Genomic DNA, 144,179 nt, shown 5'->3' with positions numbered 1-144,179 from the left:
ATAATTGCCAAGTCACTTTCTAATGTATGGCCATGAAACTGAAGGCATAACAAGGAAATTCTCCTAAGTTGGCACACTTTCTGCTTGTTTTCTCTGCTTGTAACTGATGTACTGTTCTCTTACTGGTGGCACTGTGCCATCCTCTCCTCAGCTTCTGACATGTTCTTGCATCTTGAACCTAGTCTGGATATTTGGGCCCTGTTTTCTTAATGCTGTGGGGACTGTTAAAGGAAAAACAAACTCTCTAATTGGGAGATTTTCCAGCTGGAGAAAGCATAGTTCCAAAATTATATATTAAAAGAAGTGAGAACTTCCCCAAATGTCAGGGACTGCAGTAATAGGTCATGCGTTGTACAAGTATTGTACTTTAAGCTTTTAAAAGGCGCCATTAGAAAATTGAAGCTTTTAGAGCTGGCTGCACTGTACTGTGCAGAATGCTTTGTAATCTTTGCAAGTAAACACAATACAGTATCATTTTATAATTTTTTCATCTTTAAATTATCAACCTATTTACTCTGGTTCTAAGGGTTATTATCTCCAGTTATTGTGTGAAGGACTGTGATGAAGAGAGGTTAGGTTGCCTTACTGAAGGGCACAGAGCAGCCAGTGATGAAGTTAGGACTTCTTGCGAGTGGATACTTGTGCTATGTTTCCTTCAGTGCATATGCATTGCCACTGACCAGCTCTTGCTCTTGCCCAGAGATCACTGTGTTTCAGAAGACATTCTGCAAAGAAAAAGGCTTGGCATCATGAACTATTGCTCACTTTTCTGGGTATGCCGAGTAAAAATGCGTGTGTGTACAAGAGATGGACAAGTAGAGACACATAAATATGTAGATTTAAATGAATAGTGTCATTGCAAATTTATTTGCTTGCTGAAATATTGTCTGACTCTCTTCTGTGAGATTAATGCAGAGTACCACAGCTGAACCACAGCTGAAGTCACTTTTTTTTTTCTTATTTATTTTGAACTCTCACCAGTGGCCTAAAATAGGGACCTTCAGCCTTGAACCTCCAACCCCTGTAAGTCAGTTGCCAGATCATTGCAACCTACACGTCAAAACAGCTGAGCCAGCAGCTCGCCAGCAGAGGTCAAAGTGGTGACACTTTCAGTGGGACAGGGTTCCTCTGGGGAGGAGGCAGGACACACCTGTGACTATTCTGTGGCCATGACAAAGGGCTTTGCACAAGCACTGGCTGCTGGGATTCTCGTACAAATACTGGAAGCCAAATCTATTAGGAGCAAGAGGTCTTTAGCAGCTAAGGTCTACAGTGGCATGGCACAGCTAAGGCAAGAAGGGATTATTCAGGCAGCAGTGGGCTACTGGACAGGGAAACATCTCTGAGTCACTGGAAGAATAATGTACTTGCCAAAAGGACCTGCCATTTTCCATACTTTCCTCTGCGGCTGAAGCCTGACTGCCCTCAGCAGAAGGTATTAGGTTTCTGGGTTGGCCACAGGAACTGGCAGAGAGGAGAAGAAGGCCATAAAATGTGACCAGAGACAGGGTAGAGGGCAAAAGGCAAACTGAGATGTTGGGGAATCTGGTACATTGAGGAAGGAAGTACCCTGTTAGGCACTGAAGTAGAAAGTGAAAAATTGAAGACAAAATACAATGGTCTAACAGCCTGCTACTGCCAAGGGAGTGGTTCCTCTTCCCAGACCTCATCTCCTGGTAGTGTTTCTTCTTTTTCCGCCTTTCTACCTGCACTGGCACTTGGCACTGTCTCAGTGAGGCATTTCAGCTCACTAAACCATAGAAGGTAGTCAGCTCATAAAAACCCCAGCTAAGTCTGTTTTCTGCTGGACCACCAGGCTCAGACGGGGCAAGATGACTTTATGAGAGCTGGGAGTCAGGGCTGAGGCAGTACTGACATTTTCTTGAGCATTCAGATTGACTCAGTCCCCTCCTGAAGCTTCTCTCTGAGCCCAGACACCCTCAGACTGAAGCAGGCACATGTGCTGTGATGGCACATTGTATCTCTAATGAATTCCCATCCAAGCTGAGGGAGGAAGGATAGGTGCTTTCTGGCCTGAAGTGTAAGAGAAGCTCTCAGGGAGGCAATATTGCATTTAATGGATCATTCTTTATTAAATCTCATGATTCAGAGGGTCTGAATCATTCTATTTGTTTGATGCTGCCATTGCTGTGACTTAACGTGCCTAAAGAAAATGCAATTACAGATTCTGAGAATTTATTTAATCCTTTCAATCAGATCATGCTTGAGCACAAAGTTATTTAGCAAAAGAAAGCTGTTAAGTAAAAAGTGCTATTGCTACATTATATGTGGATACATCCCTCATGTGCTGCTATTACAAGATTCTCCTCAGGTTCTGCCCCACAAACATTTATTTTAATCTCATCCATTGAGCATTAACCAGCTTTTGTAAATAGAGGGCAATGTCGTTACAGCAGAGTGACATACACAGGCATGTTCCAGCTGATATTAAGTTACAAACTGTTCCGGCTGGTATAAGGTTACAACCACTTCTAGCATTGCAAGGATTCACACATCCAAATCACACACACAAATAATAATAATGATTAGGAATAGGAATACAAATAATATATCTTTAATTGCTCAATCCTTTAGATACTGTTTAATATGTTTAGATACTGTTAATATGTTAAGTTCAGAAGAGGGCTCCAAAAACAGCTTCTCAAGAAAAATTTGTCTTACAGAGAGGCTGGTAAGCAAAATGGATTGAACCTCTCTAAGGAAAAGGTCAGAGGGGATCTTGCCATGATAAGTGAGTAACTGTATGGGGAAGAGATTTCAGACAGACTGTCCTTTATGCCTGCAATGTAAGTGCACAATTCACTGGCTGTAAGCAAAAGCTAGAGTATTGTTATCACTCCCTCCTTCTGCCACATTTTCCTAGCAACTCCCACAAGCATCAATTTTTGGGGTGCATTTTCAATAATCCATCCTGTACCATACCCAGAGTACCAAAGGGTGGCTGCAGACAGGGAAGGAAAACATCAGGAACACCTGGTTCATGCAGTGCTCCAAGAGCCCCTAAAGCCTGGATGCTGCCAGCCTTGGAATACTGCTTCTAGAGCACTTGAGGGCCCCCATATCTCCAGAAAACCATGGCATGGGTGTTCTCATGCATTTTCATGTCATACCTGACAAAAATGATGTGCTCTTATACCTCACAATATGCTATTGTACCTGTCACCCTGCTCCTCTGGTCTCACATCTCTGTAACTCTCATCTTCCCCCTTACCCCTTGTCTTTTCATACTCTGTGGTATTACCTTCCTCTAACTTACACGTCTGGGAGAGAGGCATCTGTGCACATCTGTGTATAAGGCTGGTAGCATTTTACAGGAGGTGGGAGAAGAATTGCAATGGTAAATATGATTTTTCCCTCCACTGGTAACAGGAAACTAGGAAAATTTGTTTGCTTGTTTTCATGTAAAGGGCTCATTTAGCATGGTAATTTAATAATGGTAATTAATAATGGTAATGCTCATTTAGCATAGCATGGTAAGTCAGGGCCCTCTGTCATAGGCTGACTATCTGCTAATGACTGTAATGGCAAAGTAGGGAAGAGTCTGTCTTACAAGAAGAAGAGGGTTTGAGGAGAGAAGGAAGTTGTCTAAAAGGTGGGGAAACTAAAAAGGATGAGACAGGAGCTACGAATTTCAAGGTGAAGCAGAGGCATTGTTGCTAAAAACAGTAATACCTGCTGGGCCTTCCCCTTCACCTCTCATGACCACTTGATGGATAAGGAATTGGCTGGATGGTTGCACTCAAAGCATTGCAGTCAACATCTCAATAACCAGCTGGAGACCAGTGACAATTCCTCCGGGGTCTGTATTGGGACTGGTACTATTTAACATCTTTGTTGGTGACATGGACAGGGGGATGGAGTCCACCCTCAGCAAGTCTGTGGATGACACCAAGCTGTGTGTTGTAGTTGCCACGCTGGCGGGAAAGGATGTCATCCAAAGGGACATTGAGAGGTGGGCCTGTGTGAACAATATGCGGCTCAAGAAAGCCAAGTCCAAAGCCCTGCAGCTGGGTCAGGATAATCCTAAACATAAATACAGGTTGGCATATCCTAGGGGTCAATGTTGGGTCCAATCATCTCTTCATTTAAAAGACACATTTTAATTCAGGGCTGTGAATCCTAATTCACTACAGTACACCACAACACACAGCTTGTTGATCAGCTTGTCGATTTGTAATATGAACTTATTACAAAAAATATTTTGTAAATGTTGCTAAAAGTCTCCCACAACTTCCCAAGGAAGAAAAGAAATTTGACAAGTTTTCATAAAAATATGCATCAATCTAGCTGATCTATCTGTACCATATTCCATTAATAATATCCATCATAAAATGATTTCCTACTCAGCTCAACGCTGTTATCATCGTGGTTTAATGCATGCAGCAGCAAGACAGACATTTGCATTTTATTTCCATTTTAACATGAAAGTCTGGTTCAAGGACTGTACTGCTTCCACTGTGTCTTCAGTATTTCATATTGCTCACTTGTCTTATCAGAAAACAAGAGGCACTTGAGCTGATAGCATGAAGTGCCTCATATAAAAGAGCATTTTTAAAACACTTTCTTTCATGTGCTTCTCTGCAGTACTTTTTATGCAAAGAGCAAAAGCTGACCCTCTGTACTGTTGTTGCAGGAAGGAAAGGATGTTCTCACTTTCAGAGGCTTTAAGTTCTCACTGAAGATGTGATCATCTTTTCCTGGTACCTTCATACATCATCTAACATAACAGAAGGACATTTTTAGACAAACACCTTCAGCAGTGATACAACATGATCATTTTTTTTGTAGTGTAAGGTAGGCCTGCCAAAGTTAACAGTCATTTACATTAGTTAATCCCCCTGTGAATCTACAGAGAATTGGATCTCTAAGGGCTTCTGTCGATTGAAAGCACATTTTATTTTCTCCTCAACATGATTAATCAATCAGTAAATAAATAAATAAATTAAAGCATCCTACCAATATACCAGTAGATCCTACTTTCGTTTTGTAAATCCATCTACGAGGGATAGATGCCTGATTCAGAGAATTACTCATTAATGCAAAAGTATTAGACTGCAATTTTCTTCCAAGTTCTGTTATTGACCTAGAATTTAATTCAGGAGATATCTCTGTAACTCTGTCACACTCCAGCTAAGGTAGGCATGTGCTTTTTTCTTCTTTCCTTGGTTAAGGGCAGGTACCAGCTCAATGCTGTGGAGACACAGCAGCCATTAGGCCATCACCCTGGGACCTGCAGACAGTCAGCACTCAGCTTGAGCAGCACCCAGACGGTCAGAAGGGCTGACAGGGTTGACTGACACCCAGGAAGCCAAGCTAAAAGCCCTGTGCCTATACTGTCAGTTCAGATGTACAAGCTAGTTAATAGAAAAGATAAGGTTTAGACAGTGGGTCTCCACAGTGAATCTGGAACCCGCAGTTCATTTTTCAGGTCCTTATTATAATATAGGGATAGCATTAGAGCTCACAGACCCAGAATCCCCCCTTCTGTGTAGTGAAATATGTAGAGGTAGGTAACTGGGAATGGGGTCACTCTGAACTCACACCCCTTAAAATTTTGAAACTTGTACTTTAAAACTGGCACAGATACATTTTCTTTGTTTGTTTTTAACCTATCAGATGTGATAAATCAGTAATTTTAACTCATTACACAGCAGTACGATTTCCCCAGGGAAGGCTTTTAACATCGCTTCCAGCCAAGAAAAAAAGTGAACTTTTGAACCAGGGCTTCAAACTATTCAAAGTACTGACAACAAAACTACACATTCATAGAGCTCAATGAAGCCTACTACAGACTAGTTTTGTTGCAGTGACCCATCTACAGGAATCACAAGGCCTCACATGGAGTTTCTGTGGTCTCTCTAGTGCCAATAATAACTGCAAAATTCTGTGTGCTACCACTACTGAAGTTTTAATAAGATCAAAAATCTCTGAAGCTTAAAGGTTCTGCTTTGGCCAGCTTGTTAATGTTTTTTGTTTATGTTTTATTAACACCATTAACAAGCCAGAATTAAACGAGGGGAGACAAGAAATCCATACTGCTCTGTTTTCTAGCATGGACCTAACATACACATGTTTCTTGAAAACTTAACAGGTTGAGTGGGTGGATTGTTATAGGAGGCCTTAGTTCTTTTTCCCTGTTTTCTTGGTTTATTTAAAACCAAGACTTTCAACTTGTGGGCATGGTCTTCATGTAAAGCCAATAAAAACTCTAACAATAGTGTGATACAACAGAGCAAACTTCATGACCTCTTCCTACTAGAAAAATACAGATGAAAAATTGAATGGAGTAGCTGACACAAGGACAGAAAACAATAATGATAGTCATTCATTCCTGGAGAAACAGCCAAATGTGGAAAAAGCTTACCTGAACATATAATAAGCTGTTTAATGAACCAGAACATAGACTGATTTGTTCTGTGAGAACAGGGATTTTAGTCCTAGATTTGGGCATCTCATTAGAGTTCCATGTAAAATATCAATGGCAACCTCAGTCAAATCTAGCATTAATTTTCCTCCCCTGCCACAAATAAACTTTTATTCTTGTATACCCGATTCTCTGCCAAAGAGTAAAAGGCAGGAAAAGCTGAGAAAATCTAATCTCTTTACCTTGAGTCTCAAACAAAATCCTCAGTTTCTTCTGCCCTCCATGTCAAGCAAACCTTTTGATCTTTCAAGTAATGCAGGTGAAATCAAATACAGAGTTTCATTTTCTTGGCCTCAGGCAAACAAACGTACCATTTTTTATTATTTTTTTTTTCTCAGAGCTCAGTAACATTTTCTTGATTTCCTGTTTTTCAAAACAGAGATACTGAAGACAAAAGTATCCCTATGATCCAGAGCAAAAAAGAAATTACCTTGACGTGAAGGAAAATGCCCTGGTAATTATTCTTGTCATTCACATATTCTCTTCTCCCTCCTTTGCTTCTCGCTCTTAGAGATCTTACTCTTAGGAATTCAGTAACACAGAAGTGACAGGGATAGGAGTCCATGTCCCCAGAGCAGTTATGGAGTCTGATCCTTCCTCAGAAGATTCAGCCTGGGCTTGCAAGTAGGTACCTAAATCTGTTAGCAAGACTAGGCATGCCAGTATCTCTAACTTCAAAATTTCCTATGGTTACTTCAAGCATTTTCCTTTGCTCTCCTTCACTTCTTACGTTCATTCTAAATCCAACTGGAAATACCTAAAATATTTTATTTATTTATTTATTTATTTATTCATTTATTTATTTATTTATAGGAATTATAGGTTTCTAATCTTGCCAGTCCTTGCCAGTCCAGGAAATAAGCAAGGGACAGAGATGCTGGAAATGCCACCATTGCATAAAGAAGCCACATTTAGGAATCTTGCAAACCTGATTTGTGGATTGAAGTGGGTATTTGCTAGGTGGTGTTATCTACATGTTCCTACAAGAATGTTTACATAGTTCAGAATAGAAACAAATGTTTCATAGGGTAAAATACAGGATCTGAAATGTTTTCTCAACAAGTCTCCTTAAAATAGTTTGCTCTTAACAAACAAACGAATGGGAATCTAATTCTATTACTTTTCAGCCAGAGCCACTGACAAGATATCACTGAAAAGATGGAAATGGCACTCAGTGTGGGTCTAAGATTTTTCTCTCATGAAAACAGAAGAAATCTATGTCTTAGTCTTGTCTGTTCTCAAACTGCAGAGGATGAACACTGCATAGAACATGAGGAGTCCAGCTCTCAAGGATGAGAAATGAGCTTCAGAGCAACTGATCATTTAAGAGGACCATGCATTTCATAGCGTGCTATAATTTTACAATTCAACTTCAAAGTCCCTTTTGTCATCCTGGGTTAACGAACTCCAGGATCTGCACTGGGAAAAGTCTATGTCTTTCCCTACTTGTTTAAGGTTTATTTGGCTTCATGACCTACTGTAAGAACATAAACTCATCACAATTCCTCCAGCTTTCAGTTAAGAAATACTTAAAGTTATAATGTTTTTCTGTGCATGAAGGCATGGAGAACTTGTGAGTAAAACTTGGCCTGTAACCCATGAGTCCAGCTTTATAAAACAGAGTAGTGACTGCCTGCAAAAGTACCACCCCACTATTTAGCTGCTTGTTGGCCACAACCCTGACTTTCAAAAGAAAAGCCCCACCTCTGTGCAGGAGGTGAATGCCACGATAAGCATAACACATTATGATAGTCCATACTTCATGCCACACCAAGATACAGACTTATAATTAGTTACTTAATTGGACACTCAGAAGAGAAAGAGGTATAATTGTTACTGGGTTCCAGAAATTACTAGTGTTTAAGCCAGAAATCTTTTCAGACTGGTTTGCCTTAAACTGCACAGCTACTCCTTTTAATAACATGCTCAAGTCTGAACTCAGCTGTAACTAATAGTTGTAGTACCAGCTTAATAAGTGTGGGAAAAGAGCTAGAAAATAATGAGTTTGCATGAAAATAGAAGCAACTGAGTGAATTAGAGGCGGAAAGCAAGAAATGCTTCAGAACTAGTAGACAGGCCTTGTTTATGTAGACAAGTTATCTTGCTTTCAGACTCCTTAAAGTATCTTCAACCACCATGTTATCCTGCTTCTCTGTGGAAATCACGCTGTCTGTATATCATGTGTGTACAAAACATGGCTTATGCAAGAAAATTGTTCAATATGTGGAGAAGCTTAAGAACAGGAAGCTGTGTGCTGTTCATGTGAAGACCACAAGCAAGTCTGCAAGAGGCAAGAGGCATGGCTTATCCGTTCCAACAGAGCCTATCTTGACATCTTGTCCTTGCTTTCTTAAAAAAAAAAAAAAAAAAAAAAAAGAACCCTTTTGATGGATATCCACACCCATGAACAGATGTAAAAGTGGAAAGCCAATAGAGCAGTTGGCCATGATAAAGCCTCAAGAGGGATTTTGTAACCCACAATTGGCCAGGATTGTCCCAGCCACGTAGTTCGTCTCCCATGAAAACCATTTGACCTCCGATTTCTTTCTTGGAGCATGCAACTGTTTGTTTTGGTTTTTGTTTTTGTGTGTGTGTTTTTTTTGTTTTTTGTTTTTTTTTCCATGTTTCTCCCTTTGGCATTCAGTGGAATAGCACTGTTTACTAGTGTTTCAGCCATTCCAAGTATAATATAAGAGTGACAAAAATGTAATGTTATTTTAGGTTTACAAGCTTCAACAAATGGCTTGTTAAGTGGCATGATTAAAATAAAGACAAAGTAAAAACTGCAAAGAAATATCATCAGATGCTAGAAGGGGAGACCTCACTATTTGCTGGAGATTTTCAGAGAAGGTTCCTTTATAGAAGAGCTCACATTTTACATTTCACATTTCAATCTCCTAATCACTCTTCCATCTCGAATTTGTTGGAGTTCCATCCGAGACAACTGCAGACATATATCAAAGCAGAAATCCTGATTCCCTGTGAATAATTATCACGTAGTAGCAAAATAATGTAGCATTTATCATCTTTATTTCTATAAAAAGAAGACATCTAGCTTGATAGTTCAGCACCTCGTGTTCTAATAATAACAATACTTAACATTTTACTGCTTTTATGATGCACTCAGAGTCATTAAACTGATCTTATGATGCACTCAGAATCATGAAACTGACACAAAAAATTTAGGACAACATTGTTCTTGGACAATAGATAAAACCTAAGAAGATTTCCAGAAGAGTCCTTCTGACCCACAATTGTATTATTATCTCAAGGAATTATTTCAAGGCATATTTGATCAAGCTGATGAGTTTTACTGTTTGCCATGTTGTTACTTCACAGCATATGCTTGTACATGAATTACACATTAAGAACAATGTGAATACCAGTTTAAGAGTGCTTTGTAAGGGCTATTATTTATAGTGGAAGTCAATATAAATTCATGATCATATAGTTAGGAATTTCCTTTCTGAAAACTGTATTATTTCAAAAGCAATTAATTCATCTCATGGTGGCAAGTATTCAAAGAGAAGTATAACAGGTAAGCAAATGAAGAGGTAGATCTACATTGTCATCTAGCAGTCTTTTAACAACAGAAAACTGCTATATCTTTATAAGATTCTAAGGGATACTTATTCTAAGTTGTGTGTATGACTAACATGCACAGGATCTCACAATATCAATAGTGGCAATGTATTTTAGAAGCTATAAGTAAATCATTCTGAAGGAAAACAAAATAATAAGATTTCTGCCAACCAGTTCTTGGAAAATAAACCACATGTGTACAATTTGTGAAACAAGAAGGCAGAGTTTCCGTTAAATCAGCTCATCTGAAACATCTATAATTTTTGTTTGGCTCTCAACAAGTACAAGAGTGTATAGAGAGGCTACAGACAAACCAAGTGGCCGCTGGGAGGTTACGATCATCCTGCTGAAGCTCTATTTTAGGTGAACAGCCAGCCAAAATCATGACGTATAAATGCTTTGTGGTATTCTTGTATGCTGGGACTGAGATGGACCTAAAATACAATAAACCATCCCACAAGGATGAATTTTAATCACATTAACATGTTTGGTAACTCAGCCATGCTTTGAATCTAGTTTGGGCTTGCCGGAATTATGCATATGAATATAAATAAAAACAACAGCAGCCACATTTGCAACTCACTGGTGTGCACTTGAGATTGTTACCATATGATCTATATCTGCCCAGAACAAGAAAGATCCCGCTCCTAATAGCACTTATCTCCTCATTCCTCCCTCCCCCAGCTTTTCAAAGGGAGTTCATCAGTGTAGCTACTATTCAATTCAGTGACACTGAGGGGTTTCTAGAAAACAAAGAACTGAAGTAGAAAGCTTTCTCCTTTCCAAAATGAAGGATCTTAACAAATATTGGGAATATTGCTAGATTAAAACTTTAAACCTGGTAAATTTCCCCCTTTACCCTGAGAAGCTTTTATTTAATGTGCAAATACAAAGGAAACAATAACAGGAAGAAAGAGAAAGAAATGCAGCATTTTGTGATACTGTCCACAGTGTTATACAATGTGGCTTGCTATAATGTAATAAATTGTTTCAGATGTTAACTGGGATGTTTTCTTCATCTATGCATCTTTTTTAAATGTCTTATTACAAACTCTTTCGCTTTCAAAGTTCATTCATCAGGAGAGCTTTTATTATCTGACTGATAAGTAAACAGGAGGGAAAACATCAAGAGGCCCAAGCTATTGTATGTCACTGGGCAATGTCTTACTGCCACCTTGTGTTGAGCAAAAATATGAATAGCTCATATTTCATAGACTTTTCAACAAAACAAAACAGAAAAAAATACTCAGAAAATAAGCATGAAGGAAAACCTTCAGAAAGGTATGCATGTCTGTAAGAATACATATATAATGTTGTAAAACTGGTTTTGAGATCATAAAAAGAGAAAAATGCTTGATTTTCAGTTCAAATTTGTCTTCACAAACATGTGGCAGATGTCCACTAATGATTAACAGCCTTTTGGCTCTTATAAGCTGAAAAAGGGAAATTATTTTTTCCTGGGAAAATTAATGGACATTTATTATTTTGTTCCCTGTGCAGATTTTTTTTTACAGTTACATCGTGAATAATGGGATTTCTTACAAGCTAGAGAGATTTTATCCTACTCTAAGGCTATTTTTCAAATATTGCAAACAAGTTTTCACACATCAGTACATCCAAATATTGAAAAATTCCTACAGTGCTGCAGCTTCTTACATTTTGGAATAAATCCTTGTGCTGCAGACAACTTTCCCACCCACCAGATAAATCATACACAATGACAGGATTGGTCCTTGAACTTTAACAACTTTCAAAATCATCACTCGAAGAAAACCTCTCTTATGGTAGCTTCACAGAGATCAGTTTTCCTTGTGAAGCAATCACTACAGCAACATGTATATACACTCACACACGCGTAGATATGTACAAAGCCAAGAGATGGCAAGCTGTTCTGCAACAAACACTTTACCTTGCAGAATTATGATCAAAGAACACAGTTCATCAAATGTGTATTAAAGATGCTAGCATTACTACAGTTCTGCTCTCTGTCCATCGTTAATAAAAACTGCTGTCCCTGCTGATGGCTCACTGGACACTCTCCTTTATTCTTTAAATTAGTTGTTTGCAATTTGTCATTTACAGATCCACAAAGTCCTGTGGGCTATTTCTAAGATGTCTACAAAATAAGAATTTTATGAAGGGCATGTTAATATATTGTTTTATAATTAACTATATATATACAGTTTTCAGAAACTTCTACATCTACATTAACTATCCACAAACTCCCCCTGTACTCGGCTCTGGTGAGGCCGCACCTCAAGTACTGTGTTCAGTTTTGGGCCCCTTGCTACAAGAAGGACATCGAGGTGCTTGAGTGGGTCCAGAGAAGGGCGACGAAGCTGGTGAGGGGCCTGGAGAACAAGTCCTACAAGGAGCGGCTGAGGGAGCTGGGCTTGTTCAGCCTGGAGAAGAGAAGGCTCAGGGGCGACCTTATTGCTCTTTACAGATACCTTAAAGGAGGCTGTAGCGAGGTGGGGGTTGGCCTGTTCTCCCACGTGCCTGGTGACAGGACGAGGGGGAATGGGCTAAAGTTGCACCAAGGGAGTTTTAGGTTGGATGTTAGGAAGAACTTCTTTACCGAAAGGGTTGTTAGACATTGGAACAGGCTGCCCAGGGAAGTGGTGGAGTCACCATCCCTGGAGGTCTTTAAAAGACATTTAGATGTAGAGCTTAGGGATATGGTTTAGTGGGGACTGCTAGTGTTAGGTCAGAGGTTGGAGTCGATGATCTTGAGGTCTCTTCCAACCTAGAAATTCTGTGATTCTGTGAAATTCAAAGATCTACAAACTGGAAGGGATTGGAAAGCACAGTATTAAAACTCTGACTTGATCTCAAAACATTGGGGCCCACTCAAAAGCACATTATCTCCAAACTTATTGAAACCACTAAACATCCAATATCAGCTTTACTGCTTAGAACCATGTCAGGCACCAGATACAGACTGCTTGATTATTTTTTAGGTGGCCATGCCACCATGGCCATAGACTTTATTAGTACAGTAAATAATGGTTATTAGTCAAGTCTCCAGTAAATCAGAAAGTATCTTGTTGTGGTAATACTATTTAGTGAGAAGTGGTTCAGCTACTTCCATCATCATCAAGCAGTTGACATGTGCATCACCTCCTAGAAAAAGGCAATGCTGTTGATGCCATGAATCCCAGCACAAAAGAACAGAAATTCTATGGCTTCATGCAGTATGATAAATGAATGAACTAGTTACTTAATTTTGTGTGGATGGTAAAGAACTTTTTCAGACATTTATGACTATTGCTAACCCCAAGTCATAAAAACAGGGTTGTTTAATGTTCTTGACTGAAGCACAATGCTGTGTGTGTTGAGGGTTCACTGACTTCAGTCACTGCAGTGTCTGTCCTCAAGGCATTATGTGAAGGGCTGATGAAAGTGTTTCTACAGCAATAAAATAAATAAATAAATAAATAAAATAGAACTATAATAAATTAAGTATGGATAGTATAAATTACCACTCATGTTTTGATGTCTGTGACTAGAGTGTCTCCTCACTTTATTGACTCCTCATAATAATAAATTTTTATCTGCAATTATTATGTCTAACTAGCAAAAGCTGTGCTGGAGGCAGTCATGAGAACATATTAGCAAGGTCTATGTATAGTGAAGTACACAAAATATTCTGGCACAGCTACAGAGGTCCAAATCAAGGGATTGCTTTATATCAAAGTGAGCAACCTAAGTCACACTGCCTGTGACTGCTGAACAGAAAATACTGAAAAAAAAAAAAGAAAAAAAAAAAGCTCAAAAAAATATATTATTTTTGCTGTATATCATCCTTCCTGCTAATAGCTATGCTAAGAGAAATTTTCAAATCAGACTTGTAGTCTTGGGTGACTTCTTACATGACTCATGATGGGTTTCCATTAAGATCCGCAACAGCACTTCCACTGCTACAAACCCTCCTTTCTTCCTAGCCATATCTGTTTTCTCAGGAGTCTTCCAAGATTTAGGGACAGAGACACATCCTCCTGTCTCACTTCTGTCAATCAAGGAGACATTAGAAGGCTGCGCTCCTATTACCACTGCTTTGTTACTATCCTTGCCATCATTTCATTTTCTTTCCCCATCTTCATCCTCTGCACTTTACCTCCTGGTTTTGATACAAAGGAAAAAGCAAGACACATTCATTTTTTAGCCCTAAAAGAGCTCAAGATAGGTTAAATCTGAGACCCCTCCTGGCCACAGGCCATAAAGAAGGTAGTAATGGGCCAGTTTCTCAGACTTCATTATCCATGACAACTTCCATTCTGTCATTCTCTAAAGTCATTTGCTGAACTCCTAAATAGGTACTATGGCTACATATGTCTATGAGTATCTCTCAGTTAGTGAGCCTTATTCCCTGTATACGTCTGCAGAAATGTCTCATGGTCTCATTCTAGATCCTGCAAAAAGTACATTTTTAGTTAGTGTGCCAGCCTATAAACACAAATATCTGTGAGGCCAAATACCAGCAAAATATTAGAGGTTCATGTATTGAAATCTCTTTAAAACAACAACAAAAAAATAAAATAACTGCACCAACCTCTTCTGTCACAGCATTGTCAAGTTAACAGTGCTCACCTAGCTGCCATGATTTCCTCTGGTAAGATGTGGGTATAAATACGAACTAGTGAAAAAATGGTGGCTTGAATCTGAAAATGTTCCTTCTTTCCACAGTACAGGGAGAAAAGTCATCCATGCCAGGGATAAAATGTCCACCAATACCAAGGTTCTGTGGTATGTATTGGGATTACAAATCCACAGGAGATCTTACTCTTGGTGTCTGATCCCAGCAAAGTTGACTACCTTGAAAGTAGTCCTTTAATTCCTCCTGCTGCTGTTCCCTGAAAAGTCTGGCTGCAAGCCCTAGCACATGAACTATGCTTTTGGAAGTCAGCCTTGTTTTATGGTAGCCATTGGTAACTTTTAATGGGCTAGTATTCTCTCCCAGTTCAGTCTGCACAACCAAAAGGTTAGAAGTCATTCATTTTGTTATGAAAATGAGTTTCAGCTGCTTTTTCTTACAATAATTTGAAGGAATTCTTTGTTAAATTCTTAATTCCTTGCCCAGGGTTTGTGGCTGAAATGGCTCTATATTGTTTTTAATTGCCCATGCTAAAGAAAACACAAGAGAAAATGTATGCTCACACAGCAGCCCATTGTGCTGTGTAGATTTACGCACACTATCCTGGACAATGGCTGCTCAGCTGCCAGTATTATACAATAAACAAACATCAACAAATGATATTTTTTGACAATAAATGTAGTTGCTTTGGGGGGAGTTGGTTTGTTTTCTGCCTTACATAACACCAAGGAAGAACTTGTTCAGGAAGGACAGTCGGTACTTCAAGCAGAGGAACAGTGCAAAGTAAATCATCAGTGGAAGGAGAGCCCCCCATCTGGGACAGAGGATAAAGGGGAGCCAAGCAGTCAGCAGGATGCAAAATGACAGCTGATTAAACCACATTTCTAACTGCTGTGGTCAAGGGTTTGATATCTCCAAGGAACAAGCAGTCAGCCACAGGGGGGTAGGACACAAAAAGACAGAAAAGATCAGCATATTATTATTTTATTGTGACCAGACTGCCACTTCCTGTCCAACTTCTATAACAGCTTATTAGCAATTGCCCCATCCAAACATCTGGCTACCCAGGCTTTGCTTTCCTCTCTCAAGATCTAATGAATTTTAACATGTTTGAATAAGCATTTCCCTCTGGCTTACCGAGATAAAACAAGAGAGAAACAGTCCCTTTGGGCCTAGCACATCCTCTGCTCAGTAGTGTTCCTGAAATGGCTTATTCCCCTTTCCTCCCAGGCAATCTATTTGCCCATCAATCACTAGCTCCTGACTTGTTGGTAAAAGCATCTGGTGAACGACATAAAAGTTCATTCGTCCTCAACTCTATGCCTAGGGGATAATACAGATAGTTTGCCATATAGCTCCTCCATCAATAGATCCCCTAATGTTAATAGGAGAATGGACCATTCTCCCAGTCTGTCCAGGAGCAAGAACAAGTCTGCTGTTGATGGTTCTTCTTAACATCAAATACTGTGGTGATGCTTTAGAGCAATGGAGAATCATATGTCCTGGCTCTGATACTTCTGCTCGCTACCTCCATCCATGACAGAGCACACCTCTCATTTGTGGAAGTCGGTCTATGAATGCCTCCAGCCTCTGACGCTATTTTCATATTGCTTGCATAAATTAGACCTCCACTGTTATTTTTAGTAAGAGTCTTAATACATGACTTGCCTCCTCTAAAACAAAGGGATGAGGATTTCACGTAAAATCTGCCTGTCTGACAGAAGGAGGGTGGGAATACAGCTGACAGCCCCAGTAACTGTTATCAGAACCAACCTTCTAGGAAAACATCAATGTTAAACGTCGAAAGGAAGGAAAGTGGATGAAAATGACCTGCCTCTCCAATAATTCCTGAAATTACTCCAAACAGGCTTCACAAGTGTCCAATTGAACCAGACACCCATGCGCCTTCACATGATACATCAGTCCTTTTGTTCATCCAACTTCTTATTCCAAGTACCCAGAATATCTCACAGGTAGGCAGACTGCATATAAACTGGTAGTTTTGTACTGTCAGCAGCTGGAAGCCAGGAAAAATTGTGCCAGTGAAAGCTTCCAACCAATTTCAGTAAGGTTCTACACTGGGAAGTCTTGTCCAGCTGTTCACTCATATTATCTTACATTGAAATCAGCTGGAGAAAGGAAAAATCTGGCTGTGGTACCATATGCAGGGAATGATAGTAAGAGATATGTCATGTTTGACAAGGTGTCTGGTGAGAAGTCACAGGGTAACGGATTAAGCTGTGCATTTTTTTGCTTTTTGCACAGAACTACCACATCAGAGAAGAAGAAAGGTGATAGTCTTTCTTACACCGCCCTGTAAGACTGCTACCCTATCTATTGAATTCTCTCTATCAAAGACAGTCTGAAAATAAGGAAATTCAGAAAAGAAGAGAGAATGACTACAAGGCTGAAGGGTGGATTTTTCTGCATCCACATGCTGCAGAGCATGGATGATGACCATAGATACTGCTCCTATGAGTTCCTGTTGCTCCTGATTCCCAGGCTATTTATGTCCCAGCTTTGCAGTGCCCTGTCTTCTCACAACAGCTGCCTGCCATAAAGTCTCAGCTACCTCCCTCTACTACCTCCCAGATGCTGTTGCATGTGCATCTCAGACATGCCTATCCCTGTCCCTGCTCTCCACATATGCTTCACTGCAGATCCAGGTATGAGAACAAGGCTGAGGAGAACAGGAAAATTGTGACTTACACCAGTATGCATTAGGGAAGCTCCTTCCCTGTTCCAGGTTTCACAACTGGAACTTCCATTCTGGTCAGGTGAAAGTAGAAAGGATTTTCAGGAAGTTGCAGGTGAGAGATTCAGCTCAGCGAACCTTCTGCAGCCTGCCAAAATAAAACTGGCATAGAAGGAAGTGGCTTTGACTGAAGCAAGAACAGATACAGAGACCCATATCAAGTGTGATCATCATGTGGAAATCTCATGTGTGGTCTCAGCTGGAGGCAACCTCTGAAGTCTCAGCTGCTGATCTCTGAGGCAAGATCTCAGTTTTGTGTATCGTGTTAACTTCTGACTTCAATTTTCTAGGAAAAGCAACACATTCACTTGCAATCTGCAGAGAGCTTTTCATACTCCCTCAATTTAATTTTAAGGTTATATCCCAGACTTCACCTAGAAATCCCCTTACAGAGGCCTTCATGGAGCTTGAGGTGACAGAGTTTTAACTTTTATTTTATGGGGCTTTGATTACTCTTAGTCATCATTTGAATACCTTCCTGTCCTTTAATTTCACATTCACCAATTTGCCACTGGTTACTGACAAATCTATAATGAACACGGAACACGTGCATAGGTTTGTATCTGTATGGGGCGATTCTATCTGATAGATTCTGTCTGAGGGACTTCAGACATCCATGTAATCAGCCTGTGAGATAATGCACACAAAGCAGCAGTAGCAGCACAAATTACACAGCCAGACCAAACTGTGGCATTTCATGACGTTTAGTGGTTAACTCTGTAAACGTACTCTTGAGTTAATGTCAACTTTTGTATTTGATTCCACTTGGATTTGTTGTTTGTTTGTACTTTTCCTTTGAGGATAACATTTCAAAAGGCTAATCCCTACTGCTTCAAAGCTATGCTATTTAGACAATAATTACAGAGCAACCATGCAAAAGTTATTGGTGTTTGACTAGACACTAGTCCAATCCTATCATTTTATCCTACTTCGTGGAACCAAGATGCCCTTAAAGCAATATATGATGGAATTGTGAATACTATCTTTCATTACTGTGGACTCCCATAAATATTTTTTTTAAATTATGTCTTATCTAGTTTGTAATTGTTTTAAAGTTCAAGGAGTTTGGTTTATAGTATGCAAGCGCACAGCACTTCTTTCAAAATAGCAACTAATTTTTTTTCTAGTAGCATACTTTCCAAATGTTCATATTTTAGTCAATTAAAACCTAATCTTCTTTGCAAAAACATAATGTTCTGCAGTCCAAGGGGGACAATTACTATACCAGTTCCAATATATTTTTAGATTTTTTTTAAGCTTAAAAATAATGTACCTTTTCAGTTGTAAATATGTGTGTTGTTTTTTGGTGATTTTTTTTTTTTTGGATGGTTGGTTGTTTTTTTTACTCCATCCAATATGCAATATTTCCAAACCTTTCAGACGCAATTGCCTTTTCACTAAAAAACTACAGTGGGGTATTAGATGGTAGAAAGTTTAGTTCTGTGCTCGGGTCTGTAAAAGTGAGGAGTAAAAGGGTATTGATAAAATATATATATGTCCACTAGGCTGTTTACTATAATGGGTTTGGGTGCAGGGTTTTTTCATGTTTTTATTATTATGATTGCCTGGGGAGCTAAATACACTTTGGACCCCTTCCTGGCTATTTAACGATCTCTAGCCATTGGTTTTGCTTGGGCAAGAGTTAATACCACTGTCCATTCAGGCTAGGAATGAAGTCTGTAAAATTCATGGTCATCATCCTAAAAAGCCTCAGTTTAAGCCAAAACATGACAACTTTCTGTTTCCTGGCAAGGCAAACTAAGTTAGTGAGTGAGCAAGAAGTTAGCTCAAAGCACAGTCTTATTTGTTTAGGATAAATGCATCAAAGAAAAAAGATATCGTAAAACTGTAAGCACTGTATGAACGCCAGGTCAACAAAATATAAGTAATGTCTACATACAAAGCAGCTACATGACTCAGAAAACTTTTTCCTGCTGTAGGGTAGAATTTTAGGGATTATTCCCCAAACAAACTGTAGTCTTTCTGTAATCAATGGAGAAGGAGGGACATCTCCGAGGCAAATCACTATGGCATAAGTAGTATATGCAACAGACTTGGAAAAATAATTTATTAAAATAAAAATTTTAACTCTTCTTTAACTGTGGATCTATAGCTAGCTCCTTCATTACTTATACTGCATAATGTTCACTTTTACGAGACTCTTGATAAAATTTAAACATGAAGTCAGTGGAAACAGTGACCCATAATTTGAAAAGTATATACAGTGACAGAGCTAATTATGACCACTGAATACAGTTTGATTACTGAAAGTCACACATATTACAATGATAACAACATACTTCTGGCCAGAAAATTTCCCAAGTTTTCACAGTATGTATCCATAGATACACAAAAATATACATACAGAGAAAACCTGTACAGTCATGTATGTGGGTATTGCTAGGTTGGGTTTTACCTCCAGAGCACAGACAAATCTTCAGTGTCATACATACATGAAAGAGTTACATCCTGCAGACTAGTGCCTCTTGTGATTATTTGGCTCCTACGTTAAATCACCTGCATGCTTTATAAGCCCACTGCTGTAACTATCTATATAGTCAAGCAATAGGAAATGCAGAAGAGGTTTGAGAGCCAATAAATACAAGGAAAAAAAAAAAAAAAAAAAAAGAACAAGGATTTTAACTGGACAGTAATATCTTCATCGAATGTAGTCAAAGCTACTATTTTCAGTAGACTAAATTTCACTGTAACTTTTTTAAAAAGGAGATTTCAGACAGCATATCTACATATTTCTCCAAGATATATTTTATTCTAAACTGCAATTATTGTGATTGTGTGCTTAATCACTCCTTTCTCACAAGGAGTTGTCTCCCTGTCTTTTGTTCATTAGAAGAGAAAAAAATTGTTCTTATTTAGGACCTCATGTTTTTTTCCCCAAGTGGCTTTTCCATTATTTTTTTCATTAACGTATATATTTTTCCTATATTTGTCAACACATGCATAGTTTCTACATAAATTCTTTGAGTGAGTCAAGATATTTACCAAGTGTCATGGGAACAGTTGAATTGTCCATATCACAAGGCAAAATGAGTAATATGCATACAAGGAGTGAAGAATATGTAATATTCCTTGATCAAAGTCGATTATTTCAATATTTAGTGAGGGCTTGAACCAGATAACTTCCAAGTGTTTCATTTAACTTAAATTATTATTTGATCCTAAAAGTTTACAGTGTTCCATCATTTCTCAAAGAGAGTAATAGTTTGGGTACACAAAAATTCATTTGTTTATGAAAGAAGCTACTCTCTTAGTGATAACTTTTTCCAACCCCCTTAAAGGTTGATAGATAGTATGTGGAGGAGGACTGATGTCTGTTTTACAGGGATGTATAGATCATGAGGCTCATCCAGATTATGAAGAAAGCTCAGTGTAGAGTCAAGCAGTCAGAAAAGCAAATTCCAATCCAAACTTGTAATACATTGCTGTTCCTCCTGAACAACTACTACGCATTTTGAGGCCCTGCTTACCACCATGCCTGCTTACCACCATGTATTACAAGTCCTACTACTGCTCTGAGAAATGCTCTAAACCAGGAGAGAGAAGGACTGACATGTGAGATGTTCCAACACTGTGTCTACATCCAGGCTATTACCCACAATCAACATAACCTAAATAGTAATACGAGTGCAAGAAAACCAGTAACAATGTGTGAGGTTGCTATAGACTACTCATCCTGAGACCTGGCTGTACTTCAGACGCCACTGTGGAACAGTGGGATCTTTGGAAGTGTGATATTTTCTCCCATTTGTGATCTACTTCTATATATGATCTTTCCTATATGTGATCATGTCTTTGTTCTTTCTGGCATACATGTTTTCTTTTGGCATACAGGTCTGCTGGCTTGTTGTACCTGCAAAGGTTCATAAAGCTGGATGCATTCCTCTGGTTTTAATCCTAAATAAATAGAACTTAATACTATTCTCCTTTTTAGGTTAAGAGCAGTTTTTCTTTGATTTCATTGGCTTACAAAAATTCCACCCAGCTTTCAAGCATAATATCTTTTCACCAATTTTAAATAAATATAATGGTTTTAATGCAGTGGACTGTCTAAACGAATTAATGTCAAATGTACTTAGACTAGTAGGTAGGCATTTTAATAATATGGCATTTTATTTATTATCATTTCCATTATTACAACTGATTGTTTTGGCAGTTTAAACAGATCTGTGGGGTTTTTTTATTGTTTTTTTTTTTTTTTTTCAGTGATGAACATGGTGCTGGCATGCTGCAGATGGCATCATCTGCCGACTGGAAAATTTATTCATGAGATGATCTAGAACTGAACCGTGCTTCAAACAGCTTTCAGACACAATTAGATAATTATTGAGTCTATTTTATGAAGATAATTTTGAGAGCTACTTAGGTAGTATTTAAAGAAAGCTAAAGGACTACTTTAAAAAAATCATACTAAAGAAAACGTAAATAAAATATAGATTAAGTTACTAAAGACTTGCCACCTTTTTTAATTGAAGCACTCCTGAGTTCCTGCAGAAAAAAAGGTTTTCTTTGGAAGGAAAATTTCACAATAATCATTTTCAGCTATCATAACTTTTTAGAGAGGAATTTCTTCAGAAATGACACACTCATGACATATTTCTGTTTCCTATATTGAAGTGTTCCTCATAACATAGAAATAAAGGAAGAACTGTTTAACAAGACAGATTTTTTAGCAATGCAGAAATATTTTGTGAAAATAATACTCATGTATCTCATGTTTTTTTAGTGACTGCTTCTGGTTTCTGAAAACTTAAAGCTCTTAAAAATATTTCACAGAATTTGAAATTTCAGTCCTAAACATTTAAAAAAAAAAATCATTTACCCAAGGTTTTTACCAGTTCACATTATATGTTAAGAGCTAACAAGTTAACAGAATGAAAGAGCGAAGTATGAAACAAATTTGGTAGAACCAAAAGCTAAAGGATGCCGTGATCTGAAGACACCACCATAAGAAATTCTATTGACTGATATGTTCACACCAATTTGGTCTAGGGAGCCTCCAGCCTGGCAGCTTCACAGACCCAGGATCCTTCTCCTACAGAAACAGAGCAGAAGGTTCATACTCTTTCAGATGACACAAATCCAACCAATGTGTGGTTCTGCATCTCAGGAAAAGCAGGCAATACCAGAAATGAGTCATAAGTAATCTTCCATTAGCCCCAGATTCAGTTTTTCATCCCTGACACAAAGCAAGGTGCCTTTCAGAGGCAAGGACCGATGAGGTCCTAGGAGGTCTTATTTAGCAAATGAATGGAGTGAACACCAACTGGAAAACACAGAAGTTATGTTATACTGGAAAGTTTCGTTCTAGGCATTATTTTCAACCCAAAATATCAAGGCTCACTGATTTTAATGTTGAGACCGTTGCCACCCTCACTGAAATAAGGGTTTCAGCCCTTTTGTATAGTGGAAAGCAATCACTTTTGTATGCAGGGGATGTGAAACTAGCCCATGAGTCCACTGGTGACTCAACAATATGCCAAAGAAATAACTTAGTAACCATCCTATTAATTTATCTGAATATTTCAAATTTTCAAACAAATTGAAAAAACTTACTCTTTTTTTTTTTTCAATAAAAATCTATATACGGCAAGCTTGCCACTTTATACTTACCAATGGTTCTGTTATTAATCTGTTTTGAATATATATACAAAACTCCATCTCAAAATAAATATAGCCTTTCTTATTATTACAGCTGTCTGCTTAAGGTATTACTCTTCTGAAAAATAACAACTTAAATATCAAGGATAAATATTTTGTAAATATGGTTATCAACTGAGTTCTATTTACCTTTTTTTGATAATCAATTGTAAGCTTGTTTATTGACAGCACTCATTATTTTTTATAAAATCTTTGTCTTCAGCACTGCCCAGTATCTACCACCAGGAGATATACCCATCTGTATCTGCATTGTTTTTTTGCTGATCTCTTTGGACTTTTTCACCAAATATTTTTTTCTTGACTTGAGTCCACCTGGCAAACCCTGACTTTCACTAAAGGGTTGTGGAATACATTCTGTAACCATCACAGCTTTTGAAGAAAAGAAAACCCAGGGCAAAAGTAAAGTAATTTGATGCACTTACTCTGTTCTTTTCCCATTTAGGAAATTATACTCTGAAATAATTAATTCTTTCTGCAAGTGAAGAGAATAGAATTGCAACTGTACTAATCTTTAAATTGTGACTATATTAATCCATCTGTTAGATTAACATGTGTGTGAGGGGGTGGGTGCAATTCTGGTCTAAGAAATACTGCTAAAATTCCACGTCTTATTCCTAAAACGGATGTGTAAATCACTTAAATGTGTTGATTACCAAAATAGCTGAAATCAAGTCCATGGGAATTGCTATTCATAGTAGTCTGTAGCTTTATGTTATCATGTATGTAGTCTGTACCTATATGTTATCATAAGGTGCCATCAATAATTTAAAATACAGAAATGCATATGAATATCTTATTGAAACAATGAATCTGTGGCTTTTTCCATTATAGTGGAAAATTGATAACAGTTTCCAACTAACATATCAAAAGCACAGCAACAAGGAATAGACTTCCAGCTCTAAGGAAATTGTTGCCTGTTTTTCTGATGCTCTCAGATGGTCAGTAGCACCTCTGGATTTGTTCTACAGGACACATGGATGCAGATCAGGGATTTTTAGAGGTGGTCACACAATAATATGTTTATGTCGTATATGAACAAGGCTCTTTTAATAGGTTAGTCAAAGCGTGTTTTGCTTTAAGTTGAGAATGAATGTAACAAAAAGCTGCTTTCTTTTGCCTGTCTTTGATCTTGCAGTCTGGAGAACTAATAGCTGCCTACTGACTGTCAACACCAAAATAAACTCTAAAGTCAGTTGTAGCGTAATAAATTCCAAGGTGTTTTTAGGTAGGTAAAGAGGATGGTACAGAAATTGCCAGGTGGCAGAAAGACAAAATATCACAACTATTCTACATTTACCTATGTTTTCATTGTAACAAATACCATCCCTATTCTATTCCATTGTCTTTTCTCCTTAAACTAAAACTAAAAGAAATAGGCCATATGGCTGGATGTAGTCATGGTAATTCACAGGTGAAATATCTTACGAATTTATAGTGGAGATGAATTTTCTCTCATCTCCATGAACATCCATCAGGAGCAATGATCTACATTTCCATCATTGAAAAAAAAAATCCAATAACAAATTAAATTCATTTAAAATTCAAAGCAATGGTTCACAGTTTGGGGGATGGTAAGCTTCATTGTACTTAGGTAACACCACATATGGTTGAGTCAGACAAATAAACATTACAAATTTTCAGCCAGGATAACACAAGATAATCTCAGTTATTTTGCTGAACCGAACTGACTACATCACTTGAAAAATTTAGAAGTGTTCAATGCTCAGTGCTGGTTTTATACCTTATACTTTCTAACATAAAATCATATTCCACATTCATTTCTTTGATAACATGTGAACACCACCTTTTAATGTTTCAAATGTGACTATTAAAAACTAATGATCCATCATCTGTATGTCCAAACAGCAGACTGATATGTCCTACATAATCAAAAATTTGTGAAGAGGATGAGTTAACATTGTGTCCAACACTAGGGCAACATCTGGCAAACATCTAGGGAAGTGCAGCCAAAGTTCTCTTTAACTCACCCTTCAATTGTGCTGATACATTCTTCTCACAGAAATTTGGTGTATATGTTGAATTTCTATAATAAATTTGAATTAGCTTCATGAGAATAGATACGAGTTTTTAGCTTTACACAATGTGTTGTTTTATTGTTGTTGTTCTACAGTAATCTCCCCTCACAGCACATTAGGTCCTAAAAAGCATACAAATAATGGGAAAATATCTGTATATATTTGATTGGAATCCTGTCATTTTCATTACGATGATTATCATGTGAGAAGCCACTGATGAGTGAACAGAAACAGATGTCACTCTTTACAGTATGTCTTGTCTTGGCAGGACTACAGTATCCACTAAACCCAGCTATCTGGATAAACCATTGCCAAAGCATAACAGTGCTGTGGGTTGGAGGTGGGGGCTGTTTCAAAACCTTTCTCTACAGTATTACATTTTCTGGTGGTATGCCAAAGAGGGCTGCCCAGCAAAATAAAAATAAAAATCCATAAGGCTAGAATAAAAGCCAGTTAATGGATTGTTAATGGAAAGTTATGATTTTCACCTACAAATTTATCTTGTGATTTATCCCATAGCTGGCCAATCAATACCTGTTACGATAAGAGCCTTGTATAGTGCTCGTGGTGATAAGAGTGCTGGGTTCTTCTGATTCAGTGTTACTCTTCTGCCTATAGCTTTTACATTAAGATGCAGAAAAGATAGCTATGCGAGTAACTGGGAGAAAATGTCTGCAACTTTCAGTTTTACGACAGCAGTCATGGGAACCACATTAAAGCAAAAGAATCAGTCTCATTTATCAACACTCAAGCATACAGATTTCAGCTCTGTACTCCTGACTGATGATTTGCCAACTGATTCATTTCTCCATTTCAATGCTGCTTTGCCTTCAGCCAGAAAACTACAGCTCTCTTCATTCCACCTTTATTCCTGCAACAGCATGAACCTGTTCAACACACAGCTGGCCAATTTGTCCATAAGTTTACTGCAAGGGTTGGTATCAAAGGCCTTACAAAAATCCAGGGAGGTTGCATTCACCACTGCCTTCTCTTCATCCACTTAGTGGGTGACCTTATTGTAGAAAGAGATCAAATCACTAGGACAGGACTTTCTTTTCATAGGAACCCATGTTGACTATGCCTGATAATAGCTTTGTTCCTTAAATGTCTTTAAATAGCACTCAGGATAATCTTTTACATAACTTTTCCTGATACTGAGATTAGACTAGCATGTCTGTGGTCTCCTGGATCTTCTCTCATGCCCTTCTTTTAGATCAGTATAACACTGGCTAGCTTCCAGTCAGCAGGGACCTCCCCAGACTCACAAGACTTTCGGTAAATTGTTGAGCGATACCCAGCTATAGCATCTACTAAATCCTTCAGCAATCTGGGACAAATCCCATTGGGCCCCATCAACTTCACAGAATCACACAATGGTTAAGGTTGGTAGGGATCTCTGGAGCTCATTGGGTCCAGCCCCAAGGGACACCTACTGCAGGTTGTTCAGGACCATGTCCACACAGCTTTTGAAGATCTCCAAGGAAGAAGACTCCACAACCTTTCTGGGCAGTGTGTTCCAGTGTTCTGTCACCTGCACAATAAATTTTTCCTGATGTTCAAACAGAATCTCCATATTCCAGTTTGTGCCCACTGTCTGTGACTGGGCACTGAAAGGAGCATGGCTCCATCCTCTTTTCACCCTCCCTTCAGGTATTTATAGACACAGATGAGATTCCCCCAGCCTTCTTTTCTCCAGCCTGAATAGCCCCAGCTCTCAGCATCTCCTCTTAGGAGAGAGGTACTCCAGTCCCTTGGTCATTTGGTGGTCCTCTATTGGACTCTCTCCAGTACGTCCATGTCTCTCTTGTACTTAGGGAGAGGGGGACAGAACTGGACACAGTAGACTCCAGGTGCAGCCTCACCTGAGTAGAGGGAAAGGATCAAAGGATCACCTCTCTTGACCTGCTGGTGATACTTTGCCTAATGCAACCACAAACATCATTGGCCTTCCTAGCAGCAAAGGCACATTGCCATCTCCTGTTCAATTTGGTGTCCACCAGGTCTCCTAGGTCCTTTTCCACAGACCTGCTTTCCAGCTGGGTGACCCCAGCATGTACTGGTATAGAAATATTCCTCCCCAGGGGCAGGACTCTGCACTTCTCCTTGTTGAACTTCACGAGTTTCTTGTCAGCCTCCCTCTCGAGCCTCTCAGGTTCCCTCTGGATGGCTGCATGACCCTTTGGTGAGTAAGCCACTCCCCCCAGTTCTTTCTCATAACATTTCATAACATATGAACATTCAACGGATAGAGCTGGTCCCTTAAAATTTCGGTGGCCACAAGTGGAATGTCACTGCTCCACAAGTCATGGTCCAACAAATCAGAAGACTGGGCAGCCCAAGGTCTACCAATAATATTAAAAACTAATAAATACTTAAAAAATAAAATAATATCATCATCTTCTTAAGATCCTAGAACAGATACCTAACACAGGTCAGATGAATTATCCCATGAATCACATTGTGCATGTAATAGGCATTACCACTGCCACAAGGACAGTTGCTTTAGGTGCATGCCTGTCTAAACATGGATGAGATGAATTACTCTTCCAAATAACTTGATGTGAAATTGAAGAAAGCAGGCCAAAAGATCTCTGATCTGCCAGGTGAGATTCAGACCTGATCCTTTAGCCATTGTCTTCTACCTCTGTTTCGGTATTCTAATTTGCATGATATGATGAGTTTTTAGATTAGGTGCTGAGAGATGAAAACCAGGCACAGTATCTGACAGGAAAGGCAATTACCTAGATTGCTAAGAGCTATCAATGCTGTGATTGAACAACTAAAGTTCAAGCTGACCCCCAAGGCGTTCATAAAGAAACTCTCGGGAGAGAAAAGGAAACATAAAAGGGAGTATAAATAAAGCTGTCTAAAGACTTCTTAAAAACAGTAGATTTGATGAATTATGTAGTTTGGAAGTAACTGATATTATGTGTAATTGTATTCAATAAATGCTTTCTTCTAAATATACTCTTAAGAAGAAACTCTTCAAATGGAAAAACTCTTTTGATTCTTTAAGTGACCTGTCTTTAAGGTCAAAAGCATTACCCATCTGAAACAATGCTTCACTAGGCCCAGATCAAAATTAGGTAGAGTGAAATTTTGCTAAGACAGTCAAGTCATTTCTGTTCTACTTCAGCCCAAAACAAAGCTGCTCCTTCATTATTTGTTTACATATCATTAGCCTAATACAAATTTCTAGAGATGATTTCAAATCAAATAAAAGATTTCCTACAGAAAAGTGTTTGAGAAATTAACAATTCTGTGCCTCCCTCTGACTTTTATCTCTTTTGGCTATTAGTTATATTGTGGGTGTTACTTATTTCTGAATTTCCATTTCAGAAGACAAAGAAGCTTTTCTCCATTTGCTGTTGGATATGCAGAAAAATTACCATTTAAGTTCCATGGGGGTTCATTCTAAGAACAGAAAAGGCCTCTGCTTTTCAGGGTATTTTAGAGAGCTTTCCATGAATACTGTTTTTTATCTTTTGCTTTGTTTATTTTGTTAAATGCATCATATTTTCTTTTACTCCAAAGAAAGGTAAATAATAAATGCTTTATACAGAAATCATTGTGTATTGGTAGGAAGGTGTTGCCTCTCTTATTAACTTCTCTAGAAGTATTACTGTCCACTGTCAGCACTATAAAGGCAGAACTGGCAATGCATGTTAAATTGGCCCAGTACTTGCTCTCATAATTAATTTTTTTTTTAATTGTCAAATTTTAACCATTTGACAGAGATTTCATATAATGGGTGTCTGCCATTAACTAAAGATTTTGAAACTTCTCAGGCAAAATATTCTGTTTTGTTTTGTTGAGAGAGAGAAAATCTAGAGAAACAAAATGTATCATAACAAAATGGGAATTCTTTTATAAGTTTGGTTTTGGATTAGACATTTGGAATAGTTTTTGTTTGTTTGTTCATTTTTATGGAATTCATACTGGTCCAATGAAAGTCTATCAAATTCTGGCTAAGATAAAGCCTTGGAAAAATGGTGAACCCTGCATCTCTTGCTAAATTTCTAAAGGATTCTGTCCACACTTACAGAGATGTTCATCTGAATTTGCTTGTTCTGTACCTGCAGCTCAGATACAAGCCACAACTTTCCTCTCTAACTGAGAAAAGGAAATTTATTTTCTTTTTAATTAGAGATGGGAGAAGGCTGTAGGAATTTAGAAGACCAATATTTTTATTGCAAAACTATGTGCCAAGAAATGAGAAAGTTCCAGAGCATAAATCCCCTTTAGTAGCCTTTTAGGTTTCCTTGGGGAAGAAATGGGAGGTGGGGGGGGCGGGGGGGGTCAGTTCAAATGATAGTGCTGGTTACACCAGCTGCACAGTACCTGCATGCTGTATGTTGGATGGGACCCTTCTTCAGAGTACAGGATGTCCTAGCTCTGGGAATGAATCAACACTAAGGCACGTAGGAGACTGCTGTCTTTGGACCACTGCTCTTTATTTGTTAAAAAACTGAGAAGTGAAGGTGATGGATGCTAGCGCTCGTAAGGAGAGAAAAGGGAGTTCTCATGTGAACATTTACCTAGAGAAGTGAATTCTGTTTATCCATCTATTTCATGGTTTCTTTGTGGTACTGCCCAAACTGAACTTTTCACAAGGGGTCACTAAATGCATGTTCCTTATTATCTGGGTCCTTGACTTCAGACCTGAAGTCTCAAGGAGTCCCAAGAGAGCTGAGTACTTACAGCTGCAGCTGATGTCAATAGCATCTGTGCTCTGACCCTGTTATGAGCTAATCAGAACTAAATATATTGAAAGCCAGATCTCAGATGCTTTGAGTTGGACAGCAAGAATGAGTTATTTTTGCCCAGCGACTTTCAGTCAGCGTGACTACATCTACACTGCCTTGTGCTGAGACCACAACTGCTGACTTTCTCCCCACAGAAATGTTCTTAGAAGAGTCTCACTGACAGACCAGAGAATAAGACTACAAGTGTGTTCTAAAGTGTTAACCCCTCATTAGGATACCCACACACACAGCATAGACTGTGCGACCTTAGGACCAACTCGGCTTGCGCTACAGCTCCCAGTACTGACTTGAATTCTCACTGAATTGGTAATCTATCATGCTTGGTTTGTTCCTTCAAGAGTGCAACAGACCAGTAAGAATACACAGCCTGATTATTAAGACCAGGTCTTACTGCAAAGCTGCCACAACCCACAGGGCTACTACCAGGATCACAAAGACATGTCATTTGCTTCACTCACTTTGGAAGGGCTTTGAAGCACCTATAAAAATGTCTTATGAATTCAGAAGCATGCATCTGTTCAAGGGACTAAAAGCAAAGCTGGGAGCAGTGCTCAAAGAGTATAATGGCTAGGTGAGTATGTTCGTATGTTCAGCATACACCAAATTCTGAAAGTCATTTGAAAGAAAACATAGTTCATGGTCTGAACTTTTGGGTAGACCTGTGCGGTGTCAAGAGTTGGACTTGATGATCCTTAAGGGTCCCTTCCAACTCAGGATATTCTATGATTCTATAGTAATGCCCATTTCCAGATAGCTCTATCAGTGGAGGACTGGAGGAAGAAGAGTGAGACACAGAGAGCTTTTTACTTCAATGTAGAGAACATGCAAGTTTTTGAGGACAAATGGACAAAGGTTCTGCCCTTTTTACCATAGTGATCTTATGACAAAGCCATCATCCCACATTTCATACATTTCTGTTGGACTAAAGTCCAGCTCTAACTCAAACCCAAATTCTAGCCTCTGCTTTGGCCCTCTTATTATGCAGTCCATCAGCCAGCATAGTGTTTCCTAAGCTATTCAAATGCATACTCCTCTGCTTAGCTCTGTGTTAATTCTGTCTCTGACAGTAGCAAAATGCATATATACGTATAAAAATATGTAAAAACTCTTTGATGTTCCATGAACTATTAGAAAGTAAGAGGTTAACCCTCTTCTACCAAGGAAGATGTTGAGAGGTGAGAAAACTAAACATGAAGTTGAAAAAGGAACATTTGCAATACTTACTTTTCATTGTATCCCTTTCCAGCACCAGTCCAGTTTCCTAGGTACCAAATTGACTGCTCAGTCCTACCAACAACCTTCTTTCATGCCTAACCATTTCTGTCATCCTCTGAGTTGCATGTAGGCAAAAAGAAAAGTAGTATTTGAATGTTTAGACATTTGGAACCTGAGGCTAGATTTAGATTCAGGAAGAGGTTTCCTTGAGCAGGACTAAGGTCTGGTCTGGTAGACCCTGTACTGATTTGGGGACTGGTGCTTGCAAAGGGCTACCTAAATACCTTCACATAAGAATGCATGGAAGTAAAATCATAGTATCAGCTTTAAAGTACATTCTAAAGATTTCAGTTAGGCAGTGGACAAGTCTGCTTATGCACTACACACAACTGTAAAGAGTGCCAGGCACAGGGGATATATGAATTATGGATGTTAAGATGAGTTCCTAAGTACTCCAGTGCTAAAATATGTCTGTGTTCAGAATTACTCAGACGGCACACTTGCTTAAATAAAAATCTGATTGTAAATAATGTAACCAAAGGATATAACGTCACCACTATTCTTCCATGAAGGATGAACAATGCATACTTAGATCCAGTTGAATGAATCAAGACAAGCAAAAAATGTGTTATTGGAGGGGTGGAGGCATTTCATCTGCCCTTTCAGTGTATTATGCACTTGACTGACATCCCTCTTGCCAAACTTCAAATATGAAAAGCAAAATAAGAATTAATTAGGGAATTAAGTTTAATAAAATGTATGGATCATGTTACCATTTGTAAATGGGCATTGATCCTGAAGCCACTTCCGTCTGACCTGATAAACAAATCCCCTAGAAACAAATCTACAAGAAGAAAAACTAGTTCCCTATAACTGCATTCAGTAAGGAGGCTTTAAAAGAGAAAACACTGTCTCTGCTCCTAAGCCTAATATGCAGTTAATCAAGCACTTGTTGGAAATTTGACTTAATTGCACATAAAAAGGACATGACATTCTAGAAGCTGGTAAATCTTCACCTAGCTAGCTTGGTAAGTTTAATCATATACACTAATTTTTCTGCATGTGTGGGGGATATTTCTGAATTTTTTACACTGTATTTTCTTTACAAATATTTTGCTGCTGAGACATTTAAGAACAATTTCTTTAGTTTCTACTTTAAAAATATTATTTTTCATTACCTTTTATCTTTGGGATTTTTTGTTTTGTTTTTTGTTTTTTTTAAGTTTAATATGAAACTTCCATGAAAATATGTCTTTAATCTTTTCTATTTCTACAATAGAATTCTACATAAATATCTGGAAATTCCATATCTGTCTATAAAATTCTGCAATATCTTTTCCTTATTATATCTAGATGTAATTGCACTTCACAAAATATAAGTCTTAAAAGATCACTTAGCAATAATGTGTTCACAGCAATGGTATGCAATTGTATCTTTACTAAAAATTGGAATATAGTAATTGTTACTCATTATTGTAACAATTATATATTGATATATATTGAATGTGATTTTATGTCCATTTTAATGAGCCTATGCATTAATTAACCTTTATTTATTAAAGGAGAATGAGCAGATGCTAATGTATTTGTGGCTATTCACTACACTTGTGAATGAAGCCATTTCCATCATAAATATATGCTTTTGCTTCCTGTAAGCATTTGAATGACTGTCTTCTACTGGCTGAAGAGTTTGTAAATAACAGTATTTTGAACTGGCAAACCTGATGAAAGAATTTGTTTCTTGTCATTTGACAAATCCATTTTAGAGGACTACAAAATCACTCAAAATTAATATTCAACATGTGATAATAGCTCAAGAAAAAAAGCAACATATGTGTGAATAAAATCATTCAAATAAATTAATAAATAAAAGTGCCCAACCAAGCCAGCAATCATGAACAGCTTTAAGATTCCTCCTAGCAAAAGAAGCAGATGAATTAAAGCTGAAGAGGTTTAATAATCATCAGTTATAATTTGAAATGTCAGTCCAGTTTTAGAGAGACTAGTCATCAAAATACCTTAAAATAGAGATCCATGAGTCATAGAACATATTTACTCATCAATCAAAAGATAATTTTATTTGATAAATTGTTTTTTTCATTAGTTTATTACATATACATAATGTTTACTACAAAATACTTTTCCTGAAGAAAAGAAAAGAATGATTGGACTCACCTTACATAAATGATAAATTGTATTTGCTTAATCTTTCAGCAAGTAATTAGTATTTGTATGTAAACTGTTTAGCAACCAGTAGGAGTCTTGAGAGCTAACGACTTCATTTTTATCCTGTGTACAGCAGTGCTACAGCCTCATTTAGGGGGAGTAGCAACAGGAAATTAGGTGGCTGCAGCACCAGATGAGCACAGTTCCTAAATACACAGCTAGTCTTTACAATTTAATTAGTTCTGCTGACTGATGCTGACACTGCTTGCACACTCACATTTCACTGAAATACTGTTCCGGAGCTGTTGAAACCTGCATTTAAGCAGGATTCGAATTGCAGGCAATAGTTTCTGTATTCATGCACATACCTACGTTATCTTGTTTAGACTTTTTCAATTTATGTATTCTCTCATTAAAAAAGAAAAAAAAAAAAAAAAAAAAAAAAAACATACAGCAAGTTTCTAAAAACCTTTTCTGATCATTTTTGCTTGGTGCACACAGCTATAAATCCTCATGCTACAAATAAAGATGCAACAACAAAGTTCTGATTATTCTCCAGACTTGGTCAAAGGAACCTGCACCAATATGGAATTTCTAAAGAATGAAAATGAGCTTCATAAAGAAAATATTGTTTTGTGTAGAAGCAGCAGTCTAGAAGATGTCTTCAGTCCCTGTGAAACACAACCAGTATCAGCTTGTATGGACACCACCATGCCTACAAGTGACTTCACTCGAAGACGTGGGTATACTGAGTCTTCTCTTTTCCTGAAGCTTCCCACAGAGGAGTGCACTGGAAGTCATCATGCACCTTTCCAGTTTGACCGGCATGCTCTGGCCAGAATTTCCACCTCTCCAACTTTAAGGCGTCTACGGATGGCCTCTGCCTCACAAGCACCAACATTTCAGGACTCCATTAACACAACTCAGCTAGGGAATCAAAAGGAATACACCAGCTCTCTCCACCACATTTGTAAAAGTCCACCCCGGTGCATTAAATCTTCCTCACTGTCTTTGCCTTCTTGCGTCCACGCAAAATTATTGTCTTCCAAAGCAAAGTCGGAGACAACCATAGCAGATCCAGAGTCTGCCAGCTCTGGATTAAAGTTACCAAGCCAAAAAGATCCTCTAAGAAATGGCAGTCCCAATGAGATGTTCCAAAACTCTTGGCAAGCCAACTCTGTTACGCTGCCTAGGAGACTCCCCCACCCCAGCTGTATGCCACAGGAGGCTATCCAGGTAAGAGGAATGATATGATGTGACCTCCTCTGCAGTCTTACATATTCGGCGTTGAGCCATTATGGCCTAATTCTTAGCCTGAGCAGCCACCCAGCCCATATTCCATTTCTATAACAGACCAACTTCTACACTCACCAGTAAGGGAGAATTTTCTTTCCAAATCAAAAAAAGAGCACAGTTCCAGCTATTAGTGACCACGCTGGCCTAGTCTACTGTTAGTGGCATGGCAACTCCTTCCACCTCTGTCCATTCGCCCTGGTGGGCCAGTGTAACTGCTGTGGGGCTATGAAAAAATAAGACTAAGTAACTTATCCAGGACAGGCTCGAGTTTCAGAAGGTTATATTCTTTCCAGAGTCCTACAGCAGGGTTCTCCATAAGCCATGGCAGCTCTGTATTCTCTTTTACTAAATAGCATTAGTTACCCCAGCACAACCGAGAATTAAGTCACTCAACACAATTGAGCCCAATTTGAGGTTTGCTACTACTAAAGCAAACCTTAAGGTTTAAGAAAGGTCCCATTCCCTTTCTTTGTGTCCTCTTACCTAGTTCCGCCATTCATTGCCCCCCTCCATTTGTATGCAGCCAAATGTGCAATCTTTTCTGAAAAAAAAGAAACACTGGTGTGATGAGTACCAGAATCAGTAAACAAAAAGAAGCAAAAGAGAAGCTAGCCCTCTTCCTTTCCTTGTCAGCTTTTCCTGGTCAGCTTTCCCCCATAACAGACCCTGAGGAGAAAAGGAGAGGTGCTACACAAGTCAGCTTTGCTGCCAGATTCACTGTCAAAGGTTTTGCACCACTTGCACAAGAAGCTATATTGAGCTATATTGCTTGACTCCATCCTCATGCAAAGCCCAGACAGGTTTCAGTGAACATGGATGGTGTCAAATAGGTATATGTCTCTTTAATAACTAGTCAGTGTTGTTCCACAAACTAAAGGTACTTTCTCCCCATCAAATATTGAATACATTTTGGATATCAAATGAGTTCTGCTCCCTTATCCACAACAACGGAAATAATTAGCCAGTGTCTAAGTGTATGTAGTATATTTTTCTTAATGAATCAGTACTTTTTTTTCACAACATTAGATTACTTGCTTGCTTTCTGACAAAGTAATGAGGATATCTTACTTTTTTTCTGTTTTTTTTTTTTTCTTTTGTTTGTTTGTTTTTCCAGAAGAGTGGACTGCCTATACAAAGGTATGCATATATTTGTTTCATCTCATTTTAAGCTTCACTTCTGTATATTTTGATGAATCAACTTCACTAAGACAATCTGAACAGTGAGGCATGTACGCATAATTCTACTTTAATTTGTAGATTTACTTTGTGACATGCCTGTCACCAGTGTGTTATACTAAACTTTTTAGTGAGATTTTCTTTTGAAGGTGGCCCTTCCCCGACATATTTCACACAATACTTCAGCTGGATCATCAGAGAGCTCTGCACTAGGAACTAACTGCCAAAAGGTCTGGCTGTTTGGATTAGTAAGGTCAAATTTCAGCCTGAAGAATGTGAAACATCTCATAATCTTGAGTGGCATTCTTCAAAACTTTGTGGGAGGGAAAAAGGAGCAAAGAAGCTAGCAGAACAGCTCAATATTGTTCTCAGATGCAAGCAAAGCAGCTCTAGGACTGCTGCTGATCATTAATCCTACAAAATACCTCTCCCACTGATGGTGCATTGTTCACCTTACTGCATGATTCCCTCACAGATTTCAGGTGAGGCATGCAGGTGAGTCAGGTACATTAAAAGCACTGATGAGCAAGGCTTGGAGAAGACAGAAGGAGCCTCACAACAAACAGCAGTACATTGGTTTTGTGACTCTACCTTACTGTGTTTCACTTCTTAAGGCAGCAGATATCATTATTTGAGCAGTATCTCTTCTTCCCCACAGTTACACATTATTGAGGTACAAGCTCTTTTATTATTAGCAGTTTGCCAACAGGTTTGTGTATCAAGTCTGTTTGTGTTTGGGACTGAGGGGTGAAGAAGGCTGGTACAGTCCATGAATCAACATGCAACACAGTTCCCTAGACAAAGTTTAACAAATGTGTGCATGCAGCTGAAATAACACGTTCACTGTAGAAAAGGCTTCCTAGATTTTCTGAATTATTGCAATTTTCAAAACACTCTTTAGCCTTTTGAATTTATAGTAGAAAAGGGGAGAAGGGGATGGGTGGCAGAGAGAGGTGAGAGATCTTTGTATCTAATTATGAAAACAGTTTATCTGCGCCTATTATAGGAACAGCCTGCGCTGACCCCATGCAAAACTATAAAGCATTAGCATGGTTTACTGATAGGGTGAAGATTTGCATGATTAATAGCAAATCGGGTGAAAATTTGAAGAATATCAACTTTAAATGGCTAAAAACAGGAGAATATGAAACTTTTAGTGCACACACCTTCTCTTGGTGCCATTTGCCTGGCAGGTTCAGAGGGAATCCAATACATACCAGCATGCCAGCTAGGATATTGCCTCTGGGCTTTCATCCAGACATTCAAAGAAAAAAATCAAGAAATAACACAGGGAACATTTCAAGCTTTATTCCTTGGCTACCAGCAGGAAAGAAAGAGAAAAAATAGGTTTAGGTGATGTACTACAACTTCTATTTGTTGTTCTGACCAATGTTTGAATGTGCAGAAATGTAAAATAATAATCCCTATTTTCTGCTTTTAACTTTTTTTGTCAAGTTGAATTTGATCCGCAGTCTGGGCAAGGACTGTATGCAGCTCCTCCCTTACCCAAACCATTAGTCTAACTTCTTAATAGCTAATCCCTTATTATCACAGCCAGAGAGAAGTGCTGAAGTGTCAGATTATTCCCTCGGTCTAGAAGAACTTTGGGACAGATGGCGACCCTCCTCCGACACTGCCTCACATATCATCCAGGGTAAAAACATGCTGCTGTCCCTCAGTTTTAATGAACATCTCTTCCCCTCACTCTCAGGTTGCACTTGTAAAAGCCTTTCTTTAAGCAGCAGTGCTCATTTTAAGCAGCCTTCCCTCACACAGCTCTAAGTAATGGCAGTACGTCTCTGTTAACATAGCAACATGCTGAACTGATGCTGATTAAAAATAATCAGCCAAAATAAACAAACCGAAGAACCAGAGGGGCAGCAGAGAGAGAGGTGCATGTGGTGGAGACAGGGTGAGAAGCTAAAGTCAACACTGCAGTGGAAGGAAATGTTGATTTAAAAAGTCTTAAATTTACTCTGAGCTCGTTTTCTCTTTGCCCTGTTCAGTGTATCAGGGACTGGGTGCAAAACTGGATTAATTTCCTACAGACATAATGCTAAGGAAGAGTCTTCTCAGTACCTGCAGGTCATTTTCTGTGAGTTGAGACAGCTGGGCTCAGCCATCTTGAAGTACTCCTCTTCCTCTTTCAATGTCTCATATACCCATAAAGTGTCCTGCAAACACTTTAAAGCAGGGAGTCCAAATACCCTTCCTGAGCCATTTGGTTAACAGTGTCATCAACTGACAACTGCCTCAGTACCATGGCCACCCTAAAATACTTCGATGTAGTATTCGCTTAAGTATGGGGATTCATATAGATGTCTGTTCTCTGGGACATTTAAAGGTCTTGGTAGGCTAAGATTATGAACATACTGGGACACACACCTCTAAAAAGCAGTCATCTGAAACTCTCCATGCCCTAGGAACAACTATACTCAGGGTATTTATTTTTCCAGACAATGAGCTGCTTCAGCATATTTAACAATTTTCCATATCTTTGTAACATGAACCCATGACATTATCTTGTTTCACAAAACAAGTAGATTTAAAGGAGGAATTATTGCACAGATGATATCTCCTCTTGTGATCAAATTCATCCCTAAAGTACAAGCATTTCTACCAATCAAGGACCACAGCACCCTGCCCTTAGTAAGAAAATCAAACACAAGCTATTGAAAAAAGGCAAAGCTACAGGGTCAGCAGGCAAGAAAAGATGGTAAAACATCACATGCTGACCCAAACACTGATAAATTGTATCACACAGCACTTACGTATTTTCATTTCTCCAGTAAAAATCAACAAAAGCAGTTAATATACCTAATATATCTACAGGCACCAGGCCAGATGATCACAGATACCTGTATCTGTACCTTAACCTGTGAAGGGTGAGTACATAATTTAGGCATGTAAGTCATTAATCACACCAGACATGTCAGAATGCAAGGGTATGTTGTAGATACACATCCAAGTGACCTTAGCATGCTCCCACACATCACAGGCTTGCATTCCTACATGAAGAGCTTGTTTAGATGTGTCTCTGAAGTTCAAGACCTTTTTTATCTAGGGAAATAACAAGATTTAACTCTGTTACAATGAAACTGTGTTTCCCATTATTCATCTACATAAGTGGTCAACCTCCAAAATATATTATGAAATTGCAGTAGGCAAGATACTTTAAAGATCAGTAATACATTGAATTCACAATAAAATTTTGCCAAGTTGAAATAAGTCTCCTGAATTTCCCAGTAGAGGAGTGACAACTTTTGGGATTATTTTTGTATTATATTGCACCATCCAGTTTATATAATAATCCAGTAGACCAAGAGATTACATAGTGGAATCACAAGTGGTTTCAGAAGTATCTTAATACAACTGTTTCCAAAACATAGAATTGCAGTAGATAGCACTCAGAACACCTCATCAGGAAGCAGTCTCCACTGCACTGGTGCAGGCTTGCGGACAACCAACAAACAGACCCGATCCATAAAAGCTCTTAAACCATGGGCTATGTTTAATTTCATGGGGAAACTCATAGAAGATTCACTGCAAATTCCTCAATATAAGTAAAAAAGACGTTATGTTCCCCATTCAGAAGGACTATCAGAAAATGAAAAGCTTTTAGAGAAGCCATAAATTGCACATTGTAAAATCCTCAACTCTTAGTTTTCAAGCGCTAAAACGCTTGTTTCAAGTGCTAAAGTCCCAGACCTGGCCCTCCCGACAGCCTGCAGCTGTCAGTTATTAGGAGTAGACCTTTCCTCTATGATGTACAATTTAGTTGGTTTATCTAAGACAATTGCAAACAGTGTCACCATCAGATAATTAAAAAAAAAAAAAATCTCCCTTTCCTACTATGCAAATAAAATAGCAGTTCTCTACCTCAGAACCCATGTGCCAAATGATAAATTTTTAAGTGGCTATTTGTGCACTTGGGGGGAGGGGGGGTAGAGGGGAAAGGAGAAGGAAAGGAGAGGAGGAAAAAAACTTTAAAAAGAAAGAAAAAAATGCCTGCAAAGTTTCACATCAACTGTTGGCAAAGGGCTCAAAGGGCTAAATATTCCCAGTAAGACACCTGCCTAGGCAAAGAATATAAAGGAAAGATACTTAACTAACCAAAATTACTACACACAATAAATGGAGACTTAAAAAAGATCATTTTTCTATGTGCACACACACTTCACACCTCCTTCCTCAGCTACTTTGTTACCGACCCTTTGAAATCAGATGTGGTCTGCTTGCATCAGTCAATGGTAGACAGTAGAATAGCAGCTGCAGACGCCAGTCATTCTGCAACCATATGCTAACACCATTAATTAGGTATGGGCGTGAATTATTAGCAAAATTCAATAAAGTATTTAATATGCATCAATAATTTCTGTATTTGAATGCAAGCAGCCTCTGGCACAAACACACCATTGGATACAAAATGCCTGTGTCATTTCACTTGATGGATCTACATCCCAGACAATGCCCTCCGTTAGTAACAACAATAGTTGGAGTTACTTGTTGCAGATCAGCAGGGCTGCTAAATCATATTATATTCAAAATACAACATATCTGAATTAGCAGAAAAATCTTTAAAGATTTAGAAGGAGAATGACACAAACTAGCAAAAAGGTTAAATATAATAAAACAACAACAACAAACACTAAACTGTAAGACTCTACTGTCTTTTTCTGATGTCTCCTGAGTCAAAAAGTCAAAAGTACTGGCACACGTCAGTAGAAGCATAGTATGTAACTGCTCCTTTGGACTCCAATGCCAAAAACATCCTGAAATGTTTTTTGCTTGATCTTCAAAGAACACAGGAATTTCTCATATTTAAATTCTCTGAGTACCCCTCTTCTGAGGCAGGCCATGACTATGAACACCTCAATCTCAGCAGCTCTGTGCAGTTGTAAAGATAACGGGATATCTGCTGTTGATCACTGAAGTTTTCTTCTATTTTTTTCCTATAATACCTTACGTCATAGCCACTGTGATTTAAATTTTAGCTCATTTCCTCCCACATCAGGAAGGAGCACTTCAGGAATTTCCTCTGCAGCCACAAGAGGAGAGAGTTGACACATGTTGCTGTTGCCTCTTGCAGATCAGCCGAGCGCCGGCGTAGCTCTGTGGTAGTGAGTTTGCCAGGACTCGAGGTATTCCCTGGAGACCTCCTGGTGTCAGACAGTGCCTTGGACTACCTGCCCCACGCAGCCCTGCTGCTAAACGCAGGTCAGATACAGTGTGGGGTTTGCTCATCTGAGCCCAGCAAAAGCTGCAACAGGCGTGTGTGTGCACATGGGATGGGGAGGGGAGGAGGATCGGTGCAGCAATGCCACACAAAACAACAGAGCCACAATGGGGGATTCTGTTAAGCAAAACCAAAGCACCTACAGTGCTCATAAAAATGTCTTGATTTATTTTTTTTTCTGCATTTTATTGTTGAATGCAAAATGTAAGAGATAGTTGAAGGAGGCAGGACGTATTACATCCCTCCTCCACAGGAAGAGGAGTTACAAATGCTTATCTCATAAAATCATTAAGGTTGGAAAAGACCTCCAAGATCATCTGGTCCAACCGTCCCCCTATCACCAATGTCACCCACTAAACCATGTCCCTAAGCACCATGTCCAACCTTTCCTTGAACACCCCCAGGGACGGTGACTCCACCACCTCCCTGGGCAACCCATCCCCATGTCTGACTGCTCTCTCTGAGAAGAAATGACTCCTCATTTCCAACCTGAACCTCCCCTGGCACAACTTGAGGCCATTCCCTCTAGTCCTATCACTAGAGTTACCTGTGAGAAGAGGCTGACCCCCAGCTCCCCACACCTTCCATTCAGGTAGTTGTAGAGAGCAATAAGGTCTTCCCTGAGCCTCCTCTTCTCCAGAATAACCAACCCCAGTTCCCTCAGCCGCTCCTCACAGTACTTGTGTTCCAGGCCCTTCACCAGCTTCGTAGCCCTTCTCTGGGCACATTCTAGGACACTGATGTTTGAGCAGAGGAAAGAGAGAGCCCCACACTACCTTTTCAATTAGTGCTCTAATCACAAAGGTAGCAAACCCAACTCATCGCTATATGTTGTTCATGAGAACTTCCAACACAGAAGTATTGACCTGAGAGCAGTTTCTACAAATCTCTCTTGTGGAATATGGTATAGTGCACAGGTGATTGCCAAAGACTATAATATGCTGGTGACCAGAGATCAAAATTTTCCACAAATAAATAGGGTTATAACCATCAGCTTCACAAAAACAAATAACCTGGCCATCCCCAGAAACAATGGCCAAGGTCTTCAAAATTCAAAAGAAGGTTTCAACTGCAATTCCCAGTGACACATAGGCCTGAAGGTATGTACCATAAATTCAGAAAATCCTTCCATATTTCTTGCTGTACAACCTTAGCCATCTCTAGCCTCCCACCAGTGCATTCCATCTGTATTCCCAGCCTTCCCTGGGCCTCTCTGAGGACCATGAATAACAGCCTGCACCACTGTGCTAGCCCCATGACAGCTCTGAGGCTTGGGGAATTTAGGACTGCTTATACATGGATGCTTTACAGCTGTGATCCCATGGACACTACTTTCCACAAAGATATTCCTACTGTTGCAGAAACTACTCTGTACAGACAATGATACTTTTACAGTGTAGCAAATTTAAAAGATTCGTACAAAGTACCATAAGTATCTGTATAATTCCAAGACACCGCTAATGAGAAGATGTAGGCTAATTCTTCTTTCAGAACAATGGATATCTTTAAGAATTGGCCTGAGGTATGATGCATTTCCCCATGTTAAAAATTGTCAGTCACAAACTGATCATCTGCAGAAAGCAGGAAAGTTCAGCATCAACCAGACACCATCCCAACAGCCTTAATGGCTTTTAAGTCTGGTGCACAAACTGATGAAACAAAAATACTAAATTTGAGCCAAGTAAAGTATGGTATATCAGTCTTCATTAAGGGGAAAAACCATACATAACAGTTTTATTTTTAGCTATTTGTTTCTTTACTGATAATACATTTGTTTTACCCATTAGAGTCCAAAAAGCCAAGGTGGCCGTTTGCCAAAAGAGGAGTTGTGAGTATTTCGCCATGTTTTTTCCCTTGCACTGACCTTGCTTTCTCACACAACTAACCTGAACCTGGGTAAAAAGAGTTTCTTCACTCTACTGCCCTTGAAGAAAGGCAGCCAGCAGACAAGCAGAGCATGGAATTCTAACCTGCCTCTGGGACCGAGCACCTGCTTGGTCGTTCGTCTGCAATAAAGGTAGGGTGACTCCAGCACAGCCTCAGGTGACACTGCATGTAACGTGTGAGAAGACAGCCAGCACACTCACCCCCAACCCCAACAGGGTGAGGGAGCACATGGTGGCTGTGGCAGGCTCTGCCATGGGTAGTGTCACTAGGGTCATGATCCTGCATCTCACCCACCTGAGCCGCACCCCTGAGAGGCTGCCCCAGGCAAAACCCTTGGTAATTCTTTCACATTCTTGCTTTAAACTCACTGTGTCATGTATTTTCTGCATGCCAGCCCAAACTTTACTTTGCCTGATATGGAAGGTATTTGAGCTTCACCTTTCCAGCTGGCATTTTAGATGCATTCTTACACCTTTCCTGTCCTCATGGGTGCCCTGATTCTCTCCAATGAAAGCACACACCAACACTCTTCAGTTAATTTCCTTTTCTAACACATTCCCTTGTCTTCTGTTATGAAAATTTTCACTTGCAATGGTATCCAAATTTCTTTTCAAAACCATTTGCAAGTGTCTTGATAACTTTATACCCCTAAAGATGTATTTATGAAACTTTCCTACCCATTTTTTTATATTTTATTTTCTAAATCTCTACTGTCAAAGAAAAGTTTATGCAAGTAAATCAAATACTTGGATTAGCATATGAGTTCCCACTTCGTTTGACAGCATTTATACAGAATTTCAAGGAGCACAGCCTAAACCACAGTTTAGACTTCAAAATATTTGAAATTTGCAATAAAATACAGTTAATATTTAGTCAAGTGATTTCTGATATTATTACATGGCATAAAATTTAACATATAAAAAGGCATTTTTAATGTATTGGTTAAGCATGGTGCATTACATGCACTCCTTTTCAAGATATCTTGCAGAACTAAGAGCTCAGCTTAAATTGTGAATTTCAAATATTATATAGTTAAATACATATTTCAAAGTTGGTTTAAATTCAGTGCCTAAAATTCAGACAATAGCAATCCATGAAGTATGTGTGTATAGTTCCAGAGAGCAGATAAAACTTAGTGATACTCCTTATAAATCTAAGTTCACAGAACTAAGTTTGGGTTCCTAAACGTTGCTTAAACTTTTTACATGGCACTGCTGGCCTGAAAAATAAAGCCAAACCTTTCAGCTTTTCTTTCATGATCCCTTACATGAACAGAATCCAGTTGCTGTTTAAGCTTTCTAAGAGCTCATTTTACAGACGCTGCTATGCAGCTGACTAGAGGAGTTATTTTTAATACAAAACTCAAATTAAGATAAATAAATAAATAATCTCTCAAGATTTATATACCTAAGATGGCAGGAAGAAGATTTCAGATATGAGTTTGCTGTCCCATAATTCTGGCTGTGCTGGAGGAAACAAAATATTTTATTTGTTCCGTATTGTGGTGGCAGCCCATTGTCTGTTGCCATACCAATGATCTGCCCTGCCTAAGACCGTTGTGTTACATAAACAAGATCTTACACACCCACACCTCAAAGCCACCTACACACACCACCCATAAGTACAAATAAGCCTGCCATTGCTGTCTCATCTCCGAGCAGGAAAGCATGGAAATATAAGAAAATCACGTGGTTAAGGGCAAGCTCCTTAGAGATCAAAGCAAGGTTATTCAGCTGAGTAAACTTCTTACTGGTCTTCAAAACAGTGTATGAATCAGGGGTGATTTTTTTGTTGTTGTTAAACAGGGTAAAGACAAACAGAAGCAAGATCTGGAAAACTGTCTTTCAACTGTTAAGATCATGGACTGTGGCACATATGATTTCTGCTGTTGCAAGGTATCAAAATACTCAGTATACTGTACCATAAAAGCTATCTGTTAAGCTCTAAGAGATGGAGATAAAACTTTTGTCTTACTTTCAAGTTACCATACTTTATTACATTAATCTGGATATGAAATGCATTTCGAAAGCCTCTGAAAGCCTAGTCCTTTGGTACCTTGATTTTACTATCTGAAAAACAAGAGGCTATCCTCCATCTCTGCTTTCCAGCAGCACCAGTACAACACATTACATTCATTAGCTTTTGCAAGCCGCACGCTATTTTTTGGTACAGCATCCTACAGACATAGGCTATTATTCTGCACTACTTTCAAGTTCGGTGTGTTTATGTTATGAATATTTTAGAGGAAAATGTCAGGTTTTTAAATATTTTTAATGAAAACTTCAAGCTTTCAGCAGAAGAATTACTAATACTGTCAGCCAGACTCTATATGGGTAAATAGATATTAGATTCTTTTCATATGGTCTGAAGGAGTTGATGTGACAGTCAATTATTTTTTCTTCTTCCTCAATCAATAGAGTAAATCTTGGCATGAGTTTATAAAGGCTCAACAGACTGAGCAGAAAGATGTCAACAGCCGGTTGGAAGTGAAAAAAGAAGAAGCGGTGTGGGAACTTTTCACAAGTGAATGCACTTACTTTCTGGATCATTTGCTGGTTCTCAAGATGGTAAATTAAGATTTAATTTCTCAAGAATGATGAAACATTGTTTGCCCTGTTGACAGCACAGTAGACATAAAGCCATCTGTACCCTCTCCTTTGGCATCTACAGGGGAATGATAGGCTATTGCTTCCCAACTCCTCCTTCCCTTTCCACCCTCCCTCCCCCCCCCAAAAAAAAAAAATAAAAAAAATTTATATATTAGTATTAGTTCAAGGAAAAACAGAGAAAATATTTCACTAATCTTATCTGTTGCTGAGTAAGTAATCTAGGCAGTACAATAAGTACTGCAAAGTAAAGGGAATAAATAGGGAGCAGGTTGGATTCCTCCTTGGTGGAGCAGCACAGAAAAGGATGGGAAAGGGAACAATAAGTCCAAGGTAGGATTGAAGTGTCCTTACTTACAGACTCTTTGGTTAGCGATCTGAGAAGGTGAAAAAAAGTGAATCCTGGGAAGGATGAGAATAACAGGAGACGTGCAGCCTCCTTGCTAAGTCTTATATAGGACTTCACAGACAAACCTTCACCAGCCCCACATGACCCATGTTCAGTCCACACCAGTTTCCCAAACTCTGCTGCCAAAGAAATACACTGAATTTAGGTGTCCAGTTTTACAGATACTTGCTATTCTAAGTATTTCCCAGCATTCAGGTATTTCACTGATTTAATGAATACCCATAGGGGACTTAATCACCATAAGCCCCATTTAAGTTCTCAGGTCAACTGTTTGTGGCAGTTAAAGAATTATGCAAGGCTAAGCAAACACTCTCACTAGCTCTTCAATCTTAGCACATGTGTGATGGGTTTTCTTTCATTAGTGCTTTTCACACACATACTAAAAATTCCACTTAATAATCTACATTTCTTAAGCCTTTTTCAGCTTTAGGCCAGATTCAGCACAGCTCCAAGATCACTGTCAGAGCTTAGGTAATATAGCATCCTAGCAGCCAATCAATACAAATGCAGTTTTCACTCAACACAGGTTAACAGAACAATCCAAAGAGATGAAAGCCATCACAAGTCCTTTGCTTATGCTATTCCAACAATTTTTCTCTTTTCTATAGTAACTCCAACTTGTGTAGCATGGGTTAAGAAGGAAAGCATTTAGAAAAGTCATAGAACTCTGTAACTCTGCAATTCTGATGCTATTAATTCCTACACACTACAACTCTGATGCTATTAATTCCTTCACACAGACCTGCACAGATCAGCAGCCCCTGGCAGACAGAGAACATGGCAGGGACATTGCTACTTATGTGGTAGCTGCAGAAGACCCCAGAGCCAACCCTCATGCCCTGCTCCTTACACAAAGCCCTGTTTAGCCTTCAGGCATGGCAGAAAAAATTTCTCACAGCATCATCTTCTGCTCTCTCCAAAATCAAAAAATCTTTTCAAAAGAGTTACATGTTTTTTTCATTAAAATATTATATATATATATATATATATACACACATATATAAAATTACATATATATAACGGGCAAAACTGCTAAATAGCATGCATTTGTTTTGTTTTTAAAGATATTTATGAACACTCTAAAATACCTCCAGAGTAAAGAATTTCTCTTGGATGTGGATTTATGGAAACTCTTTGCAAACTTGGAGGAGTTAAACAAGGTGAGTTTTAAATAAATAAATAAATAAATGGTGGGGAATCTTACTGAGATTAGGAACCAACCAGTCCAATAAAAGGAGATGAGGATCCATCAATAAGGTCTTTATTCAGACTCAATGCCCAAGACAGGAAATGAGTTCAAATAATTAGTCTTTCCATCATTTCTGCTTGGTATTTCTGTGGGGGTCTTTAATGCAAATTCTCACATGCCTCCAGCAAAAGATAAACAGGCATGGAGGAGAGTTCATTCAACAGTCGTTTCTGAAGTAAACACCAGTTTGAGACAATTTCTCAAAAGTAAAGTCCTTTTAAAAGGATTTGTGAAAGCAGACAGCAACTACACAATTCTTACTGCAAAACTAAGAATTATAAAATAATTCCAATAACAAGTTTCCTTTCTCAAACTTAAGGGCACAAAGACCTTTTTATCTACTAAGCCACTCTTGCAGAGCAAGGAAAAAGAAAATGCTGACCATCCCTCACCAGCCAGGGTTTCCCCTGGTGTGGCTACCCCCAACACCGAGCTGATGCTCTGCATCCATGTACTACTCACCCTCCAGCTTCCAGGAAGAAGGAAGAGGAAGACAAGGCTTGGCTGTGATGCTCTCTGACTCTGCCACTTGTGCCCAGTTGCTTGGAGATCATTTTCAGCTCCTGAAAGTTAAAACAGACAATAAGTCAAGAATATATTTTACAAAGCTTCATTAGCAATGTGGAAGTTTTTCTTGTCTTTAGAGCTCTTTTATGGGACAAAAATAAACTCAACACCTCAACCTTAGCAGCAAAGTGATTTTTGGAAGGGGCTCTTCAGCTTCAAAAGCGTAATGTCTGCTCACAATCATATTGTAACACATGATAATGTCTTAAACAAATTGGCTATTTCAAGTTCTTTACTGTTACACCCTTGCCTTAACCACTAACATCTCAATTTTTAGGCAAAACAAGAAGAGCAGGAAAGTTCTTCAGAGCAGGAACAATTAAGTAGAAATACATGAGAAAGTCATCTTTGCTCAGTAGCTGACCACTCACCAGATGAACATATTCAGAAGCAGAAAGAAAGAGATTTTAACCAATGTATTTGTGCTCTTGTGCTTGTCATGGACAAAAATCATACAAGCAGCCATCTAGTAGAGTTTAGCTGATGTGTAATTTCTAATCTATTTCATTCTTACTTAAAGAAGGTGTGCCATTCTGGGAACACAAATGCTTTGAGCTTGGCTAGAGCTTGATCAAGACTTGAGACAATTATCTTTAATGTATTTTCCATTTTGTTTTCTTATTTTGTTGTCCATATTAATGAGGAAGAGAAATGATCATTTATTGTACATAGTTGTACATAAAAGACTGGACCAATGTACAAAAAAGTAGCTTCCCTCACTGCCTTTTATGCCTTTTTCACGCACTATATAGCATGCATTTCTTCTTGACAGCAGGCTGAATCCAGGAAAAAATGCATGCTGTAAAAGGTGCAAAATGAACCCTTGTTAAAATGAAAGAAACCTAGTCCTATAAGCAACCCTGCCCTCGTAAGTACATCAAACAAAGCAATGCATACAGCTAAAACAACAACTCATAGCAGTATCACAGAGGACAATGTTGACTTCTGGTCACAGGGAAATACCAGGTAATGCAATAAGGTAATATATGCAAATTTTTCAGGAGAACGATGCCTGAAGAAAATGACAAAGATAAAGACCTGGGAGATCCTTCAAACACATCTGACACCCCTTGTACATGCAAGGCTGCTGTATGCTCTAACCACGGACAGTGTAGAGTTTGGGTCTCTGCCAATGTGCTGAACGTATCCAGCTCTGTCTTTGAGACTGACCAAAACTTTGGCCCAAAACTCAGTCTGGTCATGAACATGAGTGCAAACAGTTTGGGAGGTGAGCAGGGGTTTAGGAGCAGGCTTTCCCCCACTTCTGACTGACAGTGTAGGCACAAAGAACTTTTGAAGTTAACTTACAAGGAATATGGGGGTTTCATCTTATAGCATTTTATAGAAATTTCCCACACCTCCCAGAGCGTGAAACAAAGTCAAAGAAAAGATGGTGTCCTCAAAGAAAGATGGTGTCCTCTTCAAAATAGCATGGTCTCCTCCAGTTGTCACAGCTCTGTCACACACAACGTTTACAAGTAGATACCATTCATCCATTGTAATTTACCATGTTGATTCCTATCAAATACAGCTGCTACTGTAAAATAAGTTTAAATGAAATAACCAGAATCCTGTTTCAAAGCTTTTGTCATATGGCACTATCATGACATAACTGGGTGTTTGTAGAGATTTACTTTATCTTCTGAATGATTAAAAAGCTCTGGGTGTAATTCTGATGCTAATTCTAGCAACATCAGGGAGACAAGCATAGGTGTCTTATGAGGTTTGAAGCCTTTGAAAAGACCAGGAATTAGAAATAAAGTTGTCTTAATCTTAGGCAGATCAGACATACTAATTTCTTTTTTTTTTTTTTTTTCCCTGTTGCTTAGATAAGTCTCAGTTTTGTGGAAAGTTTTTTTGAAATTGTGAAGGAACATGTCAGCGAGTCAGGGTCGCCTACGGATTTCATCTCCATACTCAGAAAGGTAACATAATCAGAAGCTTTTTTGTTAATCTCAGCAGATCTTTGCAATGTACCATTTGTCATAAGCACGTAGGTTACCTTAAAGCAGTCAAGTCAGTCGAGGACATGCCATCTGTCACAGGCAGTTTTGTCTTAGCCTCAAGTACCTCCTGTCAGTAGGACATTTTTATTTTTATTCATTGACATGTCTGAGGTGGTCATGGAAAGCTGCCCTGTTCGTGGAACAGAGCATGGAAAGATTTTCCATTCCTGGGGAACCACAACCCAGGCCTTCTGGAGACATTGCCATCAACAGAGCTTCTCGCTCTGTGGGAGAAGTTTTCCTGAGGCCAGATCCTGACCCTGTCTCCAGGTGTACCCTGCTTCCTTTCAATCCATCGTGTAGATCCTTCCTTTACTCCATGGACCAGATCCACAGATGTATTTAAGTGACTAATTAAGATCTCAATGGGATATGTATTTTGGCCTGTGTCTGCTAAGTGAGAGGCGGGCACAGACCCTTTTCCTGTGTACAAGGAAATCTAAGGTAAAACCATATTACAAAATGAAGAGGGTTGTTCCTGCCTTTGTTGTGATATTTTTCTTTCTTGACAAGATTCCAAGCCTCTTTTGCAGTTTTTCCAGGGTGACCTCTGCCAGACGCACCAGATTTATTGCCTCAATTATACATCCGCTGTCTACTACTTGGAAAACCTGAGACAGAGAGAAGATTTTGGCATCTACCTGAAAGTAAAGTGATGGTTTTATTGTTGTTGTTGTCGTCTTCTGGCTTTCTGTCTTATGAAAATATTTTAACAGCAGGCTAGAAAAGTTCACTGGAAGCAAAACTGTTAAAGTAGCATTTTACACAGATAATTAAACTGCAGGGGATAATCATGCACATGAAGTCACCCTTCAGAGTATATGTTCCCCTGTGCATGTGAAAGTCCGTATTTATAATTTAAAACAGGCAAGAGTGGAAAGCTAGAAGGGAAAATCTGGCTGCATTTTTGCAGGCAGAAAATACATACTGCCAGCATCGAGCATGTTATGTTTTGCACATAATCCATTGACATGGTGACCTACACTTTAGCAAAGTGAAATGGATTTTAAAAAAAGTCAAGCCACATTATAAAACCTCTCTAATGGATTTTCCTTTGATACATGTCCAGCGTATCAGCTTGGTTTAAATGTTGAATGGGATCACAGCGTATAGGGTATTGCATGCTCTAGAAGATGACCGGGCTCAAGGGTATTCGCTAATCCACATCCCCTCAGAGAGGAAGCAGCATCCTGGACAGCAGGGCAAGCAGCCACTCTGCAATGGCAGTGATTTAGCCCCATGGTTTGACTTGACTACAGATAGAACAAATGTAGAACTTGGTATCAAAACACTACCAGCAGATGAGTGTTTACTTCCCTCATATAAAACTGAAAAGAGCTATTGGGCAAGTCTTTGTAAAGTTAAAACAATAGTGCAGGCTCTGTCTCTGCTGACACTGTGTCTGCCTAAAAGCAGTAACTGCATCCAGGGTAGCTGCAGAGCTCCTGGGGATGGGGCTCTGCTATTTCTGACCAGTGTAAATGCTTAAGACTGATCTTCAATGTTACAAGCTTAGGAATAAAAATCTAAAGAAGGCTTTTCTTTTTGTAACAGCCGCAAACGCTGCAGCTTTCAGGGACATCACTCCCTCTCCGACAAGGGTTTCAGACACTCATGTCTAGGAGAAAGGTCACTAGTGGAAAGTAGCAGTTGAATGTAAAAATTGGCCCTCAAATGAGACTGAGGTTTTCCTGATGAAATTAAAATGGCAAACAAATAATAGCACGGCTTCATCCACCAGCATGGCCACAATAACTGAAATGGAAAGGAGCAGTGTGGTTCCCCCTGTACAGACGTGGAGCCTTTACACTGTACTTGCTCTCACTGTGTAAAAAGTTATTCTTTAATTAGCCCTTGTCTCATTACAGCTGATGATGCATAAAGCTGTTTGTTTGACATTTGTATAAAGCTGTACCTACCTGCCAGAGAGCAAAAGGAGGCCTAAGAGCAGTGTTCTTTGTCTTCAGCAGTGGTGTGAACAAAACGAACAGTGCAAGAGACTGCACCTGCCGGAGCTGCTGGTTGCTCCATTGCATCGACTGACCCGCTATCCCCTCCTCCTAAACAATATCTGGAAGAGGAGCACTGACGAAATGGAGAAAGCCTTTATCTGGTCAGTGAAAGAGAAGGTGGAAAAGTCCATACGTAAGTAGCTAAGGTTAAAAGTCAAGTATGCAATTAACAATTAGGAAACTACGTGGCTTTTTGTGCATGCGCTTTGAGTGTAAACAGATCCGGTCTCCCTGCAGAGATGCAATGAGGACATGCATGCCTTTCTACAATCCTGAGTCCTTCCTCATTCTGTAGGAAATGATTGGTGCCACCCCTGTGCTCTCTGAGCGAGGTCACAGGACTCCCAAATCAGTGAGTCACTTGTATTTGCGCAGAATCATCTGCAGTGACATGGAAACAATTAAAAGCAGATCACAAATTGGAACAAATAAAGAAAAATCTCAAACAAAGAAGTCTTTGACTTGGATTTATGTCTAGGGAGGATTTGTTGGGGCTAACCCTTAATAGGATGAAATACCACTCACAAGGGGGATATTATGCCAGTGACCTTTTGCTAAATGACAGGGTCCTACCATGTAAAGTAGCAGAAGAGCTATTGCAGCTACAGATTTTTCCTACTTACTGTAGAAAAAGGGGGGATTGGTCCAGGCAGATTTTTCTTTCCTGGATCCTGTTTTAAGTAATTAAATTATTAATTCAGTCTTGTTCAGGAAGCCATAAACACAGCTGTAAGTGCCTTATGGTCTCCTATCTGGAGACAGGTTTATTCTCTAAAGTCATATCGCAGCCCACGCAAATCAAAGACAAGACAAGCAGTGGGGAAAATGCCCAGCCTGCCAGTCTTGGCAGGAAGAGGTGCCTGGCAGCACCGCATCCCCACCTGCAGAGCAGGGTGCTGCATGCCCTGAGGGACAGGGAAGTACACAGCAAGAGGTCACTGCTGCCCAGTCTGGACCTCTCAGCTCTTCAGCATGACCTCCAAGTGCTGAACTTTGAGTGAGAGAGGGATCCTTGCTCCTACTCTTGCTGAGTTTTGTGGAGGAAAAATGGCAGGGTTTTTTTCCAGGTGTTTCCCCAGGACCCACCAAATTTAAGTGGGTCTTTGGAGCAAGGATTAAAGCTCTTGTCCTCTTTGGGTCCAGTCCAAAAAAACAAATAAGGACTGCTCATGGAGCAGTGACTCTGTGAAGGATTGGACGCTGCTGTTCTTCCCCCCATCCTGGAGGCTGAAGGTTTAAATGTCTCTTTGGAAGATGAGACAAAGCACATGTCTTCCAGACATAGATAAACCTGCTCCTGCTTCCTGGATAAATACTCCAATGGCAGAATTACCACCTACAAGAGACTTGAATCCTTTCTCTTATTGACAGATTTTGTGAGGAGCCTGGCCTTACAGCCACACAACAAAAAGACCCAGCACAGAACAGGTCTCAGAAAAATAAGGTGGTTTTCATTACTATACATGTATGGTGTGGGTCTGCTGGGAAACTCTGCTGACCTAAGAAGAGTTTAGTCATTGATTTCAGTGAGGTGAGGACTTCATCCGGGGTTTCATACAATACATGAGAATTTTTGGCTTCCACTGAAGAAAATCAGTATTCAGCATCTTCTAGAAACAACCCTATTTTTGCCAGTATTGGCAGTAACTGATGCTTTACATATTTCAGGGGATCTGGAAGGCAAAGTCAAGTGGCTGGACAACTTTCAGAAGTTCCGGCAGCTGCATGAGGTCATAATTTGGCCTCAAATCTGGGATCGCGACAAGAGATTCTTTGTTCCAGAGGTAAGCACTTTAAGGGCATTTTTCCTTGTGGAAAGAAGGCAGTTTCCTATCTTTACAGTGTTATCTAAAGCTGTCTGTCTGCCTATACTCTAACTGCTGTGGGTGACTCTGCTCTAGCAGGAGCAGCCTGAGCACTGCAAATGCTGAAGCTGAACATGCAGGCTGCGCACAGTCCCCTGGATGGCAGCATGGCTTGCTCTCTGCTAGCATCAGAGAGAGTACGACCAAGAGGACTTGCCAGGGTCTACTTTTAGAGGGCAGAATGAAATGGGATAAATATAACTATTAATACCTTTTATAAGCAGCACAGCAAACAGAAATTATTTTCCTCTTCCACTCCTCAAGATGACCCAAAGAAATCCCTACTTGAATACCATTACAGAAAATTATAGTGTCTCTGGGAACAGATACACCTTTCTGCTGTGGTTGCTCCCTTACCCAGACAGACATATTTTAACCAGCATTATGGTAACATCATCAAGTGGGTCTTACCTCAAGGATTACATCTATTTGTGTGCAGAACTGCAGAAAACATTAAACTCACTCCAGAAATGAAAAAATACAGCTTAACATTTCAAAACCTTAAACACATTTAAAGAGAAGCACTGCTGATGAAACACAGCCACAATCAGTTATCAGCTATGTGGTGAATTTGGGCTGATATAACAGGAGATGTTGTCTGTTTAACTGCTGGGTGCCTCCCAGTTCGTAATCAGAAACGCAAAATTCCCTGTTTTATTTTTCTCTCTCTGTCTCTTTTTGGGGTCAAGTGCTTGAAACAAAACCTGAGAGAAAATAGCAGTGAAAACATTTTGTCTTCAGCGAGCAGACTTCTCCTCCATGAAGGGAGACTAACACTAGCAGGTAATGGCCCTAAATGTCTCTCTAATAGGCGCTGGCTTAATAGAATTATGCTTTGTTATGGCAGGGCTGGAATGAACCTCTGTGATAGTATTCAGGCAGATGCAGGGAAGAAAAAGCAAACATACGGCTTGTCAGAGGCCAAGAAATACCCGAACTACCAAAAGGATGAGTAATTTGCATGATTGTTTCTTGTCACATCTGGATATTCAATCTGCCAGATGCAGAGGAAATCAGACTGACTTGCCTACATCTGTCACTCAGAGGGAGAGTTTTACTGTCAAGTTCAAGAATGTGGCAAAAGGACATCAGGAAGTTTAGACTGTCTCATACAAACTGCCCCACATACCCGGGGACTGATGTCAACAAACCCCACCTCTCTGGCACTACATCTGTTAAATGTTGTATTTAAAATTACAGGAAAGTCCAGACAGTTTTCCTTTTTTTATTTTTTTTTTTATTTTGTACTTATCTCTGCCCAGACTGCTGTTGTGATGGACATCTAGGAACAAGATGGTAATGTGTAAACAAGATGAGTGCCTTCCCTTTCATTACCAGCAGTCTCCCAGGACATGCCCCTAATTCCACGTGTAGCACTGAGGTCCCACTTGGGCGTTGAAGCAGAGCCCGGGCAGTTTGATTGCTTTCCATGCCTGGAGAAGACCAGCATCCAAGAGGGCACTGGAAGCAGCAGGGCTATAGCAGGGCCTTGGCAGAAATGAGCCCAGCTCTGCCTTACAGTTCCTTCACCACCTCAATAGGAGCAGAGGCGAAGGGAGTGAGCACCCAAAATTTTCTGCCTCCCACCATCACTGTCATAGAGGGAGCAGCCAAGGGGCACAGCCCATGGATCAATGGGTTTGGTTTTCCTCCCATGTGAGGAGATTTATAGTGGCAGAGGCGAAGGTGCAGCAATATCAGGCACATGGAAAGCAGAAGATAAGGTTGCTACTGATGTTTAGAGGATGGTGGGCAGAGAAGGAAGAAAGCCACTGAGTTCTCTTCTGCCAGTGCTCCCCTCTGCACTCATTGCCCTTCTGATGAGACACCAGCACATGATCCAGTGAGGTAAGGGTAGCCTTCAGGGGGCTACATTTCTTCCTGCAGTACATAATTAGAAAATGGAGAAGAAGGTATAAGCATAAATCTTACCCAAGACAGCCAGATGCCTGCAATCTGCAGTATAAAAGTGCCTGGCATTTGGCCGCCTGTCCAGATGAAATATCTTTCAAGACAAAAATGAAATCACTATTCAAACACAGTGCTATGCAACAAAAAGTCTGTCCTAATGTCATACTTCTGAACAGATTCAGATAAATTTGTCTTTGAGGTGAACCATGTTTCTTCAAATGAAACTGCAATCTCTGAGACCACAATTGCATGTTTTTTTGGTAATCCTAGCATCAGGAAGATAACACAGGAAATGCTAGAAATCTTGTTTGAAGAAACATTGGTGCTTTGTCTGAATTTTCAGGAAGCAAGTGTTTCTGCTGTCTGCTTCTATTTAAAAATAGTGCAATCAAAAATTGATGCTTAGTGGTACTGGGAGTCAGAGAGAAGACAATCAGAAAGCTCCCGATCAGCATTCTGCCAGATCAAGCTGTCATGTCACTCTGTGAAAAACATGGAAAGTTTTTGGAAGTTAATAGAGTTGCTCGGTGAAAGGATGGGAAGTAACAACGCAAGCTGCAGCATAGGGTATTCCCATTAGATATTTGGATAACCTTACTAAAATTAGGGTGGTCAAATATTGGTGCAGCAGACCAGAGTGGTTGCATAGTCTACATCCTTGAACATATTCATAACTTGACTAGATAAAACACTGAATGACCTGCTCTTGGAGCAGTGGGTTCAGCCAGGGACCTCCAGAGGTCTCTTTCAACTGCTGCCATTCGTTGGTTTTCTGAACACAGCATAGATCAAAGAAACAGAAAATTTGGTCTGCAGCAGTAGAGAGAGTTTGCAACAAATAATTCTTTCATGTGTAATGCCCACAAAAGCCTACTGCTGTACAAGAGATGCTGTGGAAAACACCATACCAAGTTTTTGACTTCACAGAAACTCACAGAAGTTTTTCAAAAATTTTTCAGAAATTTTTCAAAAGACTTCTAATACATGATAACTGGTCTGCTGAATCCTCAGTTAGCACGTAAGTTCTTCAAGGTAGTTCCTTTTCATAGAAAATGTTTTAAACAATCTTAGTGAGATGAGTTTTCAAGCCAAAGCCTTTCAGAACCAAGCATGCAAGAGAGCATTTTATCATCCTGCAGATTACCTGGAAGTAATAGCTCTGAGCATCCCTATTTGCAGTGAACAGTAGCTAGGCTTTTCATGCCCAGAGATGCCCTATCAGTACAGAGCAGTCAGCGGAGATATTACAAAGCATAAAGCCTGCAGCAGAGAGAAGAAGTAATTCTGGAAGTTACATAGGGCAGTAAGTTGAGACCAAATAGGGAGAGGAAACATAGGTTCATGGAAAGAGGTAGGAGGAACTGTAAACAGGGAAGAGATCAAAGGACCAAATTCTGCAAATCCAGTTATGGAAAGAACTTCCTGGTAACCCTAAAAGCCAGATTCCCAGCAGTACGTCGTTTAAAAAAAAAGTACTCTTGCTTCTGTTAAATTATTCCCTTATTTATATAATAACAATACTTGCATTTTCATCAAGGCATGGAGATCAACCTTAAAAACTTAGAACCATTCTCACAGACATCTGTTGCTATATTCCTTGCATCTTCACAACCTCCAAATTAGGAAGAAAAGATAAGCCAACTCTATTTTGTATAGCTTTTGAAAAGCCTTTGTGATATTATCAGTTAACATTTCATCAGTGTGAAAGTCTGTGCAGAGGGCTGCAAACAAATATCTGTAGATACCAGTACTTCACTATTTCTTTCTCTCTGACATTTTCAGAAATTTCATTGTTTACTGGTTAGAATTTGCTGATTCGTAGCATGTCAGCTGTTGTATTCATAGGAACTGCAGGTGATTCAGATCACTTTTACTGGAAGGCAAGTAGTTATTCTTGCATAATGAAGTGGTAACTGCTACAAAGTACAAATATTAAGAGCCAAAATCATCAAAAGGCGTATATGACTTACAAGCACTGTATTTGAGTGAAGACCAGGGGATGAGTAGTTGTGTACTATGCTGAAAGTCATGCTTCTTTTTTTTAAAAAAAGTATTGTAAGATGATTCATAGATGTTCCTCAATTTAGAAATTCCTTAGCATTCCTTAAAATAATCATGCCAAACTGACTTTTTTGTTTTCTTCCTCAGAAAGCACAAAACTCCTTGATGTCTACCTCTTCCTATTTGATGATTTCCTATTAATTACCAAAATTAAACGTAACAAAAAGGTAATAATGGATGTTGTTGCAGACGTTATTGTATTTTCTGGCTTGGAAAATATTTTGAATGTACTTTGGAAGGCTGATATTCAGCAAGAAAAATACAAGATGACTAATAGGCATGAAAGACAGGCAACATTTCCTTATGCTAATAGTAAAATAACTTCCAAGAAAGGGAGAAGAGCTCCTGATATTGAAAGAATGGGGCTGGGGGGATCTTTGAACACCTTTGACTGTTTCCTGCCTGTGTACCTATAGTGTTGTTTTAATACAGGCCATGACCTTGACAAGAGAGTTCCGGATACTGATAAGTTTTTCAGAGAAAAGATATCTAGGGTTGCTTAGGCAAATAAGCTCTCTGAACACCTTTGATAAGACAAAGTACATAATTTAGGGCTGTTTATTGCCTCTACTTCATGAGCAGATGGCAGACAACCCGCTAATCAAGTTCATTTTCTATTCCCAGAAATACGGGGGCTCAGATACAGGCATAATCCCTGTCTGTCCTTCCCTCACTCCCGAGCTGCAGTCGCTCATAAGAGAAGGTGGGTTTTGCTCAGTCCTTGACCAGCCCATCCCACTGGACAGACTGATATTGAAAAATGTTGACCCCATCCACGTAACAGGTATGTGCCTGGGTGCATTTGAATGTTTTCATAAATACCATCTTCATCCATTTGTGTATGTAGCGGTGAAAGGATTAGACACTGCTTGCCCACAAACCACCCCCAGAAGCATGGGGTGCCAATGTCTCAGCACTGGTTGGCTTCACAGATCCATTTGTACTGCAGTGTCTATAACAGTGACTTTCACATGCATACTGGCAACTTTCACATCTAGATATTCACCACATAGAAGGTATGAAGACTCCAATGACTTCTACCTCGTGAGCCGAGTATTTTCTTACCCTAACCACCTTACCATGCTATATCAATCCCTGGAGCTATTTCCAAAGGACACTGTCAATCCCACAGTAGTTATGAAACATTTTTTCAGTTGTCCCAATTCCCAACACTACAGTGCACTACTCTCCTTGGTGTCCTTATGTGTACAGCAGCAAAATGTGATGAAGCTGGAGAGATGATCTACCTCCTGCTGCTGCACTGACTCACCTCCCCACTGGCCCTTGAGAGGATGGAAATCACCCACCCTAAGTCAATGCTTCCCTGCTCATAGGCTTCCAAACACATTGACATGGAAAACCACCTCCAGTAACATCTGGTGTGCCCTTTGGTGAAGAGGGAATGAGGACCAGCCTCCACAGAGAGTATCCAGCTTTGCCCTGCCTGAGGAGCATTCATGCAGCCACCAAATAAGAGGTTGGATCAGGCCTCCAAGTCTGATCCTCTGGGACAAGGTCTCACACACCTCAGTGACACTGACCCGACACTGTCAAGACCCCAGGAGCCTCCTCTCTATCAGAGAGAAACAGAAATACAAAACTCTGGGCTCCAGGGCCTGCCAGCCATCCTAACCCCAAGGACAGGGAGGAAAAGCTCAGGAAGCTAGAGCACTCTGTAGGAAATCAAGACGTAGAAAAGAAACCTAGAGCCCATAAAATTTATGATAACCTATTCACTTCAGGTAATTACCATTCAGCATCAACACTGACAGGAAACGAAGGTAGGCAATAAGAGGAAACTGAAGAAAGATGAGAAGTGGATGAAAACAGAGGAGAATAACCTTGTTTTAAACGTCCTCCAGATGCCATCTGCCTGCCTGAGACATCCCCTTGCCAACCCAGCATGAATCCAGTGGCTGCACCTCACCAGCAGCATGGCAGCCAGGGCAGCCCCAACAGCCCCATGGCCCTGCCCAAGCCCAGGCCCAACACAGGATCAGCAGCTTCTGGCTGCTGGGGGGGACATGGCAGCAGCCCTCCGGCTTGCATGTACAGCACCGTGCATAAAAGCCACACAGGATATGAGAATAATATCTGTGGAATTTTTCCTAGCTGCCATTTGCTATATTCAGGGATTTCTAACCAGGCTCCCTGTGACCTAGCCACAAGCAGCAGAACAGACAAAATCACCTGCTGCATCCCAGCCAGGCTCTAAACACTGGTTATGGCCTACCCCACACTCTGGACCTCATTGCTGGTTTTCTTCCCCATATGTTCCTACCAATTTTATTACTGTCTGTAGCCACACAATTCTCCATTATTTACTTGTAGTCTTGTTACACTTTGGAAGGCCCATCCTAATACAATACCTGTTGGAGTGGAATATAGTAAAAATATTGATAAAAATAACTACAGGGACGCTGCAGTTCACATTTTCACCATTTTGTGTAAAGCAACAAGCAAAACTGCTAGCCCAAAGCCTTCCGCATTTCAGTGAAGGGGTAAGAGGAAAAACGCTGTGCTCATACTCACTACCTGTGAATGGCAGGACCTTGCACCAGAGATGCAACTTTACATGTAATAGTAGGGATCCATCTCTGAAGGCAATGAATAGTACCATACTTTCTGACTTGGAAGTTATTTTTGTTTTGACGTTCTGATCTGGATTTAATCTTTGCAATTCGTTATTATGGCTCCACTAAGAATGCTTTACACTAAATGCGACGGCACCAGACCCACCAGTCTGTCACTGTATGTAAGACCAGTAATCGTAACAGCTGCAGAATCTCTTTTGACAAACACTGCTGAGGGTCTGATGCTGAGCACTACCCAGCAAATTTATACTAAGGACTAAAAAAAAAAAAAAAAAAAGTATTTCATCTGTCCACAAGCGGACATAAGGCATGAGTTCTGTAACGTACCCCCTCTGCTGCTGCAGATTTCTGCTGCTAACTGATTTACCACAGTAATTTAACCAGTCTATGGTTAAACATGGTCTACATTTCTTTCTTTTTCTATAAAACCAAGATTAGAGGACACTCTATCCTCCAGAAATGCTTTGAGGTCTGCGATCTGTACTCTCTCCTGGCTGTATGGGTTCAGGGCTGCCCCTTGCAAGGGGGCAGTCCCTCACCTTGCTCACCGTTGCTTCATTTACAGCAGTGTACATGTATACTGGCCACAAAAAGCAATGCCAAATGAGTCTGCTGCATTGCAATGGGTCACTGCACCCTGCACACACTCCAGGGAGAGACCAAGCCCAACACCAGTGTGAGAGCACAGCCACTTCCCTACATAGCAGCCTTCAAATGGACATATTTGAAATCAGATAAAAGCTGTCGATACCTGTACTTCTCTAGCTTCAGTTATGCTTTAGTCTGCTCTGAATGGAAGCTTCTTTTAACAATCCTCAGCAAGTCTCAAAAGCAACTGAGCTACACAATGGTTGAGTAAAAATTGTATTAAAAATAAAACTAGTACAAGCAGAATTAACTTTCTGAATTAACAAAGCTTCCCATATAACAAAAATTAACTCCAGAAGGGTGCCTTGCCCTATTAAGAATCAGGAAAGATGACGACACGTATCATATTTTCAGCCATTAGTAGACTGTGATATGAAATTGGAGTGGCAGCTGCATGAGGAAATTTATATAATTTCTTCACATTTTTTTTTTCAGTCTTCAGCCTGAGAAATGCTTTCCTAATACAGCATGAAAATAGGTATCGACAGTGCATAGCAGTCTTCTTGCTACAAACACAAACAGAGATTGCCAAGGTAAGTAATACATCTTTTTTTCTTCTGTAATTACACAGCTACAGTTGCCCTAGAGGAGGACCTCAGCCTGAAAGTGGCCATGCTGTGCTAAGAATCTATTAAAGTTGTGACATTTGTCCAAAACCAAAACAAACATACCAAAAAAAAAAAAAAAAAAGCGCTGGTTCACACATTTTATTTGCTACAGAATTTTTACTGTTGAACATGTACCAACTTTCTATCAGGGTTGATAGCAAGCCATATCTTTTTTGAAAAACATCATTTCTGTTTGCTTAAAAAAAAATGACACTTCTTGCATAACAGAAATGAAGACAGTCAGCTCCTCCAGAGAAGTCAAAAACAAAACAGTCCCCCCAATTCATATCTGTAGTATCCAGATCAGAAAATTGTGTTCATCTATGCACAGCACACTTTTGCAGTTTCAGATTGAACAGATGGTATGATTAATTCTACTGTTATATAAATTTACCCCTCACTTTCACACCATATCACACTTCTACCAGCAGTGCTGTTTTTAACATCTGAAAGTGTGCTAGGCACTTCACAGCTTGGGTGGTATTTTTTTCCTGTAAGTTGAATTTCATTCTCTAGTACCTAACGCACAAAAATCTGACTACCACTAATACTAATTCTTAAAAATAAATTACAGTAGACAGACTTTTTCAGGGAAAAACAATAAGTGAATTCTTTGCATTTCCAAGCCACTGGTTCCTACTTGGAATAAGTATCTACTTAAGAAGCAGTTACCATCTCCTGTGATTGAAATATTACCATTCCCTTTTGAAGTATTCATGCCAGGTAACAACCACCTTCTCCCAGTTTCATTTTATCTATGCACTGAAAGTCTCTTTTCACATGGATGTAGTAACATTACAGTATTTTGACTTGTCTCCCTGATTCTTCAGAAACATAGACCCCATCCACCACGGTTTTGGATAAACTACTATATTTCTGCTCATAAACCCAATCCCAGCACAGTCAGCATGTTTTTTAAAACAAACTTTACTAATTTTAGCAAAGTTTTGGCCTCACAGTTTTAGCTGATAATGATCTGCAAGACAGAAAGGATGATGATCTTCCTAAGACAACTGATATTTGTGAGGGCCATCAGATCAGGACTTTGAGGTAGATAGAATTATAGAATGGCTTGGGTTGGAAAGGACCTTAAAGCCCACCCAGTTCCAGCCCTCTGCCATGGGCAGGGACACCACCCACCAGACCAGGTTGCCCAAAGCCCCATCCAGCCTAGCCTTGAGCACCTCCAGGGATGGGGCAGCCACAGCTTCCCTGGGGCAACCTCTGCCAGTACCTTGCCACCCTCTGAGGGAATAATTTCTTCCTAACATCTAATCTAAATTTATCCTTTTCCAGTTTAAGACCATTCCCCCTTTGTCCCACCATTATCTACCCAAATAAAAGTACCTGTAGAACCCCTTCTTGTTGTTCTTTGCACAACTCTCCAAGTTTAGTTCAGTCAGTGCCTTAGAGTCAGTGCCTTAGCTTTCCCGATCCCATCCCTGCACATCCAGACAGCGTTTCTGTACTCTTCCCAAAGCACATGGCCACATTTCCACCATCTGTGCACTTCCTCCTTTTGCCTGTTTGACCAGCAGGTCCTCATTCAGCCATGATGGTTTCCTACCTTCCCTGGAATATTTATTACACATGGGAGTAGAGAGCTCTTGTGCTCTAAGAAAAAATATCCTTAAGTGTTGCCAGCTCTGATCAGATCCTTTAATCGGATAAACCACATCACAAGAGAGATGGCAAGCTGAATGAAGACGTAGGTGCCGTTTTCCCATTGAGTCATCCCAAGCAGAGGCCTGCTACACTGCAGGCTACCCCCAAGTTTTCCCAGTGTTGCGAGGGGCCTGCCTGGGCTCTGTGTTCGCTCACAAGGCCCCAGTTCACTGGCTCACCAGAATACAGCTCCGCATTGACTGCACACGGAGCATATCTTCTGGATTTTGCTGCCTGAGTATTCACCATGTACGTAATGGAGATGCGTCGGACACCTGTCCCCACTCCCACCTCCCTCTCAGACACACAAAAACACAGAACTGAAATACGCTGCTCTTACTCACTCAGCCCATCCATGCAGCTGCCCCACCCTTCTCCCCTGTCCTCCTCTCTGAGCCACAAAAACCTAAACATTTGAAACTCTGACTCGTAAGGGACCACTCCTGCCCGGCCAACGCTGTGCAACCACCACTGCACAGCTCATCATCCCCTCTTCTGCTGGCAGTTCTAGAGGGGCCAGAGCAACCACCCGTACTGAAGACAGCATGCAATCTCTCTCCTCTGCTTTCTGTTTTCCAAAGTGATGCATTTGTCTTGTTTGGGGTTTGAACACACATAGGAAGCAACCAGATGGGTCAATAACAAAATTTATGAATCCTAAAGTAGCACGAAGCAGAGCTGCCTCTCATGCATTTCTATGCCCTGCATCAAAGCCCAGTGACTCTTTGTGCCTTACAGCAGGGAGAGCAGCCACTGAATAGGCAAAACAAAAACCCTGGGGTGGCAGAAGCACAGCTAGACCTCCAGCTTGTATTGCTGCCAAACAATTTGCAACGTCTCATCACAGCAGTTCAGAGACAGCTCAGCTTCTGTGACCCAGACCATCTGGACTAGCACAGAGAGAAGTTACGTTGATGTATTTAAACCCCTCTCTCCAGCCACTACCCCCTGCCTTCCTACCTGGATGATAGGGGATGTAGAGATGAATGCTGTCAGCATGGTGCAGGAAACTGAAATTCATGTGGCAGCACATGACAGACCTCAGAGGGGCCAACAACTTGCAATATTGATAGCACTGGAGCTGTCTTAATCAGGGTAGCAGGGAGCCCAAACTGCAGGGACAGCATTAAATTAATAAATGCTACACAAAAACAGGTGAAATAGCCTGCAGCAAATTTCAAAATTTCAAGCAAACAGAGCATTAAAGTCCCATCTTTATACCAAAAAGTAAAGTTTCATTGGAAATCTCTGGCTCCAGACAAAGATTCTAGTGATGTGCTGTGGCCTTCGCAATGGGGAGTGTTGGGGCTCAAGGAAAACTCACTTTTGTTTCAGGAATTATGAGCAAGGGCCTGAAGAAACACCAAATACAGCTGAAAGCTCATGGGCGTTCATCTGTCTGAATTACTAGAACTTTGCAGATTGCCTGGGTTTACAGATTATTTTTCTTGTTACAGAAAGCATGGATGTCGCAGATAGAAATGGCAATCTCCAATTACACTAAGCAACATGAAATCAAGAAAAGCACACTTTTCTGCTCCCCAGCTGAATCCTCTGAAATTTAATAATGCCAGCACAGCATGGACAGATCCCGTGGAATACTATTGTGGTGATAACATAGTTATTCCTTCCAGCATGCCTTTTATTTTCTGACACTAGCAGACTTCTGACTTGACTAGACAGAAGTGATGAGTTTTGACCACAGAATATAGGAATACATCGGAGGGGGAGAATGAGCCAAGCACCAAACACATCACTCTTAAATGCTCCTTTGCTTCAGCTAGGGGAAGGCTCTTGCCATCCAGGGAAGTGTTAACACAACTTCTTTCCTAGAAAGCAGGACAGGGAAAACACCTATGTTGATGAGGAGAACTTATTCACCAGAAGTCTAGAGGGGTTATTCCGAACTCATTCGAATTGTATTAATAAATTTCATAAAATTAAAATTGTAGGCAACTAGCCATAGCTCCCTGTACTTACTGCCTTTTCACCTACTAAAGTAACATCTCACACTCAGCTTGTGGGGGAAGATCAGTAAAAACATTTTTTTGAGTAGCAATTAATTTTCAAAATGAAAAGGTTGCTTAGTGCTCTGTTTATTTGAAAATGGTCATCTTTACATCTAATATTCAGATAAGCTACAGATGCTACAGAATATATAAAAAGAACAGAAGTGCAATGATGTCCCCCTTCTAATGGGGACTTTTTTTACCCAAAGTTTTTCACAGCTTTATTATCAGTAGATCCGTCACTATGCATTATTTACGCTTAGTGCGGCCTTCAGGGTTCAATTTCACAGTCTTTTCAACTTTTCTTCAAAAACTCAAACATTCTTTTTATATTAAAACATTCAATACTTCATTGCAATCCCAGATCTATGGTTCATATAGTAAAAGTATGTGTACGTTTTTTTTCTTTTTTTGAGGTGCTGGAATAGCCCCACAGAAGTCTGTAACTGGTTGACACAACATTACTCCTGTAGAGGGAGGGTGCTCTCACCACATTAGCCTGGGCTAGTCTGAGATTAGCATAGCAGAGGAAGAGAGACTTCTAAAGCCAGTCTAAATGATCCTGCCACTTCTCCCACTCGTTGTGCCCAGTCAGTCTCTCCCTAAGCATGGAAGCAAACCTTTAGAATATCCCTTCAGTAACAGAAATTATTTCAGGGTGAACTGAACAGAGAAACCACACAGATGAAGACTATGCTGAAGAATTTGGGAGCGCCGTTCCAGTTGTTTGCATTACTCATGGTTAAGTCAGCATACTTCCCTATCTTTTGTCTCTGCTCTGGCATCAAATTAGTCATAAATTCAAATGTTGTGTCTAATCCAGCTCCACCCATCAGGATGTTATGATATGTTTTCTCCACTTGAGCAGTTTACATCTACACACAAACTCTGGTCTGGAAGCTGTGTGTACTTACCTGGACCATCATCCTCCTGATGTCACCGCAGCACGTGCTCCTGCTCTTCCCTTTTATGCCCACAACGGGCAAGTTTCTGTCACAGCCTAGTGAGAAAGGGACAGCTACCCAGGCTGCATGCCCGGGGTAAATGCACACAGCAGAAAAGCAGAACTGAGCAGAGCTGCTCCATGAAGCCACGCAAGCTACAAACACTTGGCCACAGCTTGGCTTCAACAGCTGTGCTCTATCTCCACTGGTGCCACACTCAGCTGTGCACTGTGTCACACCCTTCCATCCCCAGCACCTCTACAGAATCTCACAGTATCTTGCAATCAGTGATGATACCAAAGAGTTTTAAGCCCAGAGAAATCACACCTGTCAGATTAAGCCCTGTGCTTCCTGCACTGGCAGAAGAGAAGGGGGGTGTTTTGCACCTGTGTTTTTGTTTTTGTTTTTCTCCTTCCAAAAAGATCTTTAAGATAGGTCTGCTCGGTTTACCAGGTAACTAAATAGTCCTGGAGATTCAGTACTCCCAGAGGTCAGCACATCTCTAAGGGGGATACCCTAGGGGAAGGAAGTACTTTCACACAGGCTGTCTTTAGGGAGACAAACTCAACAGGCTCTTTTGTGGTCTGGAGAGGAAGATGCCCCAGAAAACAATCAAAGCAGAAATCAACTTCTCAACTTGAATACCCTTTCAGAGAAAGCCTCTCTCAAACTTTTTCTACTGTCTACACACCAAGCCCCTAGGAAGATCTACTTCAGTTTTGAAATGTAGTTTTTTGTAAATGCCCCCACAATGCAATAGTGGCTTTATCATGGGGCACACACTGATCGCCTGGATTCTCTCTGCACTGCACTTCTGCTCTTTTAGAGGTTTTCATCCAATAAGTGAAACCTCCCATAACCTGAAGAACTAAAACAAGCACTAATTTTGAGCCTTCCAGTTATGTCAGTTAGACTGCACCGAACACAATGTAGGAATGTGGTCAGTGACAGAAAGAATAACTGAACCCAGTATAACCAGCGGATTTGCACAGTTATTAGGAAAGGAAAAACCACTCTGAATTTAACTTGTGAAAACCAGTCATTATCACATCCTCCTCGTGAAAGAGAAAGCTTTTGTTGCAGCCTCCAACCAGTCTAAGAAACTGGAGCATTTAATTGTTCCCACATGTGTGGCTTCCCAAGAGTTCACTTATATGATGACATATTCCCCAATTCAAAGTAGCTTTGTTGTCTGAAGTGAATGACAGAAAGGTCTGTTAGAAAGGTCTAATTTTTTCTTTTATTGTCATTCATCATTCCTGTAACAGGTTAGAAAACAAAAATTACATTTCAATAACATTTCATCATAGTTTATACAGAACTGGTTGATGCATGGTGTCATTTACTCATCCAAATCCACAGCCACCTTCCAAATCGCAGAGTTTAGCAATTACAGTGCACGCTGGACTAATTTTTTTTCACAATGTAAGGCACAACTACATGATCACGAGTAGTAAACACAAACACTGAAAATAGAACTTAAGAATCAAACTCCAATGAAAAAGAAACAAAATCCAAACACATTCATGCAAAATTTATCTACACCTACCAAGATGGTATGATCCAGTTTAAAAGAAGTGCAGTACTCTGTAGGTAAAATTGCATCATAAGGCTATTATAATACATTACCTCTAAATACTGGGTAAGAACTTAAAACTTCTTCCATTTATATTTTATACAATTCTACAGAAAATAAGTTGTGTGATATTCACATCTGCAATAATAAACCAATCAATAAAATGCTGAAAAGAGGCAAACAGCACAATGCTACTTGTGGCACGCATCCATTACAGAAACCATTCATCAAGTTCACATCTTGCGTATTGAAGGAAAAAAATGCTAAATTAATGGTACATTTGGTGAATGAGGTTATCCATAGTCAAGTGACAAAGCTGTATACAAAATTGTTTTTACCCAGCAGACCGTGATTATGAAAGGTTGTGGTTATGATTTATTTCCTGTCCAGCAGCTAGAGTTTGCAAGATTGAAATTACAGAGGTTAAAAGAATTCAACAGAGTTTACAGTAACTTGAAACTATTGGATACTTCCAAACATATTAAAAAAAAAAAAAAAACTTTTTTTTTTTTGGTGATAAACTTTTGCAATTTTGGCTTTCACTATAACTTTTACATAACGTGACAGTGAGCAAATCCTATTAAACTTACCTAGTGTTTGAGTTTCACACTGAGAGGTAGTTCAAATGAAATCTTAAGTAACGGCATCAAATGGTGGGGTTTCATGATTTTTATTTTTTTTCTGATTTTTTTTTTCCTTTTCTTACAAAAGTGACAAATCCTATACAAGCAGCATTTTGGACACATTACTATAAAAAGTTCTGGTATTTGCTCACTCAGCAAGACATTCTTCTAAACGTCCCTCCTGTGCCAGGATTCAAGACTTAGCGTGATACAGCAGAGCACTTCGCCATAAACCCAGCAGCAGGAGCCCAGACCTGCCAGTGCTGGCCTGTCGACATTTAACACTGAACACTGTTCCCAGCCTTCTTTACCCTAAAAAGGCAGGAAACAGGGGTGAATTTGTTTTTCAGTTTAGGTCACAGGGGGAGGCAAAGTCGGAAAACATGACTACCAGGCTTCTGCTTTCATAGTAACGTTGATCTAAAGGGGTTAGCAGGGCTTCAGTAATCTCCACATGAGCAGGTACGCCTGTATCTGCCGCACAGCAAGTGCATAGTATATGGCACACTGCAGACAAAAGGCAGAGCTTATTACATTAACCAGTGTCTATTCTCTTTCTTACTGTGATTCTGAGTGGCATCTTGTGTTCTCTCTAAAGATACAAAGCTCTTTATTCAGTGCCACTTTACAAAAAGAGAGAGAGAAACACAACTGAGTTTCTGTGGAGGGACTTTACTATCCAATTATTGCTGGTTTTTGAAAAGTAGACCACTTAGTGTTTTCAAAGAGAGGCTGTGGTCGGACAATAATTTTAAACTTATCCTAAAAGGGATGGTGAGGTCAATACTTCAAAAATGAAGGACTAGACAACTGGCAAGAACCTTGAAAATACATAAAATTAATGTATATTCACTTTATAAGCTTAAAATGAAGCTCTACAAAGACAACATGTGAGTGACTACATGAATTTTCTTGTTACATGTGCTCCCGGATGATGACCTTATTTTTGGTACAAAGTAATTATGAGTGCAATTCTCCTTACATAGCAAGGGGCCAAATGTAATGCAGTGAAAGTCCAGCTGAAGATAAACCTTCTGCCCACTGATTACAGCTAGCACACGCAACGCCAGCAGTGCCATTCCGCTTCTTGGAGATTATATTCAGTTAGACAGCAAAAAGTGCATAGTGCAAATGACAGTGTTATTTTCTAGTCCCACAAGAATATGAGTGGAAGGGGTGGTACTTGGAGGAGTAATTTAACAGTTTTAGCATACTCAAACCACGGTATCATTCTTCCTGACATAGTTCGTGCTCTATTTGAGCTCCAGCTTCAGCAGTTTTCTGTCTGCCACTGAGTACTGGTCATAAATTTTTAAGTTTTGCAAAAAGCATTTGTTTCAACTTTCCATTTAACTGACATTGAACAATCTAGAAAAATACTTTTTTTCCAGTCCCTGCTTTAGGAATACAACTTCTTTTACATCTAGCATAGTAGAAACAATTATTCTTGCTAATATGTGATACAAACAGCGAGGTTACTTCATGCTTCCACTCCCAAATACCCTCTTGCTTCACTAAGAAAGGTTTTCTAGTGAGGATTCACAAATAAACCTAATGGCCTCAAAACCAACAAAAACATTCATTGCTCTTGCATGCCTAGCACTCCACACTCCACAACAACTTGGTTACTTAATACTTTCCAAAAACAGAGGAAAAAAACTGCACTCTATAGTAGAGCATTGAACTCTTGTGCCAGAGCAAAGCCAGACGAAAAATGAGATCCCTCTAAACCTCTTGTCTCTGCTGGAAGTAGCAGCAGAAACTTCCCTTTGCCTCTTTATCTGCAGACAGCAATTTTTCCTACTGTGACTCAGTTTTATAATCTTTGTTAAACCTTTGCAGAAAGGGGAAGGTTATTGGAGGGAAGGAATACATGGGGAGAAGAAATAACAGTGAAGCATATCCAGCTAAGATCAAAAGCTTGCCACTGAACCCTGCAGTGCTCTCTGCCTACATGGGGACTGCAGTATGAAAATATGAAGTATGCATTGTTGACATGAGGCCGGAATAAAACAGTGGGGATTTGGCATTTTGGAGACAACAACCCAAGGGATTGTGGCTGTTTGGGAAGAGATGCAGCATCTCCAAACAGTTAAAAGAACCTCTCCCCATCCTTAGCAAGACCATCTTTTATGCTTCTCCAAATGACTTGGTAGATTGTCTCAGCCCATGCAGCAGTTGGTGTTTCAGATTCTGCCTCACCAGAGATGCTGAATGTCCTCCTGAAGACACTCTATCCACAGCTTCAGGAACGAGTCCCATGCTTCACTGTTCAATTTCTGATGCCACGGTAATGGCTGGCAATTAAAGGCAGCTCAGGGATCCCACATACTTTCTGATTCAAGCATTGGTTTCACCATTTTTCCTCTTGACATCTTACTCTACAATGGCCTCTCCTTGGTGAATCAGAGCTATGTGGTTCTTGCTAAAGGCTGCTAAAACACATCACCACACGTTTTCACCTTCTGGTTCCATGTTCTAGTCTCTTCTGCCATTTTTTTCCTCTGTTTCCATGTTTGTAGTCTGAAAAATCAGTGCATTTAACTACTTTGTCCAGAGTCCTTTATCTCAGTGTGGTAAAACCTAGCAGACTTTTTGCTAGGTTTTCCTATTATTTATATTTGAAAGGAGTGCAACAAAAAACCCACATCTTACTGACAACATACCCTTCAAAGCAGTCAGAATCTATAAGCACATTTACAAATACAACACTTTTCACCTTCAAGTTTTCCTTATATAAATAGTAATACCCTTAGGTCATTTTACTGAGCTTGAGCACAACTTTCATCGTGGCAGCCAGTATTATGTGGTCTATCATACCAACAAATTGTCAGAGAATACAGACCTGCACTAAAAATCATAAACACAAGAGTAGGAGCATAAGATTTAACAATGAAGCCACTAATTTATTCCAGTGAAAAGCTGCAGAACTCCTAACTTTGCTTCAGTCTCAAACCTCAAAGTTTCTACCTCAGTACTGCTCCTCCTGACCTTAGCAATCCCTCTTTCTACAACTGTGTATTTGAAAAGTATTTCTGTCCCCTCAAGAAGTCAGCCACACACATCAGTCAGCAAAAAGAAGCCTTCAGAAATTGAGCTGGTTTCACCTTGAAGCTGGGAAGCTCCATCCTGAGTTAGAATCATAGAATATCCCGAGTTGGAAGGGACCCATAAGGATCATCAAGTCCAACGTCCAACTCCTGAGTTGTCTGGTGACCAACCGAACACACTTATTCAGCAGCCAGCTGAGTGAGATGACTTTGCTTGTCTTTACAGCACAGCATCCCAAAATCATGAACAATGATAGCAGAGCTTCTACCATTTCCTCTTTCCTGTAGAGCTCTCTCCTCTGTTCAAAAGTAAAACATCTAAACACAAGCGGATCTTTCAACCATTTCCCTAGCTCCCCCTGAGAAACTTCCATCTTCGTTCACCACATACGTTTTGTCCTTCATGCAGTTGTGGGAGGTTTCTCTCTTCCCTCTTAAAATCCCCTCCATTCTACATGGTTGTCCTTCACCCTAAAATCTGTACACTCTGTGTGTTACACAACCGGATGGTGCGTACCTAGGAAGAAGCAAGACTGTGACATCTTTGCCAGATTTCTGAAGCCACGTATCAGACAGAGAAAGGCTTGAAAGCAAACTCTTTGGATTCCATCAGTAAGTAATTGAACAGAAAAAAATCCCCAGAGGCAGAGATTCTGTTCATACTTTCCAGTCAAAGAATTCTTATTCCAATCAGTTACCCTGACAAGGACAAGCAGCAAGCCCACAGGATCTATTCATACAGAATCATTACAGGACTTGTTTCTTTCAAGCAAACAAATCTCAGAAGTTTGAACTAGAAAAGCTGGTAAGTACTGCACATAACCATGTGTGTATTCCAAGCATAAGGAATAATAAGAATTACATTTTAAGATGACTCCTTGAGGATGCAAATTTAGAACTAGATGGGTAAGCTAAGATGGGATATGAAACATATAGATCATTACTGGGGAATAGGGATTAACAAGTCTTTTCACTTGAGAGTTAGTCAGGACTAGACATTTTTCATAAAAGAGGCTCCTCTTCATTCACATAAAAAGCTGTCAATACATAAAAGTAAATAAATCTGCCTAAAGATGGCTAAGCATCTATCATTGTAACAGAATGTGTTTCCTTACCTTGGAAGGCAAGAATTAGAAGAATTGAGGGCATAGTCCTTTTCTCTGAACAGCTGGCACAATTTTGTAAGACAGAGAAGGGCTTGGGTTGTAGAGAGTTTACTAGGATAACGAAGACTAACGGTCCCTAAGTATTGGAAGGCATAATCAATGATCAGAAGAAATAACCTTAATGGTTTTGAGGCCAGTTACCAGATACTCCTTTCAAAGGGAGGAAAATTTAGACACAGGCAGGCAAGAAGAAACAGGTGTAAATAAAAGCACAACAAAAAGAGCAGTCTATATGAACTCAGCAGGAAACCTCTGTAGTAAGTACAGAAAAGGAAATATGAACAAATACAAGGTGATGAGACGCTGGAGCAGGTTCCCCAGAGGCGCTGTGGCCGTCCCATCAATTTCCACTGACGTTCAAAGGAAGTGTTCAAAGTCAGGCTGGATGGGACTTTGAACAACCTGATCTAGGGTCCTGTGCAGGAGGGGTGGAGTGGACGACCTTTAAAGGTCCCTTTCAACCCAAGCCATTCTATGCTTCTATGCTCTAGAACCATATATGTTGGCCTGTTTATTTAGAGTTGTGTGCTTATAACTAAGCCAGCACCAGGAGAATTTAACCACCATCCTAAGCAAACTAAATCATAGAATTCACACACCATTTAAGAACCTTTAGCAATGGTGGACAGAAGGAACAATGGAAAAGTGATGTTTGTTAGGGGTAGCAGGAGTTCAACTTGTTCCACCAAAAGCTGAAGGAAGGGATAGGAGAAAAGGTCACCTAAACTGCAGCACCCTCTAAAAAAAAGAGCTTTTCTTAGCAGGATACCTAGTGAGGCATTTCTGGACATCCCTGAGAACCACAAGGACTTCTTGGGGCTTCCAGAGTATGGGCAGAGGGTCAGACGGGCTATAGGCTACTACCTGCCTTGTTTGTTTACTATTTAAAACCTGCATATAAAGGGCTTCTGGAATATTAAAATCCATTCATCAAACATGTAAAAGTGAAATCGATTAATACGGGAGAGCTTTGTGTAGTACTCCTACAATGCCCACTAAACTTGGTCACATCATTAATTCACACATACAGGCACAGACACACGCACACACACACAATGCAGTACAGAATGTGTAAAGATATTCCAGTATCCAAGTGCTGTAGCTGGGAAAGAACTCAGGTGCTGACACTACAAGTTCTAAGCAGGCAAATAAAACAGAGTTGAGTCCAGCCCATTACCCTCACTGCGGAGTTACAACTTCAGAGAGAAAAGTCCAAGAACCAGAGAGAGAGAAAGCAAAACAAAGGGGTTATAAAGAACATGAGATACGTAATCAAATGCAACAATTAGTTATGCTATTACAGCAACATTTGATACACAAAATCCTCACAAATTTTTGCATCCTCCTTTTCCATTGAAGGAAACAAGAATAAACTGCAATATCACATAAACGCGTTTTCTCTTGAACAAAAAAAATAAAGATAAAAAAATACATTGTTACTCCTCTGTTTAAACTTTATTTACAAATAACTTGGTATTTCTAATCTAGACATAGAAGCTCTTTCCAGGATAAATGGCAATAAGCTATGGGTGATCTGAGCCCATATCTCACAAAAAATACAATAGTTTTACTTGGTATCAATAAACATTTTAAAATATACTAAATTTTGCCAAGTGTTACAATCATTGTCCAAACTGAATAGTAGTCTGAGTGCAGAATGAAGTGCATCAACAGAAATTATAAATTTTAGCGTAACATTTCTTTGTCTCTCACGATAGCCAGTTATCCTTGCAAGTCATTAAAGCAAGTATCACAGACCCGAACAGGCTTCTTAGAGGAAGGAGTTAAGGCATTCTTTGCTGAGCACTCAGCACAGAAAATATTTCCACACTGTCTACAGTGATGCTGTGAAAGAAAAGAAAAAAACATACATGGTAAACATCAATTACAGGCTTACGGGTGTAGATTAATAATGGAGATAATTACCATGTCAAATCAGCACTCTCATGTTTCAGATTTTTAAAATAACAGTTACAACCGCTGCTTCACTGAGAAGGGAGACCCATACCAGTTTCAGATCTGAACTGGTTGAAATTCATTCTCCTTTTGAATTTTTCCTCTTGAACTTATTTTGTTTGCATGAAACACATTCATCCTACATGTAACTATCTGCTTTCACACTGGGAATTACACCCTTGAATCAAAGGAACCAGAAGCCTTTGTTCAAAGACTACCCAAAGGACATCACAATGCAGGACAGGGAGAGCCACCTAATACCAAGTCAGGAAGCACTGCAGAGTGAACCTCACCAACATCCCTCACCTACTTCATTGCCAAGTCACTCGGTGGAGGGATGATAATCTCCGGATGAAGGGCAGGCCCTGCCAAGGAAGGGATGCTAACATCTTAACTGACCACAGCTGTTTTTACAAAGAAGGTCTGACTACAGACCTAAAACATACCCAGTTGTTTCTTCTGTTCTTTGTCTACTTAGCATTTACAATCACAAAGCTCCAGATCTTGCTGATGTCTTATATTTTCACATATATGTCGTTTCAACAAATTTACCTTCCTTTTTCTCTTCAAAATCCATTCCAGACTGGTTTTAAATACGTTTACTGTAAGAACCCTTACAACAGTATCACTTTGCTTGCTTCGGGGACTGAGCTATTTAACATTATTTATAAAATGCTATCATTAAAATGACAAAAGCAGCATGAATGCGGTAAACCCCACAAACTGTATTTTTAGTATTTAAGGCACCATAAGCAGTATTTGTATTCTAAGATGATGTCCCAAGTATCATAGCACTTTACAGCCATTTTCTAAAATTTCATCTCATGAAAAACAGTTTGAAAACAATAGAAAAAGAAAATCCCCACGGATACAGCGAAAGACAAACCTACCCTTCTCACTGTCACTGAAAAGCCTTTTCCACAGGCCATACAATTCTGTACCTCGTTGTCTTCTGCCCATTTCCTGTTGAGAGCTTGGGTGTGTTTGATCTATTTAATTTAAAAAAAAAAAAAAAAAGCATATGTAATCCTTACTCATTTACTCTATTACACTGCATACACTACCCAATGCTGTATAAAAGCACCAATTCTGACATGATACTGAGAACTTATAATTCAGAGAGAAACCTAAAAGCAGAGTTAACCTACAGACAGCCATACGGTCCTTGTGCACCACAGGAACATCTTAATCACTATGGAAAAATAACCCGCCGCAAATACGATGCAAACTTATAATTCTGACAAGACCCACAGAGAGAATTAACAGGTTTGCTTCAAATCAAATGATACCTGTAATGACTGGTTTTCTCGGCCTAGCTCCTGCATTGCCGCAGTAGTGTTGTCCAACTTTTTCTTCATTTCTACAAGTTTGGCTTGAAGCTTTTCAATTTCTCCTTCACTTTTTATACACCTGAGGATAAAGAGTGAATAGTCAGTCCAAAGGCAATGTGCTCTGCCTCCTTTGGGCAGGTTGTCATGACTGAGAAGAGTTACCCTCATAAAATCCGTCTGAAAATACACTTGCTGTGAAAGTTCTTGGCTGGAAAAATATTCTGTTGTAACAACCAGTTTAAGATTTTCTGGCATTGCTCCCAAATATCTGGGGCTTTTTAATACCTGGAGTTACTCCCAACACCAGGGACAGTACTGAATGCAGCCCATTAATCAGCACGCCCTGATGAGCATCACTGTGCAACAGAACACTCTCACAAAGCATCTGCAGCAAATCACTTCAGACAACAAAGCAGAAAGTAACCTTTTTCTTTTAGCAAGGCCACCTCTCATCAGCTGAAATTCAGTTAACTTGAAACACAGATTTTAAAGGGTGCTTTTCTACTAAGCTGTAAAAGGGTTACTGGATGAGTTCAGCATAGTATGACAAGGGATAGCCAAAGAAAAAGAATCTCATTTGAATTGATCCCATCCTTTCCCAAGGCTTACTGCTTAAAAGCCAAGCAGCAAGCTTGACAGGACGGAATAAAGTTTTCCATTCTGCCTTCACCAAACATCTCAGGAAATAAGGATGGAAGAAGTTTCCAGTCTCACAGATGTTGTAAACCTTATAATCTCTACATTCAAGCCACTCCTGCTGGTTTGCATGTGCCTCTTGCTGCCCGAAGGAAAGCAGCTCTGCTTATGTAAGTCTTAACGACTATGTCATAAAGACAACAAAAGAACTGGAGAAAGGAAGATATTAGCTTTTTAGAAGGAAGAAAATGCCTCATATGAACCTTAGAAAGTCTCTCTAAGCCAATTACATGTTCAATACCCTAATGATGAGCAGTGGGCACACCTAGAAGTCCATAGCCAAATTCTGTGTTATCGGAGGCACTAATGAGTCTGATCCAGGTTTCTGGATGACTACTGCATCTATTCTGATTCATTCAAATGAATCGAGTTCCAAGGAGTCTCAGAGTGACAGAGAAGATAAGTTTACTCAGGTAACAGAGCCAGGCCTTGCATGGTTCATGCAACAGATGACATGAAAAGCCACAACCTACACACCTTAAAATTCCAAGGCGCCCAGTAGGGATGGACATAAATCTTTAAGCGGAGGCACAGACATGTGGCTTTAGTGATAAAGTAAGGTTCTGATAAGCCTGCCTGATTTCCTACAATACGGTCACCCTGTCAAAGCTCACAGAGTACAGTTCGTTCACAACACCGCTTGCTGTGCTTTGGCAGGGACAACAGAAGGTTCCAGTTTGGAAGCCACAGCCCAGATAAGCATGGATTTAAGTACAGCATGGATGCAGAGCTTGAGTCAACTGAAAGTATTTCCAGTGCAAGGCTACCCACTTCCCAAACTACACTTCCACCCCATCACGACCACTGCTCACCTCTCCAGCAATGCTCTTCTCTCATCCTGGTTATTCTGCACTGTCGCTTCCAAGACAGCAATGTCCCCACGTAAATCGTCCGTCTGTTTCTCCAGCTCGCTCACTCGCCTCTGACTGCTTTGCCACTCTTTCTTCATGGTAGCCAGGTTTTCATTCAGAGCTGTTACCTGCATGGTGAGCTTGGCCTCCTTTTCCTCATGTTTCCGGTTTTCTTCTTCTTTCTCTTTTACCTCTGTGTGCTAAGAACATCAAGAAATAGTGAAAAACAACCTTCCAAGTATTCTTTCTGTATTCATTATACTCAAATGAGGCAAATAATCTTTACCATACTAGAATCATTACTTTTAACCAATGAACCCTATTACACAAGACTATCATCCTACTGAAACTTCCTACACTCTTAAATGCCTCAAAGATTTTTGATCTTGACATTTAAAAATTAGTATGATGTAAAACTTTAGACAACTCTATGCTTCCTCTCGTCCCCTGAAAGAATCCAAAGGCACATTCACAAAACAGTCTTACAGTCTCTCACATACTAACCAGTTTATCTTGAATTTCAACACATTCTTTCTTCAGTTCTTCTTCTCTCTTTTTCAACTGATCTTTGACAGCTTGTTGGTTTTTCTTCTCCTGCTCCAGAGCTGAATTCATATGATCTATTTTGCTCTGAAGCTCTAATTTCTGTTGAATCAATAGCTGTTTTGCATCCTTGAGATTTGATACCTCCTGTTAGGATACAGAACTCAAAGTTAAAGTGGCAACACTGAAAGTTTTGCTGACAAATTCAAAACTAATGTAATTGCTTTCCAGGGAGAGCACAACAGTAATTTTTCATTTTATCATTGGAAGAAAGGATGATTTCACAGCATAAAGTATCGGTGATTTTCATGATCAAAGACTTTAAACTTATACAATTTTTACGAATAATGCTCAAATTTAAAAATAAACTTAAATTTACTGTATTTTTTCTACTAAACTAGCAGAAGCTGTGCTGGATTATTTTTTACTGTTCTTTGAAAATAAATGACCATTGTCATTTTCTAGAGGCAGTTCTAAAACTTACTTCACTTCGTTCTTTAGTTGTAGTAATCAGGTTAAAAGCATAATAATGACCAAGTTAAAAACAAACACGGATGGGAAAAAGCTGGCTTCTCTTAGTCTTGTAAGTATAAATATATGCACTAAATTTTATGCAAGCAGGATTTATTTATACAAGCATTTGATTTTAAACTTTTGTTTGTTTTTCTGTAATAAAAAATATGAAAAAAAAATCTTGAGGTAGAATACTCAGTTAAATTTATAGGAATCTCTTTCCTTAAAATTATACAGCCAAATGTACAGGTACTAAGAGCCTAACAAGGGTTGCCAGTTTTCCAGAAATCAAAGTTTTCAACACAAACTAAAGCCAAACCAAAGACAGAGAGAGAACATAACCTGAGGACAAAAGGATGTCCTATAAGAGTGTATCTGTCCTGACAAGAAATGGGAATTAGAGTATAGGCCTGTAGGAGACAATTTCTGTTTTAGTCTGAATCCTTGTATGTAGATCAAGAGATGAATATATTAAGCCGCCATTGGTGTACACGCATTTCATAGTGTGAAATAATTTGTTTTACTGAAGACTTAAAGTTATTTAATTGAATTCTACAGATTTTTACCCTTTAGACATCTCATTTGACTGTTATGATTTTGGAAAACAGTCTTTTATGAGGCTCCCGATGTTGTGTCCCTCCCCCCACCCCAAGTGTGACTTTTTAAGACATTTTAAAAACCACAGCACATCAAGGAAGTTTCACACTCTACCACACATATTTGAGAAGTACCAGATGTTCCTAGAACATCTGGAAAACTTCATATTCATGACACTTTGGGACATCTTTTCTACCCTTCAGAATTGTCAAGCAAGGGTATGCACAGTGAATCTACAGTAAAACAGAAAAAAAGCCCCGAAACTAAGAAAAGTCATGTGGTCTACCTGGCCAAGCACACTGGTAACTGGAGCTCCAGTACTATGACTAATCAGGTCAGCATTGCTCAGGAACCCCAGTGAAATCTGTGCTTTGGTTCCCTTATCTGTAGTACTGATATTTACAGCAACCACCTTTGCAAAGCCATTCCAGATAATTTCTGTATTTCTGATCAGGTAACTGAGCACATGAAGATTCATTTTGTTTCAATATACCTTCTCATATTCTTGCTTGCAGACTCTGAGCTCTTCACCCAGCTTGGCACTTTCTTTTTCAAGTCTACTCTTTATTTCCTGGAGCTCTGTTGTTTTACATTTTTCATTAGCCAAGTCTTTTTCTTTCAAAATCTTGAACAAAAAAATACATATACAGATATATATACATACTTAAAAGGTGATAGAAAAGTGACTTCTTCCAAGTCCACAAAAAAAATAAAATAAAAAAACCACCATCTAGTACCCCAAATCCTTAATTACAAAAGCTCTAAGAAGGAAAACAACTGTCACATATCTCCATCCACAGGTAGCAGGTCAAACAATTAGCAGCATGTTTACAGTTTTATATTTAAAATTAATAATGTTTTTCTGCATGTCTAACCACTTAGTACAAATTATCAGTCTATTTTAAAGCAAATTCATTTCAGCTGCCTGTTAGCAGTCTTCAAGCAGGAGGTTCAATAAAATTGCTGTTGCTATGCTCTACAACAGTGGTATGCCCCCAAAACAACCCCTGTTTAGAGATGTACCAGGAATTAATGGGGCGGGGAGAGGGTGAGAGGCTGTGTGTTTCTGTGGGAAGATTTCAAAAGACAAAGACATTTACCCTATCATTCTGAAGATCCTGTAGCATTTTGGCCTTCTCACCCAGCTGCTGCTCCTTCTTTGATGCATCCTGTTCCAGTGCAGACTTTGCTTTCTTCAGTTCCTGGATCTGCTGATTATTATTAGCAATTCGATTTCTGCTGGAAACTACCTCTTCTTGAGCAAGAGCAAGTTTTTCTTCTGTGGACTAATTACAAAGACAACTCTGTAAATTATCTTTCAGTATAAGAGCTTCAGATACTTGACAATCATTTAGTCATTTTCCACAGAAAAACTGTCACATAGCATGCAACAGTTTACTTCAAATGTTGACAAAGCATAATTACAGGAACTTCTGGGTCTTGAGGTTATGCCTAGCAAAAACAAAGTACCCCAGAAACATTTCCGGCTGCAGTACCTACTGCATCCTTCCACAGACAAAATGTGAAAACATCAGAGGGCAAAGAAGGAAAAGTGATTGACAAAAAGAGAATGAACTTGAATTGGCTTACACAAGTTGATTTATTCTCAAGGTAAATGTACTACCTTATAATTCTATACAGATGGTATTTAAGCAACAGAGAAGCTACACTGTGAAGTTTCCAGGAGTGATTCATTATTACTGTATTTTTTCCAATGACTTAACGAAACTAGCACTAGCACAGTCAAGAAATTTTTGAAAATCCTGAAGTGAAATGTGCAACCTAAAAATGCTAGAATCAGAGCAAAATGTTTCACAGTCTCATGTGTATCAGCATTTCAATTCAATCAGATCTTAAACTTCCACTCAAAATCTATTACATACCATAATTTAACTGGCCTCCAACTCTCCTTATTTCCAGGGTGCCCTCATTGTAGCTTTTCAATACATAAAGGGGTCTTATACAAAGGATGGAGAGGGGACTCCTTAGTTGGGTACATAGTGATAGGACAAAGGAGGTATGGTCTTAAATTAAAAGAGAATAGATTTAGATTAGACATTAGGAAGAAATTCTTCACTCTGAGGGTGGAGAGGCACTGGCACGGGTTGTGGATGCCCCATCCCTGGAGGTGTTCAAGGCCAGCTTGGATGGGACATCCACCTGTTCTAGTGGGTGGCATCCCTGCCTATGGCAAGGGGGGTGGAATGGGGTGATCTTCAAGGTCCCTTCCAATACAAGCTCTTCTATGATTTTGTTATACAGAAAAAGACGTCTCTATACAATAGGTCACAGAAACCCAAGTAACAATCTCAAACTCACACCCAAGACTCATTCTATTTGCTCACAGCAAAGTCAAACTTTGAGGCTCTTCTTAATTTAGTATTGTGGAAGAGGGGGTGTTGTGATGTTTTTAAAGCCTTTGGCTTAGCCATGGACTAGCTACATTTAGGAGCATGTCATTTCACAAAGAACCAAAATGGAAAAAATAAACAACTCATCCTCTAAGTCACCAAAATCATGGTACTTGATGGAAACATTTTATGCTAAGATACACAGTGTGAGGTGGGGAGATTTATTATTAACAATTAATTTATTACCTTCTGTGCACCAATAAGCATTTAAATTCTTTCAGAATAAACTACATTCTTTTAGCTGTTACTCCTCTTACTTAAACCCTAATTAAACCTCTGGTACTTGTTCCTTTAAAAAAATCACTAAACTTCAACAACCTTGACTTCACTTAATTATACATCTCTTTTAAGCAGCTCCTGTCTTCATTTAAAAACTGATTTCTGTTTCCTAATCCTTACATGTAGAGTCTGAAGTGTTTTACTGGTAGAATGAGATTTAGTTTGAAATACTAACGTGATGGAACACTGCTGATCCAATACCATTTTCTACAGCTTCAGTCACTTAAAAAATTCAAACTGCCTTTTTGAATTAATTTGCAGACCAATTATTTGTCTTCTGATTTATAAGATTACTATTTTAAACTTCACAAAGTATTAGCTCAAGAAAAAATTGAAGCAAAATAGGAGGTGCTTTTGCAATTTCAAGTTTGTAGCAGAGTGGGTCCTTCAGAAAAGAAAATAAGCCCTCTCTATTCCACTGTGGGCGGTGGAGTACAGTATTTTCCTACAGCTGAGAAAGGATGGGAAGTGTAGCATCATCACAGAACACCTTCACAGGAAAACCCAATAGTTTTTGCAAATTTAGAATGAAGACATGGCTTCATTCTGAAGACATGGCTTTTATTCAGATTTGCTTCTTGCAGAAGTATGATTGTAGACAATTTTGTACAGGATTGTAGACAATTTGTACAGGATGATAAAATTTGGCTATGAAGTGGGTAGCCCAACAAAAAGCTTCACCTATCAGATACTCTTCCCTCAACCATCCCCAAAGTGTCGGTACAGGACAGGCAATCTGACTGTGCCTATGCCCAAGCTAAGACAAGGTGAATGTCCTTAAAAGAGGAGTCAGTATTCAGCTTGCTCTGCAATGTCTTATACATAAACGTTTGCAATATAAGGGACTCTGAATTTTGAGCACAATTTATCTTACTACAGCTAATGCACAGCAAGTGGCTCTTAACTGTGTTGTGATTAACAATAATGCTACTGGCCTTAATTGAGAAAACATTCAATATAACTTTAGCAGTAAATCTACCTTCTATCTATCTGTGCCTTTCTTTCTGCCTTCCTCAGAAGACCCTCACAGCACCCTTTGGAAAACAGCAGAAATCCAGCACATGGCTAAACATTCCAGTTATTGTCCTTGCTCCTGGCTCAGTCTCCAACTAGTTCAGATGGATTCTTTTGGACTCCTGAGGAGCTCACATCTTTAACAGAAAATCACCTCTTCAAAATCTGATGCCATTCACCTTAATTATTGTTCAATTTTGACATCGCTCTCCAAAAATGGTAATACAACCCCAGTCATGAGATTCCTTTTTAGGATGACAGAGAAAACCAAATGCAAGGAAAACATACAGAACAAAAGAAGTCAATCTGGACTAACTGTAAATAAAACCAGATGTTAGGTTGACTGGCTAATTGGTTAACTAATTAACCAATTAAAAGAAAATCTCAGCCCAGTCCAGTACAATTGGGCTGTTGCACTGCAAACAGGCCACATGGAGCCACCAGCAGAACTAGCCGGGTGCTAGGTCCTGGATTCATTCCATCGAAGTGAGGTGCACAAATTTTAGTCTGCATGCCCCTCTCCCCCCACCCAGCTCACAGAAAGGGCATGTCGTTATTCACAGATGATAACCTAATGTCGCTTCACTTCCTCGGCGGTAGGATTAGACTGACTGCAGGCAACTAAGGCTCCTAACTTAGAGACTTAAGGTCTGGCAGCACAACGAGCATCCAGAACATCCACTGAAGATACACAGAGAGTGGTGCCAATATCGGAGGCAAAGAAACATTCTTTTGAGAATACAGAAGAAACCAGGACTGACTACAAAAAGCACAAATGCCAAGACCAAAGAGTATTTGGCAGAGTTCAGGAGAGCAAGACGCACAAGTATGTTAGCACTAACTCAAAATCAAGGCAGAAATAATAACAGCTCTTCGTTTTCAATAAGTCTTGTAAATAAAAATAGTCTTTTCCACAAAAAGGAATCCCATTTATAGATATAAATGATATATATATAAATATATAAACAATACTATATATATATATATAACTTTTGCAAGCACTCAAATCTTGCCCAATTTCTTTTTTTCCATCAGAGACAAAAAGATGAGTTTATTTACTGTTACAGAAGGCAGGTTTTTTAAATTAAACTGAATGTGCAGCATATCGTATCCATAAGAATCTAACTATGTTCTCACTTTAGAATTTGCTACAACACTTCTCACTTTTGCTCTGGGAGACTTACAGCTTCACAGTTTGCATCTGGCTAACACTACATAACTTGGACCTTCTGTTATTGAACCAGAAACTGAAGTGTTAAGGGGGCGTTCAATTTTTCAGCCTGTGCTGCTGGTGTGCCAGGCAGCTGCCCGCTTGCTCTGCCTCTAGCTATGCACAGCTAGCTCTCACGCAGTGCTGCATCCCCAACTGCGAAACTTCATGTAAGCATTACTCACTTTTTATCACACGCCAGTCTCACAGCTCCCTCAGCCCGAGGTGACCAGCAGCCAAGCAGCCTGGCAGTGATATTCCAGCCAGAAGCCAGCAGATGGTGCTCTGCGTACAGCCCCGCTCACTGGGCTTCAAACCATGCTCACTAAACACAGCTGTGCAAGGACTTCATACTTCTGCTAGAAATCCTGCAATAAGACATCTAAGCTTACCTAATACACAAGTTCTAAAAAGTTCTTCTACTGTCTACCAGTAATATCAAGAGCATTCTGGACCCCAGCCCTCCTTGGTTCCAAACCATCCAAAATTTGTAGCTCTGGCTCAAATCATCTGCTTTAATTAAATAACTCCCCTAAGGACAAACATAACGCACATAACTGGCTTGACTATGAATCTTTGCCACAGAGTTCTTCTGATTTGAGTGGCACTTTTGTGTTCAGCTCTCCAAACTAGCATTAGTCTTCCTTGACACTTTTTATAACTAGTCTGAGAAAGCAGCAAAGAATATCATTACTATTTTAGTTTAACATTGCAATGAGACAGCACACTTGTGATTAAACATATATTGGCCCTGTCCTTTTTCCTCTCCTGGATTTTACAGAAAAAAAGCAAAGCGGTGCCAAGCAGACCTCACTATCCATAATTATTGTAAATAATTATAAATAAATAAACAGCCATGCAAACAGCCTCCAAACTGGTACATCACCTCAGCACCGAGGACACCAATATTTTGCAGGCTTTTTAGGCTCCACAGATATTTACATAATAAATACTGTTACCTGTTCATATTAACAGTCTTATTCTCCTGTTGCTAGTCACTTTATTTATATATTACAGGTGTTGCTGGTCACCTGTTCCTATCACCTTATTTTACCTTTTTGCACTGATGCTCCATCTCTCCCTTGTTACCATCCCAATTCAGGTTTAAAAGCACATGGGAGACCTACTGTCCCATTTTATATTTGTCAGAACTAGAAGTCATCGAGCTGGATTAATAATACTTATTCAGAGCTATCTTTGCAGCAAGCAATATTTAAATGAACATCCAATGCTTGTACAGGTCACTGCATTACCAATTTAAATTATACCATAATTACCAATGTGTTGATCTAAACACATTCTGGGAAATTAACTCAGAAAGGAGGTTAGCAAGCTATAGTAACTAACTGTATGATTAAACCACCTTTACTTGTTAAGCAGGCCAAAGTTCTTTATACCCTTGCACAAGGATTCAATCAAGCAGCACCAAAAATAATGCTAATCTGACTTGCAGGAAAATGTGGCAGGTAATCTAATGTCACAGAGGAAGAGTATGATTAAGAGAAATCCAATGATGTACACATAAAGGAGCTACTTTTCTTTTTCTTAAAGGAACTCAAAACATTGAGTTTGGTGAGGACTCCACAGCTCACATGGAGCTATCTGAAATAGCCACAAAACCTTTAATATTTCAAGGATGGGACTGAAAAGACTACACTGGGAGAAGTAAAAGGGACATATTAAATCTAACCAGTCACCAAAAGCTCTCTTTATATATAGTGAAAGCAACAGAAGCCTGCATCTAAAATGGATTGGATGACCAGTTCTCCAGAAGCACCTATTTCTCTCAAGAAATTCAAGCAATCTTAAAACAACAGTGTCGCACAGACAATGACTCCCACTCCAGCTTTGCAAGTGAAAAGAGCCCAAGCCACACATCTCTGCAGCAGCGTATGTCCTGGAACAAACCTGAGCATTTGTTTAGCACTGACATGAGGGGATGGGGTGGGGGAACGGAAAAAGGATAAAGAAACACCTGTTCTTATCGACTCAATTCCCAGCAACATCTTTTTGAAGGCATTACATCTGAATACCAAACCAGGTAAATTCTGCTTAGGAATAGCAAAATCTTGGAGGATTATGTTTAGACATCTGCACTCCAGGCAGGTCCCTAAACCTACTGTTTTTACCAGTATAACATCTCTCAAAGTCTGTAATGAGCCAGGAAGAAGCAGAAGGAGCAAGGGGATAGGAGCAGACTGACAACTACAATTCTAGTTAAATCGTCTAGAAGGCAGTGGTTACTCACATGCTGTCAGTGACTTTGCCCTAATTAGCTACACTATTTAAATTGGTTGAAAGCTACAATATATACCAACAACAACTACAACAAAAAAAATCAAAAAAGAATATGAAAATAAATCATCTTTCACTTTACACCCACAGGTCAGATTGCCATTGGAAAAATGTAAGGGTAGTTCAGGTAAGCTGGCAAATACACTTGGCTTTCAATTAGTGTCAGTATGTCCTTTGTCCCAGGGGAAGGGATTGAACAGCACTATATTCTATATATAGCAAAGAGCTTTTTTTTTTTCTTTCCCCATACAGTTTTTGCACTGTTTCTGTATCTTCAAAATGGATACAGACAGATCTATTAAGTCACAAATAACATTAAAGTGTCTCTAAGTACCTTAAGGTCCTGCCTGGTCGCCAGCAACTCAGACTCTTTCCCGTAAAGATCCAGCTGCAGTTTTTCCATGTTTTCCTTATATTTTTCATAGGTCTTCTGTAAGTCTGCTAGTTTTCCTTTCTCTGTTTTAAGCTCCTGAGCTGACAAAATTGTCTGCTGTTGCAGCTTATTCTCCAGTTCTGCCTGAAACATAGGCATACAAAGCGTCAGTTAAAGTTACAGATGGTATGCTTTATGATGTCAATAAATCATATTTTTACTGAAAAACTATTTTTACTGAAAAACACTTATGAAATACCAATTAAGTAACCTAACATAAACAGTTTTATAGCAATATTTTGTAACTAATTTCACAACAAAATTAAATTCACATTATAAGACTTAGTTAAACACAGCAAGACCAAACATTTAAAATTTAAATTATATTTATATATATATATATATATATATTTTTTTTTTTTTTTTTTTTTAATCATACAGTGTCTGTAGACAAGCTAAAGCAAAAGTATGATCATATAGTACAGGGCAGCCAAAGCTGGCAAAACATTTAATAGTGCACAGCACACAACACAACATTCAGTAATGTAAGACATTTGAACTATTTCCACTATAGTTTATTAGTTTCATTCTGTCACTCAGATAAATTATTTTGCTATAATGAAAGAGAGTTTAAAACTGCCATGGACATTCCAAAACACTGCAGCGTTTGTCTAAACTGCTCTCACAAAACTGTCTACTGCTTTACAAGAAAACAGCAGCTCTTACTTCACAGTATCCTCCTGGGTCAAAATAAAGACATACAATCTAGCCATTTTTACCAATTTACTGAAACTCAGCTCCTAGAGAGTCTGTATATTTCAGCAATGGCCATTGAAGACTTTGTTTCCACATCCTGATCTTATCCTTTCCAGCAAGACTACAGTAAATAGCTGTATATTCCAAAGACGTTGGTATAAAAGCCAAAGGATGTATCAAATTTATATTAATTTTCTTACAGGAGTAAGAGGTCAGCCTTACCTTTTCTAAAAGGGCAGTTTTTAACTCAGCTTGTAGTGTTTCACTGTGTTTTTTCTTCTGCTCAAAAGATTCCTTTAGGTCTCTCAGCTTTCCCTGAAGATGCTGCTCACTTTTTTCTTTGTCTTTCAGAAGACCCTGAATTTCCAGTACTTGTGCACGTGCTGAATCAAGTTCTATCGACAACTGCTTAGAGATCTATATTCAAAAATATTAAATAACTGTATATAATTTTAATTTACATCATTATTTGTACATGCTGTAGTATGTAAACTGTGTGTATGACAAATTGCAAAGCTCAAGGAGTGAACAGACAAGTTCATAAACGAAAAAACTGTTAAAGCTGAAGATACAGTCTCTAGTCCAACCCCCAAAGGACTGCTCAAAGCTGGGGAGTGTCCACTGGTTGCAGTAACCTGAGAGGCTTGCCCTCAGCCTGCTATGCTCTGGGCTGAACAAACCAAGGGGCCTCAGCTGCTCCTCATACGTCTTCCCCTCAAGAGCCTGCACCATCTTCATAGCCCTCCTTTGGATGCTCTCTAATAGCTTTATGTCCTTTTTATACTTTGGTGCCCAAAATTGCACACAGTGGTCTTGGTGAGGCTGCACCAGTGCAGAGTGGAGTGGGACAATCATTTTCCTTGACCAAGCTAGTAATGCTATGCTTGTTGCACCCCAGAGTACAGTTGGCTCTCCTGGCTGCCAGGGCATATTGTTGACTTATTTTCAACACGGCAAAATTATGCAGAAAACACCCAGACCCCTTTCTGTGGGGCTGCTCTTCAGCCTTTTGTCCCCCAGTCTGCACATATAGCCAGGGTTGCCCCTTCCCAGGTGCAGAATCCAGCACTTGCTCTTGTTAAACTTCATACTGTTGGTGATTTCCCAGCTCTCTAATTTGCAAAGATCTCTCTGCAAGGCCTCTCTATGCTTACTAGGGTCAACAGCTTCTCCCAATTTAGTATCATCTGCAAACTTCCTCAAAACATTTTCTAGTCCCACACCCAAGTTATTTATGAAAATATTGAAGAGAACTGGCCCTCAAATGAAGCCCTAGGACACCCCACTAGTGACTGGCCACCAGCCTGATGTAATCTTGTTTGCTATAACCCTTTGAGCCCGATCCATCAAGCCAGTTGTTCACCCATTGTATTATGCACTTATCTAACTCTACGCTGGACATTTTGTCCAGAAAGTTACTGTGTGAAACTGTATTGAAAGCTTTACTGAAATCCAAAAAGATCACATCAACTAACTGGTAAACTAGGTGGGTAGAAATTAAGTTCATTAAGCAGGACATTCCCCTCATGAACCCATGTTAGCTGTGACCAACGACCACATTGTCCTTGACGTGTTTTTCAGTAACTCCCAGAATAATTTTCTCCATAATTTTATACAGCATTTACCTTTTGCCAGGCAATTTTGTATCACCTAATTTCAGTGTCCCAGATGGGTTACAATTTGAGAACTGCAACCTCTTTTTTTTTCCCTCATTAATCCCAACATATGAGAATGACAATGAATCTTTTAAGCATTTGTTATTATTCTTTTCTTGATTTTTGGAACTCTGCGGACAGCTTACCCCCTCCTTTTTTTCCAGTGAGTTTTTCAATTCATTCCTCTCTTTAGCTACAGACTCTGTTTGTACCTGGAGCTGTTGTTTTACTTCTTGGTAAGATTTTTCCTAAAAAAAAAAAACAGAAGACAAGCAAGTATTTATGTGAGCTTCTAAGACCAAGTGACATGTATTTTCACAGGAGCTACAAAGCATTCTAAAAGAATGCTTTTCTTTCTAGTGAAAATGCCTTTCTTCTCAGTTGCAGACATTTTCAGCTAAAAACATCTCTAGCCATTAACAGTGATAAGACTAAGCTGAACTCTGCTGATATTTAGTACTTCAAGGCAGCCACGTGCCAAGAAGTTTTTCTGATTAGGAATAATCGCCTTGGTTGAAGCTGCTGTTGGCAGCCGTCTTCTTATGGCAAGCAGTAGGTTCATTGCTCTCCTCAGGATCCATAATTTCTTGATGTTCTAAAACTCATGAGTAAATAGATTTGCAGAATTAGTACGCAAACATATTTGAGTATAAATTGGGGAGAAAATCCTTCAAGCTTTTAGGAAAAACACAAATGTTTAAACAACAATATTTAATCAAGCCTCTAAGCAAAAAGGCTTATCTTAAGAAGGTGAAGTAGGAAAGGAAAGTGTTATTTTTAAGTATTAGGAGGGTTGTTTTTGTTGGTATTGTTTTGTTGTTTGTTTGTTTAAGAGTAGGATAAAAGCAGCTATACATGGGTTCTGGGAAATACTGAAATACTGACATGCAAAATAGGAAGGGAATGAGAAAGAAACTCTACCACGTTCTGAGGGTAGGGCTGTCAGTAAACCTGCATAAGAAAATTTATAAAATATATACTTTTATAGTAGTCAGTCATGTTACCAACAAAGCAAAGGGGGAAGGAAAAAAAAAGTACATTCTAAAGCTACCAGGAGTACACTCTTCTTACCATAACAGGTTGCTCTGGTCAAGTGTTTGTTACTATACTGTCATGTGTGAGACCCCTCTGAAACTCAAATAGTTCTAGTACTCTTATAAAACCTTAAGCTAGGCATCTCCCAAAACAACAGCCAGTTGGATCTTGTTGTGTGATATGAACTGATGTCTACCACAGTAAACATTGAGACAAAAATTCAAGTTAGGATAAAAATTCAAGTTAGGACACATGTATAAACAACTAAAATCAAAATCTGTTTTTCCTTAAGGAAATTAACTTTCTTGAACTTATCATGTGCACTGTTTTCAGAACAAAAATAAAATCTTAATATCACATTGTAAATACCTCAAACTTAAGCTCTAATCAAAAAAAAGTCTACTAACCATTTCTGCTACAGCTGCTTTTTCTTTTTGTATTTCTTTTTCTAATTCTTCTTTCTTTTTTTTGAAGGATTCAGAACTTTTTGAGAGCTTCTCTTTGGTAGCTGTAAGGTCCTTTAATAGGGCATCCTTCTCTGATTTCACCTGTTGCAACTCCGATGTTGCTAGTTGCATTTTACAGTCTAACTCCTTGAGTTGTTTACTTGTATCTTGACTTGATTTCTCAAGGTTTTGTTTGAGGCTGGCATTTTCCTCTTCCTGCTTTGAAATTTGTTGTTTTGCTTGTTCAAGGGCCTCAGATTTCTTCTGTAAATCCAATTTAGCACTAGACGTGCTGCAAATACAGAGCAAAATAAAGAAAAATAAAAGATTTTTTTTAAATTCTCCTTCACAAGATTCTTTATATCATTAAACATCTCTACTTAAATATATTAACTGTAGAATTAATTCAAAGAATACATTTTCCTTCCAGAATACAGGCATTTGTCTCTCCAGTGAAGACATAAGCTACTATAAACACTATTCTGAGATGGATTTTCCTTCCTTAAATATTGTGAACAGAAGCTACCCCTTTGCTGCTTATACACAAATTGAAAATTAATCTTTGAAAGTTACAGAGCTATGGATAGTTAGAGACGGACCTTAGCGTGTCAGCCTACTTAGATATTTATCTGACAAGCACAATGAATATATCAAAGTGTGTTAAATCACTTCAGCCAGTGATTCACAGAAGATGATGTGGCAGATGGAGTCTGCATGGCAGGTAAAGTGCAAGAAAACAGATGAGATATAACTCAGTTCTCATAGCAGAGGGAATACATCGCTTTTATTTATGATTTTAAGAAATCACAGGAGAGAAGAACAAAATTTCAGCTGTAGTCCAAACCACTCTAATTTATCTTTATATCTAACTTTGAAAAGTATTATAGCACAGGGTATGCATACACTTCTCTTTCCGCTTCAAGTTGTTTACTCAGTTCTGCTGTTCGGAGGTCTAATTCCGTAGATTGCTGTCGCTGCTGCTGTAATTCCTGAAGAGCTTGTTCTTTGCTTGTTTTAGCATCAAGAATGTCAGCTTCAAGTTTCTGAGATAGAAAAACAAAAAAGTTAGAGCTATCAGAACAGAGACAATAAAACAAAACAACAATAAAAAGCAGAAGTTGTCCAGTAGTATTTACTGTAAAAAGTGTTTACTATAGAAAGCAGTCACAGTTCTCACACACTATCTATTTCATTAGCTGGCCACTTGTCTTTCATTATTTAGTTCCTGCAATACTTTTGCTCCCCCAGAAGTGATCCATTTTGGTAAAACATTCTGAAATCACCTTTAAGTTAAATGCCAAGCAGCCATTTTACTGCAAAGTAGTAAATAAAATGCAGAAATCTTTAAAAGGGCATACACAGTGTTCAGCTTTGGGGCCCTGTTCTCAGCTCCCAACAAGTAGTTTCAGCAGTTTCAAATGACTGGTGATTTACATATCCCCCAACTCTGCCATTCGGTGTAACTACAAAGACATGAACTACAGCTATAAAAAAAAAAAAAAAAAACTGTGCTTGTTTGGCAGAAGGTTTCTTTTGTTTGTTTATAGAAGATACTTGTTCATTTGCATGGAATATAAAGAACACAGGAGTCTTCAGCAACCGGGCACTGCTTAGACTCTTCAACACACTGGCTGTTTTATAGATGCTTCTGCTTTCATGCAGTGGCCATAAAACACCATGGTCACCATGGCCAAGTTTCTAAGAGAATATTCCTGAGGGTTTCAGGGTTTCTTTTTTTTTTTTTTTTTTTTTTTTTTTCCCTCCTCTATCATTTTTAATACCGTGCATTCAACTGGAATAATCCTAAAGAATGGTGATGACACCAAGACTTGTACACAGAATTGCACTCCTATTGATAGCATCAACAACCCTGCTCAGTTTCACACTTCATCTAATACAGACCTCATAAATCTTGGGGAAGCAAACAGCGTATTCCTGCATTTGAGCATTTAAGCATTTGAGTACACTGGTTACCTGTGATACATTAGCAAAAGAATGAAAAATAAAAGCACAAATGAAACCAGGCAGAAAAGCACATAAACTAGAAAAAGCACCCAACTCACTTTATACAGCTGATCTCTTTCAAAACAGATACACAACACTGCAAAACTAATTCTTCATTGCTCCCAAGACCGATACATTACATGATTTTATATACCGTGATTTTGACCACTAAGAATGCTTAACAAATACTGAACAAAATGTAAAGCCCAAATTTAAAAACACTGAAGCATTAGGAGTAATTCATCCTTAATGGAAAACATTAATGTAGCAAAATAACAAAAGGTTCTACAAACCCGGCAGAATTATGTGCAATTTAAGAGAAAATCCAAATCCAGAAATGGAATATAAAACTCATGATCAAATTTGTGGAAAAATATTTCTCTTACACAAAAATCACGATAAAAAGCCCCCAGAAAGGCCTACTGAAAGGTTCCAGAATTAAATCAAAACAGACAGGTACTATTAACTTGGGCTAACCAACGCAACACATATTCACTGGTACCACTTGTAAAATATATAGACCTGGAGACTTAATTTCAAGAAGTATTCATGCTCCTTCTCATAGCATTTTCCAGGTAGCATAGAGGTTGGTAAAAGCACACATAGTGGGAAGTGACAGTATAAGGGCAACATCCTAAATCTTAGTATGATATACTAGCACAGAAGAAGAGAATAGGATTAAAGGGCAGATCAGGAAACACCGGTGAAAAAGAAAACCTACAGAAGTCATATTGATAAAATCCTTTCACTGTAATTTGAGCACAGCTTTTATGAAATACTACCAAGCAGTGGAGAACATCAGTTGCAGTAAGCTCATATACTGTGCTCAATACAAACCTTAAGCTGTCCCTCCAGCTCTTCGGTTTTCTGTTCTAAATAAAGACATTGCTCTTTGTGCTCTTTGAGATTGGCTTCCAGCTGAGCACAGTATTCCTGCTTATCATTCAGCTTAGTGGTAACTTGATCCAACTGACTGCTGACCTTGTTTAACTCCTGGGGTAAAATAAAAATAAGAGGGTTGTTAGCTTTTAAATAGCTTCCAAAAATGACTAATGTCCTCTGAATAAATGCTTTAAATGATCTAATGTGTTGAAATTAAAAAGGAAAAAAATGTTTTTTATTCTGAGAGGCAGGAAGTTGAGTGGGAAAAGCACAAATTCTCTATGTTAAACATATCCCTCTCAAACTCTACAGGCTGTGAGCTAAATCTTAAGAAATGTGGTTTTACTTATAAACAGAAGAGAAATTGTATGCAATAAATGCTCAAGATCCTGAAGTTAATACAGCAATAACTAGAAAGTAACACTACAAAACTTTATAGAAAATGTTGCTGTCTTCCTGAAATCAAGGAATCACTGAAGAAGAAAGCCAGTATCATGGGAAGAGTATGCTCTTCACATACTAAAGATGATTACAAAGCATTTTGTTTAACAAATAACAACATAATTTCTGCAAGAGACACAAACGCATTCACTTAGTAACCACTAAGATGACAGTTACATCCAACCTCCTTGCTCTCCAAGCAAGTTGATTTGTTTAACTATTAGGTAATTATGTATTTAATTAATAGTTGCAAAAAAAGGTCTTATGTTTATAGCAAATAATTATATTCCCACTCTAAAAACCAGTGCTCTTTGGAATTGCTGGATATTTCCACTAAGATCGGAGCAGCACTAATCCTAACAATACAAATGTTTGACTCAGTACCTGGTAGCATGCTTCACTGGGATTAATGTAAAATAAAGCATGCAGTTTTAACAAGCACCTTCTAGCTTTTGTGTCAGTTGGCATGCAGATAATTATTTCTGAAAAAGACATCTAATTTTGAAACTATCTGGATATGCAATACAAGTTGAGTTTTCACTTGTACCCACTGCATTCTATAAACTCTTTTTTTCATAACATATGGATTAGAATTGAGTTGTACCCCAATACGGAAACTGAGAACACCAAATATGGTTTCCAATATGGAAACCATAGCCAAAAATACAGCAAGGATTGGATTCCTAATTAAGTTCTTTACACTATAAAATGTATCTGGTCCAGATTACAGCAAAAAGAACTGAATACCTATCACATGGTTAAAATATCCTACATGATTATTTTCAAACACATAGTCACACATTTAGTGTGTAAGCACGTTATTCGTAGGTTTGTAAGTAGCTTTTTACGTAAGGTAGAAACTTTATGTCTGTATGTTGCTCCTAACCTGTTGTTTATCTTGCAACGCATGCTGGGCAGTGTCCAGATGATTCTGAAGGTCGGCTCTTTGAGCAGCTTTTGATGCTTCTGCTGAGAGCAGCAATTCAGTTTTTGCTTTTACCTGAAAGACAAGTCATACTTCACTAAAACATCTCTTTTACTGTAGCGGATTATTTTTTTTTTTATATTCATAATCTGATGTGGTTTAGCAGAGTTTAGGTTAGTGTTACGTCAGAGGTTGGACTAGGTGACCTTGGAGGTCTCTTCCAACCTAGATGATTCTGTGATTCTGTGATAATTAAACTTAATAGTAAAATTAGCAGTTTTCATGTGTTAATTTAAAAAGATTTTTTTTCAAGTTTTAGCAAATAACCAAGATGTTAACAGTTCTTTCTTTGATATAAAAACACAAATTTAATTAAAAACAAACAAACAAACAAACAAACAAAAAAAACAGTCCCACTCATTCTCCTCTAGGAAAGTGTTTTTATTCACAAGCAAGGAACAATGGGAGAGACTTACTGCATTCACACTCTTGCATGCCTTAGTAACCTCAGACTACATGCACATAAAATTGTTAGAAGATGAAGAAACAAGTAAAACATGCTTCCACATGTATATTTTTCTCTGTGCCTATCTGCATGTCAGGGAGCAACTTCCTACTCTTCCCAAAATAGCTAACTAGCTAAAAATTTATAGGGCAGGTATGAATGCTGCTGGTGCTTGCAAGCAATACTCAGGGTCAGATACTGTAGCCTGAGATATACAGCCCAGCAAAAGCATCAGAGCTACATCAGAAGAAGGTACTGAGTAACACTAATTAAAAAGACATCACAGTGTATTAATCCAACAACAGCAGTATTATGTGCACCACATGTATCTATCTAGGAACATAATTGCTAAACGTCTGAAAAAGTGTTGTGTATTCTTTATGATATCTGAACAATAATTAGCTGATTTTAGCTTAAGCAGCACTTAGGAGAGACCACGTTGAATCCATACTTGGGATTTCCCTTGTTTAGTTCAATTAAATTGACAAAAAGGCAGCCTGCAATTTTTTGTTTGTTTGTTTGTGATAAAAGCCACCAGCTTAGGAAATTTCTATGCAACAGCAAGATCTTACTGATTTAACAGACTGACTCTGGTGCACAGAATCCAGGACAGCTAAAAGCTGTTTCGTGGATGATTAACCATTATGAATACAAAAAAAGATGCTCAAGGACAAGTTTGCACAACTTGATTATAAACTCCTACCATCACCACCACAAAACACCCACCCAATAAAGAAGGAAAAAAAAAAAAGAAATCACACCAACCATCTATTCCTATTCTGAATCCACTTACATCCTTAAGTTTATCTGCTTTATTCTACTTCATTTATCTGTTACTAGAAACATGCAATTTTTCCCCAATTACTTTGTACATTCTCTGGAGAGAATACAGAAATCACAGACAGGATTTATCATCACCAGGCAGAATAGAGTTCCATTACCTGTACATCAAGTTGTGATACTTTCTCTTTACTTTCATTTAGCTGGCTGCTCAGCTCAGTGATATTTGCTTCCAGGGAGAGTACACGGTCTTGAGCAGCTCTTAAATGCGCCTTCTGCTCCTGCACTTGCTCATGCAAATTTTCTTGGGCTTGTTTATGACTTTCTGATTGATTCTTCAGCTTCTCTGTCAACTGAGTTACCTGCAGTGAAAAAAGGAGGTAAATAGAAGACTGGAACAGGATGACCAAAAAAGTCATAAACCTGTTGAATTCTGGGGCATCTTATCATGGCTTTGAAGTCCCAACTTTAACTATTACAATGAAGCTCGTGGAATCAGTTTGAATAGCGTACGAGCTGAAAAATGAAGCAAAGTGACTGGTCAATTTGGCCTTACAGCAACAAAAACAACACAATGAAAAAACAACAGACTGAATTTTGGTGTTGAAAGCTGGAATTACACTATTTTTAAGATAAGAGAAACAAACATGTATGTAACCATTATTTTAAGCATATATTGCCAGCATGTCTACATAGGAAACATCTAGGAATTTCTTCCTCTTTGCTGATAGCAAGGAGGTCACCAAAGCACAAATACTGTGAAATGTAAGAAGCAAAAACTTCACAGTATCAAAGAAACAGCAAACAAAGTATAGAAAAGACCAATGCCATGCTTAATAAAACAGAAATAAAGAAAATAAGATGCAATAATGAGAGAAAAAATAAAGAGATCTCGAGTTCTTACCTGTATCTGCAATGCATGATTTTTCTCTTGTAGCTGGTTAAGAACTGCAGTTTCTCCTTCACCAGCCTGAATTTTTGCATACAAGTCCTCTCTTTCCTTTTCAAGTAGAGAGATATTTTCCTTGCTCTTTTGAAGCAAGGCCTCAAGATTTTGAATTTTTTGGTCCTTATCTCCAATTTGCCGTAGTACTTGCTCCAAATCATTCTAGAAAATCACATAGTAGTTTCCTTAATTATAGCAACCTTAGAAGTCATTCCTAACTCATAAAATGTTGCATACATTTATTTAACATCCTCTGTATATTCTGTTCAAAATTTACATATTAAATTATTGAAACTACTGTAAAGTCATGCAAGCTGATTTTACAGAGAAAATGCGTCGAAAATAATGAAATTCTGAAATATACTTTCATGTGAAGATATATTACTATGTTACCTGGGCTTCTCGTAGCTTTGATGTTGTGTTTTGTTGAAGTGTCTGGTGTTCCTGGTGCTGTTGTTTTGCCTTATCTAACTGATGTTGCAATTCCGTGGAATTTGCCGCTTTTTCCTTCAGCTGGGAAAAAAGGAGGCTAATGAATGATCAAGCACCATTCAGTATTTTCATAGCACTCAATGTTTACTCTAGTGTCAGAAGGGTCTACTCTAAACATGAATATTTAAAAATTGGTATAAAAACAGAACTATGTGATGCTAAGTTATAGAATCAAAACCTAACTGAAGCATTCTTTATTATTAATAGGTAAGATCCAATATCATAAGCGAGAACTATGACACTATCAGACATATATGTAATTTAGTTCTCAAAAATATAAAAGATAAATAGAGAATTTAGCATGTTTTTTTTCCAACAGTTAAGATATAACAGGACTAACAATATAGGTATCCATAAAACAAACAGCATTATTATTATTAGCAGTTTTAGTAGAAATTTCAGTTTAGTAGCATTTCCACTTTTATACTGTTCAAGGCTTTACAAATTAGCTACAGAAAAGCTTTAAAGCTTTGACAACATACCACTCACATATTTGGCCAATCCCCATAGAGGTAGCAGAAAATCAGCAACATATACAAGATGTTCGTTAAAATAAATGAAAAATAATAAAACAAGCAAGTTCTACCCATCCAACCCACACAGTTTATTACCTACCTATGGTTATCATTTAGTTTTGGGTTTCATCCCACAGCATCTATATACAAAACATTACTCCATATGGGCTTAGGTGCACCTATATCTTTCATAGAACACTTACACAAAGCTCATAAGTTGCAAAAGAAAAATCTTTCATTCATCTCTAAAGCACCATGAACATACATGCATGAGACGAGCACTTAGCCTTACAAAATCTGTAACACAAATGATATTTAGGCAGATTTTCATGATTTCACCGTAGGATTTCAGCAATATTAGTCGAATGAAATTCTCATAAGGACAAATTTTATAAACCACAACAAAATAACATGAGTATATAAAGGCTATTGTCAGAAACTGTATAAATCAGAGCCTGCAGAAAATGTCCTACCTGCTCTTCAGCACGAGAAAGCTTTAATTGCAGATCAGCCACCTGCTGTTCTTTGTCCATTAACTTTTCACTGGAGAGCTGCCTCTGTTCCTTAAGCCGCCCATGTGCTTCCCCTAGCTGGCGCTCTGTTTCTAGAAGTTTACTGTGCAACTGCAAATAGAAATCCATTTTTTCACACAAAGTGAGTCTAAAATACAGGACTGTTGGCTATGTTTGACATACATTTTCATTACCCAGATTAAAATAACTCCTGAATTCATGCACATACATCATAGTCGTCAGAAACATAAGTCACATTAACAGCATCAACTGTACAAGCATAAACAAATATTCAAAGCAGTAGGTAAGGGGGACCCAGAAAAATCTTCATTTATCTACAAAAGACCTTCTACATAGCTACAGAGATTAAAAGAGTAATCCTTCTAATACTATTAATACTACCAAGGAAAATAGTAATGCTTAGAGCGATCTCATCTTACATCTCAGCCATGTAGATCCAGTGGCAGAAACACTGTGCCTTTACCTGCGGCACTGACTCCAACAACACTGTTTTCTGCACTGCTAGACTAGTAAGAGTTGTTAGGCACATCAGTGGCATTCATGCTCTGCTGAGAAGACATGCGTGAACCTTCAATGTAGGGTAACTTGGGTGGCTTATATTCCAGCACCTCCCAGTAACAGAGAGTAATAAGGGGAAGTGCTCTTCCAGCTGAAAATAAACTCCCTTGTAATTTCAGGGGTCACCAAAAGCAGTACTGCGCCATCTTTAAAGTGCAAGAATGGCCTTATACAATTTACTATTATAAAAAGCTTGCTTCATAAAATCAATTTTTGTTCCCTTTGGGTAACCTTCTACCTACTTCCACACTAACAAATTTACGGATACACAAATTTCAACTTAATGCAAAAACAAGAAGTGAATCAGACCCTGCATCACAGCAAGAAGTTTCTACAAGCTGTCAGGATTAATGAAGCTTGGTTTCCTATTAATTTATGTCCAAGACCTTTGTACCATTCACCTTGTACCTCCAGGCCCTCCCTCTCATATTCCTAAGCCCTTTTCCTAAGCCCTACCTCAAATTCTTACTAATAGCTAGGCAAAAGGCTGTGTGACCTTGTTGCTTGCTGCAAGCTACCACTTGTTGACTGGCTGGCCATATATGCACACCAGCTGGCTGCCTAGTGGGACAGAAAAAAAGGAACAGTGCTCTCGGTAACATTAAATCTCCCCCCAGGCATGGAGGGGGTGAGACACAAACATAAGTCTCCTTCCTCCACTCAGCTGTTTGTTTCCACAAAAATTTAACACTGAAGAACCTAATGCTGAAGACCTTTGCGCCATCTGTCAAAATTGGCTGAAGTTATCAAACAGTGCAAAAGTTAGAGGGGATAGAGATGGAGAAACAAATTTGTTTATATGTCCACAACCACCAACACTGCAAATGAAAAGCTGTTTGGCATGCAGCTGAGATGCTGACTCCTAACTGTGACTGGAGTTACAAGAAGTAGAAAAAGAGAGAGGACAGGGCATGGAAAGAGTACATAACAATAATCAAGAACATTTGTCTAATGACAGATTTTTTTTGACAAATTTTGACCAAAAAAAAAATTGACAAATGAATTTGTCTTTTTCTGCAGGAATTGCTGAATTATCAATACTTCCTCACTAAAAATATGAACAAGAGCAAAGGAAAAAATCTATCAAAGGAAAAAAAAAATCTATCAAAGGAAAAAAATCTATCAAAGAAAAAGCGCAATGAGATGGCTACAGAGTTCACAGTTATGCTGATACTGAGAGAGAAAATATTTGGAAAGGAGGAAAGGAAATCAGCAAACAACATTCTACTAAAGTCGCTTTTACTGTAGGTACACTAAGAAATAACTTGCAATCAGTCAATAAGTTAACAGATGAATGTTAAGTTACAGATGCTACTGCGTGTTTTAAATTGTTACTGGCCATATATATAAGTTATGACCTCAAAAAAAGATAACAGCCATTAACCACTAACAATTTCTCTAGCAGGTCATTTATGAAATATAGGAGTACCCATAAAGTCTTGTCATTTTTCCCCTGTGAAACATTTAAGCAAAATACTTGAACTAAACCAGAATATCATATAGCATAACAACAAAAAAAAAAAAAAATCTGCAAAAGGCAAGTACATGTTTGTAACAACAACAAAAAAAATCACAAGGCTCTGAAGTCTTTTTAATGACATTAGGTAAACAGAACCACGAAACCCAGAATTAACTTGTATTACAGAATACAAAAATCAGATTTAGCTATAAAGAAAGAAATATTTAGACTTTAAAAGATACAATCTTGAAAATATTAAAGTTTGCCTCAACAACAGTAATTGTATTTATTAGCAGCTAACAACTCTTCTAGATCAAAGGAGTTCCTATTTCCCTATGAGAGCCTCTTCCCATCCCAGTGCTGGAACCAACGCCACCATCAGAGCTTCCTTCCATTGTGAAGATCATTTCCATCAGGTCACCCAAATTCTAAAATCAGCACTCAGAAAGGGGTACATAAAACTGAAAAACTATTCCATCTTTTCAGAAAAAATAAAAAAATGCATCGCACCTCTTCCTGTTACTCAAAGAATCAAAATACAAGTCTGCTTTTCTTGAATATGTATCAACTTTCTTACTATTACTTAAGACAGGAAGCCTGTGAGCAAATACAATTGCTCAATGAAGACTATGGGATAAAAATTGTTAATATTTAGAGAATCCCAGCTGCTGCCTAGAACAGCAGTCAGGCGGGTTAGCACTTTGCAGAAGTACATCGGTACCAGGACCTGCATTTATCTAAGGGATTTTTGAGAAGATGGCAGCTTCTTTGAAAACATGGTTTGACTAAATACCTCTGTATCTGTCTTCATAAAAAGCATTTCACTGTGACAACATAAGCTATTAGACTACATCTGTAAAAAGGTAATTCCACTGAAGTAACATGCGAACAGGTAAGAGAAATTTATTTTCTCCATGATAATAGTTACTTGTTTGGAGGGACAGAGAAAAAAAAATTTGCTTGGTTTCAATCCTAATTCTACACCAAATAAACTGAATGTGTGAATGACTTCTTTCCTCAACTGTTCTTTTACAGCACAATTCTAAAACACACCCTGAGACCCAGCAGCATATTTGGGCTTTCATTCTTAGACTGACTTCCTTCCCAGTGGTATCCCCAGAGAACGTGCGAGGCCTGTATTTCCTTTCAGAGGAATTCATTCAGCCATGCATCATTCACAATCTTTCTTCATCTGCCCACCTCAAAAATCCCTCTCCAAATGCCCTAATAATCTGAAGCCACATTTCAGCACTAGTTCTTGTATTTGCTTCTGAAGCTTGCATACATGTTGCCTAGACAGACTGAGGCAGTTTTACCAATGAAGATTCCTAAGCAGATGACTAAGCAGAATACAGCTCTCTCTCCCTTCTCCCACCGAAAAAAAAGACTGATGGGATAAGGAAAGACATTTTGGGGATACATAAATGAAGTTCTGTATAGTTTATTTTGGAAGAAAATAAACTATATATGCAAAGCTTGCAACTTTGACAAAGGATTGAAAACTAATAAACACTCACTTTAAAGTAATAAAGCTATAACAAAAGTTTAAAATGAAGTGCTTCATCCTAAAAAAAAATATTAAATAATTCTATCTTAGAACTGGACGTGACTCCTGATGTGCAAATGTTCTTCAGTCTAATGTATTACTCCCCAAGACACTAGATAAAACAATTTGAAGGCAGCCTCAAAAGTCAGCATGCTCAATGTTGTATGAAAGTCTTGCTTCCATAACTCATCGTACACAGCAGAATAATATGGAGATAGTGGAGGCATGACTGTTCTGGGTGTTCTCTTAGCCACAGACAACATGTGTTAGTGGATAGGTGCAAGGGAAGCAACATTAAGACCTTATTATCCCTGCTTTTCACACTAAGTATTCTCTACTACATTCACTATTCAATTTTAAAACAAAACAATTGTTCAGTTCTAATGTAACAAGAGGACTTTCACTTTTTTCACACTTCCTATGGAGTAGTTTGACTTCAAGTAGTAATTTTACTACTTCTGATACTCTACTTGATTTTTTTTCATAGCCTCAACTCTTTATAGATTCAGCTACATTACTGAACCAAAATAAAAATCTTGCTGATTTCTTAGGAATTGCCCATTACCATATTTTCCATGGAAACTCAATATTCTGGGCTACATTCTCATTTGACAATACACCCCTTATTTCAGGGAATTTTATGCCTTTTTCACCAACAAAAAAAAGCAGAGGGAAAAAGATGGAGGATGAAGGAAGGGTTCATTTAACACAATAAGAGAAGGAGAATGAACAAGAAATCTGTTTCACTAAATAAATAAAATCTTATTTATTAATACGCAAGAGAGTCCTGTAAATTCTCAGAACACAAGAAATAAGCTACATCTTCAAAACTGAAAGCTATTTGTGTAAAGACAGGTAATTAGAACAGAACTAGAACAGAAATCTAGTTTCCCCTTCTGAAAAAGGTGAATTATACTACAGATATCTAGATGTTATATTAGTATTCCCAGAAGTAAAAATGCAGAAACATAGCTGGAATTGTAGATCTCATTGAGTTTGACTGTGCCACGGGGGCTACAACTGTGTTCATTTGCCCTTGATGAGCATTTGGGCCTATGAAAAGGATTCGTATGACATACAAACAGCAAAGGCTTTCAGCACTCATATCACAGGCTCTTCTTTTTGCCTGTTTTCTTCTTAAGTCTCTAAGAAAAAGTGACTTATTGAAATACCAGTTACCTACTTTTCTACTCCCCTTCAACAAGGAAAAGCACAGCTAATAAAACCTAATGGTATGGTTTAAGGAATGGTCCTAATAGGATGATGGTCTGGGAGGTTTAATGACCTTACCTGACTGAGCTCGCTCTGGAGCTGCAGGCCATACTGTTCTTTTTCCTCCCTCTGCTGCTGGAGCTGTTTGCATTCTGCCTTGAGATGCTGGTACTTTGTCTCTACTTCAGATAATTCTTCTTTAAGCTTCTGGCTTGCTTCTCCCTTCTCACCTAGTTCTGTCTGTAATCTCTGTATCGAGGCTTCAGATGCAGACAGCTTCGCCTGAAGCTGTTGGCAGTCCAGGTCCTTCTGGTGAAAGCTTGCCTGCATGTTCTTTTTGCTCACAGATATCTCATCATGTTTTTCTTCTAGCTGGCTGTATTCCTGCTCTTTCTTCAGCAGCTTCTCACTCAGACTCTACAAACAAAGTTACACAGCAGTTCAATTGCAATTCTGCTTACACCCATTCAATACATTATACAAATGTCTTCTCAAGTGCCAATGCAGAACAGCAAAGAACTCACTTATTAAAGGAAATTCTGATCTCTATTTCATATTACAGAAGTTAATTCCAGAGCCCACAATGTCCAGAGTTTCACCTGGTTGTATTGGTTTTCAAATTTTCACATAAATCCAACTCCTCTTACTAAGAACACCATACATGCTACATTCATATATCCTGAAAAATAATTTGCTCTCCCAGAAAGTTCAAATCGCAGGTTATTACAACTGCATTTGCTAGGACAAAACACACATTGACACATGCCAAATATATGTATATATCTATATTTATAGATAAATTTCAGCTATTACATTTTTTTAGCCAATTTTCATGACCTAATCAAAACTATATTCAGATAGAAATTAAGTATCTTAAAGGGCAATATATAATTCAAGAAAGTTTATGTTTTCTCCCAAGCTTACGTTAAGCATTAACTTCAATTTCAGAGATCTGCAAGCATGACAAAGAAGCCATGAGAACCATTTCAATCTTCCACTGGAATTTTCTGAAGCACAGAAATGCAATTGCAAGGAGGCCCTGGTCACAATCCAGCTTGGGTAATTCATTCTGTCTTCTTGAAATGTATTAGCAAGTTCCATTTAGATATTAGTAAGATACTGCAGTATCTCAGTGGAGCATTATTATGCACACCTTTCAAATCCTTGTGTTCTTCCTGCAGTTTCAATGACTACAACATTCTCTAGTGACCCTTTCAATTAAAGCACAGAAAAAGAAAGAGTGTTTCTAACATGTCAGCTTGAAAAAATGCCAACGCTGAGGTCAATCTTATGCATGAAAACTTCAGACAGTTCTGCAACTCTGGAGCAACACTGTTCCAAGAGAAGACAGACAGAGCTGTAATTCTGGCTACACTGAACATCTTAAAAGCACACTTCCACATAGTATCCAGGGATGAAATCTGTTTTGCCAGAAATAAAAAGGCATTATCCAAATAAGTTGAATCTGTTCTTTACAGATTTTAATGAATGACAGCTATATTGACCATTAGAAACCACACACTTTTATTTTACACTAATAATAAATGGGAGTATCTTTTTTAAAAGAGATGTTAGAAAACAACAATAAATCTTTAAAATGGCAACTCTAGCAGTCTAGCAATCCAGGTGAGAACAAATATATTTAATACCTTAAGTGTCCATTTAAAAATATATACTTTCTAAAGCATATAGTTCATCCAAGACCTGAAGTAGTGTATTTTGAAGTGTTTCTTGAAAAACAAAACAAGTTGTTGCTGTTACAGGTATGCAGAAGTTTTTGTACAGGCATATATAAATGTACAAAACAAGAAGGAATAGAAAACTTCAAGAACATAATGAGGTCATTTGTCACCTTTACCCTCCTGAAGTCAGTGACAAGGCTCCTACTGCTTTCACACTCTGAATCTAAAATAAAGTTGCAATTCCCTTTTCATTAACAAGAAATGGCCAGCCAGGATCATTAACATTTAGGCTGAATCATGTTCCCAAAATACTAACACACCACAGTAGCTTTTTCATCAGAACTGGACAAGTTAGAAAAAAAGATATTAGTATTACTAGTACTTCATAACTAGATCCACATGTCAAATGTAGAACTGTTGTGAGCTATTTTATCATGAGTCAGTGCAGAGCACACAATTTTTCAAGTAAAGTTGGGAGGTAAAAAAAAAAAAAAAAGAAAAAGAAAGAGGAATAACCAACATTGTCTTGAAGCAGTATGAGACTTTGGGAAGCATTCATGGGCATTACTTAAAACAAAAGATAAGCAAAGCTTCCTCACCATCTCATTACAAGTTATTCAAAGGACAGCCAAAAGCAGCAGCTACAAGTTCAAGATGCTGCCCTGTATTTGGCACTTCTCTTCCCCTCCCTGCTCTGTTGAGCAATAGAACAGGGAATATTCATGTTTAAAACTGCAAGGTCGAGTTAACAGGCTGCAACTCAGAGCCTCTGCCCCTGAAAGCTGAACACCTTCTGCAGTCACAAATAGCCTGACAAAGCCACAAACAGTTACTGCTGCTTTCTCAAGAGAAGAGCTGTGTTTGCCTGACAAACTTCTACCTCTGTTTGTGTCTGGAGCCCACAAGTAAACTTGAGGCCACAGAGCTGCTAATGTATGTATGTATCATCATTCAGGTTTTACCAGGGAACCCAGTAGCATTTCCTGTTTGGATGCATGTCCCAGCTGCATCCCAGATTTAAAAAAAAGGCATGTATCACATTCTCTTCCCCATGGCTTGGGTTTCATTTCCACAGAAAAGAAAAAGGGATAGTCAGTGTGTTCCAGCCTGCAACAAAGCCCTGAGCCTTCGAAGCTCACAAGATATAAGCTGAAACACAACTCTGATTCCTTCTTTTATATTGCTCCATGGAAACATGCAAGAAGAATGTAATACAAACTGTGCAGTCACAATGGTTAGGCATTAAAGAATGAACACTGTGGTAACCGGCTGAATTTCAGAACAGTTATGTCAGTAGTAAGTTGGAAACTAAGCATTTTTCCATGTAGATAATGCATCAAACATTTCCTAAAAGAAAACAGAAAACCCACATGGAATGGGTTGGAAATTAAAGCAAGTTTTATACTTCAGCGGAGATGCTGTTTTTTCACATTAGGTCTCCTCTGGGCTACAGGCCATTACTAGCCTCCAAAGCATTGCCTGGCAGTGCAAAGCAGGCCAAGCCCCATAATTACAGAGTTTTATAAATGAAGGGAAGTCAATTCCTACTGTTCTCAGAAAACTGATCTTATGTGCTTGTCATCTGCTCTTCTCAGTATAGCTTCCAGAAATACAAGAAATGGCTTGCTTACTTGAGGTTGTACATGATCTTGGAAAACTCTGCATCAATGCACAGAAATATCTTCGTGCATTAGAATGAAATTATGCAAGGACGTACACAGCAAAACATCATGTATGGATGCAGCTAATAGCACGTCCTGCCTTCCTGACAGCTTCTTCAAGGAGCACACACTGAAGGTAGGGCAATTTCTGTTGTTTGGAAAGCTAGTCTTACCTTTTCCTACTCTAGGTCCAAGTCCTCCAAGGCCAAGGTTCCTTGGCTAGCATACCATAAGCTACATAAGCTGTAAACTGCTTTAAGTCACTGAAACAAGAAAAGCCCGCTGCCACTTCTGCTCTCTCTGTTCCTCATGTGGTGTTTGGTGTTAACCTGACATGGCAGAGGACACTCTCTTAAAGTATAGTCATCTTATTCATCAATCTGTTTCACTTCATGCTGTAAATACAACAGCAATACATTCAGGCAAGTGCCCTGTGCTTTATAGAAATAATTTTGCCACAAGCTTTATTCAGTGTTGCTGGTCTGTGGAAAGAACAGCATGATAATTCTCACCATCTCAGTTCTGCACTTTATTTTATGAGCCAAAACAGGAGTCATACTACCAAAGCCAAGTTTAATTTACCAAATTGTACTCTATTATATCTTTTTAAAGGGTTTTTAAATATTAAATTACTTTAAATATATACTGCTTGGTCCCTGTCCTTTCCATTTTTTCCCCCAAGACTGACAATGTTGCTGTTAAATACAAATGTAAAGTTCACAGTATACATACGGTATTATATACACACGCACAACAATAACCAATATACATCTTTTTCCTTGTCTCCTTTCTTTCCTTACATCTATTTATTACCTAACACTACATGCTTTCTTAATGCAAATGCAAAATGCAGCAAGCTCACCAGGCTTTGATAAAAGCTCTCAAGAAGTACTTATCAGCTAAGAAGCTTCAGGAGTTTATTTCAATTTTCCAGCATTCATGACTCTAATAAAAGGTCAGAAAACACAACACTAGTACAACACTGGTATAAAAGCAAAGATAGTGTAAGACTAACAATGAGATCTCAAAACGCCTTCTGAATGTTGATTTTTACAGAAACATCACAATATTTTGATCGTTACAGCTTTATTCTTCTAATGTGTGAGATGGCAATGCTGCATAAACTACAGCAGTTAGAAACCTGAAAACACAAGCCAGAGTAGCTAAGTTGAAATGTACTGATGATCATTTAAAAAACACTGTTTGCTTGTACATTACAATATCCTTCATATGCTAAGTGAAATGGTAAAGGAATTCGCAACTTCTGCAACACCAAGAAGTGTTTTGTTACAGTCTTCAACACTTCCCAAGGCAATGTGTGGTATGTTTCCATTTTAATGTGAACTGACAAGTATAGGAAATAACAGTATTCTCACCTGGTTTTTCTGTTCTAGCTCCTTGACTGAACTTTGAAGTTTTTGCAGCTCCTGAACATACACTGCTACCTCCTGAGGTCCTTTGGCAAGTTCAGCTCTTAACTGATTAATGGTAGCCTGAACAAACAAACAAAATCCACATTTAAAGCAAAGCTGTGAATAACCCAAACCGAAGCAATATGTTTGGTAGCAAAATAAAAGGCATCTTGTATACAAATAAACAGCTAAAGGAAGGGAAATAAATAAATAAATAAAAAACTCCTGAAAACTCAACTCATCTCAGAGCACCATCAGCTATAGAAGTACCAATGAGCATAATTTCCCAGTAAAGATTAATTCACATGCTATTTCAGAAGACAAAATTTGCCCCAGCCCTATAGAAAACACCATGTTGGGCCCACAAGCACTGAAAATCACAACAGATTATCCATTAATCATTATCACAGTTCTAGCTCGAGGTGAAGCCCCTCCCCCCCAAAAATCATTGGGGTTATACTACCAAAACCTTTGCCTGCCTTGTAAGAATAAAGCACTAGAAAAGGTACTAGAAGCTTTGAGTCTGGCATCTGATGCAAACTTGGTGTATGACTTTTGGATACATTGGCCTTGCAGGTCAGCATAATCAGGATACAAATACTACCCTATCAGACAGGATTAGTACAAAACAGAATATACCAATGACCACATAGTATTTGTATACAGTAAGAAAAACAAACAAAAAAGACTTTAGATGGGTAACAAAAGCTGCCCTAAAGCATGTTGTGCTCAATTTAATGGGAAATAATATCATGTATTTCAGTCACCCTGTGACCTTCTGCAGATATCAGAGAACTTGTAAAAAAAATAGTAAAAGAAAAAAAAAAGGATTCTTTCAAAAGTGGGATCTCTCCGTATATAATTTTAAAAAGTAAAATCTGATTCTTATGCTGGACAGAATAGGTAATTGTTTTTACAGAAGGTTAATGAATACTGAGTTACCTAATTAAAACACATTTTTAGTACATTACCAGAAGCTAGCAGTTGACGTACTTGCTATTAATGCTCAGCTTCTTTTTGACAAACACGCCAATGAAGCTTCCTTGAATATTTGTAATATAGAAAATGAAATGTTCTGTATGAATCCACTCACTTTAAATACGTTATTTCAATGACCTTCATTTTTTTCCTACTGTTCTCACAACCACAGATTAAGCAGAAAGATATAAATGCTGAATTCAAGAATGAACTAAAGTAGAAGATCAGAAGTAGTAGACAACAAACATATCATGACGTTCCTATGTAAAAAGGATGACCAAAGACAAGATATGAACACATTTATTGTGTGGCTACGTATCATTATTAATACTGAGTTTCTGTAATCCTGTACTTTACAAGGCTGTTATATTAAACAGCTGTTAGTTAAAATATATCCTGGGCAGACAAGTATCTTAGACAAATATCTCAGACAAATATCTCAAATATCAAATATCGCAGACAAACATTCCAGGATGTTCTTAGAAAACAGCTTTCACTACTGAGAGAAGATATGCAGAACCTTGCTAAGATTGCCACTGCAACCATTCAAACTAGAACCATAATTTATATGCATTAAGATACACTTTTCTCAATTACAAATCAAAGAGCTGTCCTGTATTTCATTCTTAAAATGGGAATATATCATGGATGAGTATTCATTCCAGATATTGTCTGGTTGATGTGTATATATGATTAATGAAAAATTAAGGGATAGAACAATAAGCAAATAGGAACTCACCTGTTTAACAGCCTCCTAAAATTATCTTGGTAAGACAGAAAACTAATGTAACAATAAGAAGTTTTCAAAAAAGTTACCTCAAATTTAAGCGTCTCCATTAGAAAGCAGAAAAAAAAATAAAATGGATGGATGAAAGATGGAAATAAGCAGTGACAAAAGCTGTTAGCAGACAAGCTTCCTCAAATTTGTTGTCAAATATTGCTGGGTTTAAGGCCTATGCTTAGTTTAAAAAAAAAGAAAGAAAGAAGAAAAAAAAAAACAGTCCTGTCTTTATCAATTTTTTCCATAACTTAATCTACTAATCTTGTTTAATAACTTAGACATTCAACATAACAATCTGTAGGAACATTTATCAGATACTGAAACAAATCCCAACCTGCAGAGATTCATAGAAATGCTTAGCTCTACAGAAGTGCAGTTGTTTTCATGTGTTCATTATACAGGATTCCCTATAGTGAATCTATACATGGAAGGAGTATCTCAGGATGATCGTTCTTCTGAGGTAGATAACCAGACACCAGAGTTTCACCAGAGCTTCAGGCACAACTCTGAAATAAGGGTGTAACACCCAACAAAACAAAAGGACAATAATGAAAACGTCTAGGTGACAACTGCAGATGTACACTATCCTTCACGTTCTCCCTTTCCTGTAGTGTTTAAGGTGCCCATTTAGAGTTAGGAAGACCTTTGTTATTCTCTTCACCCAGACTATGAATCTATCTTATTTTAAAGAAGTGTCACTTTGGAAACCAGTATTAATAAACATTGTCTCACCCATCCCAGCAAAATGGCCAAGAACCATTTTACTCTTTCAGCCTTGAAGTTGACTTAAAGAACAAAGCTGAGGTGTAACACAGCCAAACTTTTATGGACAAAACTGCACTAATTCTGACCAACAATGAATTTCCACTTCTTGTTTTCTTATGGCTAATACTTTTCAAAGATATAGTTTTGTTTGTTTGTTTTAAAGTAGAGTTTTCACCACTATGAACTCAGTTTTGTTTTGTTTTTTAAAGTGTAACCTACTGACACTTTGAAATGACAGAAAAGCTTTTATTTTGAATATGTCTTGCTACCTATGCCTTAGACTATTGTTGTCCTATGTTGAATTAAGCAGAGAAGACAGTAACTATTCTAAGAAGAAACAGACTGCCCCTGCATACCATATTCTTTCATGCAGCAGGTCATGCTGATGATACTACATAGGTACCCAATTTATAATTACTACACTGTACTTTATAAACCTTCCATAACATCTAAGACTTCTTAGACTGTTCTTCTGGGAGCAGCCAGGGTTATCATGCAGCCTTCTCCTCCATTTGCCATTACTCCCATCAGGACTGAAAAACCTTCTTTGTTTGTCTTTTTTCCTGTTAAAAGCTGCATGTTAAAGCTAAATTTTAAAATGGCTAGTTGTGTCAGAAAAACATACCTAATTTGAGGAAACAGGAACAATTCATGTTGCTGTGAGTGTTTCCAGTTGATAGATTTTCATTACGCCCCTGTCACTATGTCATTTTATCTTCACATGAAAACTAACTACGATATCCAAAACCACAAGAGACTACAAAGACTGTATTTTGAAAAGAAATTTGAATTCTGCAGCATAGTTGTGGGATCTCACAGTTAAAACCAAATTACAATTATGCAGCAACTTACATGGCCACATAACCACATCATATTCCTAATTCCAACTGTGATACTCCTTTTTTCATGTATGATGAAGCTCTTGGCATGCATAATTTTAAATTGAAAACAATGGTAGATTCATTTAGTTCTATCCTGTACACTTGTACAATTCCTGGAGTTCTGCATATCTGTTGGAGTGTTCAGGGGAAGGCAGGATGGAAAGCCCTAAGGAGTTTAAAATAATACAGGGCAGAGCTTCTCTGAAGTTCTTCAGTGAAAATTAAGAACTAGAAATTTAAAATTGCATTTCTGAAATCTAGGACACATGAAACCCCAGGACAACAAGATGCCAGGAATTCTTCATGTTCAGAAGTCTCAGCAGGATGGAGGATAGTATAAATCCTACAGAAACTCTACTCCTTTCCTCATGTAAGCTGAGGAATTCTGCAGTGAAAATGTTTAACTAGGGAACATAATTCTGCATCATTTTGCTGGCCTTGTTGCAGTGGTGGGGGAACGACAGTTAGTCAAGTTACGCCAACCACAAGTAAGATGCAACACCTAGTACAAGAATTCTTCTGCAGAATAAATAATGTTAAACAAAGCCTTCTTGGTGATAGTGGATTTTTATTAGGATTTCTTGTCAACAACTCTTCCCTTACTATTGTGTTAAACATCAAACAGGCCTTAGCCAGGAGAGGTGTGACATGACTCTACCTCAGGACAGTTTGAGGAGTAAGATTCCACTTAAAAAATCCAAATCAGAGCTCTTGCATTGCTTTTACTCTAGCCTGCGTGGAAATGGAAGCTTTCGGTACTGGAAAAGCAGAGGAACCAAAACCAAGAAAAAACAAACATACAAACAACAACAAAAAAAACACACAAAAGAAAATCCACAAACATTTGCTATGGGAAAGCTAGGTAGTTTTGCATCCTACACAGAGTTCTCATCAGTGGTATATACATGAATAACAGAAGTGGACAAATGCTTTCAAATCTCCCATCAGCAATTTAAGACATCTTCCATTGACTCAGCCAAAAGAGAAGCAAGCCTTCAGAAAGTAATTCTGAGAAGAAACCAGCATATTCCACAACTCAAATAGCAGTGAGGTTCCAATTTACAGATGGAATGTAAAAGTTTTAAATCCAAGGAACTATGGAGAAAAAAATGCTAACAATAAAGTAACTAACTCAAGGAAAAGAGCAAAGAGGGAAGAAAACTACAATGCTGTTGCCTGAAACAGACTATAAGTGACATACTGCCATCTTGACTTTAAGCCATGGTGAGAGGCCTGGGAACCACTCACTTTCTCATCTAGTGAATAACAAGCAACATTTGGAGGCTATTATGTAGTAGATTTTGGCAAGGAGGAGAAAGAGATTTGTATCTTACACACAAAATATATCTCCAATAAATACTAGCAGTAGAAAGGTTTCCAAATTCAATAGTAAAAGCTAGATAAAGAAAAATGAAAACCATATATATACATAACATCCATTGAGATTTTTTAAATCTTCAGTAAGCTTAAGAGTTGCATGTCCTATAATTCCATGTGCTCAAATTATCTACTTTGTATTAATAATTCTTCTCATACATTTTAACACTCTAGCATCCATTTTCAAACACATCAACTCTAATATTAAACTAAAGCCATAATTTTCAATAACTGTTTTTATCTACATGTAGCTCACTATCAGAAACACTTCTCTGAATCACACAAGTACTGCTCTATTTCTCTCTCCAAGTAGAAAGAACACAGCTCTACCAGAAGGTCTTTTGCTCTGCTATTAGGCTCTTGTAATAACTTTTCTGCCAAGAAAAGGTTTTGCAACAAAAAGCATGGGGGTGTTTCGAGGGTAAATACAGTAAATTGCATAATTCTGTTAATATTGAATAAACATGTCTCTCAGATTAGTCAGAGATCATATTAAGAACAAAGCTTCTTCATTACTATAAATTTATATTTTCCATTTTCATATGAAAAAAATATCATCAAAGGTAATACACATGTCTTTTGGTATGACTATTACCTCTGAGTTCGCCTGCTCTGCCTGTAAGTGCTTGCACTCATCTTTCAGCTTTTCAGATTCTCTCTCACGCTCCAAAGTCATTTTGTCCATCAGCGTCTGAACTTGGACCAGCTCCTTTTTCAGGACGGCCACATCTTCCACACCAGGCCTTTGTAGCTGGAAAGTAGAAAAGTAGGAATGAGCAATATGATGTTGGCAGACATTCTTCCAGCATCAAATTTCATCTCTCAAAATCTTTCAAACCAAGTTATAGACAAGGTGACATACATAGTATTATAGCTGGAATAACAACAAAACAAAGTATGTATTGTTCCCAAAGGAAATAGGATCTAATGCCTGATTGTCAGTTCTTGCCTTCTAAATTTTGAACTTGTTTTCCGTTATCAACTAAAGCTGACAAAAAGGGATAAGGTCCCAGAGACTGAATTCCTACAATTTTCAAGTAGGTAGATGGCTAAGTATAGGAGGTCTTCACTCAGAGAAAACACTGAAGTGACAAGGAATCCATGCAATAAATTTATCTGAAGTCATAATGCCATGAGAAGTAGGTTACATTGATTCTACTACTCTATGGAACAAATTACTGTATATGTTATACTGCTGTAAAACACACAAGCCCCTCTCATGACTGAGACATATAACAATCCAGTAGAAGACAGATTTAGAATGATACTGTTTATGTCTTCAAGAACTTCTATTTCAGAAAACAACAGACAAAAAAAAAAAAAAAAGGGCAACTGAAGGAGATATTTGAAGGAACTGTCAGATACACTTCACTCTAGACCCATACGTAAAATTTGCTGGTAATTATATCTAAAGCACCATGAAGTCCTACCAAGAGAAGACTCATGGAGTGAAGGAATGTAGAAGGCAATACTGGGCAGTGAAGAAAGATGAGAAAAGTGCTCTCAGTTTGTAGAGAACAGGTACAGGAAAAAGGGTAGGAATGTAGAATCATAGAATGGTTTGGGTTGGAAGGGACCTTAAAGATCACCTAGTGCCAACCCCCCTGCCATGGGCAGTGATACCTCCCACCAACCCAGGCTGCCCAAAGCCCCGTCCAGCCTGGCCTTGAGCACCTCCAGGGATGGGGCATCCACAGCTTCTCTGGGCAACCTGTGCCAGTGCCTCACCACTCTGAGTGAAGAATGTATTCCTTATATCTAAACTGAATTTACCCTCTTTTAGTTTAGAAGGAGAAAGGAAGACAAAACTAAACAGGTAGAGAGGAATGGATAGGTCCCAGTGGCTGGTCAGGGCCAAGAGGAACCAGTAAACATTTGAGGACAGCTGACTACAGGGAAGAAGGGGAATAAACACCATCCTACTGTCCTCTGGAGTCTTTGCAGTGGTTGAGTGGAAGACAAGAAAGAATTTAGGAAGTCCCTTAGCCACTGCTTTGGAAGCAGCACGACTTCTGAGTCATGGAGATCATTCCCAGAAGCCATGGCTATCTCTAAAAGTCACCATGAGCCAAAATCTTGGAATACACACATATCAGTATCATCAGCCAAAAGCAAAATGGAAAACATTAACAGATGACAGCTGCCAGACATTTAGCCACCATGTCATGGAGCACGTCTGTGAACACTCCTTATGAATGCAGCTGTCCAGCGACAGTCATAGTGTAACACCTCATGGAAAAAGGGTGATCTAAAGACAGCTCCTGAAGTCAACAACGGCATTCACCAAGTGCAGGACTGTGTAATATCCAGAGCTGTAATACTCTGAAAAATTATTGAAGTGCAGAGCATCAAACAAGCAGACTACAACATAACTTATGGTAAATTTTAATATACACTGGAAAAATGTTGAAAATTTAAGTCACTGAAAAAGAGCAGAAACAATAGTGTTCTGAACCTCCTTTTAACCCACAATCAGATGTCTGCAATCTCAACAGTTTGTCTAATTTAAAGCTGTGTTTATAAGGTAGGTATATTTCCCCTTGACTCAAAAGTTATAAAAACATTAATAGTGTGATATGAATACCAGCTCTGTCTTTAAGTCTTCTATTGTACGTCTCTCCTTCAGCAGTTCTTGTGTTAGGTTTGTCAATTTCTGTTCTGCACCTTCCCGAAGGCTGATTTCTTCATCATACTTTGCTTTAAGATCTAATTAAGAAGGAAGTTGAATAAATGATCACTTGCACAAGCTACATAAGCAGAGAACAGAATCAGACCTCATTACTCACCCACAATTTCAGTGGCCAGTTGTGCTGCTTTTTGCTCAAATAAGTCTTTCATTTGCTTAATGTTAAAATTTTCTACTTGGATCTCTTCTAGTTGTCGTTCTAATGATTCTATTTCCATAAAAAGAACAGTATTAATTTCCAGAATTGCTAGGACAAGGTTATACAGTTACTCACATCAATAACAAACCACAGCAGATAAAAAATTAATCTAAGTTCACTTTGCTAATCCAATTACCTTAATAAAGTGAGTGACTTTACTCAAGTTAAATATCTATGAGCTTGACAGTGGAACCTGCTACTAGTAGAGTTCTATGCAAAATTAAGTACATATTGGTTTTCACCAGTCACAAATAGCCCTTCAATCACTGTAACATGGTGCTGAAGTATGAGCCCTGAACTGTGATTAAAAGCTCTTTAATCATGATCAGATACTTTATGGATACGTTAGGAAAAAAATTATTCCATGAGTACCTCATGGAAAACAAACATAGTACAAAAATTATTGGCCTGGAAAACACCTAAAACAACAAAATTCATCATTTTCTTTGCTAGCAATCAGTACAGAAGAACACTGAATAAAACCAGCACTGATACAGTTTAAATGTATACAGCCATGGTCTTTCTCTGCAGAAGACTTGAACTGAATGCTTGAATACATTAAATGATTTAAAACAAGTTTAAAACTACTAATACAGAATTGCTTTTACAGGCAGGAAAACTCTCACTTTTACAAATCACAGACCCCAAGCCTCTGTAACATTTCCCTACACTACAGCTGTCTTAAAACAAGTAACACAAGCAAGTGCTTCAGTAATTGTACTATTTCAGCATGTTATGTTTTTAGCTTACCAAAACTGCTTTTTCATCAACCCAAAAGCTACACTGAACAAAACTTCAGAAAACCCAACATAATTCATATTATTAATACGATAAAATGTTAGCCACCTGTAGATGCAGATGTTGTCAATCCATCAGACTTAGAATCCTTAAGAAAACAGAAGGATAAATGCTTCATTATACAGAAGGAATAAAAACTACTACTTCAAAAGTTCATCCCAGTTTTGGAAAAGACAAAAATTAAGATTTCTATGCTCATATACTGCAGTATAACTGTTTGAAATCAGGTATTTTTATATCTGGAAGAAAAGGACAAGATGATTTTCTATTTCTTGTATTGCTATCAAACTTCCAGACTTGCAAGACTCTAAACCCCCTCCCCTTTCTTTTCCTTAATATTGAAATCTGACCTAAAACACAGGTTACAGACACTATTAAATACATCTGAGAAGGCATTCTGTCAGAACATAATTTCTGAGGTTCATATCAATCCAATATCCAAGTAGCTTATAGTTATCTAAGTACTTATAGGAACTAAGTGAGTTTCCTTAGGGCACAACACACTAATTTGTTTTCAATTGTTTGTTCAGTTCATATAGACTTGTGAAATCACACTACTATTCTTCCCCACGTTTTTTGTTTGTTTTTCTGTTTTTACAAGAAAGCTCAACAGAAAGAAAAGTCTGAACTGAACATGTTGTAAGCAGTATGGAAGAATCATTATCTTCTCTTAGCTTTTTTTCTTCATATTTATGTATAGTTAACACTGTGGAGAGATAACTAGCTTTATTTCCAAGAACATGTCAATATTCAAGTTATGGAACTAACTAAATCAGGCCACGTGCCTTACAAAAAAGGTATTAATCTTCAATGTCAATGCTGATGATAAACCTGCTTCAAGTATTTTAAAGCAATTACTTGCTGCCGCTGCCCCTGCAATTTTTCTAGTTCTTTCTTCAACTCTTCTGAATACCACCTCTCCTCCTAGAAAGAAAAAAAAGAGATGGGGGAAAGAGAACTGTAAATTTGTTTAATCAAGATACTGGAACATCTTAATTTGTAGTTTGAAACAGAGAAATACATGCAAGTAAAATATCTTTCCAACCTTCAGTGAAGCTTGCAAGTCTTGTACTTCTTGTCGGAGCAGTGATACTTCATCTCTGAATAAATATATCCATGGAGTGGAGAAAATTAATATGCAGCCATTATATTTTTGTCAATTATGTACAGGTTATAATGTATATTAAATAACCGCAAGACAGTTACAGGCATATGCTACATAAGTATAACTTACATACAAAAGTATAACTTACATAAATACAGTTATATTTTTTTTAATTTGGAACAAAGTGCATAATATATACTTATTAGTTCATTTTGCACATCACCCAAAAAACGCTGAAACATTCACTGGCTAAGCAAAGAAATAGATTTTAAAAAAATCTCATGAAAACAAAAACAAAATGCAAATCTAATTCAGTGCATCAGGTTGACCACGAGTTCAAAATTGCACATCTGTGCACTGGGATGTTTAACATGCTTTGTCATGAAAAGGACAGGTCTATTCTCCTTCACTTCCCATATCACATACGGAACAATGCTAAGAGACAGCATGCTATTTTAGAAATACGTAGTTACATAATTTTTCATTCACATAACAATTCAGATACACTCACTTAATAGTTTGAATGCCTAAAGTGATGGGATTTAAAATTCTCAAATTTAATGTTCAAGCCTCCAGCCATGCAAGAACACAAGATGCAAGGCTAAATTGTGGTTTAGAAAGCACCTTTCTAAATCTCAGTTCTCCTTACAGAAGGAGATAGCAATACACACAATTATAATGTTGCATCTCTAAGATATGGCCACTTCAAGTGTAGAATATATAGATCATTAAAAGCATGCAAACAAATCCTTTCCTATTGCTCGTATGGTGGCATAACTGAGAGGCACACAGAATATGTATATGTGGGTGACAATAGCAACATATTCTCTCTGTTTTACACCATACAATTTTATTGTTCATGTGCTGCATTATCCCCTCCTCCACAGGTGTTCTTTTAAATTGTCTCATACAAAACAAAACAAAGTAAGTTATTTCTTAGCTAAACTGCAAAGGAACAGACTCAACCTACAGTTCACATTAGCAACAGGTCAGGGTCATCAAGAAGCAAGCAAAATATGTTCACTCGAATGAACAATAAAGAAACTCCAAGAATTGCCAATTTTAATGGTGAAATGAAGATGTGATATTGGGAGGATATTTTTGTCAGAAGATTTTTTGCTTTTTATACATTATTTGGCCTGTGTGAGATAAACTGGAGGTTCATAAATACAATTTTAATGAGACAGGTGTAACTGCAATTCAAAACCCATATGTTGCTTGGGGGTGGAAAAGCAGGAGCAACTTTCTCACCAGTATTAAGTAAATCAGCTAATCAGCTAATCAGCTACCATTCACATGGTAGATTACAAATGAAATGTCAGGCAGGTGAAACAATTAACTACATTAAAGCCTGGCCTGAACACATACCAGATCTGCAATTCTAAACCATTTAGTATGCTCTGTTCTTTAAGTTTTTGAACTGTTGAAAAAATAGCTCATAATATATGGGAAGAAGAAGGGGAGGAAAGGAGAAAAACAAGAAAAAACACCCTTCTACCATAGTTGCCTCAATATTCCCAACGCTGTCTTGCTTGACATTTATAAGACAAAACCTAAATTTGGCTTAATTGCCCAGCAGAAAATGAACAGGAAAGAAGGAAAAAAGTGCAACTGATCACTCTAGAACTGTAACTTTTTCTTACTGCCATCCAAATCCTCACTAAATCTCCCTTTCTGCTATTGCTGTCAGTTTTGTCTTCTTTTCAGCACATCTCCTGCGTCTCCCCATCCAGCAAACCCCTGTTGCCTTTTCCTTACGCTCCTCTCTATTCCCAAATGCTAACGTTGCTGCCTCCATCCAAACACTGAGTACCAGTGCCCTAGCTCAACTGCTCTGGGGAGTTACATGATTTATTCTTGGCCCTAGTTACAGCACTTGACTGAAGGTGGGGCGGGAGGACACAGGGTAGTTCATCATACCTGTCTCTCTCTCTTGACTAAATAAGGAACTTCACAGACCAAACTTAGTTTCATGAATCATGTGCAGACTTTGCTGCTAGACCACTAGCAGAGTGGCCCCCTGCTGCAGGTTGGAATACTTCTTTAATGCAGGATTCTGAGTATTGAAAAAACATGTTTATGTTGAACGAGAGTTTTCTCAAGAAGACATGCAACTGAGAAACATGTGAAAATGCCACTAACAGGAAGAAATAGCTTGTGTGTTACACAACAGCTCTCAGACTCCCTTCACTCCATCCAAGCTCCCTGACCTTGTTCACTTTTTCAATTATATGAGAGAAAACAAAACCACTTGTTCTTAAACTGTCAAGAGTCAGAAAAGATATATATATTTTGCCAGCCAACATCTGGTTGACATTGGAAACTTGCAGGCATAAAAATAAATCTTTCATAAACTATATAAACAATATAGTTATGACCAATAATTCCGCCATGTGAATGCTATTATTCTACTACAAGTATTATTTTGGATCCAAGTTATATCACTTTGAAAAGATTTAAATCAAAGAAGAAATACTCATTCTTGAGTAAATGTGCACATAGGAAACCCAAAATAGCTCTGCTAGTACCATACTATTTCCTCATATATAAAGCCTGAATTTTGATTTCTTTTGTTCTCCCCAAGCTACACAATTCCTTTTATTTCAAACTATCCTCCGCATCTTTTTGGCTCTTGTTTGCTTTTCATACATTTGGAGAACACTGTGGATAAAAATGATCATAAAAATAGCACCACTGAAAAAAAAAATAATAAGAAAATTCTACTCCCCTCGAACAGTTCGGTTGCAGCATGCTCACTTTAAGAAGCATTGCAATTTACTTTTTCAGGGAGCACAGCCAGAAACCTACAGCAGCTGTGAAAGAACAGAGCTCATAAGGAAGGGCCCATCCGTGCATGAAGACAAGACCTCTGATAACATTGGCTCTAACCGGCTTGGTCTGCACAACACTGGGGAGACAAGGATCTTCACTTGGGTAATTACTGAAATATGTTGCCTTCCACACACTTCTCTCACCAAAGTACCAACCTTTCACAAGTTATATACTTGCATGTATTTTTCAATGTGATCATTTATCATTTTGGGTCATGTTTCTACTAGTTACAAACACCTGAACGGTTTACTTCCCAGCAGCAGCAGAAGCCAGCTCCATTATTAGGGGATACCTTGCAGGGTTTTAAAGTGGGTACCTCTGTTTGCTGAGTGAGGCCAGTCAGCTGCTCACTGAGACACTGTTGCATAAAGACCAAAAGAGAGAGTTTGGTCAGGGGAGAAGGGGGGACCAAACAGGAATGTGGACTGTCGTTTACAACCATCCACAATAACCCCCAAATAGAAAAAGAACCAGCATAAAGGAAAATGAACCCTGTGTAAACTTTATCTGTAAGAAAAAGTTCCCCAAACCAACGTGAGGGATTACTCAAACACAGGCAGCTACTCTAAACTGTTCTACCAAGAGTAAGGTTCATCTCATCAGTGTCTGCTGGTCTCAGAAATAAAACAGACTGATACATTTCCTAGGAATATATTCAACACACTGCTTTTGACCAAAGAGTTAAACAAAATAATTTAGAGAAAATTTCTGCAAATGAGGATGGAGTTTCTGGAACATGGAAGGAAACTGAGTGCAACAGAGACTTCTCAGATTTGCAGGTAGCTTGGTAATATGGGAACCTATTCAGGCAAAAACTGATGTTATTTTTACCCAGTAACTCTAACCACAAAGGGATAAAATCAGGTTTCTCCTGTATAGTCAGGGTTGTCCTCGCCCCAAGCTCCAAAGATGAAATTTCAGCTCTATGATGCAAATAAGGATAAAGCAGTATTTTTCTGACACACTCCTAAAAATCGTTCCAGCTTGTTACACTACATTCTCAGATGCATGAAAAACAGATGCATGAAAAACAGAATTAACAATTTAAACCTAAACAAGTGGTTTTCATTTATTGTCAGATTAATATCAACCAATGGAAGTTTCAAGCTGCTTTTTAATTATAGTTGGAAATAGGACACGAACATTTAAATACTTCAGTACGTAATTAAGTCTTCAAATTAATACTGCCTTCAGTGTAATTAGAAGCAGCTCAACACTGACACAAAAGCACATGCACAAATGAGTAGTGTTCCACCTTTCCGGTGACAGATGACCTTCCCCTCCACGAGTTGAATCAATGCCAGAATTATGAACCGCTTCATAGTGCTTGAACAGCTCCTCAGCTGATCCATGAGACTTCATACAGAGAGGACAGATAAAGCCCTATTATAAAAAGGGGGGAAAAAGAAAAAAAAGGAGATGAGAAGCAATTTTTTTTCCATCACTTGCCCAAATCTATGTGCTTTTTGTGCATCTAAAAGGTAGCAGTTACAATTGTTATTTTAAAAAAATATTCATACTATTTATTTCCTGTTCTGATAGCAGCTTTGGCTATTAAAAATTTAGAAAATGCGTAAATAATTCATGTTTCATTATTCAGTGCTTTCTTTTCCAGCAGCGTTACATACTAGTAATGAGGCGTTTATTTAAAAAATGAGAAGTTAGAAGACTGCACTGCAACTTCCACCATATTTAGGCTACTGATTTCAGTAAAGACCAGGAGATCAAGAACCACTTTTTACATCACATACAATTAATTAGTATTTTTCTGAATTGCACTTACTATCTGTAGGAAATCACATCTCAACAGCCTAAAGAAGCTGAAGTTATCCACGTTCATGCCAAGATATTTACCACAAGCTGACCAGGGCAAAAACTTATCAGAGTAATACCGTCATTCCACCCATTAAATGACAGCCAAGTGAAAACAGTTATTATTATGAACCCCTAAATATTTGTGGAGTGTCCAGACTGACACTTACCATAAGTCTCATCCATCTCATTTTATCTAGCAACCTCCTACATCTGGTTTTAGGGGCTGGATTTTGTTTCGGTTCTTCACTTGTTTGGTTATCATGCCCACTCCAAGTCTAATTCTCATTTATACCATAGCCAATATACACCACGGTGACAAAACAAAGAAATTTCAGAGTGCAAGCAAACAATTTAATCTCCTGTTAAAGGCTCCTTATCATTCCAAACTGTGTAAAGAGAACCTCATGCAAGTGAAATTAAGGTCCCCTGGTTGCTAAGTCTTAAATAACCAAACATTGGCATGGATTTATTGCAAGAGAACTGTCAAGTACAGGTATTCAAACATGGCTGAAGCTCCAGAGCACTGAGCAGAGACTTCACAACTGCTATTATTTATTTACAGAAATTAATAATTAAGTATAGCTGCTTTTCAAATCCAGCATATTATTTTGAAGACTAATTTTAGCACAATTCTGTTAAAGAGAACAGCATACTCCATCAGCAGACAACAAGCATTTACCTTGAACAAACATTTACTTATTTCCAGAATTGGTTCGCACTGTTCCACTCCAGATTAAAACAAGTAATTTATATATAGGCATACATACTAACACGGGTACAGAAAGATGCTTAAAGTACTAAGTTCCCAATAACATTTACCTGACGGTAGTGAAAGTACCAGAGGGAAATGCTAGGAAATTCCTGGCAAATAGCAGTGGCAGTGAGCTATAGAAGCGGTCAAAAAGAGCAAGGTGAAAGCAGAGAGTCTCATACAATGACACTGCAACAGAATACTTCTGGATGAAAGGCTACCGAGCGATTTTCAGCATTCAGTTTAGTCTCCCAGTGACAGGAATGCCTGCAGTTCTCAGAGAAAAGCAGACTCCTGGTTGCACAATTACGAGCATCTGGAAAGAACGAGTGTAGAAAACTGCTCTGTCCTCTCCTTCATTTTGCTCTTTATTTCTTTCCACTTGAACAGCAAGTTCATTTCTTTGTTTGGTTGGTTTTGGGGTGGATGGGTGGTTTTTTTTGGTGTGTGGTCGGGTTTTATTCTGTGGAAAGAGGGGCCCTGGAGAAGAGGAAAGAATAGGTTATGTTCACAATTAGCCCAAGGGGACAGCAATCAATCATTTGTCTCGTTATTAAGCAAAGCCAGCCTCAGATTTCCCAGAAAGGCAGGCAGAAGTGACTGCAGCCACTGCAGGGCTGAGAGGTCAGATGCAGAGGAAAGCTGCTGTCCAGGGACCAGGCTGCAAGTGAGAGCCCCCACAGCGGACAGGAGCTCCTGCTCTGTAGAGCCAGGCTTGCTGGCACCAGATAATAACAGAATCTTCTAATACCAGGAGCCACCTTCCCCTCCCATGGGCAGAGTGTGTCACCCACCCGTCCCAGCTTCTTCACCGGCACTGCCATACCCGGGGTTGGCCTTGCTTTTGAGGGGCCTGGCACTGCTGGGGTCAGTGCTGGCTACAGCTCACATACACGCCCCTACGCTAACACAGCACTTCCTAAAGGCGCTAATCACGAGCTCTGAGAATGATGTCCTTCTGCAAAAGGGCAGCCTTGGGGAACGATGGAAGACATCAACCTTCTCCCTGTTTCCAGAGCTGGCGTGGGCAAGACCACCAGCTCCTACTGCTGTGTGCGCCCCAGCTCCCACAGCAGAGCCTTACGCCTGCACACTCGGGCCTGGATTGCTTCTTGCAGGCTGGTAACGCTGCTGAAGCAAGGGCTGACATCTAAATGTTAATTCAGTTCTCTTTACAGTAAGAAAACCAGAATCACCAGGACCTCCCTGGGCATCAGCCAGCAGCATACAGCCTTCCTGGGCCTGCAACTGTTAGCCCCAGGTGAGAATCTTGTCTGGGGTGCTGGGTCTCCCTAACTTTTTCTTCTTTTCAGTGCAACCATAAAAAAAGCTCTTTCTCAGCATTGTCTTGAGATGTATTTTGAAAACATACACAAGTATACTGCACTAAATTAAAGACGAATGAGTGAGAAGGAAGAGGAAGGGAAGAAAAACTGATGGTCTGAGATATATAAATCTCATAAGCATTTTTGTTAGTTTCCAGGAATTTACATCAAGTTGTGAGGCCTTGTCCTGGATAAAGAGGAGATCGCACAGTTACAACCATGAGGTGGACCCTGGTCACCACGGCTGGGGAGAGGAGGGCAGGGAGGTCTCCATTCCAGTGAGTCTCCACTTGGCTTCCTTAACTAACAGACTCCCTTGCAGAGAAAGTACCAGAGCACTCTTTTTGTATCTGAAGAAGATAGCTACCACACCTAACAAGCACAATTACAGTTTTCAAAAGGTTGTATTTGCCAAGAGACGTTTGGTTGATCTCATTTAAAAACGCATTTACGAGTTACTTTGCATAAGGCACAGTCATGGAGAAGTGGAAGGCGTTTAATATTCTTCCTTTAATAAAAGCAAAGATATCACTTATAACCCCTGCAGTGCTGCACTGTAAGTTTTAACTCCCTAACTGATGATTCCAATGGGGCCTTATCTTTTGCTTTATGTAGGGAGAAAAGAGCCTGGAAGAAGTTAAAGGATGGTTAGTTGCTTTTTGTTTTTATAAATAGATAAAATACAAATATAAATGACAATTTTTTGAATCCAAAATGTTTTGCAGATGCCTGTCAGTTAAGGAAGAAGAAAAATAATATCAAAACCACCACATTCGCAAGCTTTCATCAGGAAAGAGTTCTTAGAATCACTGCAGACCTTCTGAAGCAAGATAGAACAAGAATATTGAAAAGAGAAGTCCAAACCAAAACACCATATACGTGCACAAACAGTCCACTAGGAATCAGCACACAACTTCGAGCTCAAAGTAGATGAGACAGGCACTCGATTTCAAATCCCAATTTTCTAATCTAGAGGGAAAAGCTTCTCTTCCAGGCAGATGCTTCTGAGCCATGCACAGCACCAAGCACCTCCACAGCACCACTCTGTTCTCTGTGGGATGGGTCCTCCTTAGTGCAGACTTCAAAACAGACAAGCTCATTCAGAGCGGAACAGACATGGCTTTTTAAGAAATTGCCTAGGAAGGTGTGTTCTCTCAGCTTGGGTTATAATGCCAAATTTTACCAACAATTTTGAAATCCATGGAATTACCAGATGTTCATTTATTTGCCTTTTTCAAGAATGACTAATGACCAACCCTGTAGAGGGGAAAAATAGCCACAAAAAATCTTCTAATAGTTAAGATGTACTTTCAGACCTGATAAAGTTAAGCTTCTCTCTCCTAAAAGACATACGAGGCAAAAAAATTCTTGTAGGTAACATTAGTATTTTTACAACTCATTAATACATCACTTCTGGGGAACTAAGCCCGAATGCTAAGTGACACTAGAAGGGAACTCTTGCAACAAGAGCTACCGTATTTATTTTTATTGTACCAATATAATTTACAGGGCAATTAGCTGTTCGAAGAACTTTGGCCTCCCACACAGAAACCCTCCCCTACAAGAGCTGGGGCACAGTCTCGTAGGCACACTGAACATGGCCAGAGTGACTCCAGACAGCCACGGAGTCCTCCTAACCCCCAGCCTTGTTAGATCTGATTAAAAGTAGTTTATGTAACAGAAAAAAGCACGCATAGGACTGAACAGATTCTGGTTCTCTGGCTCCTTGTATTACTCTGTATGAGTAGAGAGGGAAGTAAAAATATGTATTTGAGAATTTCAACCTTGTCAGAATATTACCTTTCTTGTAAATGTTTTTCCTCACCATTCTGCACAAACCTGACCTAAACATGAAGTTACGTTACGTGACAACACATTCGGATAAGCAATATTTTCCCTACTCAGTAGCAACGAAAGTTGAAGATATGCAAAAATATTTCTTCAACAAACTGAAGGTTTCAGCGTGCAATTGAAAAAAAAAAAAACAAAAAACACATCTACACAGAGATGTCCAACTCACCATCAATGGAGAGCTATTCAACACAGATAATGGAGCACAAAACTCATCAGCTGACCTAACAAATGTGTACCTTGTAAGTAGGGTCAGCATAACAGCTCCCTAGGTTCCATCACTGATAACTGAAGCTTGAACCAACTATATATATATATGCCTTAAATCTAAATCTAAACTTCTACCAATTGCTTTTTTCCTCCCAGAGTTTTACTGAAATAGTCTTTGACTAATATGAATAATAGTCTTTGCTAATATGAAATCTTAAGTAATTAATGAGTGAAAACACAGCAAACTTTACTCTAGGCTCCTTTTTCACAAATTAAAAATTGGAGCTATCTGGCGAAAAGAAGCCACCTCTTCTTGAGGGACAGTCCCATGGGCAAAGACAGCTTTTACGGAATGGAATTCAGATTTGCTTAAAGGGTTGGTGTACAAGAGAAAAGGCACTCTAGATAAGCTTGGAAGTCACAGACATGGCTACCCTGCTTCCTTAGTATTTTCTTTAAAATTGGGGTAACTTTCTGTTCTCCAACACATTTTAATACTGCAAAGAACTAAACAAATGCCTGCTGTAATTACTGCTGATGTACAGCTGTCTGTGGTAGAGAGCCATATAACAGGAATAGTGCACGTGGAGCTCTATTTGTTAATGTAAGCACAACTTCTGCAACATCCTGCATTTTTATCCCGGCAATTACATCATGAGTCAAGCTTAAAGAACCAACGAACTTTGCTATTTTCCACTGAGAAGTCGATTTTGTTCCATAAACACTCTTCTTGGAAAATATTTAAGTACTGTGGTGAACAAAAAATAAGCAATAACAACTAAAAAAAAAAAACACAGAATTGCAGTATAATTGGTATTTTTTACCAGTTTGGAAAAGGCGAGTGGATAGTCCACCACATGTACACTATGGAGCAGCTCAGTCCAATCCAGTACATATTTTAGCATATTTGGTATTTACATGACCAGGTTCTAGTTTACATAAATTTGAGTTTTCTGGGCTTCATCTTTGACCCTCCAGAAATACTGGGCCAGCACTCAAGCCTACAGCCTATTTACACTGAGCCACATGAACAAAAAGTGATAGCTGTGATTCAAGTCCAAAGCTGTAATACCTCCCAGCCATGATCTATGTTTGCCAATGTCTCAGAACTCAGATTCACATTAAAAACCTTCAGAACTGTGTTGGTATGACAAGCTGATGCTGTGAATAATGTTCTGCAGGTTTAAAAACTTTCTCAGCACATTCAACAACCTGTTCATGTACTCAGAGGCATAAACACCTTTCTGGAGGTGATTTTAGTTTTTAAGTGTGGCAATTATTTGGAAAGATTCCAGATTCACTATTCCTGTTTTTACACTGAAGCTGAACCTCCTCAACCTTCTCTGATACTACTTAAATGCTAAGTGAAAACACGTAACTCTAAACTAAAATTCAGATATTCTCCAGTTACACAGTGATTTAAAGGCTGAAACATTTTACAGGACAGAAGGTTAAGAACTGTGTACACTTAGGGCCAGAGGACAAAAATGCTTCAGAGCTGAAAGCTGTATCATGTAGTTTCTAGGTTTTGTTTCCTGAATACACATTGAAGCAATTAACTAAATCCTCAGGAAGTTCTCAGAGGCAATTTAAACTGCCTGCCTAAAGAGTAAGGGCAAGATCACACCTGTAATTTATTTCAGAAGTCTGACATACTGACAAAAAATAAAAATAAAGTATTTTAAGTTAAAGAACAAATAAATAAGGTCATTCCTTTTATATATTCTTAAAAGGAAAATACAATTGACAGATTTTTTCTCCCATCTTCCACTAGAAAAAGCTCTTTCCCCTGTGCTTACATACACACTAAGATGACATCTCTCTCTAATCATTAGAAAAGTGGGTTAAAAGGTCACATTCCATAAAATTAAGATCCATCCATTTCAACTTTATAAGCAGGTATTTAACTTTCGGACCAAAAAAAGGAAAAGGGTGCCTTGCTACAGTTTATTTTATAACATACTGCAGACTCAATGTCTTTCCACAAAAGAATCTGCATTCTTCTTGACGTGAAAAGAAACAATCTCTAGTTCTGTTCTCTTCTGTTTTTATTACTATTGATGAGTAGGATTACAGTTCTGTCACAACCTACAAGACTACAATTTTGTCATGAGTTAGAAATTCTAATTCAGTGGATTATCTATTTCTTAAAAGAAAGTCACATGAAATGGCCAAGTCAAATCAAATCAGTATCTCTGATTCTTCATTCTCTTAGTATTCTTCAGATGTTGAAGCAAATTAATATAGTAACACAGCTCAGCCAATTATTTTTGTTCCTGTGCAAAGCAGACAAGTACCAGAAAGGTGAAAACTGCAACCTAACTGGAGAAGCAGCTGAAAGAACAGCCAAAAAAAGGATAAAATATAGTATCAGCATGAAAGCACTGACACAGTGCTCTGTAGGAAGAAAGGAAGAAGAAAGGAAGAAAGGAAGAAAGGAAGAAAGGAAGAAAGGAAGAAAGGAAGAAAGGAAGAAAGGAAGAAAGGAAGAAAGGAAGAAAGGAAGAAAGGAAGAAAGGAAGAAAGGAAGAAAGGAGTCTGCAACATTCCAAGGGCATCCATAAAAAAAGAATATGTAATCAATTGAGATAAGAGACAAGCAGAAAAAAAAAAAAAAAAAAAAAAAGAATGAGGTATTTTCAAAGAGAGAAAACATATTCTTGCACAACTAGTTTTCCAATTTACACGCTAGGCAAATGAGCTATAAAAAGCCTTTTCTGAAAACAGTGTCATATTTTGCTTGTATTAGCCAAGAAATGTGTATTTACTAAGCATCTGGAAAGTCATGAAAACAACCCAAGAACAGTTTAAAACTGCCTTAGATTTAGCTGCATTGTAGCTAAGACAGTAGACATTAACAGCCAGCATATCCTAAACACTGCAAAAGTGCCACACAGTGGTTTTCTGGATGCCCCTGGAGAAACCGGGAAGTCTGAAATTAAGCTTCCCTGGTTTACTGTTTAAACATCATGAACATCCAACATAGGCAGTCAGGAAATGGGGGAAACAGTTTAGAAATGTATCATTCCTTTAGGAAAAAGAAAACAAAACAGAATGAACCGCATGGCTTTTGTTAGCGGCTCCATTGTATATATAAAAGTTGGGGAACAATGTCCCTGTTTGGGAACGTGGCGATGCGTTTCACTTCCGTAAGGAATTTGTTTGGCCAAGCCGACTATATATGGACAAATACACTTGCCAACGTTATGGTGCCTGTTCCTGCAGCTGCATAGGCCTTACCTTTTAGGGTAAGGCTTCATCAGTGCTTGAGGAGTGGGGAAAAGTATTTCATTGCTATTTTCACCAGTTACCATATGGAGCAGTCCCTAGTTTGAAAAATGAGGGCTACACAGAGAGCTATTTGAGGGAAAGACCATAAATCACGCTGCAGGTGAGCGGCGAGGACCCTTTCCTGCAGCAGGCCATCAGACACGTTCAGAAGGTCCAGGGGAGAATACCTCTGCCTGAAGAATGGCACCAACTCTCCTTGCACACAGGGAAGGAAGGGCAAGGAGAACAGAGTGGCAAGCGGCCTGACTGACTAAAATTTTGATCAGCAGGGAGGCTGAATCAGCAAAAGACAGGTTAGAGAAGAAAGCAATAGGCAAACTTAAAAGTAAGGTACTAATTAATGCTCTTGTCAACCAGCGACCCATTTTGTAGGTCACACAACATGAGACTAAACACTGGCATTTTGATGCTTCCTGTCTCTACATTTGAGGACAATGCACTGGCAAAAATAAAAATAAAAATAATCAGGAGCTTCTTCAGCACTGTTTCCAGCAAAATGTACCTGAGCTTTTCACAGTAACATCAACAAGCTACACAAAGCCATATATCAGTCTGAGTAAGCCAAAGTCAGCAATGTTTCATATGTCTGATACAGAAGATGACTCTGATAGCAGATTATACTCTTATAATGCTGCCTCAGGAATGGCAATGATGCAATGAAGGGTGACAGCTTGGTTGTGTTCCTGTTTCAGGATAAGAATGTGCTTGTTGCAAATACAAATTATCATTTTCCATCAACAAATACAAACCACCAGCTTCTCAGTAGTCAAATATTTAAAATTTTACATTCTAGCATTGATAATGATTAACAAATACCCCACTTTTTCAATGTTTCTATGAACGCTGATATAATAAAGGTGAAACTGATAAATAACTCCCTATATATTAGCATTCTTTGTTTCTCACCTCTCCCAGATATTTATTAAATCACTGAACTGATACAGCTTACAGCAAACAGCAAGAGTTAGGAACAACTGAATTTCCCTTTCATATGCCACACCTAACACATTAATGTTATTAGGTTAAAAAGTTGTAATGTGACAAGTAACTGATGGTGACAAAACAAAAACTCTTACTGGGCAAGAATCCACAGGCAACTCTCAAAACTATCTTAAACACAGCCCAGATTAAATGGAAGAATGATTTCTTCAGGTAACCAAAGCATCTCTAATGGCTCACATCCCATTATCTATTGATACCATTGCATCAGGAACGCCACAGTCTGTCACTGTCAGTGACAGCTTACTCAACTAAGGCACTAGCATAGTGACCAGAAAATTGACAAAATAAAGGCAATGTGACCACAAACACAGCACTACAGATGGTCCTTGCTTCAACAGGTGGCAGTGAAGAGTTAATCAGAAGGCAGTTCCCACTTCACTGGCTATGAGGAAGTCCCTCTGTGCACCTGGAGAGCAGCTGCCAGTCTTACCACAGCTCTTGCTCACTGTAACAGGTGACAGTTCGTCCTTTAAAAGGGATCTCAGGTGACTTTGAGATAATCTCTGTAAGGAGGGCATTCAGTATCTTTGGGAATGAAGTCCCACACTTTTCAGTCTTCCCTTTAAAAACACAGCATAAATACACGTTAGGTTCTAGGTTGGAAAAAAAAAGCACTGCTTAGCAAACGCATATAGCAGCAAACAGGGTAAAATCACCCAGCTTATACAACTAAGAATAAACACTGATTCCAAAACTCAGAAGTAAGATCATCAGAAGGAATGCAAAACAATTTTTATCTCCTTTCAGGCTCATTTGGTGCATGGGAAGTTGCCTTCCCTTAGAAGTCAGATCTACTCTCTGAAGGTTCCCAAGGGGGAGGGAGATCAGATAGCTGAAGGCTTTAGGCTGTTATTTTATATTCTACGACCTACAACTGGAAGAATTTAGAAACACACTACTACTTACAGTCTATTAACAGAAACAGCCTTTGCATTTTGCTGGAGATATAAAACAATTCCAGTATGATGTGGGTGTTGTTTTTTTTTTTTGTTGTTGTACCTATAAGATCTAAAAATGTTCAAGAAGAGACACTTCTAAATTATTTTTGAAATTCCTATCTTTAGTTCCATCCTTTATGCAATGTATCTGTCTCCCTCTAGAAATCTGCTTTAAAACATTAGCTAATAAAAGCTTAAAACATGTATTTTCTACAAAGGATTTACAAGATTTAATACTATATTTATCATGAAACTGGCTCTAGTATATCAACTGAAGTATATCAAATATTCCATTTACAAGGAAGCCAAGTAAAAGCTGTTTGAAAGGAACACATTAGTGAATGTGAGTCTCCCAATACTGCAAATGTTTCATGTGAGATAAAACTGTAAACCAGAGAGCTAAACATAAATGAATTCTTCTGCTGAATGTACGCTTTTGAATCCTGCAAAGAGATCAACTATTTTTTGTGAAGAATCAAAAGAAACACACTTTAAAAAAAAAAAAAAGCTGATATCCACGCCATGAGAAAAGATGTATGTTCATTTATAACAGTCCATTACCAAAGCTATTGAAACAAAATAAACAAGACCCACAGTAACAGCTGGAAGGTCACGAAGCTCCTGTCTTCCTTCTGTCCCCAAGTGCTCATTCTCGTAATGTTCACACAGATCAGTAGAAGTTACACACACTTTCATACAGAGTGGACAGATGAAGCCCTGTGAAATGTATATTGGTCTTTAAGAAACTAATAAAGACACAAAAAGATCTGGAATCAAATGATGTTCAAATTTTTATGATGAAAGTTCTTAAAAGCACTAAAAGCAAAGTCTGCAGCTACTTCCTTTTGGAAGGTTAATTTTTGCAAACTGCATATCAATTCCATGGGGGAAAAAAAAAATGGTTATTAAGAACATGAAAATAAATCTAGAACACACTTTAAAAGCTAGTACCATGCTGCATATTATTGTTTTCCAGACACCCTTGGGACCCTCTTCAAGTGGCAGAGGAACATGCAGTGTAACAAATCATGAATGGACCGTTAAAGGCATCAGATCAGATCCATCATGCAGTTTCCCACAGGCATTTTCAGATGCATGACAGAAAGAGACCAGGATGGTACACCGAGACTGCAGAAATATCTCTGTAAATTAATAAGCAAATTTACAGCAGAATGAGAGGCATAGGTGCTAGTGCAACCGCGTGTCCAAGCAGTATTCCCACTTAGGGAAAAAGAAGCGTCTTTCTTGGTAGAATTAAAAAAAAATAATGGAGGCGGGGGGGGTGGGGAGATTAAACATTCTCAACCAGGGATTCACCAAAGCCATAAGTTAAATGAGATTCTGAAGAACAGCAGCTTTAGATGCTCAAGAAACATCCTTAACCACCTGGAAAAAGCTGGGTGTAGTATAACCTGCTGTGGGTCTCTGTCCACACTGCTGGCTGCAGGACGCCTGCACCTCCTTGGCAGACCACTGAAGAGGCAGAGAGAACGGCCTGAACACAGCCCCTGCAGAGGTGCACGTCCACAAAGGAGGGCTGTGGCAGGTCTGTCTAACCACTGCAGCCATGGTATACACTAACAAAAGTGTACACCACAGGTGGACTGCAAACATGCAATATTTAGCAACCCTTTACTGCAGATGGAGTTGCACTGGGAGCTAAGGTACAAAGAAAGAAAAGGCTCAAACTTTTCCTTCTTAGATTGCACTGTAAATAAAATACATATCCAGAGCTAACTACAGGTCCATGTGTGACATAGCCCCAGAAGGGACTCAAACAAGCTTTCCTCTCTTGTTGAGCAATAAACAGTTTGAATTTAACCAACCTTCCTCACTCCTTTTGTTTTTACTACAACTCTGAAAAGTCAGGAATGATTTCAACCAGGTTCGAAGGGAGTAAGAAACATGAGAAACTATCCAGATTTAATGATTATTCTCCATTTGAATCTTACAGAAATATAAGTTAGAAAATCTAGTTAAGAAATTGGAATGAAAACAAGTCAACTAGATTTCTGGTTTTATGCAATACTGGAGAACCAGGTGGGATTGTAACTATATGAAGGATAGAAAACATTCCGCAAAGCCTGGCTAAGGTGCTTCTGGAGAGAAAGTTCTCTCAAAGAGAACATTTTACGACAGCTGCACAGGAAAAGGAAGGCCAAGAGAAAGGCTCAAGTTGCATGCCAAAATGCATGAATCTCAGGAGAATGAGAAACCATCACCAGCTTCGGAATTCAGTTTCAATCAGATTTGGAAATTGTGTGCTAAAGAGAACACCCTACTTGTAACTAATGCAGCAGATGGTGGAAGTATTGACAACTAAAAAAATACTTTTTAATATGTTGTGTAGTATCAACTGAAAGTGACACAGCAGCCTCTTTGGCCTGACTTGAGTTTAAACTCAGTAGCAAGAAAAACTAATGGTGCAGTAGGGCAGGCACACCGACACTGTTAAAGCACGTCCTACGTCAAGAAGATAACCCTACATTAGTACTGAGGTACCTTGTGACACCCACCAGCTGTACAGTCAGTGGTATTACACTCATGCTAACAGAGCTGTGCAATTTTAGTCAAACTTTGGAAAGAAAGTTATCTCATTGCATATTTTTATGCCATGGTTAACTATAAAAGCAATGAGATTTTAGTCTGTAAAGTAAAAATATTTATTTGCTTCAGGGACAGTGAAAATATGCATACAAACTAGAACTGAACTCGCAAATGCATTACATGTAAACGTCCAGCAAGAAATTAATGAATGTTTGATTATACTGACTGTAACATGGCTTTGAGAGCTAAGAATTAAGCAGATGCACAGATGGAAGGCAATTAGGATTTTAAACAGTACAGTGAAAAAAGTTCTCTTATCGGTTATCGTAACAGACATAGGAGTATTTGAATCATCGCACACTTCATTCAGTGTAAGAAAGGGCACTTTGCTCCCTTTAATGCTGTAATAGGAGTAATTAACCTTGCACTGCAATTGTATGTCAAGCTTGATACATATTTGCAAGCCAGGTAATCAGGCTATGTTAGCACAAAATAGCTTCAACAGCCAGTGAAGTCAGCTTGCATTTTTAAAAGTTAATATTTGACAACACTGTAAATCTAAAGACATTGTAATACTGGATTGAAGCAAGAATAACAACTTATTCTGCTGGCTAAGCATTTCATACAACACATTAAAAAAGAGACAGGACTTGTAACTGGTAGCTTTTTGAAATGAAAACCAGACAAAAATCAACACATTTGATATTTTACATGGAGAAGGGAATTTCCAACATACGTTACAGCTAGCACAAGCAAGGTGTAAAGCAATTACAAGTGTGCAAAAATGTTGAGCCTTGTTTTTCCAAACTCATAAAACATTTATAAATGAGGAGTGTTAAACTGATGTCTCCTTGCTTTTAATTTTAATGATTCATCTCTATGATTACAGGAAGGATTGCTTGTGACCATTAAGATTATCTTAATCAAAAGTTACACATTTAAGTCATCTATCCTCACTTTTTATTTAAACAAGGACCTATTCTTAGGCAATTGACACTTGCTAGTATTTACTTTGTACAGCTGTTAATTGAGGTATGGCATCAAAAGGAATGCCCACCAATTTCATGGACCCAAGAAACAAGGTTTACAACTCCAAATCCATGTATCAGTGCACAGTACCTCAGAGGAGCCTTCATTGTTGACATCCACAGCATTTCCTGGTGCGGCAGATGAATCAGAATCAGAGCTCTGAGACCCAACTCTGCCTGGAGTCTAGAAGAGAAAGGAGAGGAAAGATGAAATGTCTGCTGACTGCATTTAACAAAGCATGGCATGCAACTTGTGGAAAAGCCTCTCTTCTATTTACTAAAACAGAGAAGTATTTTCCCTCCACAGAGTAATGAAATGAACAAGCTGACAAACCAATTACCTAATTTTCAGTGCAACACTTCAACAAAGCTTTTATCCGAGACTCAATATATTATACAACAAGAAGACACCAAATGCAAAGGCCAGGATTTTAACTCACTTCCTCTTATGAACGCTCAAAATGAAACAAAGAATTAAGCTAAAGTCTGCCCTTACATCACTCATTCTGATGTTAAATTAGGTCTCTCTATCAAATAGAACACCAGAAATTACGAAATAAACATTTTCAGAGAGGCAATACCATACTGCTTTCTCGACAACTTATCTACAACCTCAAAGACAAAAAATTAAAGACAATTAAAGAGCAAGGACCCTGCTGATGTGATAAGCAGACATGAAGGTACACTAGTGCTGTAATTTGAAATAGAAAAAATACCCAAGTGTTAAACTTATGGCTAAGTTAAACCATGTTTTCAGTAAGACAACCTACAAAAATAAATTCCCATGAGCATGCTGGAAATGAAAACAACATTACTGATTGAAACCATAGATTCAGAGAAAATAAATTCCAGATAAATTTGAAGTACTACTTGATTCAAAAATTGGATAGATGGATCACTGCTTATAAACCTTATTTAAATCTAACTTTGTTTCAAATTAAATTTAACTTCTCTTACTTGTCTCCGCAACTCCACTGCTTGACCAATGACAGAAGATTTAGTATTCATAAAGCAAGCACTGGTAAATAAATTATCTTAATACTGATACTCAATCCTAGTTTTTACAAAGAACAGAAATTCATTATCTAATTCCATGACGACAACTGAAAATGGGATGAAGTAATGTGACTTCAGCATTTCCAGCCCATCTGGAAATACATGTAATGTTATAAAGGAATTTCTAATTTAATGTAGGGGGATTAAAGACATAGAATTTAAAATATTAAGATTGAAATCCACAGACAGAGGAACAGAATTTGATAAATAGTTTTAGTTTCTAAATCTTGGTGTCTCCAAAATTCTGGTTTAGGATTTTCCTTCTTGAATATATCCTTTCTTTTCAGACAAATCAGTCTGATTTACAACATACCTATAACACGAAAGCTTTTCCATACTTGGAAACTGAGGTACATTTTCCTGCTGTGTTTTGTAAGGAAGGTTCTATTTTTCACCTCTTATAAAGACTACAGCCTTGTAATCAAGCAAACATAATAAAAACGTCAAGTTTACTGATTAAGGACTTCATACCCAGCGAGATACTGTTAAATTTTAGAACGGCTCCATAGACTGACCCAAGGGAAGTGAGCAGGGCTGACAGAAGCGAGCTACCAGGAGCTAGTGACAGTAACTGTGAGAACATCTCTCCTCATTCTGGTCTTTCCTGGGGTCATCATTGAGATGGGAGGTTCCCACTCGAGGTAAGAAGTTTCTTCACGGTGAGGACAGGCCTTAGTGGCCCGCTCTGACCTCGCAGCCAAGCCTGCCCACAGCATGAGGTTGGACTGCATTTGTGAACCCACGTTGTGCAAGGGCAACAAACCCAAAGAGGATGTATATACACGTCTGCATAAAGAAACATGACTGAGTCAGGTGCCACAGCTTTCTCCCATAGAGGAGCTGAAATTTCAAGATATCAGAAGCAGTTTCTTAATGATAGGAATTTTTCAAAAGGCTTTAAAAATCTGAGCATGATGAAAAGGATTTTGTATGGCAATTAGCTACAAAGGATCCTCTGTCCCCCAGAAAGCTGAGAAATTGAACCCCTATCTGTCCCAATACCTACATCCACACGTAGAAATGGGATGAGAAAGTGTCGGCATTAGCAGCTATGCACTTCTGCAGTAATCCTTTAAAACAAATGGAAGCCTTTGGCTCCTCTCTTCAGTTTCAAAAACTGAAGAATAATAATAAAGAATAGTAAAAAGTAAAAGTAAAGAATAATACCTTTACATACCTAGCCTCGGACAGCAGAAGAGGGAAACTGAATAAAAGTTGACAGCCTGGACAATGAGAGTAACAGATGGTCTGACCGTCTATGGAGGCAGGCAGAATATACCTCTGCTTTTGCAATACCTGACAGCATGCTTTCAGTATAGTGAATCCATCATTTCTTCCCCAAACCAAGAACCTCCTGTGACAACTAAGACAGAAGAACAACATTTTCTTCATTTTATATTGTAACTTCTTAGACAACACAATAGCACAGAGTTCATCAGCTATCGTGTGGCAGGACTGTGTTTCACAATGAGACTTGCATATTAGGTTCTGCTAGTTTTAGCACCACAAACTGGAGATTATTACAACCTTGAGGATGAAAGATGATATATTACTGTATTGTTACTACAAGGTTGATTAAAATACTTGCTGTATGAAACACCTCAGACATGCTATAATCACACTAAAAGGCACTGCTTGGTTCGTCTGATTAGATGTAATATGAAAGAGAGAAATTACTAAACAGTACCTAGTAAAATCCTTTTAACGCTTTAAAAAACCACAATGTGCTCATTATAAAATGGAAAGCATGATTCAAAGCTAGATTTAGAAAGGTTAGTACACTTCTCGTGAGTGGTATGCATAAGAAAGAAGAGTGGGAAGGAAAAAGGTCATTAAGTACCTTTCCACATCAGGAGAAAGGCACCACAGCATCCATCTGATAACTAATACAAACTGTCAAGAAAAATTTAATACAAATTTGGAAGGATGTTATGGAGACCAAGACCATAAATGCAACTAACTTATCCTTTAAAGCTGTACTGTAATTTAAATGTGCTTCAACAGACAAATAAAGAACGGGAGGACTGATACATCAGGACTTTTTCCTTCTATTGAGCACCCCATGATGAAATAAATTCATAAACATATTTAAGCTTGGCTCCCACACCACTGCCATGCCATGTTCCATTAAAAAATAAATAACACATTGAACATCATACCAAATGGGGCGCAGACTTTGTGAACTAGGGAGAGACCCAAAATGATGTTCTCTGTTTTCAGTTACCTTTCTTATTCTTTACTTAATAAAGCTCTGGGCTATATAGGGGAGCAGAAGAATGACTTATGAATCACACAGGCTTCTGTATATGTATTTTAACATAACTAACATTTGATCCCTAAAGCCACGCATGGAGATATAAGACTGACACAAAATTAGTCTCTAAGCCAACACATTTCTTTCCTAGTTGTCTAAGTTCTGTTTGTTTATTGTGCTGAGAAGCACGCATTTCTACTCATAGTGCTATAGCTGTGGAAATGACATGCTAAACTTCATCATGTTGTTCTCTGTGTTTTCTCCAAACTGCAAGCTAATATAAAGAAACATCATTAACAACAGAAAGCAAGACGAGTGCAGCTTGTTTTCTGTAAAGGAACAGAAAATTATATAATGAATGAGTTGAGTTAATACATTAAAATGACAGAGTATAAATATGGATCTCTACCATCTCATTTTTGCACAGTCATTTATCTGTCTATAGCTATGCTCCATTCACTTGTGAAGCTCTTTCAGCAGTTTTAAATTCAGAATAAATTAAACCTTTGAAAAATATGTTAAGCCTCAAGAATGTCTTAACAAATATAGATTTATATAGCTTTTCCAGCACAGGTTTAAATACTGCATAAGGGTATTACTGCCCAAACCTACTATGGTCTTGAAGCAACTAGCAAGATGCAAGAACAAAAAGATAAGACAGCAAAAGCCTCTGGTATTAAACAACTTTCAGTGCATTTTTCATCCTTCTGTTTTGCTTTTGTCTACCCTTAAAGACATTATAGCCCAAACAAACTCAAAATATTTTTTTCTCTGCAGAAGCTTCCTAAGAAAAGAGCAAGTTTTTGTATTTGGATAGATTCTACTTCACACTTCAAAACAATGTTCTGCAGTCAATATCTTTTCAAGGCCTCCCTACGAGATTTCCAGCTCTCGAAACACTGTAAATCTAATTAAGCACACCTGATAACACCGTCACTTAAAAGTAATTAGCTCACATGCCAGAATCAGAGTACACCATGTGTACAGAACAGTAGTAGCGTTTACTTCTTCGGAAGCGTGACAGCTGTTTTTCGGCTGCGTTAAAGGGAAGGACTCCCATGCTCGGGGGCATGAAGCCTTCCCCCCACCGCGCTGCCTGTCCTGTCCCTCGGAGCAGGCCTCCCCGCCGCCCTGTGTGAGGGCACCGGCACAGCCACGGCTCAGCACCCACCTGAGGAAACACGCCAGCCCTGTAATTATAAACGTAACAAAGAGAATCATAGGCGCCGTATGAGACACAACACACCCTAGACACGTGAATATCTCCAGTCCTGAGGATGGAGAAAGAGAAAAGGCAACCATGCTATGTGAGATACAGAAATGCCTGAAAAACCTGCCAAGAACCTAAGTGTACCAAGTAGTGTTAGAAATAAAGCATCTTACCACCCAAACACAGCACAGTGGCTAACAGGTAGAGATAGCCTGCTAAACAAGAAGAATTAAGGCAAAAACTAACGTAAACAGTAGTCACGCCGGCCCACCAGAGGCATTCTTCACCACAAGATAGGACAGCTTAAAAAGAAGAAGGCCTAAGTAATTAGTTTTCCAAGAACTAAAAATAAATGCCTCCTCCCTACAGAAATGCTCGCCCCCATCTAAGTTTTGGTATCTGGTGAACGTAAGAAGTTGGCTCTGCTCTCTGCTTCAGCAGACCAGAGGCAGCGGTCACCAGCTCCACCAGTAAATGCCCAACTGGGAGGGGAAGCACTGGCCACACAGGGCCTTCGGAGCTGAACGTAATCAGACAGCTCTCCGGGGAATACGTGTAAGTAGGGCTGATAAAATATCTGCACAGGAAAGTTGTCTGTCAGTCATTCCACACAGACCTCCTTCAGGAAGGACTACCTTCTCCCTAGATCAGCATGACAAACGATGCCTGAAACTGAGGAGTGACAAGAGCCTAAATGAAAGACTTTTTTTTCACAGTGCAAACACACAGAACAGATGGATCTTTGAGATACTACATTGAAAACACATAAAATGTAGGAAGAGCCTGCAGCGAAAGGACCTAAAAGGAGGTCCTGGTTCAAGACAGCACTGAGACTCTAACTTCAACAAGAAACTGAGTGATGTTCAGTAGTAACAAGTACATAATACTTTCTGGTTTAGAAATATGCCAAAGTTACTGAGGGTATTCTTCTAAAAACAAAAATTAAACTGTGGAGGAAATAAAAAGGTCATCAGCCAACAGGAAGAGTGTAAAAAGAAGCATCTGATGTTTCAAAACGTCAGGAACCAGAATGTCAAGTAAGTGACTGAAACTGCAAACAGCATCTTTTTAGCTTTGGTCTTCCTCCTTTACAGCTTGATGCCAGCCTCTGAACCACAAAAAGACACCTTAAGGGAGAAGTTTACTTGTTGCCTATAAGCCAATAACAAAACAAAAACTTATGTAAGAAACAATGTTTCAGTGACTGCAAGGATTGTTTTTTCAAGGGTTTGTTTTTTCTCTTTTAACCAGTTACATTGATGCCACACAAGGAAGGACCAAGAGGAGGATCCCCTGGCTTTCAAATCACTGCTTCAGAGATAGGAAAGATTTTAATACTTTTTTTCTCTGTGCACAAATTTGACAGCAGCCAGAGGCTCACTTTTAGCACCAAAGCACATCGGAAGTTATCCTCCCCCTTTGCCAACTGCAGACTGTGGGTCACAACAGTATGTGTGAGGTTATGCGTACAATCACTACTTTTACTGAAAAGGCTTTTTATGAAATAGGGATTTTTTAAAAGCATAGTTATTTGTACCAATCAAAAGACCCTTACAAATTTTGCCATTTCCCTATTTATTTTGGGGCAGTTTTGTTTCACCTCTGTTAGCAATTGGCTCTGCTATAATCCTGCAATTTTGGGAACCCCTGGGGAACGGTTATTTGTTTAAAATTTCCAGTGAGAATGGCTGTTTCTAATACCTGAAAACTTTTATACCGACTTTAGGTTTTTAGCTAAACTTATCACTCAGGGGCAAATCTCCCTTGTACCGAGGTGTTTTGCACATCACATAACCTCTCCTCCAAGGCCTGCTGTGTCTCAGAACCAACAAAACACCTGGTTTAACGCCAGCAGCATTTAGTGAGACCGACGCCGAGGTCTCCCTGCTTCCTGCTGCGCCTTCCCACCGGCTCTCAGCAAGCGCCTCGGTGCACAGCGGGGGCAACCTTCCCCCGGTGAGGCTGCACGGAGCAGCCAACTCGGGACACGTGCTTGAGGCCAGCAGCCACCGTGGAGTCCCCTGGGCCGCCCGGCAGCCCCCGCTCCTCCTTGCGGCAGCCGCGGGGCGCAGCCAGCAGCCGGCAGCCGCCCGGGGAGCCTCCGGGCCGCGGGGTTCGACCAGCGCGCAGCCGGCTCCGGGGATGCAAGATGGACGCGGGCGGCTCGGGAGCCTCCGGCGGAGCCGCGGCCTCTGCCCAGCGCCGGGCGGGGACCCCGCAGGCCCCGACCCGGCTGGGCTCGGCACGGAGCCGCCCCCGCGGCGCCGCCAGGCCGGCGGGAGAGGGAGCAGCGGCGGTGGCCAAGCAGGCCGGGCCGGTGTCCCCCGCCCCGAGCCCGGCCGGCAGCAGGAAGCGGAGCCGCGCCGAGCCGAGCCGAGCCGAGCCGAGCCGAGCCGAGCCGAGCCTCTCCCCGCCTCTCCCCGCCGGGCGCCTTACCCGCTGCAGGATCCGCCTGAACATGGTGGCGGGGCCCGGGTACCGCCGGGCGCTCGCGGTGGCCGCCACGCCGAGGGGAAGCCGCGGGGCCCCGCGCAGCGCCGCCCCCGCCCCGCAGGAGCCCGGCGCGGCCCCGAGCCCCGTGACAGCCGCCGCGGCCGGGAGGCGGAGCAGCAGCCGGGGCGGGACCGCGCCGCGCCGGGCAGGGCACGGCACGGCTCGGCACGGCTCACACCGCCTCGGGGAGCCGGGCCCTGCGCCCCGGCCAGCCGGGGGGACGCGCTGCGGGGAAGGACCTGAACCCCGCCACAGCGCGTCTGGATAAGCGACAGAGCCAAACCCGCTGGGAGCTGAATCCGGGATGCCCCCGTGCTGCCTTACAGCCAGGGGCAGCCCCGTCACATAGCCCCTTACAACCCATCAGGAATTGGTACTTTGCTTACACGCACTGTGGCCAACGCACAGCTACCCCGAAACAAAAATAGCTAAATAGAGTGGTTCTATCAAGGCAGAGCCTGTGCTTATCGGTGCTGAGGCAAAAACCCGTATGAGGCTGTTGGCAGGAGAGTTGCTACAAAGCCAGTAGCCTCCAGAATGCATCTGAACACATTTGGCATTTCCTTTTCTGTTCGAAAGCTGCAACTTTACATACGTGGTGCAAGGCAAAGGGTCATGACCCATAATACACCTGAGCAATGACACTCTGTCCTGAGCACAGAAAACACTAAATGCCACTTGCGATACAAAGATTGAAAACATTTTTCCACTCAGGAGCTGAAATTTCTAAGTATCCTAAAATCCAAGGGTTAGCATGAGTTATGAGCACAGGGCAGGCAGGATTCAGCTGCAGCAGCTTAAGACTTGAGGCACCGTAGCGTTACGTGTTTGAGCTGAGTTCACTCCGGCTCCAGGTGCCAGTGTGTTCCCTGCTGTTGCAAATCCTCAGATGGGGCAGGTTACGAGCATGAACCAAGGTGGTAGTGGCTTCAGCTGCTGCGTGGTGACTTCTTTGGTCACATCCGTCAGATCATTTTCATTTCTGTGTCCACAGTTTGAAAGAGCTTTAACATTGGCTGTACTATCTGGTAATTGCATCTGTTTCTGAATTTTCTGCTTGGGATTGACAATTGGAACAAAATTGTTCTTGCACAGCTGTACAGTTACTTAAACGTCTAGCCAAGCTGCAGATGTTTACTCTAAATCTATTCAAAATGACTGCAAATTTTAAAACGTCACTCCCTTTACTAGGTATTTCAACAAGAGCACTTGGCAACTTAGATGACAAACTGCTGGAGTGCTTAGTTCGCCATGCCAGGTAACTTAAGCAGCCCATTTGTTACTCTCCCAAGTTAGCAATTCTTCCATCCTCAGAGAAAGGTGACAGAAATTTGAGGACACTAATGAAAAGTGTCCATCAGAGGAAGATTTTCTTAGATGAGTAGTGCAAGGAAATGCACGACCGTTTCTTTGTGTGGATGTTTGTGTGAACATGCACATCTGTCTCCCTGTCCATTCCCTCAGTGACTTCTGCATCCAATGGCCAATTTCAATCAAATATGACAGAGCCAGATAAGGCTCAAAGATACTGAGCTACTACAAATTTCAGCAGGCAACCAGGAAAAGGATAGAGAGCCTACTCATTTCCCTTTGTAAAGGAAAGACTGCAGCTCGACAACCTTTACTAAATACCAAGAATGCACATAAGAATTCACCCTTGGGGCAGACATGAAGGAAAAAAGAAGAAAAAGAAAAAAGAAAAAAAAAAAAAAAAAAAAAGGGAAGAAAAAACAAAAAAGATTTCATCAGTCCCGTTTCCAGTGGAATTCCTTGCTTTTAATTATTACGTATATAGTAATGCTTACGAATTAATAGCTGCAGCACTCTCATGCTGTTTGAATATGGTTTATGCCCTTGGGCATGGGAGTTGCAAATTTTCGTTTCATCCAACCTCATAAACTCTGTGATGGGTTTGGTGCCTTTTTATGGAGTTCATTGGTGACACAAAGAGCCTTGGACCAGAATCATGGCAAAGACTTTCACGGACGTTCCAGCTGGAAGCGGGTACTTCATCCTCTGAACAGAAGTCAAAGGCTTAAAGTCTGAATTCACATCAACCTCTTGCATACCGTTAGCTGCAGAACCCAGCA

The 144,179-nt window shown here is 39.0% G+C and overlaps 2 protein-coding genes across 4 annotated transcripts; one reads left to right on the top strand and one right to left on the bottom strand.

The window, feature by feature from the left end:
• The first annotated feature begins 31,760 nt into the window (after positions 1-31,760).
• PLEKHG7 (pleckstrin homology and RhoGEF domain containing G7) lies at positions 31,761-66,072 on the top strand. The gene is made up of 17 exons (XM_072036660.1): positions 31,761-32,100; positions 33,740-34,474; positions 35,649-35,671; positions 40,800-40,927; positions 42,734-42,774; positions 44,639-44,728; positions 45,251-45,400; positions 46,913-47,008; positions 49,494-49,589; positions 50,204-50,317; positions 51,641-51,815; positions 53,351-53,466; positions 54,237-54,330; positions 57,607-57,686; positions 58,144-58,303; positions 61,197-61,294; positions 64,492-66,072. The coding sequence occupies exons 2-17, from the start codon at positions 33,752-33,754 to the stop codon at positions 64,597-64,599; spliced, it is 2,292 nt and encodes a 763-aa protein (XP_071892761.1). The 5' UTR covers positions 31,761-32,100; positions 33,740-33,751; the 3' UTR covers positions 64,600-66,072.
• Positions 66,073-67,208: 1,136 nt separating this feature from the next.
• EEA1 (early endosome antigen 1) lies at positions 67,209-142,192 on the bottom strand. 3 transcript variants are annotated; one of them, XM_038178046.2, is made up of 30 exons: positions 142,033-142,192; positions 135,168-135,260; positions 132,096-132,218; positions 121,574-121,701; positions 117,427-117,481; positions 117,240-117,305; positions 116,430-116,469; positions 115,485-115,592; positions 115,283-115,404; positions 113,294-113,449; positions 107,881-107,997; positions 103,240-103,578; positions 98,327-98,476; positions 97,240-97,359; positions 96,805-97,008; positions 96,062-96,262; positions 94,577-94,690; positions 93,205-93,360; positions 91,267-91,406; positions 90,325-90,655; positions 89,029-89,130; positions 87,450-87,644; positions 86,433-86,615; positions 79,990-80,175; positions 79,383-79,514; positions 77,741-77,926; positions 77,198-77,436; positions 75,648-75,768; positions 75,249-75,347; positions 67,209-74,247 (listed from the first exon to the last, which is right to left on the bottom strand). In XM_038178046.2, the coding sequence occupies exons 1-30, from the start codon at positions 142,054-142,056 to the stop codon at positions 74,125-74,127; spliced, it is 4,353 nt and encodes a 1,450-aa protein (XP_038033974.2). In that variant the 5' UTR covers positions 142,057-142,192; the 3' UTR covers positions 67,209-74,124. The 3 variants fall into 3 exon arrangements, with proteins under 3 accessions (XP_038033974.2, XP_027307709.3, XP_038033983.2); XM_027451908.3 differs by lacking the exon at positions 132,096-132,218; XM_038178055.2 differs by lacking the exon at positions 132,096-132,218 and having other exon boundaries at positions 117,167-117,305; positions 142,033-142,102.
• Positions 142,193-144,179: the final 1,987 nt, after the last annotated feature.

Source organism: Anas platyrhynchos, chromosome 1 (assembly GCF_047663525.1).
Source record: "Anas platyrhynchos isolate ZD024472 breed Pekin duck chromosome 1, IASCAAS_PekinDuck_T2T, whole genome shotgun sequence".
NCBI lineage: Eukaryota > Metazoa > Chordata > Aves > Anseriformes > Anatidae > Anas > Anas platyrhynchos.
This window is presented reverse-complemented; position numbering and strand designations above follow the sequence as displayed.

Excerpts from the sequence above, each read along its gene's own strand:
- PLEKHG7 (XM_072036660.1), top strand. The coding sequence starts at position 33,752 with ATGCTACAAATAAAGATGCAACAACAAAGTTCTGATTATTCTCCAGAC. Across the intron at positions 35,672-40,799 it reads AGTGGACTGCCTATACAAAG|ATCAGCCGAGCGCCGGCGTA; the intron begins GTATGCATATAT and ends TGCCTCTTGCAG. Across the intron at positions 44,729-45,250 it reads ATGATTTCTGCTGTTGCAAG|AGTAAATCTTGGCATGAGTT; the intron begins GTATCAAAATAC and ends CTCAATCAATAG.
- EEA1 (XM_038178046.2), bottom strand. The coding sequence starts at position 142,056 with ATGTTCAGGCGGATCCTGCAGCGG. Across the intron at positions 117,482-121,573 it reads GGTCATCTGTCACCGGAAAG|AGATGAAGTATCACTGCTCC; the intron begins GTGGAACACTAC and ends ATATTTATTCAG. Across the intron at positions 79,515-79,989 it reads AGGATCTTCAGAATGATAGG|ATTTTGAAAGAAAAAGACTT; the intron begins GTAAATGTCTTT and ends TTTTTGTTCAAG.